Source organism: Pseudochaenichthys georgianus, chromosome 7 (genome assembly GCF_902827115.2).
Source record: "Pseudochaenichthys georgianus chromosome 7, fPseGeo1.2, whole genome shotgun sequence".
In the NCBI taxonomy this organism is placed as follows: Eukaryota; Metazoa; Chordata; class Actinopteri; order Perciformes; family Channichthyidae; genus Pseudochaenichthys; species Pseudochaenichthys georgianus.
Window position 1 is genome coordinate 37,927,474 of NC_047509.1, and position 144,179 is coordinate 38,071,652.

At 42.1% G+C, this 144,179-nt stretch overlaps 3 protein-coding genes and 1 long non-coding RNA gene across 10 annotated transcripts; 3 read left to right on the forward strand and 1 right to left on the reverse strand.

The window, feature by feature from the left end:
- Nucleotides 1-5,930: 5,930 nt before the first annotated feature.
- On the forward strand, nt 5,931-17,856 carry fkbp1ab (FKBP prolyl isomerase 1Ab). The gene is made up of 5 exons (XM_034088153.2): nt 5,931-6,079; nt 6,228-6,275; nt 14,054-14,163; nt 15,374-15,538; nt 16,483-17,856. The coding sequence occupies exons 1-4, from the start codon at nt 6,043-6,045 to the stop codon at nt 15,503-15,505; spliced, it is 327 nt and encodes a 108-aa protein (XP_033944044.1). The 5' UTR covers nt 5,931-6,042; the 3' UTR covers nt 15,506-15,538; nt 16,483-17,856.
- A 2,437-nt stretch (nt 17,857-20,293) lies between these two features.
- sdcbp2 (syndecan binding protein (syntenin) 2) lies at nt 20,294-43,067 on the forward strand. Its single transcript, XM_034086823.2, has 9 exons — nt 20,294-20,455; nt 26,447-26,498; nt 28,571-28,667; nt 34,647-34,747; nt 35,828-35,992; nt 37,903-38,078; nt 38,784-38,955; nt 39,477-39,568; nt 41,520-43,067. Exons 2-9 carry the CDS (start codon nt 26,448-26,450, stop codon nt 41,572-41,574), a joined length of 909 nt encoding a protein of 302 aa, XP_033942714.1. The 5' UTR covers nt 20,294-20,455; nt 26,447; the 3' UTR covers nt 41,575-43,067.
- A 4,370-nt stretch (nt 43,068-47,437) lies between these two features.
- snphb (syntaphilin b) lies at nt 47,438-94,335 on the reverse strand. Of its 6 annotated transcripts, XM_034086314.2 has the most exons (8): nt 94,185-94,335; nt 89,327-89,423; nt 70,610-70,725; nt 58,780-58,926; nt 54,864-55,028; nt 54,247-54,354; nt 52,919-53,068; nt 47,438-52,368 (listed from the first exon to the last, which is right to left on the reverse strand). In XM_034086314.2, exons 3-8 carry the CDS (start codon nt 70,657-70,659, stop codon nt 50,373-50,375), a joined length of 2,616 nt encoding a protein of 871 aa, XP_033942205.1. In that variant the 5' UTR covers nt 70,660-70,725; nt 89,327-89,423; nt 94,185-94,335; the 3' UTR covers nt 47,438-50,372. The 6 variants fall into 6 exon arrangements, with proteins under 6 accessions (XP_033942205.1, XP_033942207.1, XP_033942204.1 ...); XM_034086316.2 differs by lacking the exon at nt 89,327-89,423 and having other exon boundaries at nt 54,864-55,013; XM_034086313.2 differs by lacking the exon at nt 89,327-89,423.
- Nucleotides 70,659-75,355, forward strand: LOC117449001 (uncharacterized). Of its 2 annotated transcripts, none has more exons than XR_004552433.2 (4): nt 70,659-70,756; nt 74,285-74,426; nt 74,542-74,634; nt 74,914-75,355. It is a non-coding gene; the product is annotated as an uncharacterized lncRNA (long non-coding RNA). The 2 variants fall into 2 exon arrangements; XR_004552432.2 differs by having other exon boundaries at nt 70,659-70,752.
- Nucleotides 94,336-144,179: the final 49,844 nt, after the last annotated feature.

Below are 144,179 nucleotides of genomic sequence, written 5' to 3' on the forward strand. Positions count from 1 at the left end.
CTACTGAATGTAAAACACACACATACAGCTCCCTAATGCATATAATGTATATCAGGCTACAGCCCTTGTATATTTTATTATGTGAAGCACTATATGGTTTCATGAAAAATATCTACTGTTTACTTGTAGATATCTACTAAAGAATACAAATAAACACCCCCCCCCCACACACAAACACTTTTCTCTGTCTATAAGGCTTACAGTTACATTGTTCAATCATGTTTTAGCAACCATGTCTTTATTATGATCTCTTGTGTTCTCTGTGATACCACCAATTCTGGAGAAATGGATCTGCTGGGGAACGACCCCTACTTTGAAAAGTGCACGGCCAATCAGAAGGACAGAGCTGCCACCTGAGGTGCTGGATAAAGCAAGCCTGAACAGCGCTCAGGAACATCATCCACCCAAACCTCCGCTGACTGCAGTACAGACTACAGACGTATGAGTGTAGACGTGTAGAGCTCATCACTGCTGTCACTTCAGCCTTACATACTTTTACTTATAATTAAAAAATTACATCTGTGTGCCATATAGTACTTGTCATTTTGCATAATACTGGATATACTTATTACATTGCTGTTAACATTGTCTTTTTTTTTTGTAAATACTGTCTACACTTAATATACAACTTCTCTCATATCATTGAATCTTACATTAGGTTGTTTATATTTATCTGTTATCTTGCACTTCTTTGCGTCTTAGGTTTACATTTTAATTTTTGCTGTGACGGACTGCGGAGCTGAGCAAAACACACACTAACAGTTAGACCAAACACACTTAGCTATTCCATCTACCTCTGGAGCTAGCTACCTCCCCGACAGGCGCACGGACTTCGAGGGCCCGCTCATCACTGCGCGCACAAGTGCGACCGCAGTTTTAATTATTATTATTATTATTAATGGACATATCAACTAAAGACATTTTATTGGTTTAGGAAGTTCTGGATTAAAGATTTGAATTGACTTTATCAAAAGTTTTATAATGACGTTTACATTCTAGGAGAAATTATTTTCATCCTCAAACTCAAACTGTTTTCACAACCTGTCATTTACAGGAGTATTTGTGTATCGACCATATTCAATAAGAAGTTTATGGTTGTTACTTATAAAGCGTGTCAAATGGATTCTGTCTACAATTGCATGGCAAGGACATGACAGATAATTCTCAAAACCAAAACTTTACTAAGTATAGCCATGATAAAAAAAATCAAAACGCATATTTACAGAATGCACTCTTTATAGAACAATGTAGGCTAGGAGTCCTAACATAATAATGGTACAATGTAGTTGAATAAATTCCATAGTAGTTAATCAATCAAATAAAGAAATAAATCAGTCTTCCCACAAGTTTCTAGGAATCAGGTGCCACAGAAACTCACAACATTTGTTTTTATTTCAGAACGTTCAGATTGGCGGGATACTTGGTTTACTAAGTTATCCCCAGCTGTGTTGTTCAAAGTAATACGAGAGAAATTACCCAGATCCACAAGAAAAACTACACTGTATCCAGAGAGGCTGATGAAGATGGAGATCATAATCTATATTAAAGTTGTTCCAGTTAGCAGAAGCACTTTCTTCTATTGCTGTTGGTTTCCAGAGAGAGGAAGATTCGGCCGTTGCTAGGCACGTTTGCTATATATGGAGACGTCTCTGCTGCTAAATTGTCTCCACTCAGTGCCACTCTCCTGTCTCTCTAGTTTTACACTGCAGTGTTGGCCCAGAGTAAACTGTGTAAAGTGTGCATTTATGAAGGCTGAAGTTCGACATACTCTAAGAATGTGATGAAAAGTGTGACAAGGAATCAATGCAATGGTGAGTTTTGAAGTTCAACACACACACACACACACACACACACACACACACACACACACACACACACACACACAACACACACACACCACACACACACACACACACACATACAGCACACACACTACACAACACACACACCACACACACACCCACACACACACACACACACACATCACACACACACACACACACACACACACACACACACACTACACACACACACACACACACACACACAACACACACACACACACACACACACACACACACACACACACACACAACACTCTATATAACCAGAGGCTAATTACTAACCCAAATACGAGAAACACCCCATCCTTTAGTGCACCTTCAAAATAAAAGCTTTGATTGTGTCATTACAAGAAGGAAACAAAGAAGATATTACAATAATGCACAATATTATGAGAAGACGGCTGTCCTTTTTTTAAAATCCGGGCACTAGTAGGCAGCATTTCTCAACTTGATTCAAGTTCTGGGGCCTCATTTATAAATGGATATGCGCTCAAAAAATGGGCGTACGCCAGTTTCTACGCATAAGCACACCACACGGGAGAGACGAGAAAACTGCGACGCCGTTGGCAGAAGGAAGAATGGAGAGAAATATGTGGAAAGTAATACCATAAATAAATGTTACCTCTCATTTATTCATATGTGAAGAATTCATTTTCACACAGTGATTAAAGGGGGGGGGGGCATGGGCGCGGGAAGGGGAGTGCTGAGGGCGCTGCAGCACCCCCTAGCGGCAGGCAGGCGGTGCGGAGCTCCCCTGTCTGAATTATTATTTGACGGTTATAGCTGCTCCCGCTGTGCATAATCTGCGATCTGCGTAATATGTAGCCAATAAATTCCACCATTGTTGGTAAAATAATATTTTACATATTTGTAGTGTGTGTGCTCGCCAGTGGCGTCGGTCTATCCACTCGCCGCACTTTGTAGAGCGCTGTGTCAGTGCTTCATATCAAATCCATTCCACTTGCTTATTGAGAGAATGCCCAAATCAATGAAACACCGTACCATGTTTTCACTGCTACTGCTACTTTGGTGTCCTGTCCCCGCTACAAACACACTAGTGATGGGAATTCCGGCTCTTCTTGGTGAGCCGGATCATTTGGCTCCCAACGGCTCTTCAGTTACCACATATTATACCTTTTTATAGTTAAATCAAATGTAGCCCTGTTTTGACTAATGATTTATATGTGTACACGTATATCACTTAAATTATTCAATACATCCTTTGCACTGAAGTATTCAAAAGTAAAAATTACATGTTTAATATAAATGATTTGCTGTGGCCAAATGTTTTCATTGCATTTACAGACCCGTGTAACTCTCTGATACCACCCAATGAATGCACTGACTTGCTTGTAGAACCACACAACACAAAGCAGATAGCAACACCTATAAAAACTTAAGCATAGACAAAAAAAAAGGGGCTGCTGTATCGACATTTTTAAAATTATATTTAAAGAAAAGGCCCTGACAAAACAGCAGGGCTCTATTTCAGTATTAACTATAGAAAGAAAGACAGCAACAGCTGACATCAAATCTTTGCTGAGCCTAAGGATAATCATAAATAAATAACATAGTGAGAATAAATATATTGCAATGCTCAAAACAGCAGCATCCGACAGTCTCTAATCCTTGGATATTACATGTCACTGCATGCATGCACGCAGCTGTAGCGCGGAGATCATCATCATCATCATCATCATCATCATCATCATCATCATCATCATCATCATCATCATCATCATCATCATCATCATCATCATCATCATCATCATTCTGCCTTGTATTACTTAACAAAAAATGGCTCGTTCGAGCCGGCTCCCGTCGTTCACTTAAAAGAGCCGGCTCTTTGAGCCGGCTCGTTCGCGACCGACACATCACTAAAACACACTGCCTGAGAAAGCTTAGGCTATGTGTATTTATTTTTACATTAACCTTTTTCGGACCACTTATTTATTTATGTTGGTGACGATCCGACCTCCATGCTGCTACTCTGGTTCAAACTGCATCCACCAAACAGTATGATTTATCTCGACCTCCCCAAAATAACCAAAATCTGACATGGGCCGTTTCTCAATCTCGAGGATACTGGCTTCCAAGCCAATATTTCAAGGATGCTACGCCATCGAGTACCGCCGAAGGACTGTTCCAATCTCCAGCATACTTGGAATTCCACCGAGGCCGCCTCCTTGGTTTGGGGGAAATTTCGAGGCTGCACATGGCCATGGGTAGACTTCGCGTCCTTAAAATCCCCACAATGCTTTGTGCACGGACCAATTTCAAAAACCCTTGCGGAGAATGGCTGAACCGACGCAGCAGCACACATTTAAATGTAAGTATGTTGTGGCGTAGAACATGTGTTGGTAAATATGTTACTTTGTTACATTTGTTATCACCAAAAATGTGTTCCGTGAAAGTAAAGCAAGTTCATAATTAGATAGATATCGTGGGGTATTTATTTTCGGTACTGTTTATGTTGAAACCGTTAGAGAGAGTGGCACACTTGTTAGCCTGTTCCATTCTTCTTCGTTTTCCGAAGCCGTGGCTTGGAAGAATACTTGCTTCGTTTCTGAAGGAAGTGACTTGGAAGTACGCGACTACCAAGCTAGCATCCTCGATATTGAGAAACGGCCAGGGTGTGAGATGTCTTTTTTAGCTGTTCTGTCGTCATTTCCCGCAATCTTCTTCCTGCAGTCAGTCAGAATGAATGAATGGGCGTTTCTTTGACTATTTATAGGCAAATATGGGCGTTACGTGAAGGCCGCAAAAGCTGCGCCGCATTTCGAGTTGATTGTGATTTATAAAGGGAAACAGCGTAGGAAGTGCCATATGCACTTCCCTCGCCGGTACGCAATGTTTGTGAATCGGAAAATGTCGGAACATTTCAGTACCTATTTTTTTTTATTTGACTACGTAAGCAACCTTCCCACGTGAATCCTACGCACGCCGTTATAAATGAGGCCCCTGGACATGAAGCTGGAAACATTTTAGACAATGAAATTCTGAGATAGAAGCGGAAAAAATACTACCATCCAGTTGGCAAAACATGTGAAGAAGTGCACTGCAGATGCCAAAAGTGTTGCTTTTCATTTTTAGCTTAAGCGCTACTTTAATCTGACAGCTTGAGTTACTTTACAGAATCATAATATTAGCTAATACAAACATGTAAATTAAGTAATACATATACATTTACATATTAAAGTAATTAATATGAGTGCCATCTTTTCCAGCTTGGATAAACACATGAATGCATCAATACTCATATTCCAGTTATTTCATATATTATGAAAAAGGACATTACACATTCGGTGTTTTTACTTTTGGTACTTAAAGGATATTTTCATGCTATATATCCATATCCACTGGATATATCCAGTCTCTGATAGAGTTACGTTATTATGAGAGTGCTCTGTTTGATTCTGAAATTGTATATATTGATATAAATATATACTCGGCTCCCCTCCCCTCCTCGACTCCTCCGTTCGCATCTCCTGTGGGCAGGACTAAGTCTCGAGGATAGGAGTCACATACACATACTCTCTCCAGTACAGGTTAGCTCTGAGTGTTAGCGATGCTTGCTAATGTAAACACAGACCATATTACTTCCAAAACACATTGCGCATTGTTTCTGATACAGTGACGTTTCTGATAGGGCCGTGGGCAAAAAGCCAGCCCACATTTTAGTAATGTCGTCATGACCGCAGCAAATCTGTATCAGCTCTGTTGTACCCCAGTTTTTAGAGATTATGGGTAAGGAGGAAAAGAGAGAGGGTTGTATTTTCTGACACTTTGTGAGTACACACCGGGGACACGTATTTATGTAAAAAAGACATCAAGTGCATTTTGCATAATAGGTGACCTTTAAGTAAGATTTACTAATACAGGACTTTTGCTTTTAACAGAGTATTTTTACAATTTATTATTGCTACTTTTACTCAAGTATAAAACCTGAGTTCTTCTACCACCAGTGATAACATGTCTTAAGCCCCCATATGACCGCCAGTGGGCCGGTGTTAAAGACAGAAATCCTTTTATGCTGCTTTTATTTTTGAAGGTTGCGGGCGGAAGTGCTGTTGTCCGTTATTGACGCTGGTCTCCCTGCAGAGAGACAGAGACAGGCAGCTGAGAACATCCGCCGGAGAGCAGACAGACAGACCGCAGAGAGTAGCCGGTGCAGGGACAGCTCCAAACAGACAGGAACATGGGAGTCGAAATCGAGACTATAACCCCGGGCGACGGTAAGGAGGACACCAACCGGAAACGCGTTTTTGTTAATTTTACTAAGTGCATATTATGTGTTTTTGCATGTATCAAACAGAGCCGCAGAAATCGCCTTCATAGCGGAGTTTGTCCGTTATAATAAGCACTTATTTGGTCTCTCCACAGGAAGGACTTTCCCCAAAAAAGGACAGACGTGCGTGGTGCATTATGTTGGTGAGTTTTAGACCAGGAACTTATTTCTCTGCATGCATTGTGCACATGTCATGTTCTGTTCATGGAGGCCATGCAAGTGGGCTGCGGGCTGCGGGCAACTGTCTACTACACCCGTATGAAAAATAGCCACGCATGGTAGGCTATACTGTAAGTGCAAATCCCAATATAACGCACTTTTATGAAATGGCACAAAGCGCCATAAACTATGCACAACAGACCCCCCCCCCCCTTCCTGCCAGTGATTTCTCAGTAGGGCAAGGAGGCATGATTGTCAGTCACCGACAGGGCTGCATGGAAATGTAACCCCTTCGCCACATATGCACTGTGTGAATTAGTGCTGGAGATTGTGGGATGTGCATGTGATCTCGTGCACAGCAGGAGACAGTGTCTGTGTCCCGGGGACAGACAGCGCGCTGGACCCATCACTGCGTAAAATAATGCGCGCTCTAGTTTTTGGGCCGAGCGCTCAGTCTCATCAAGATCAGTGCGTAATTTGTCTTGGCTGGAGAATTAAGCAGAACAAAAAGGAGACGCAGACGGATTCCGCCGCAGGGTTCACTGAGAGAGAGAGAGAGAGATAGAGAGAGAGGGGGAGAGAGAGAGGGAGGGAGAGAGAGAGAGAGGGAGGGAGAGGGAGGGAGAGAGGGAGGAGAGACAGACAGAGAGAGAGAGACAGAGAGACAGACAGACAGACGTCTGATTTCCGCCGCTTTTCTGTCTTTGTTGGAGTTTCTGGGGGGGGTTGGTGGCGTTTAGTTGAGCGGATTATAACCGTCTGGGCGACTAGTCTGCAATAACAGCATGCAGTATTATTCCTTCATGTTTTCTCCAAAGACACTGTTTGAATGGCACTACATTTGAATTGTTCCTCATTATTCCTCTTATAGAACTATATGGCATCACCTATTTATTCCTGTAGGGCCCACAGTGTTGTACTGACAGCTGTGGGATCTAAGGCTGGTTCTTTTCATTATTGATTAATGTAATTATTTGGTGTACTTATTTGTAGCCAGAATGTCAGTATATAAAGCCTATTACAGTTACCCATAGCCAAAGCATCTTATAATGTCTTATTTTGTCCAAAACCATACATTATAAAAAAAGACAAAAATATTAAGATTACTATTGAAGGCTAGAAAATCTGTACATTTTCACATTTGAAAACCTTGAACCAGTAAGATATGAGGGTATGCTAGGAATGCATGGGTGAGGACAATTTAACTTGAAGGTGTGTTTCATACCAAATGCGTCACGGTTATTCCCGCACTGTGTGATATTAGGCTGCAATAGATTATGTTTTTTTAGTCATGGTTGATTGCTAACATCAACATTGCTAACACATGTTGTATATAAGGTAAGCCACTCTTTTTTTCTGAAAGGAGTAGTCCGATTGGCTATTAAGGGGGAATATTCGTCGTGACATGAAATACTAAAAAAAACACTCAAGATTTAATTTCAAAGATTGAAAGGCATTTGAAGGCATCACACATTAAGTCCCAGGCTCCTCCAACAATGCAACATAAATACTGTATAAGACTTAAAATAAAACAAATTTTGATTAAATTGGCCGTTTTCGCCAACACATGCTAAATGCTAATGCCCACAAGGATAATGCTTACATGCTGATGTTTAGCAGGTATAATGTTTACCATGTTCACCAGCTTAGTTAAGTTTGTGTTAGCATGCTAACTAGCGAAAATTAATGTATTTAGGATTCATCCTCTGGGGAATACGAATGTCTCTATATACTTAGACAGCAACCCTGCAACCGTTATACAGATATTTCGGTACCACTTTACAATAAGACTTCCCTTATAAAGGATTCATAAAGGGTTTATAATTAGGTTATGAATTAGGTTGTAAACACTTTATTAATCACTAAGAACCATTTATCTAACATAGTTTTCATACATCAACACAGGCTCACTATTTGGCAAGATGACTAAGCCTTACGGTACGTCCACACAGCAGCTTTAAACAAAGCTTCCAACGCTTCTCTGCCCATTGACTTTGAATGGGGATGACGTCACTTTGCCTCGCCTTTCGCCGAACTGCATTGTGGGGGAGCGAAGCAAAGATTTCCAGGATTTCCAGGATTCGAAAGTTGAGCAATGTTCTACTTTTGAAGCTGAGCTGGAAGCGTCAGCCAATCAAATCCCGTTTATGCAAATATGACAGTAGAAGCGCTAGCCAATCAAGCGTATAAGCAGGGAGAACCATTTCCTCATATTCCAAACGAGAAATTACGGTAGCAAATCACCCGGTTCTTTACGACCAGAACTATTAACGGGATACAAACCGGAGGAACCAGGCATGGAGGGAGGTGGCAGAGACAGTGGGGGACACTGGTAGGGTTTCGCCTGTTTGGGGAGTTTATATATATATATATTGCTTGCTTAAAATCCCTGGGGTTTTTTGCTTTGTATGTCGGGGGCGGGAGATTCATGTGATTGGTTGTTGGTCGCGTTGCTCGCAAAAAATCCCCAAGCTTTCAGACACGCCCAGCTCCAAGATTTTCAAGATTTTTGAAAAGCTGCTGTGTGGACGTACCGTTATATTGGCTATTTAGCGAGAATCAACTCAGTGAGCAACAGATACCAAGGATGCTGGCTGATGAAGAAGACAACGTATGCTAGGTAGCCAATATAAGGCTTAGCAGTACAGATAAATGTGGGCTCACTATTTGGCAAGCAACCGGTCACAGTTGCTCTGTTTATCTCATTATTCGTAAACTCTTTATAAGGGTAGTCTTATTGTAAAGTGGTACCGATATTTCTGTCTGGACCAAAGTGGCGGAGGTACAGATAGACAGTCATTCATCAGCAGCATATTCATCAGATGCAAAATGGGATTTAAGATGGATTGGTCCTCCCAGCGTGATAGACTATAAATTGGTCTGCACCTATTCTTAGTTTGGAAAAGTGGCTCTCAGTCTTCTTGCCTGGTAAGACAGACATAACTCTCTCTGTAATACAAGCCTCTTTGCTTCAAGATTATGTAACAAGACCAGGTTTGGGCCCCTCACAGTGAACACTTTTTTTTGTTTATTTTAAGCACGAGTCTGCATCTTCTTGGTGTTGTTTTGAATATATCCCACAAACTACAGGATTTCCTCTGGGCGGTTTCCATTCCTGGCAGGCTACAAAGCAGCCTTGAAATGCAACATGAAACAGGATATTCCATTTGACAAGCCTTTTCAAATGTAGACATCCAAGTGAGGATCAGATCTTGGATTTGCTTGTTTTTGTGAAGGCTCTGCCGGCAGGAAATGGTTGGTGTTGAAAATGTCAACAGTGTTGTGGGGGGGTGAAGTGCACTGTATTGGCGTTTACTTGGAAAGGTCCTTTCAGCTCTAACTGATGATTCCATTAGGCTGCTGTCCTGATGTCCACAAGAGGAGAGGACGCCCACTCCAGCCTGGATTACAGGCTGCATCACGCCAGCCACCCCCTGATGTGCCTAACAACACAAGCAATGTTGCACCTTCTCCCACACACACACTCACATCACACCACACCATCACACACACACCGCCTCGCTGCTGCTAATAACAGTTATAGCGCTGCAGGAAATAGTCTTGGAAGAGTGCTGTTCTGTGGTTTGATGCCTGTGTTTTTCTGACTGTCACACTGAAACCCACCCTGCAGACAGCTGCAGCGGCTATTTCTGAGATCCTTGGAATCCCTTCATTGGCTTTCTCAATATACACACAGCAAGGAAGATGCATGTGGGACATGCTTAGAGGATGGATTTGTTTCCAATGTTTTTTTTTTGTTGAATGAAATGTTTCTTCATTCTTAATGTTACTGCACAGTCTTTGGACATCTTTATCATGACAGCACCATAGACGGTTTAAATGAAGTTGACTTCGCTTGTGGATCTGAAAAATAAGTCTTTGTCAAACTGCGTTTTCTCCCTAATGGACAGCAGGGGGCGACGCCACTCCTTGGAAAAAGAAGTGTATAATAAAAATAAAAATAATTACCTCGTTTTCACTTAAATGTATACCCTTAGAGCGGGTTTACATTAAAAGATACAGTTCCTAAATTCAACCAATGAAAGGATGATAACTAGACTAGATTGCTTTCACAAACGGTTCAGGAATTGTAAAAGAATCATGTGGTGGAATACAGCAAGTGGATACTTTGGCTACTTTGTAATAAGAGTCACTACCATGGCGACCTGTAGATTAGTCATTGGCATAGCAATGTGTATCCCTCCCCATCTCTACTTTCTCGTTCACATATGGTCAGGTCTGGCTCCAAAAAAACCAAGAAAGCCAAAGTATGCCAAACTCAAGGTATTCCATTTCACGGCTCAAGCTACTTTTATAGTAATGAACAGGGTCCCACTCCAACATTGTATCCAGTTTTTTTTTAACATTCATGATCAAAACGGTTAAAAAACAAACAAAGTGTTACGATTGGGTGAAGCAGGTAGGACTGAAATGCAGAATTTAACGAAAAGCGAGCTTTATTAAATAATATAAAGCTGTGGCAAAAAAGGCAGTATCCAAAATATCCAAAACCAACGAGCAGCACAAGGAACACAGACCGTGGAATAACATGGAGGGGAAACAGACAGAAAGCAGACAGGCAGGAAACGGGGGTGAACACTTTACACAATAAGACAGGAAACCCAAAGACAAGAAAAACACCAACACAGACAAAACTACAAACGTGACATAACATGAGAATCGTGACAGAACCCCCCCCCCTCAAGGGATGGATCCCAGACGTCCCAAAAAAAAAAAAAAGAAAGTCCAGCAGGGTGGGTGGAGGGGGACCGGAGGGAGGACACATAACTAGGGCCAAGAGAGGGTGGGTGGAGGGGGTCTGGAGGACGGGTGGAGGGCGGATGGCCCGGGGAAAGGCAGAGACCAAGGAGGGGGTCTCGGGCGGAAGGCCCGGGGGCAAGGCAGAGACCAAGGACGGGGTCTCGGGCGGAAGGCCCGGGGGCAAGGCAGAGACCAAGGAGGGGGTCTCGGGTGGATGGCCTGGGAGCAAGGCAAAGTTCAAAAGGGGCGAAGGCCACAGCGGGCAAACTCAGGGGGCCGAGCATGAGGGCGAAAGCAGAGGCAGGAAGAGTCAGGGGGCCGAGGACGAAGACCCGGCTCTCAGGGGGCCGGGCTCGAGGGCGAAGACCGCGGCTCTCAGGGGGCCGGGCTCTCAGGGGGGCCGGGCTCGGGGGCGAAGACCAGACAGCTCCGGAGGCCGGGCAGGACCCGGTGTCGGCCGAACAGGAACCGGAGCCAGTGGGACAGGCTTCGGCAGGATCCCCCACGGAAGAGGACCAGGAGTTGGCAGGACCCCCGGCGAGACAGGTGATGGTGGGGCCTCCAACGGAACAGGAAAAGGGGTTGGCAGGACCCCCGGCAGAAGAGTTGTCGGCGGGACCCCCAGAGGAACAGGACATAGGAATTGGGCAGGACCCCCGGCAGGAGAGCAGTCGGCGGGACCTCCAACGGGACAGGACAAAGGGTTGGCAGGACCCCCGGCAGGAGAGTAGTCGGCGGGACCTCCAACGAGACAGGACAAAGAGTTGGCAGGACCCCCGGCAGGAGAGCAGACGGCGGGACCTCCAACGGGACAGAACAAAGGGTTGGCAGGACCCCCGGCAGGAGAGTAGTCGGCGGGGCCTCCAACGGCACAGGACATAGGATTGGCAGGACCCCCAGCAGGAGAGTAGACGGCGGACCTCCAACGAGACAGGACAAGAAGCTGGCAGGACCCCCGGCAAGAGAGTAGAACGGCGGGACCTCCAACGGGACAGACATACGATTGGTAGGACCCCCGGCAGAGGAGTAGTCGACGGGCCTCCAACGGGACAGGACATGGAGTTGGCAGGACCCCCAGCGGAACCTCCAACGGACCAGGACATTGGGTAGGGACTTGAGACGTGACTCGAGAGGGGAACTAGAGAGGGAACTCCAGAGGGGACTAGAGGAGAGACTAGAGAAGGAACTAGAGGAGGGACTAGAGGAGGAACTAGAGGAGGGAACTCGAGAGGGGACTAGAGAGGGGACTCGAGGAGGGACTAGAGAGGGGACTAGAGGAGGGACTAAAGGAGGGACTAGAGCAGGGACTAAGGAGGGACTAGAGGAGGGAACTCGAGAGGGAACTCGAGAGGGAACTTGAGAGGGGACAGGAGAGGGGACTCGAGAAGTGACTAGAGGAGGGACTAGAGATGGGACTAGGGAATTGACTAGAGGCGGGACTTGAGTAGGAACTAGAGATGGAACTCGAGAGGTGACTCGAGAAGGGACTTGAGAGGGACTCGAGAGGGGACTGGAGAGGGAACTGGAGATGGGACTAGAGAAGGGACTAGAGAAGGGACTAGAGAAGGGACTTGGGAAGGGACTAGAGAAGGGACTTGGGAAGGGACTTGGGAAGGGACTAGAGGAGGGACTAGAGGAGGGGCTCGGGAAGGGACCAGAGGAGGGACTAGAGAGGGGACTAAAGGGGGGACTGGAGAAGGGACTAGGGAAGTGACTAGAGGAGGGACTTGAGAAAGGACTTGAGAAAGGAATTGAATAGGGACTAGAGAAGGGACTAGAGAAGGGACTATGGCAGCTGGGACCAGGACTGGGGCCGGAACCATGGCTGCTGGGGCCAGAACTGGGGCTGTAACCATGGTTGCTGAGGCCGGAACCAGGGCCGGAACCATGGCCGCTGGGGCCAGAACTGGGGCCGGAACCATGGCTGCTGGGTCCGGCACTGGAGCCGGAGCCGCTGGAGTACGGGCTGGAATCCTGGCCTTGCATCTTCCAGAGACCTTTTGGAGGCTCCGTGGACCTCCAAACGCCAGACGGTTCCTGAGAAAAGCTCTGAGGTTGGAACTGGAGCCGCTGGAACCGGAACAGAGGCCTGGACCATGGCTGTGTGGGCCAGGTAATCGAGCAAGGAAACATAGCTCTGCGGGCCGGTACTGGTGCATGGATCCATGGCTGTGGAAACCGGAACTGAAGCCGGGATCATGGCTGTTGGAGCACGGGCTGGAATCCTGGCCCTGCGTCTCCTAGAGGCTTCTTGGAGACTCTGTGGACCTCCAACAGGACCGTAGTCGGATCCGAGGAAAGGGTTAGAAGCTTGTGACAATTCTTCAGGGCTACTTGAAAAGGTTTGTAGCCACTCCGGCAACAAGCTCCTGAGCCAGGGCTTGCGAGCAACCTCCCGGCGTGCCTCCTTCAAAGCAGCCTCTTTACCCCGTCTAGATGAGGCGTTCTTCCAGGTGTAAAAAATGTACTCCAGAGAATACCCAAGACATTCCGCCTGTGGGGCCAAAACATTGAAATCTGCTGAGTCCAAATTTGGTCGGTTCATTCTGTTACGATTGGGTGAAGCAGGTAGGACTCAAATGCAGAATTTTATGAAAAGCGAGCTTTATTAAATAATATAAAGCTGTGGCAAAAAAGGCAGTATCCAAAACCAACGAGTAGCACAAGGAACACAGACCGTGGAATAACATGGAGGGGAAACAGACAGAAAGCAGACAGGCAGGAAACGGGGGTGAACACTTTACACAATAAGACAGGAAACCCAAAGACAAGAAAAACACCAACACAGACAAAACTACAAACGTGACATAACATGAGAATCGTGACACAAAGGGTGACTAAGTTGTCTTGCTCATACAGTTTATGGTCTTCAGCAAGAATTCTAATGAATCCTTTAATGTTGTGCATGTTCAGAAGTAATGGCTAGATCTTTCACCCACATGAGGCTGTGCATTGGCGTCTTTCTTTCTGACCGTGTCCGTCTCCATGTCTTTTTCCGCAGGCTCCCTGACAGACGGACGTAAGTTTGACTCGTCTCGTGACAGGGACAAGCCTTTCAGGTTCAAGATCGGCAAGCAGGAAGTGATCCGAGGCTGGGAAGAAGGTGTAGTGGCAGGTAAGGCTGGAAAACTGAACGCACAATACTGCATTTTAAGACAGTCCGCGGTTAGCTTTGTAAATTGCCACAGATTCTGCATGTGGCACTTATTGACCCACACCGAGAAGGGTATGCTTCACATGCTACATTGAATACTGCAGGAATGAGTTAGCATTGATGCATTTCCTGTTTCATTGGCTTTGAAGTGAGTGGGTTTTGAAATGGGTGTTTGATAAGATGCCTCAAAAAGTCTGTGGTAAAACACAAGCTTTCGAGATTGTCACATTTTGTTCTATGAATAAACTAATTAAGCAAGTCAATAGATACTCCATTCCTGGATTTTGAAGCTTTTATGTGTCTTTAAAAGCATTTGCTAACAAATGGCTATATTTCTACAGAGGTTGTCAGGGACATTAAAAATGATCACGAACACAGGAACACTTGTATAATCAGGTAGTGATATTGACGTCATGGAGCCGGGTATATAGGCTGTGTTGATATCCTAACAATAGCCTTTTACTTCAGTGATTTCATTTTCACTTTAAAAATCACATTTTCTTAAGTAATCCAAAATCCAATTAAAATTGGGCTTTTGTTGAGGGAACCAGCGAGATGCTAACTTCTGCACAAAACAAAGCCATCCCTGCAGCATTCTTTTGGAACACACTTCAAAGGAAATAGTCAGCCAACTAAGCATCAGCAACGGTCATGATTTGGAGGCAGAAATGTATCTGATTTCCAAAACAAGTAAACACATTTTGCTTATGATAATGTTGAAAGTTCATCTTTTGTAATACGATATTTATTGACATAGTTCCATTATCAAGTTTTTCCCATCAAGGTTTCCACTAACAGGAAAACAGTGGGTCATCAGAACACACTGTGCTTTATCTCACTCACGCATGTAGATGAGGTGTAGCTGGTTACTGTTAAAGAGTTAGGATATCATTATTACAAATCTCAATAAGGCATTATTATATAAATAAAATAAGCTTTTAATGACTGCACTAGGAAATACCCAGCAATAAAGAATGGAGGAAGAGATTTAGATATAATTAGGCATCATTTCTGAGAGAGGTTTTCACAGTCCCCTGTGGTTTTATTATCCAACTTAGACTGCAGAGATTGTATTATGATCTAATTCATTTATCTTATGCTGCAGACGAGCTGTTCCTCACCCTGTTGTCTCTTTCTCTGTTTGTATCGTGTGTCTACTTGTTCCTCCAGATGAGCGTTGGTCAAAGGGCCAAGCTGACCTGCACACCTGACTTTGCTTATGGTAACAAAGGCCATCCGGGCATCATTCCTTCTAATGCTACCCTCATCTTTGATGTTGAGCTGCTGGGTTTGGAATGAAACAAATTCATGGGCCTGTTTCTTTTGTTATGTGTAAGTAATATGCACAAACATACTATCTGCGTGTAACTGTTTGTTTGACTAGTTTTAGCTACGACTCACATTCTTCCTGTGGCAGTAAAAGTCACTGACTAACATCATCTAACATGCTATGTGCTAGTCAAGTTAGCTTAGTTGCGTATTTTTTTTATTTCATAAAAAAAGTTTCAGTGTTAACGTTGCTGTTAGTGAATTTGCAGTGCAGTAGCACTGCGGTGTTATTCAAACTTCATGTTTAAAATGCTGTAATGAGCTGGCCTTTAGTACTGTAATATTTCTCTGGAAACATGTAATAGTTGTTCAATTTTAGATCCCATATATTTCAGGCAGCTAATACTATCCCTATCACTTGCTACACAAATAAAGTGTACGTGGAGACACTTGTTTAGAGTGGTAATCCTGAACAGTAAATATTTTATCGGCTATTTTTCAAGAAGGTACCGCTTTTAGATTAGTGTGGGGGCACATTTCATTTTTACACTGATTATTGCATGCTCCAAGAATATTTAACCATACAGCAATTTGATCCATTAGAAGGAAAAAATAGATGACATTTCAATTCTTATATTTTTAGGTATACCAAAATAATGTGTGCCATAGACGCTTTGTGCATATTGAATCCCTTTTCAGGTTAATTGTGTTAATATTATCGTGTTTGTATTTTGTGGTTGATTCATTTGGTATAATAAATGAGGGCCAAGATTGTCCCAAGGTCCGAACATTGTACAGCAGTTGAGAGGGGCTATGTACAGATCCACCTGACACGATTAACAGTTTTCAACTTTAAGCGTATGTTATATTGTGGTGTATAGTATAGCCTGCTTAACATGAGTGATGGTGTTAATTGAGCCGACACATCATCTCTTACCTGCCAGTATTTACATCAACCCTGGAATGTGTTCCTCGATCCTAACTCTCCCCTCTTGTTTTCTCCGCAGGTGACTTCCTACCTGGGTGAGCTGGAGAGAAGCTGCACTTGATTCTATAAGAGGCTTGAGTCTATAGTTCCACTACTTATCTCATCAAACTATGACAGTTTGTGTTATTTTGTCTCTGTGACTGAGTGCATTATATTTTTCCATCATATTCTTCCCCCTAAAAAAAACCATGGGCCATCCTTACCAACCTCCATGTTTTTAAATCTTGAATTCTTTTGAATTGCGCTTTACTTATTTTTTCTTTGTGTTTTGCATGGTTACGCTGAGAAGTACAAAATACCAATGAACCACTGGCAGCGACATTCATCCCTTATGCGTATTATAATGTTTGAGAGCTAGTGCTTGTTATATCAGAAACAAATAAAGTATAAGAAAAAAATGAAAAGCACACATTTGTATCGCCACCAAGTGGAACATCAGGACAAATGAATTGAGTTTCTGTTAGAGAAATAAGGCGTAGTGCTGATTTAGTGGCTATATGTAGTGACATGTCAAGTATTTGAAGTCGTTAATGGTGCAACACAGGAACTATTTGCTTCACAAAAGGCCTATTTATATAAAGTACCACTGTTTTTTCCTTTCATTTGAATTATTGTCCAATGTGTGAGTTCTTGAGGGGTAATTGACGCAAAGGAGAACCAATCACACTTGTAGATAGTTCTAATGTGTGCCTAAATGTTTTCACTGGACACATGGTTACTACCTTGCCCTGTCTGCATGTTTGAGGCCCAAAGGAACCCTTCGTATGTACACGTAGAAAGCTTTGCATCCAATTTGCGTTATTATTGCCTTCCTCATCTCGCCAGGTATTTTAAGCCCATTGAAAGCCATACACACGTCCAACAGTGCAAAGACAGAATTTGCGCAAATCAATTGGATTATTCTTTTTTTTCTTCTTAGAAATAATGGGAAATGCTTGAAATTTACAAAAAGGGGGTTTGAGGAACCAATGAAATTGTGACCTCCCCCCCCCATTATTTTGTGTAACAACTTCAATTATGTATTTTTCAGATGCCAACTTTCTATCTTGGAGAATCAACAAAGCTAATGTGTGACCTATGATGGATTTTGTTTGTTCTGCCAGTGTAGTTTAGGAACCACGCTGCGGATGTGAAGTCTGTGTTGTGGTAGAACAAGAAGCTGACACAAGGGCAATCGTAGTGGTTTTGTATCTCAGATAAATAGTTTTAAATGGAGTTTAATGAAGGAGTATGCTGGCCTGGCTGTCAGATATTGACCGTGGCTGTCGGTGTTAACTATTGGCCGAGCTGCAGCTGGTGCGGCTCCTCTGTACTGTGTAGTTATTCGCTGATACGATACTGTATGCAGACTTAACCAATGATGACATATTTAAAATAAAAGAAGTGCTCTCCACTTGCTTTGTGTTTTTGTTTTGGTGTAGAAATGCATTTAATCACCCTGGGATCACCGCTGTTATCAATGCTGTTGGGTTATTTCGCTAAATAAGCCCTTTTTATTTGATTACTTAATATTTGTTAAGGTAAAAATTATTCATATGAAATTAAAGAAATGAATGTGTAAGCTCGAGCAGAATAATGTTCTTATTGAGTACACATTTAGTTACTTTTCACTTTTCTTTTAAAACCTGTAAGGAATGGCTGCATTTAAAAAAAAAAAAAGTGAATTGTAGCAAGATATACATTAATGACAGATTCATGTAACTATTAAAAAGCAGATGTTTTCATGTGCCCTCAGCAGCCCCCCCTCCACAAAACAAGCCCCAATGTAACCCCTAAATGTTTACCTTTGTCATCTATCATCAAAGTCATATACACAATTCCTAGTGGTAGAGTCACGTTGAGTGTTTCACTGTCAAAACAGTTGCGTTATGTCTTCTGTGCTCTGAGGGAGCTTTCAGAATCAGAATCAGATTTGTTTTTGCAAAGTCTTAGAAAATAACATAACCATTGGATGCATTATAGGAAATGGAATATAGTTATTTGTTTGGTGCTTGACTAGATGTACTAAAAAAAAGGATATCTCAACCTTTGTGGCCCCCAAAAAATGTTTGTTAGTCCCTCAAGTTTTTGAAAGTGCAATGCTGAATCAATCAATGTTTATTTATATAGCCCAATATCACAAATGTTACATTTGTCTCAGTGGTCTTCACAGTGTGTACAGAATATCAGTATGACAATACGACACCCTCTGTCCTTAGACGCTCACATCGTACAAGGAAAAACTTCCAAAGAAAACCCACAGTTTAAAGGGAAAATGGGAGAAACCTCAGGGAGAGCAGCAGAGGAGGGATCCCTCTCCCAGGACGGACAGACGTGCAATAGATGCCGTGTGTAAATTGAAAAGATAATACATTTGCAACATAGGTAGTCCAAATGTTTGGAAATGCATGTGTGTATAATAGGAAGATGAATCCACGAGGATATCCATCCAGGACCGATGATCCAGGACCACAGCCACGACTCAAGATCCAGTGCTCGCGATCCAGGACACAGGACCGCAGAATCATCCATGACTCCGGATCCCGGCGTATATAGACACCAAAAAGAAAGACATTTGGGGAAGCTGGGTTAATCGGAACATGAGTACACAGGTACAGAGAGAAGGAAGAAGTAAGATGTCCCCCGACAAACTAAGCCTATATCAGCAAAACTAGGGGCTGAATCTAATCAGCCCTAACTAAGCTTTATCAAAAAGGAAGGTCTTAAGCGCACTCTTATAAACGGATAGGGTGTCTGCCGCCCGAACACAAACTGGAAGCTGATTCCACAAATGTGGAGCTTGATAAGAAAAGGCTCTGGCTCCCATTGTACTTTTAGAGACTCTAGGAACAACCAACAACCCTGCATTCTTGGAACGCAATGCCCTAGTAGGACAGTAGGGTATAATGAGTTGAATAATTTGAATGCCGTCTCCAAATGAATTCTCAACAACCACTTGGTTTAAAAAAATAGCTTGCATTCCATTGAAAGGAACAACAGGATCAAAGGGGTCAAAAATAAGCCACAGTGGAATGTGGCTTATTATATACTGTATTGTATATGATTTCCATAATGGGAAAATACAGATTTGCATTCTGTTCTGTAGATATCAGTGCCATTATACATTTGGTAGATCTAAGTCAGTGCTCTTCTAAAGCCTACATAAAAATGTAACTTTGAGATGAATAAAATAAAGATGATGATCTTGCTTTTTTTTTATAAATGTAAAGCTTTTTATCACATTTCATCTATAATGCAGGAGTATGCCATTTTAAGAGTTTCTGTGATGCTATAGAAACAACAGAACCATCATTGGTGCTAATGTCTACTAATCATGACTTGCATTTTATTTTCAGAAATCATATTTTTTGATCAACATAACATACTGTTATACCTGACATTCAGCAAATCACAAACACATGTTTAGATGATTAAAAAGCTCAATTATCCAATGAAGGATTTCATTAGGGGCCCTAGATTTAGTGAAGAGAGTCCCAGTTGTTTTAGTCGGTACTGTAGTTTTACTGTACATAAGGCAATGGATTGTGGCTATAGCTTAAGGACATTGTAAATACCTGCTGGGTTGAGCGGATAGTCGCTCCTATAATGCAGATGCTGAGCAGAGGACACAATGGAGACCTCTTCACACAGCCTTTCACCTGACCCTGTACAGAGTGCAGCAACAGATCACACACAGCAACACACAGACTAAACATGGCCCTGGGATTATACAGGTAATAATGATTGTCATGAGATACTGTATGTGTTATTGACACACTATGGACATGGTGAGTCAAAGTGCATGTGACCGAACGGGGCGTGGCTTACAACGTCAACATTGATTGACGTGTGTGAAGGACCAGGAAGCCAGCAGTGACATCATTCTCCAGAATTCCCCGTCAGGACAACGAGGAGTGCAAAGAAGAGAGAGCAGAAAACAGAAAAATAAAGGAGTTTTCCCGCTGTCTGATACCCCAAAGTGTTTAAGACGATTTTACAACCAAGCCATTAAGGTGAGACTGACTCTATTTGACCAAACCGTTGTGTCCTGTCCCGCTAGCGGTAACTGCTACATATAGGTTTCGTTTACCTAGCAAGCTAACTTAGCGGCTAGCTTGATTCCCTGCTGTTTATATCGGAACAAAGACGGTCTGCGTAGCCTCTCAGCTAAAAGACAATAGTTTAGTCTTCATTTATATCTATTTGTAATGAGTTATAACTTGAATATAAGGTATTCAGACTTTATATGTCTTCTATAAACAGCTAACTGCGGTTGGTTATTTGTTAATGAGTGTGCAGTGAGACACCATAACGTTAGCTAACATGTCATGCTCTTACTTAGACATATGATAGAGATACTTAAGACATTAATTACGCATCGGCCTTGTTTATTTTAAGAACACTAACATCACTTAAGCCCTGCGTATTATATCTGAGCCTATGTTGTTATAGCGTTATACCGTAAGTTAGGCCATGTTTTTAAAGGATAAGGGTATGTAACGTGCGGACATTACTGATACAGTTCGACCGGTGGATGGGTACATTGTAAAGGGTGTGGGTCGGCTCAGCAGTGCATCTCTGTTCCGTTTTATCGTTGTCCATCCTCCTCCCTCCCACTCCCTCTGTCCTTTCCCCAGCCATGTCAATAGACCGGAATAAGGTATCTAACCAATTCGTTCAGGCTCCCCTAAGTTAGCACGCTCTTTCCTTTCCAGTCTCCACCAAAGTGAGCTCAGTGTTGGAAGAAGCACTCAGATCCAGCCTTGAAACACTCTTTTACAAGTCAAAGTCTTGATTTCAAAAGGTCTCTTTAGTTAAAGTGTTAGCATCAAAACATACTTAAAGTACAACAAGTACTCATCTGCACAATTACCCAGAATAATGTAAAATAGTACAGATGTGATTATTAGCTAAATGTACTTCAAGTATCAAAAGTAAAAGTACTCGTATATACACCACAGATATTTTCAAAGTATTATATTATTATGGTTATTGTTTTATCCATGTTAGAGCATTTTAGTGTTTTAGTTTGTCAATGCGGACCACATTTAGATACTAGAAATACTGTGTAGATTAGAAGTACATTACTGCATTACAGATACTGCATTTGTATAAGTATAAAGTAAATAGTAACTGTGAGAGTTAAAATAAATGTAGTCGAGTAAAAAGTATGATATTTGCCTTTGAGTAGAAGTGGAGTAGAAGTATAAAGTAGCAATACACGCAAATACTCAAGTAAAGTACACATAGGTAAAAAAAAAGTGCAGTACTTGAGTAAACATACTGAGTTACTTTCCACCACTGCACGAAAGTGATGGGAAGCCTTCTTCTGAACTGCTCTCAGAAAAGCAATACAATGTACAATGAAATTCAATCATTTATCACCTACTTTTTGCACTTCCAATACACAATGGAAGCTTAGTTAAAAAGAGCAGCTTATTGCACGTATAACATACTCCACCAGCTTTGTACCCTTGTTTGTAGGAATTTCCTTTCTTCCTTCAAAGAAAGTCTTTATTTGAACTGCAGCGGCTGACTCAAGGATTAGGTTATGTCATTGCAAAAGCTGCCTGACCTCTTCTTTTTTCCAGGCTTATTCACTCAAACTCCAGCCAGCTAGTCCAATTGAGGGTGGAATATAAAGCGAGCAAACAAACACAACTGTAAAGTAAACACTAGACAATATTAAAATGCCCTTCTGTCCTCACACACAATGATGCACTTGTGTGTGAGGAGTGAGGAGGACAGAGTAGAGTAGTGGCTGGAGTAGCTGGGAGAGTGGTACAAATGATTTGCTTATTTTAGGGACTCATGGGGTTTCTTCACCGACTAGTGTCAAAATGATTGTTGACCACATATCCCTCCCTTGTGTACAGGGCATGACATCATGGACCCGTATTTCCCTCTTTAAGAACATTTATATAGACTTTTTGTTATAGGTTATTTTGGCACAATGCGTTTTTTTGTTAGTCTGTTCTATGGTTGGTCATGGTGTATTTTTTTTACATTATAATATAATAATCCTTACTTTGTTTTCCTGTTTCTTATGAGCAAGAGATGTGCTCACATGTCTTGTGACTGTGACACACATTTGTCACAGTGTGGTGAGAAAATGGGTAAGAAATCAGTAATGCTTCCGTGGCTGGGAAGTGAAATCAATCATTGTGCATTGAAAGGTCCTTCTTCAGTGGAATTCTTGTTTTTAATTCTAGAAAATCTGACCTGCCTATAATGCGGCTCATGCATTGGCCATGACTCGTTCAATACATTCTGTTTTTCAGTGTCATTTTTGAATTAGTTGTTTCTGTCATCAGTTCATAGATTCAGTCATTTCATCAGTTTGGGTCACCAGCTCAGTTTGACCTTCCACTGAAATAGGGGTGGGGTTATCAAGACAGGGAGAATATAGTTACTAAAAAGGGAAAAAACACCCAGTTAACATGTTTATTAAAGTAAAGGTGGGATCAGTACTCGGTACTAGAACAAAATCTGAGTTAAATAAAGTATTGGAATCTGTTTCAAGAGTGAAGAACAGAAAGCTACATTTCTAGACTGGCGCAAGATTTCCAGACTCTTGAATTTATTAATCCTTTTCGGATATCATAAGACCAAACTATTCAATCATAGATAAGCTCTATCCAGGAGAGGGATGAATGAATTTGACATTTGAAAGTAGAGTAAAAAATAGTCTTAGGTGACAGAAACGCTCACTCAATAGTCATCTGCGCTCTTAACCCTGCTGGTTTTGGTCATATTTAACATTGACACTGATTGGATATTCACATCAAATGTTTCTTAACACAATAGGCCTAGATTAAATGGATGAGTATGAGAATGAGTGTATCTCAAGGCAAATGCACTGTTGTGTGGAGTATCACAAACAGATGTCAGACTTGAACAAACTGGTGTTCATTACCAGACATTACATTACTGCGTGTCACATCCTGTACCGGTTGCACTTTGTGCTCTTTCTCAGTCAGCTGACTGACGGATAACTATCACTTCCTCTTCCTGTTTTAGGCTGCTGTTTTGTTTATGTGCCGCAGAAATGAGTGCTCCTGAGTCTAGTTTGGCACATTATCAAGAAACCATGAGAACCATGCATTAACCGTTGCTTTTTAAATCTCATGTGTTTTCCTCCAGCAGGGCTCGACATTATAAATGGCCCGCTGGCCCGGAAGCACTATTTAGACACCCCGGGCCAGCATAACGTACTTTCCACTTGCCCGCTCGGGCCACTAAAAATATTGTTTAAAAAAAAATGTTTCCTGTGGTATTGGTATCTTGACTAGCAATTTTGTTAAATTGTTTTGTTTATTAACGCTACAACATAGCGTTTTGTGAGTCGCTTGTCGTTGTTGGGAGAAAAGCAAACAGCTGTTTGCTGCGGAGCGCAGTGCGAGCAGGCTCTCGTGAGCGGGAGCGCGCTCCTTCACTACAGACTATCGCGCCACCTAACCATTCGCCAAAATGTTTTTAATACCAGCGGTAACCGGCCAAGCGCCGTGCAAAAAACTATCTTCAAATAAAAGAAAGTCACCGGAGGAGTTAAAGGAGAGTGACAGGGAGCATGAGAAGAAGAGGGAGAGAAAGTTTCAGCCAGCTTGAAGGATGGAGTTGGCTTCTAGTGGTGCAGTGACGCGTCCTAAAACCCTTTTATAATCTATTGATTAGATTTATGATTCGAAAATGATAAAAGTAGGGTCGACATGTGGAGATTATCCGGCTGAACAAAACGTGCATTTATCAAACAGGTTTGTTTTCCACAGACCTTATTTCCAGCTATTTTCCAAAACCCTGGTTGCGTTCCGATAATCCAAAGATCAGCTCCTAAGTTCTAACCCTATCGTCTATTCCTTGACCTCTGAGTGAAAGGTCACGGGGTTAAGAGATAGTGGACAGGAGAATTCAAAAGGACTTAGGAGAAGAGACTGCGGTACTTTCACTATCCGACGTGTTTATGATGCGCCAGCGGACGTCATGAATGTGCGTCTGCTGCTGTGGGGAAACCATGGAAACTACAGTTTTCTATACAGCGGACTACAACATGGATGTTTAATAAGAACGAGGGACTACTGTGAACTCATCTGGAGACTCTGCACCGTGCTCTGATGCTGCTGCTTTGCTTTATGAACGTGGACAACAGAGAAACATATTCTTCATGACCAAAGTTGGAATTGAAATAAAAAAGGAAAGTGAAACTTCTGCTCGTCCCCCTCTCCCTCCGGTCCACATTAATACCAATGATCCCAATACGTATGATTGTATGAACTAAAGATCTTAAAATCAATACAAATGTATTTATTATAAACGTTAGTCCTTAACATCTATCACTGTGTATATCACCATTCAAACATCTTTTAAAAGTTGAACAAACCCCACACAGCTCAGTAAAGACTGTGAAATGTTGACTTTATTTGATAATTTCAGTGAAAACTAACGTTCATATTTCTCTTTTTGATTATAATACTGATGAACGTTCAAAACAAAGCACTTTGGCAACTTACCACCTACGTTATAAAATGCTTAATAAGCACCGTAACGTTCATGATATCATTTCTCGGTCATAATCGGTTGTTTCCGTGAACGGTCGACTGTTGAGTGACGGCAAATGCTGCGGCTGCAATGCATTGTGGGGCAGCATTTTCGCTTCTCCTGTCAGTTAGGGAGGTCCAGTGGTTCCTAAGCTAAAGGAGGTTATAAAGGAAGTTTGAAACCTCCTTTCCTTTCGTTTGGAGAATTGGAACGGCACTTATCATGGCTGCCACTGACGTACTTCCGGGTAATTTCACTTGGTTAGGAAGGTTCCTAAGCTAAATGGACTATTGGAACGCAACCCGGGTGGAGAAATCCAATTGCTTTTTGTCGAGGGAACCAGCAGCTTACTTCCTGGTTTTAGGACGCGTCACTGGCTGCACCTCTCAATATGATGCCAATATAAACAAGGTCTTCTGTCGGCTCTGTACATCAATGCCGACCTATGCTGACAAGTAAGTGAAGAGTAGAAAATATAAAGGTATTGGCTTTAGGGAAATGTCCCAGCAGTTTAGGATAATGAAGGTTCTAATCTAATCTATAGCCATTACATGTCTAACTCCTAATGACAGGAAGGCAGAAAGCGCATTATAGGCCTACTAATAATAATACTCATAATAGCAGACATTTTTTAACAATGATCACAATATCATTATTTTAATCAACCAAATATGAACAACAAGAACTGATTGTTCAAATGTTGTAGTAGTAGTAATGTAGTTATTTCATAAATTACTATGGCAACAAATGTGTTAATTTTCTTCATTATTAGTCGATTTTTTTTGGACGAATGCTCCGGGCCAGTGGTTACAATGGTGGGGCCAGTGACAATACAATTCCACCGGCCCGGAGAGCCAGTGGCTTTTTACCCTTAATGTCTACCCCTGCTCCAGCCTTGTTTACTTATGTATTACGTTTTGTGGTGTCCACTTTGTGTACATAAACCCTCATGATTTTTTAGTGTTATACTATTGTTTGACATTCAACAAAAGGATTTATTATAAAAAGGGGGCATTTACACAATAATGAGCTTGACGGTAAATAAATAAAATAAACATGCATTTGAAGCATTCTGGGTTTTGTAGCCGTGGTTTGAGCTACCACATCCTGAGCATAATCTGTTTCTCCCTTAATCTGTCAGTCGTATGCTATCGCTGTGTCGAGTCAGGCAGGTAAGCAGATTTGTGTTCATAAAGAATGAACAGGATGTTGCTGAAAGCTGCATACACATTCAAAGATAGCTATAAATCCCAATGGAATTGTCAGCCCATCTCAGCATCCTTTCAACATCACAAAGAGTCAAATGATTAAATATAAATATAGCTTAATGGAGGGAAGAAGTAATGGATGTGGTCATGCCAGTCAATAGTCTGGTGAGGTTTATCTATCTGCTCTGTTCCCTCATATAGTAGCTGTCATCCTTCTCTCCCAGGGCTCTCCCCTAACAGCTGTTTGTGTTTTCTCCTCAGGATGTCCCTGTATCCATCCCTCGAGGACCTGAAGGTCGACAAGGTTATGAAGGTAAGTGTGATTGGTAGAGTCAATAAGACAGAGACATCTGTCTGGACATGATTAGCTCTGTTGTAGGCTAAGCTAAATGTTACTTTCAGCATGATTACCAAAGGAGCTTATGCCGCCTGATCTTCTAGCACAAAGAAAGTATGGAACCTACTGGTAAGCCTAGAAATGTAGCAAATATAGAACATTTGCACGGTGGTGAAAAAGACAGGTTACTCAGAATTGTTACATTTTTCAGTGACAACTAGTATTAAAGGGAGACAGTAGCTGGCTTGTTCAGCTTTCTAAAGGTTCATTTAGGGGTTGAACAAGCCAGAATATAAGAGATCAAATAAATATTCCATCTGCATTACAGTTGCATTTAATTTAATTTCTATCTACACTGTGTTACCAGTGTTACACAGTGTTTGTACATACATCAATGACATTGCTTTGCCCATCGCCCTCACCTTTGTTTTCCTTTTAAAAGCCAAAAAACAATGTTTGGTTGAATTTGCAATCAGCAATAAATACCTTTTGTTATACAATGTCCAGTATAAGAACTAATGGAGAAAATGTCCTCACAATGGCATCTCTAATTCTGTCCAATAGCATTATGAAAATGTTTTTGGAGCTTGACCTATTTTGAGATCCAGAGGGCAATATGTAACGGCCCGTCCACACACAGGCATGAAACAAATCTTGATGCTGGGCGTGTCTGAAGCTTGGCGATTTCACGCGCCCAAGGCGACCAACAACCAATCAGGAATCTCCAAGGAATCTCCCGCCCGCCCCCGGCATACAAAGCAAAAAAAAGCCCCCTTCTTCTCCACTATTGCCAAAATGGATGCCGGTTTTGTAGCAAGGGTAGCAAGAGTAGCGTTGGTATATGCAATGTCTCGCAGGAGGCCACATATTGTGCGTCGCTGTTGGGTAAAGCACCGGGACATTTCCTACAGCGATGATTAATTTATCCTCCATTTTATGACATATGGAAAAGACCTGTGTATGCAGATACCGCAGCGGTATCTGCATACACGCGGTTTGATTGGCTAGCGCTTGTACTGGCGGGATTTGCATAAACGGGATTTGATTGGCTGATGCCAGCTTCGGAAGCATCGGGAGCATCAAAAGTTGAACATTGCTCAACTTTTGATGCTCACGATGCTTGCAAAGCCATGCTCCGCTCCCCACAATGCAGTTCGGCGAAGATCAAAAATCTTCTACGTCACCCCATTCAAGTGAATGGGCGAAGCTTTGAAAGGTTTTTTTCATGCCTGTGTGTGGACGAGCCGTAAGTGTCCATAATGAATTGAAGTCAGAATAAAGTCTCTAAACCATGGAGAGCACTTCCCATGTCATTGAAGATATCCTTTGTTGCCCTGGTACATTGTTGTGGACGATTCTGCAATCACTTCATCTGATTAGTAAGAGTGGAATTGCCTACGCCTTTTGTACACTGGATTACATTGAGGTACACTTACAAAGCACTCGCAAATGATTTAAAAAGGCTATGTATTTCAAATGAAAAATAATGTTTTCATAACAACCCTACATAGGGCTGCACAATATTAGAAAAAACTGACATTGCGATTTTTCCCCCCTGCGATATATACATGTATTGCGATATGAAAACATACAGGAATTGAAGAAAATACAGTTTTTCCCCCGCAAACCATCCTTTCTTGAACTTTAATGCGATACAATTGGTATTTTTTACTATATTTAACCGGATGAAGGATTTTAGTCACGGACGTCTGGATCTTAAGTTCTCAGAGCAACAAGCTGAGCTAGCTCGGTTAGCAGCGCCGCACTGCCCTAGAGAAACACATGAAACTACTTTATTCAGTGTTTTACCTTTTAATCATCGGGTCCGTTTGCTTTGGAGATTTGATTGTGGTGTGCTGTGCATGCAGAGCCTGCATGTCACTCACTCAAGTACCCCTGACATGAGAGTTTTCCTTTTGTAGCGAGCAGCAAAATAATTGTAACATGACTCTGTTTTTCTTTTTTGTGTTGCTTGCTTTTCATCTAATAATCAGCATTTTAAGTCCAAGAACCCTTCCAGTTAAGTGGTGTGTCTTATTACTTTCTAGGCCCAGGCCCAGTTTGCCCAGACTGCCGCCCCCATGCCAGCCCTCCCAGAGGGAACCTACCAGCCCCCGCCAGCCACCGCTGAGATGCCAGGATCCAGTGAGTCTCACACATGCTTTTGAAAGACAATTTTCTCTATTATCTTTGTCAAATGATCAGGATAACAAGTTAAAACCTGTCTTTAAGGTGCAAGAGTTTTTTATTCTTTATCATTTTTTCTCTTTTCCCTTTTGACTTGGTGTGTCTTGTGTTTCTGAGCCTGTGCTATTCTTAGGAGCAGCTCTGTAGTATTAGGGAGGGATAAAGACGAGTTGAGTGAAGGACTGGGATAGGAGGAGGAGCTATGGGCCCCCCCGGCTGTGACTTGTGTTTTTGACTCTTTATAAATGTCTTTCTGAGCTTGTTGGAAAGCAGATGCACTTTGCTATAAGCCAGGCTGACATGGAAGAACAAAGAGAAAAGGAGGATTCACCCTGAAAAGATTAGAAGTGCGTAGCAGATAGGCAAGTGGACCTTAAAGAGAACTCAATGCTTCTACTTATTTCCACTCACTTCTCCTGTTCTCCCACTCATTCAGTTTCTCTGCTTGGATGCTAAGTCCTGTGGGCTTTCTGCCTTTAGTTTTTACCTCAGCTGAGCGAGCTATGAGTCACCATGGAGACTGGCTCTGGCAGTTGTGCTGGAACAGGGCATGATGGGAGAAAGGGAGTTGATTGGAAAATGAAGGAAGAGGGAGACATCCAGTAAGCTAGCGGAGAGAGGGAGGAGTTTGTTTGCAAGGGGGACTGTTTGACATCATCATTGGACCACAGCCACCCAGATAAGCTAATGCTTACAAAACATGTATTCTTCCTATTGACAAGGTTTTCTTTGATCAACTATATAAGAAGCATCGCAGATAAATAGGAACATTCATAAACAATCCACATCTGTGGCAGCAAAAATAGAAATTGGGATTTGAATAATTGTTTAGATCCCTTCTAAAGTTTCCAATTGCTATTATGTTTGCTGCCACTCTCATAAAGAAAACCGGCTCTTTTTCCGTTCCCCTCAGAGCATAATAATAAATAATTTAGTGACCTTTAACTTTCCGAAGCCGGGAAAATATACTGATATTATATTAAAATGAATTCCCAATGGTCCTCAGAGTAACCTGAGTCCACAGACTTTTAGTGACTTTGTATTGTTCATTATGTTTTCTTTGGTAATTTGGGTTGTTCGACCACCTGCCATTTCCCTTACAGGGAATGGTAACGGCAAATAACTAACTGTATTTATTATCTTTGGTAACTGGGGACATCTACCAACCATGGAGCTATCCTCTTCCTGTTTTTGTTGCGCTGTGGTTGACACACTTTCTTTTAACGGAGCCTTCCTTTTCCCACGACATGATACCAAGTGCCATACGAAGTTCCATAGTGAAAGGAAATGGTTATAGGGAACCAATATAAACACTGATTAAGTTGTTATTCTGCAGCAGGGGTGGGGAACCTTTTTCCTTTTTTCAACATCCTCCGAGGGCCGTACAAACGATTGACCTCTGCTTAAAAAAACTAAAATCACAGCCCATTCATTTGGCCTTTCTTTCATGCTGTGCAAAGGAAAAAACACTTAATCCAGATATCTCACCATGACTCACGCATGCATGCACGTGCACGGTTGTGGCATGACCACCAAAACAGAAAGATATGGACACAAGATGTGTGCAAATGTATTTAGTTTCCTATCCATGTGGACATGATTTAAGAGGGGGGTGGACCTCTCCTCCTCTAGGGGGGTCCGGGGGGGGGCATGCTCCACCGGGAAGATTTATTTTTAAATATTGAAGTTAAAAGCATCAATCTGATGCACTTTGAGAGCAACATTAAGAGATCTATGGATACATCTCTCAACACCAGATGAAACAGAACTGGAAACAGATTTACTTTTTCTTTATGGATATTTTACAAATCACTCACCTTTCAAACTGTATTCTTATTTATTAATAACAACTTTGTTTTACTGTCATATAGTATTTTATACCTGTTTACTTTATTCTCTTATTTTTTTATAACTATAATGATCATATAAAGATGTGCCTTTACCTCACTGGTTGTAGAAAAAGCTTCTTATATTCGTTAGCATAGCTAGCTAACCAGATGCTAATAACAACAAAGTTATTGACTGTCTGATCAGTATGACAGATGAACAGATCGCCACTGGGCTTTCAACTAAAGACACAGCCACGCAGAAACTGCGGCATGTGTACGGCTCCTTATGGGTACTGACATTTGTGAAGTGCCGGAGTGGCGTTCTGGTGCTCTCCGTCAGAACTGCACCCCTGTCAGACGAGACATATACCACGTGATGACACGTTAGGCTCGTGTTGTGTTCAAGTACCCTGAAAAACAGGCACTCGCTTGTTAAATTCTTTTGCGGTCTAGATTCCTTTAATTTTTCTCTTTTTTGCTTGTGTTTATAAATTACCTCGAGGGCCGTACCAAATGGTCTCGCGGTCCGTATACGGCCCGGATGCCGGAGGTTCTACAGCCTTAACATTATGCATCACCATTTACTACATCTTAAAGCAAAAACAATGATGTATTTGCCCTTTAAATCATCAATAAGACACTTTAGTTTGTGTAATTTCTAATTAACTGAATAATCTGAAAATAAGGGTCAGGGTCTGTTTTTTTAAGTACTATAGCTCAAGATAGACCTCTGAGAAGAAAGGGGTCAGCGATGGGTTCATTCAAGAACAGTGAACGAGTGTTACATAAGAAAATGAAAATGATGTGTTAGATGAGGAGCCGCTGTGTGTGGGAGAGGTACATGATAGGGGTGGGGATCATTCAGGAGAGCACAAAGACATATATGTAGAAAAAAGTGATCTGAAAATTGAAACACAGTCAGTGGAGGTGTACCGGATGAATCATGGTCTCTATCATTTGGCCAGCAACATGTGGGTGTTTCTCTTAATGTTCAGTGTACAGTGAGTGCATTCTGAGTGCTGGGGTGGAGTGTGTATCTGGTTGAAGTGACTTACTCACACCATGTTGACTTTAGGCCTGACCCCACCTGGTGTAATCATTGCACAGTCATTGGTGTGGAAACCAAAATAAATACTCAATATAAATATGAGTATTGACTTGAAATCACTGATACTGTGTGTACATTATGTTGGTTAATGAGTGTGGGAATTTAATTATTAATGTTATTTGCATTATGCATTGTCACCCTAATAATACATGTTAAATCTAATTGTACAGACCATATTGATATTTTTGCTTTTGTGGAAGAGGTTTGGTTAGATCACTGGTCCTTCATCAGGTTAAAGATATCCATATCAAATCCTGCGCACTCCAACAACGGAGTAACCAACCACTGTTCAAAACAGGTTTGAATTGCACATTACAACTTCTGTTATGTAATGTGTTATACAAGAGCAAGAGTCAACAACCTGCTTTAAACTCAATGCCAAAGTCAGCATGCTTACATTCACTTCTCAGCAATAAACACAAAGTACATTTGAGGATGGTGACATGGCATAGGTTTTGCCTTGTTACGAACAGAACTGAATAAAATGTTAACCTGATGATCGCTATAGATTAAATCCATATACCAGTTAATCCTAAAAGATCGTAAATGTTTGAACCAAATGTAATGTCAATCACAGTGGTTAAAATATTTCATTAAAAGACAAAAATGTCAACCTGCTGGTTACGCTTAATGACTTGATTCATCATCTGGGGACTATGAATATCTGTATTTGATTTCAAGGAAATCCATGTAATTCTTGTTCAGATATTTCTGTCTGGATCAAAATTGTGGACCAACTTTGATTTTGCTATCCCTAAAGCCACCCAGCTAAAAACATAATACCAGCACATTCTGACCAGCGTTTATTATAACTATAATAACTGGACGAACTGTATCAAATGCTCGGCGGAAAAAACAAAATACTGGTGAATGTTTGTAGTACTGAAGAAAGTCATTGAATTGTCTTCCAGTTATGGCAGTTATTACAGCTATACATGCTACAGTCAAATTAGAATAATATTTGCTAAATTGCAGGTCAAATGCTTAATGAAAAATGACCTTAACAATTTAACACATTCCCAAGTGTGCGATAGACGGGCAGTTAAAAGACAAATGTAGAAGTGCTTCCTTGTTACTGGTTGAACATGGTGGAAAAGTCACCATAGCCCCCCATATAGGGCTGTTCATTTCCCCCAGTGTAATCATATACTGCACGTAGAGGCTCTTTAATACTTTCCAAGCACGGAAAACACCATACGGGTAGTTTAATCAAAATAAAAACTGACTAACATGCACATTTTCATGTATGTCATTTTGCAGCCACTGCCTGATATATTTAAAGGTCCCATGTTATGCGGTTATCACCCGTCCCCTTGTGTGTTATGAAGGTTTTTCTGCATGTAAGCGGTCTGCAGAGTCACAAACCCTCAAAGTGCACCCTGTAGCGAGTACAACTCTAACACAGAAAATACCTCCCCAAAACGCCTCGTTGGTGAAACGTCATCGTCCATTTGATTCTTTCGGGTACGAGATTACGTAAGCACGTACCCGGAACGAAATGGACCAATCCGTGGAGCCGTTACGTTACGTCCGCGGAGCCGTTACGTTAAGCCTCCGCTGATTGGTCCAAATTGACCAATCCACGGACTTTCTCACACACACACACTCAGTGCAGGCAGCTCAGCTGATCTCTCCTCCCTGGCTGCAGGCTGATAACAGACAGTTGGGATTCTCTCTGCAGACCCATTCTCACAGCGTTTATCAACCTTTTTCTTCTCAATATCAAGCCACACTTATTGTTTTTACTTCGGCTGTGACTTTGTGTGTGCTCAGGGTGAGTTTGGCTGTGTTTCGCTAAACAAGGAAACAACACCTCCACGGAGATCAGCGCGATTCACAACGTCCCGACCAATCAGAGCACACTGTGCTCACAGGGAGGGGGGGGCTGGAGCTGTTGGAGCTACAACGAGCCGTTAAAGGCAGAGAGTGAAACTCAGTGAATACACGCAGTTTACAGAGATGCTGAGAAACCAATGTGGGTTTGGAAAATTGCACAATATAAATCTATTCTAGTCGACCTCAACAATGGAATTATGATCAGTGGAAACGGCCATGACATGTCTCCTTTAAGGATTATTTTCCTACCTCTGACTATACTACTCTCCTTCCATGTCCTTTCTTTACCTTTGCCAGGATAAGTGCAGTCATCATTGCTCTGCTGCAAGGGCAACAACAGGCTCTTGTTGCCAGACAAGTGATGCAGTCATGCAGGCAAGACGAGGGACAGACAGTGAAGTAGACGAGAGGACAGAGACAGTGAAACCACAAGACAAAGCTTAATCCTGACTTTGTTTGACATAATATTTTGTGTCAGAATCTAGAGAAGAAGCTTGGTTAATATCGTGAGATTCAAGTATTCCTAACCCAGCTTTTTTTGTTTACCTAATCATAAGATTATTTACTTAAACACTTAAGGCATTTACAATTCTCAAAACAATGTCATTGTTATATTTCAAGATTAAGACATACATAGATCATAGCCATAGACTGTATATATCATAGCCAACACTTAGACAATAAAGAGGCCTTTACGTCATAGCAAGGAAATACAAACGGATGCCAGGAAAGCTTTACTGCATTGCAACGCAGCTTCTATCAGCATTATTTTAATGAAGGGCTGAATGTAGCTGCGGCATTACCCTACTGTGATGGAAACAATGAGATCAGCTGATAGAAAGGTGTGCCCATTATATCAATGCTTGTACACGTGTGAATTAAAACCATTATAAAATGTAATACCAGATAGAAACGACTTCAGTGCTGCAATGTAGATTAAATGCTAACAGAATCCTTGTGTAGGAAGTAGATGTAGGGGTATAAGCAGGGCATATATAACATACTATATATACCATATGTATTCATTTATTCATTACGTAACATTTAATCATTTCTTTCTCTGTTCTTTCTACCCTCACACTCTACCTCTTCCATCTTTCTTCATCTCATGTTTTTTACCAACTTCTCCTCCTCCTCCTTCCATCGCTCACTCTGTTCTCGCAGGCTTGTACCCGAACCTGGAGGAGCTGGGAGACTACATGGGTCTGGCCCTCAACAGTGATGAAGTCCAGAGGAACCTGGCGTTGGTGCCTGTGGCTGACAACGTGAGTATTAGTGTATGTCCCGGGGATGATTGTCAAAGCATCCCAGACATCTGACGATGACAGAAACAAGCCCCAAGCATCCGCACTAAACAGACTCACACATCTCCCCCTGGAGCCAGAGAAATAATAAACATGCAGTTACACTTGGGACGCGCCCTTGATATCTTTATTCCTTCCAAAAAGTATTGTGTTTAAAAAAGTATTTTTGTAAGCAGACGCAAAGTTAGCATCGCAAGGGGCTCCCTCTGATACTTATACGTTTTGCTCAGTAGGATAATCTCCACATATTAACCCAACTTTAGGATTTTTACACTTTAGGATTTTTGAAGTGTAAATGTTATCACTCATTTCTGTGTTTTAGGACTCATTACTGCAACACTATGTTTGTGTCAAAAAATAAAAGCCATGTTATAAAAGATGATTCTGAGATTGAGCTCTTCACTCCCCTGTGTGTGTGTGTGTGTGTGTGTGTGTGTGTGTGTGTGTGTGTGTGTGTGTGTGTGTGTGTGTGTGTGTGTGTGTGTGTGTGTGTGTGTGTGTGTGTGTGTGTGTGTGTGTGTGTGTGTGTGTGTGTGTGTGTGTGTGTGTGTGTGTGTGTGTGTGTGTGTGTGTGTGTGTGTGTGTGTGTGTGTGTGTGTGTGTGTGTGTGTGTGTGTGTGTGTGTGTGTGTGTGTGTGTGTGTGTGTGTGTGTGTGTGTGTGTGTGTGTTCATATGATCTGTCTTTGAACCATCTGTGTTCTGCCATTGGCTAATATCTTCACCTATACTCGTTTCTTACTAATGGTTTTTAGGCTCTTCGTTGTTAGCGCAGAGCATATTTAGGATCCAGTTCTCAAAAGAGCTGCCTAAAGCATTCCTGATCTCACCCACTGTGGAGGAGGAGATGAAAGTGAATCCTCCCACATGCCTTTCATTTGATGCAGCATTCCTTTTTATCTCCAGCTGCATTTTAATGGAACATGCCTCCTGAATCCTTTTTTTTCTTCCTCTCACCTCTGTCTCACCCCCACTCAATTTCTCTCTTGCTCTCTCTTTTACTTTCTCACCTTCCCCACTGTCTGGCTACCCCCCCTCTGCAGCAAGTGGCAGTGCCCTCCAACTCAGGCTACAGTGGGATGGTGCGACCTGTGACGGGGGCGGACGTCGGCATCCGGAGGGCAGAGATCCGCCCCGGGCTGCGGGAGGTGATCCTCTGCAAGGACCAGGACAGTAAGGTGGGGCTCCGGCTCCGAGCCATTGACAACGTGAGTCAGCGTCACACGCGCCTGCCCTCTCATGAATTATATAGCCACCTACTGTCATTAACACCCTTTGACAACGTACTTCCTTCTTCTACTCTTCCACATAATGTCTGTGTCAAACTCTGCTTCACTCACAGTGCTTTACTCTTTCTAGAGCATCACGATCCGTCATGTTGATCACTAGGGGTTTTAGCAATGCTAATTCAGCCGCTAATGCTATTCACAAGGTTTTACGAAAAAAGTAATCTCCTATTAGTCACCTCTTTTTCTGGCTGTGTTGTTATTGACAGGGATATGTATTCATTTAATTAGACTTGAATGCAGGCAAACTTGTGAAAGCATCGTGTCAGAGTGGATTAGCCAGAGTATCAGGTTAATAGTCTTGTAAACAGATACTATACAAACATACAAAAGGTATCACTTCGTCATCTTATTCCAGTATCGGAGATGGTGGACAACACGCACAGTCATCTTTCTGTTATGCAAAACACGTCAAAGCTTATACGGGGTTTCGGTATTCCCAGTTTGTCATATTAAGAAGGGATTTCCCTGACTCACTTGTGGTTGCTTAACCTCCCTGCAGCCCAGCAGGGACACATCCTTTAACAAACATTATACAGAGTGCCAAGTCAAACGTTCTTTAGCTTACTTCGCTAGCATAAATCTTTCCTAGGGTCAACTCACAAAAAAGGGGTATCACTGTCTTTACATCAAAACATGCCGGAAGTGCTGTGTTACTGTTGAATTGTAGATTTATCTCTAGATGGCTTCAGCAAAGGAACAGTGCACAAAAGTTGTTGTGCTCTTTCTGTGACAGTTCTTGATGAATAGTGATAATTAAGTCAATGTTTTATATGTTTTGCAAAGAGACTGTTTCTTTGATGATGTAATATACCTGGGACCAGAGGTTGCGCTAGACTTTTTCGCTGCCCGTCATTTTGACGGACAGGATCGTAAAACTTCCGTCATAATCCAGAATTACCCGTCGGCCTTTACACAACTCTGACGGGGGGGGGGGGGGAGAAAGCATGCTCGTGAACTGTCAACGGGGGGGGGGGGCAGTTAACATGCGCCGTGTTATGCATGGCTGCTGCACCTCGCGGGAGCTTACACAGCGTAAAGCCAAAACTCACAGACATTTCAATGATCTGTACGGCACAGTTAGGTTTGGAAACAGTATGATTTCCTTTTTGGAGGGCATGCATAACACGGCATAACACCGGAGCCTCGCTGCGGGGAAACTGTGGCGCTGTTCCGAGTTTGTTCTAATCTGTCAAAATGACGGACTGCTTTCAGATTTGTCCGTCATTGTTAAAAAAAATCCGTCGTAGACAGAAAATATTCGGTTAACGCGACCTCTGCCTGGGACACCTGCATTGGCTATAAAACGGCAGTAATTTCAACACGGTTAAGTTGGCAACTGCAAAAGGGACATGGTGATGTATTGTGTATTATCAATGCCAATGAAGAATGAATGTGCTCTTGGCAAAACATAGTGCATTTTGATACTTGGCCAGCTTGCAAGTGGTAACAGGCTCTTGAAGTAGTTAATTATTCGGTTTGTGTTAACTCGCACTACTGCAGCCTTTAAAAAGCCTGGAATGAGTCGGCATTAAAGAGAACATTCCGTGTTTTGCTTGAATGACACGGCACACTTAACTTAACAGGGTATTGAAGCCTCAAAATGAAAATAGTTTTGTTGCGGGAACATTATGCAACTGATAATATGAAAGATGACAAATCCTGACAGTTCTGTGTAGTTTAGTTTTTTCCATATCTCTTCTCTCTTTAGGAATGTTTTATCTCCTCTGTGTCCTTGCCTTCTTCTTTTGTTTTCTCTCCACTATCGCCGTCCCTCTTCATTTCCCTGATCTCATTTGGCTGTTTTTTGGGTTTCCTGTCTCCTCTCTCAGGGAGTGTTTATCCAGCTGGTGCAGGCTAACTCCCCCGCGGCCCTGGCCGGCCTGCGTTTCGGGGACCAGGTCCTTCAGATCAACGGGCAGAACTGTGCCGGCTGGAGCCTGGACAAATCCCACAAGGCCCTGAAGGCGGCGGCCGAGACGCGCATCGAGCTGGTGGTCAGGGACAGGTGAAGAGACGCCATTATCACAGTGTCTTTTAAACCCTATATCACTCATTTGTAATGCCGACCCTGATCTTCACACATCACCAAGGCTCCCTCGACAATTTGATTTTATCATTTGATTTTGGAATATTGTGACAAGTACTGAGCCGAAAGGCATTCAGCATCTAACCAGAAGTGCAAATAAAACAGTAAAGTGAAGTGTTATTTATAGTATAATATAAGAATATACATATGACAGATATAAAAAAATATTAACAGTATGAGCAGTATGTATTGGAATAACACTAAACATTAGTGTAGAAATATAATACACTATAGAGCTGGTATAACTGTTGATAGTATACTACGGACACTAAAGACAGAAAGATGATGATGGTTATTGGCATTTATATAAATAATATGAACAAATATGAGTATGCTACAGAAAATATGGAGTGTTACATTTTATTCCTCAAAAGCTGTAGTTGCAGTTGGTTTCTCATTGGATGCTGAGAGGTTTGGCTCCCTCTGCTGGAGGACTTACACTTTGCTCTCTTTGAGTTCTGTTTTCACAAACGTTATCAAATCAAGTTTATTTGTATCTTGTATGTTCCCATCTGTTTATTTATACAATTATCCAGATATACTTTGTCATTTTCAATAAAAGAGTCTCAGGATAAGCCTCTTTATAAGCTGTACACAATGGATAATCCCTGTCTGTGTCTCCAGGCCCTTTCAGCGCACCATCACCATGCACAAAGACAGCTCCGGACACGTGGGCTTCATCTACAAGTCCGGCAAAATCACCTCTCTGGTTAAGGATGGATCTGCCGCCCGCAACGGCCTGCTGACTGATCACTACATCTGCGAAATCAACGGGCAAAACATCATTGGACTCAAGGTCAGATACTTGTTTCTGTATCTAAATCTTTTGACCAAATAGTCATTGCTGATATAAACTGTTTGCTGAGTGCACAAGACCAAATGTGTTGGACCCTTTATTGCATTGTGGAAAAACAACTTATTATTAGGAAAATTAGGATACATTCAGAACATGTGTGATGTTTTAAAATGCTTTCTGGCTAATTTGAGTTTTGCATTGGGATGGCTGCTTGCATACCTGCAGAATATAGCGTAACAAAAGGAGTGTGCAGCGGTTTTGAGTAAGTGAAGCATCCACCAGCTTCAATCTGTTTTCCAATGTGAAGTGAAGCTCAATGGTGTTTAGCTTTTTGTCAGTGATGCATCCATAGTTTGCTTTTATTCCTGTGTTTTCTCTGGTAGGCGTCTAGTTTCACCCGCCCTGTGATAAAGGCTTTTGATGTTTTTAAAGCCCAAATATTTAAGAAAACTATGATGTGTTGATTATCCATCAATCACATGAGGTCCTCACATGTCACTGTTCCTGTGTACACATTTCAGGATTCTCAGATCAAGGACATTCTCTGCACCTCTCCGACCGCCATGACCATCACCATCATGCCCAAGTTCATCTATGAACACATGATTAAGAGGTAAGGCATTTCAGTTCTGGTGTAGTGACCACGTCTGGTTTTTGCATCTCTTTGTCCTCAGCACGAACACAATTCCAAAAATATGGAAGTCAGCTTATGTCCTTCCTCTACTAAAAGGTGGGGAGGCCACTTTATAAAATAATTATAGGCCCATCTCTAAATTGTCAGTTCTGGCCAAGGTTCTTGAAAGCCTAGTGAGTAAGCAGGTAAAGGTGAAGACAAAGTAGACAAAAATCAGAGTTGTGCAGCTCTGTTTATTGATCTTTCCAAAGCGTTCGATACCGTCGATCATCAAATCCTGAAGCAGAGGCTGGCCAGTATTGACATATCCAGCCATGCAGTGGGGTGGTTTGTGAACTACTTCTCTGAAAGGTCCCAATGTGTTCATTTCAATGGGCTGTCTTCTGAGTGGTTAAACATTTCTAATGGTGTACCACAAGGTTCTGTTTTAGGTCCACTTTTATTCTCCATCTATATCAACAGTTTAGGTGAAAATATGGATGAAGCAACTTTACATTTTTATGCTGATGATACCGTGATGTATTGTGCAGGTCCCTCCATCAAGGAGGCTGTTTTAAATTACAGGCTGTTTTTAATATTATTCAGACTCAGCTCTCTGAACTTAAGCTTCTTTTAAATGTGGATAAAACTAAGGTAATGCTATTTTCAAAAGCCAAAAAGACACCGGAGACAACTTTGGATATGGTTACTAAGCAAGGAAAAGTCCTGGAAGTGGTTACCTGTTATAAATACCTTGGTATCTGGCTTGATGATTGTCTCTCTTTTAAACCTCAGGTCAATCTGCTTAGAAAGCTAAGGGTGAAGCTAGGTTTCTTTTTCAGAAACAAGTCCTGTTTCTCGCTTGGGGCCAGGAAAAGGCTAGTCTCTGTGACCTTTTTACCTGTGCTGGACTATGGTGATTTGATATATGAATACACCTGCCCATTACCTGATCAAGTTAGATATCGACTATCACAGTGCGCTGAGATTTGTTACAAACTCTAAAGCACTCATCACTGTACCCTGTATGCCAGGGCAGGTCTGCCTTCACTTACTGTTCGGAGGCTCAGTCACTGGTACTTGTTCATCTACAAAGCCATGCTGGGTAAACTACCACCTTACGTCTGCTCTCTGATCTCACAGGCAATAGCCACTTGCGACTCTCTAAGATCCCAGGATGTGTTTTTATTACATGTGCCAAGTGCTAGAACTGTTTTAGGTACTAACGCTTGTATGTGCGCAGGTCCTCTAGCTTGGAACACTCTGCAATTTCTTTTGAAACTGAGCATTTTGGTTCCCCTGCATCATTTTAAAGCTCAGCTGGATGAAATGCTATTTGATACTCCTGGTACTTGTCTTTGTGAATAGGTTTGTAAATTGTACCTCTGTCATTATGTTGTATGACGTCCTTTTTGTTTTCTGTTGTTTTTCTGTTTTTCATGTATAACCAACGTGCTGCAGGTCTCCCTGGAAAAAGAGATCGTTGATCTCAATGGGATTTCACCTCGTTAAATAAAGGCTACAAACACACAAGAATGTGTTTTCCCCAAATTTGCTTCATATATCGCTGAAATGCAGCATTGTGTAATTAGCGTTTTCTTGTTTGTTCCTTTGACGTCATTGTTACTCCTTCTATGTTCGACACTAATAAGTCAGTGTAGACAGAAAGTTGGCAAGGAAAGGCAACAATGTAACATTGTATTCCTTGGTGCAGACCAAGTTAATGTAACCACTAGAGTTAAAAGCACCTTAAATCAACCAAATGTGAGGATTTATTTTGAACTATGCTCTCCATTGACCAGTTTATGGATGTGATTTGTGGGGTTTCTTTTGATGTGCTATGAGCTGTCATACGCTGTACACAATGTAAACCCCCTCAGACAAATGTGTAATATTTGATAGTGTGCTATATAAATAAAATGTGACTGATTGATTTGGTTTTTGTCTCCAGGATGTCGAGCGGCCTTCTGCGCTCAGCCATGGATCACTCCGTCCCCGAGGTGTGAGGACGAGGAGGACCGTAAACTGTCAGGATGTCTTCAGTACAGAGATATACCTTTCTCTCTCTTCTCCTAACTCAACTCTTAAACTGTCTCTCTCTCTTTCTCTCTTTATACCATTTCCTGCATTACAATCAACACCATTTCTTATCTTTTAACATCTTGAAATGCCTTTTTTTTCCTATTCTTTAGTTACTCAGTAGTCTCTACCCTGCTCCACTTCCCACATCTCTGTTGACGCGTCTAGTACTTTTTATATGTTAACCTTGTATTCGAAGTATTACATGTTTTTTTTCTTCTATTTGAGTACAAAATGTTTTTGTTTTTTTCATGCACACTATCATGAGTCCAGAGCTTCCTCCTCAGTGTGGAAATGAATCATTGGCGGTGACGTTTCATCTTGTCAAAAATGCTGTAAAAGGCCAATATTCAGGCATCAGAGCCCTACTGTGGAGAAGGCACTGTGCTCCAGGCCCTGCACTTAGCCCCCGATGTGTGTCAATAATCAGAATTAACACCTCATGTAGAAAAAGTTTGCTGACCATTGTCTTTTTTACTTGGCCAGTTACAAATACCTTTTAGCAAAGGTGTTGTTTTTAGTTTATACCAAATATTGGTAAAAAAAAGATTTTGATTAGTGTTCTTTTTGTGGATTCACAACATTTCTATCATATAAATAAGTTCTATGCAGCAGTTTCCAGCCTCTCCAGAAGATGGCGAGGTATCATTGAACCACATTTCCTGTCTCTGCGGTCGAATGAGGCTCTGATGTGTTGAATATGTAGGTACTGGGAACACATTGTGCACATTCCAGGGGAAGTGTAGGAAAAAGGGGCAGCAGTAGACGTTTGTTGCCTCGTGCAGCTAGGACTTAGCCCTGTCCGCAACACCGTAAGAGCTACGAGACATGAGAAGGCGAGATCACAGTGCTTCAATGTGAGTGGCTAGGTCAGTTAAAAGGCGACTATAATGAAACTATAATTTTTTCGAGGGAATTGTTTGTGCTGGACGGACCCACTAAGTGCACTTTCCACTTCCTTTTTAAAGGTTGTCTTTCCTGTTTCCATTTCAACAGCTGTGCTTTTTTTTATTATTGTGTTTGTGGTGCCTCATGTAAATCGTGTATGTTAATCATAGGAAACTGCTGAAATTTGATGCTGAAAATCATCCGCTCAAATTGAATGCATTTAAATTGCCCAATCTGAGTTATAAGTCAGTGAACCTGCTCGTTCAGTGAACGCCCCCCCCCCCCCCCCCCCTGTAATATTCCCTCTCTGACTGATGAGCACCCAGTCGCCAATTTCTACTTGTTATATACAAATGTGCTCCTTTTAATGCTGTTCATGTACGGATGCATGTATTGGTTTAATTTTCTAGGTATGCAATTTGATAAACATCATGTCATTCTGTAAGACAATGCTAGAAAAAAAAATCTAAAAGTTTATATACGAATGTAACCAAGATAATATTGTAAAACAAATAAACAGTCTTTCTGTTCACATTAGCTTCAAAGTGTCTGTCTTCCCCTTTAGGTTGTTACTTTTATCTTAATTCCAAAATCTGTTCTGCTTTTTGGGTTTTCCCTTTCCTGTAGTGTGTTATAGGTTTTGGTGCATGTAAATGGTCTGCAAAGGCTACAATCCCTGTGTTCCCTCCAGAGGGAGTGGGCTCTGGTTTCAGACAGAGGGTGAATAGAGGTGCTGCAGCACACTAGTATGAGAAAAAATAAAGAGCTTTTTGAACATTAAAGCATGGAGACATGTCCCAGTAGAGGCACTGAATACAAATATCAACCCGAAAATAAGTGTAATATGTCCTCTTTAAGTAAAATAGCTATTTAAATACAGCTGGTTGTTGTGTTTAGATCAAGCGGCAAACTCTGGGGCAGAGCCGGGAGGCCAATAAGGAAGTGCCACAAACTGCAGTTCATCTATTGGCCGATAGGCGATGACTGCAGAAAGGAGGAATTTCCATAGACCCCCATGTTAAAATGCCCAACTTTACAGCAGAAATAAACATGTTTCTACCCCTGGATGCAATACAAATGTATTGTTTACGTTTTTGCATAAATTAGGGCGTGGTTACTTTGATGGACAGGGTGCCTCACTGTCAGCTAACAGCAACTTGTCCACTCTGCTAGTATTAGCTAGTTGTAGTTACTGTACTTGACCCTTTAGCCGTGTTCGTGGTGATTGTGCCTTTTAGGGAATGTTGTTACAAATACCAGACAATTAAAATGTCGTGCTGTGCGGTTGAACAGAACTTCCAAGCAGTCTAAAATTATAATATTATACACGTTAACCCTGTTAGCGGGTGTTTGTGTGCTTGTTATATAGCTTATTAGCCAGCTAAGGACGTAACCTTTTCTACATGTATATGTATATATATGTATATATATATATATGTGTATATATATATATATACATATATATATATGTATATATATGTGTATATATATATATATATATATATATACACATATACATATACAGTTTAGTTTATGATTCAGCCTCCTTGGGTAAGACTTTTATAGTCTATGGCTATGACGCCCATAATGCTAAATGGGAGCAAATGTTAAAAGAGGACCCAATTGTCCCAGTGGTGGCTGCCGGAGCTAACGGAGCCCCCGGCGGCTCCGTTAGCGTCCCGGCGGTATAACTGGAGATCAAGGAATGCAGCGAAACGCGGACTTGGTTCGCCTGCTGTCGTATTAGCTAAATAAATAAAATAAAAGGCTTATTAAGCTGAACATCGCCACAATTGTTCTGCTATGTATCGGTATTTATTTTATTTTATTAACGTGTGAATGACAAGCATTAAGAAGAACAACAAATAGCTATTTATCTTGCATATTATCTCGTTTGATTATGAATGTAACGTTTATATAGTGGAACTACACTGTTTTATCAAAACCAAAGTGCCACGCAGTAGCTTGGTATGCATGTATTTCATGTTAGCTTAGCTTCTTAGCTTGAGCTAGCTCTGGAGCTTCCAGCTCGGTGGCAGCAGGTCCCGCCTCGGCTCCGCCTCTTTGCCCTTATTTGGATCAGGCTGGAGTTAGACTCTGACGTCACTGTCGAGACGTATGGTTTAGCTGCATTAAAAGAATGGCTGGTGCTTGATTTGATGATAGTTCACCCAAATAACACCTTTTTCTTCTTCTCTTGTACAGTTTTGGACCTTATTATCCATGCTTTGAGATATAACCATACCCTTTGATAATATAGATTGATAATCCACTTTACTGTGGACACTTTTGGTTAGAACTCGTTTTCTTTGCTCCCTAGACTCTCCAGGTCAAGGTCTACATTGTTTCTGGAACACAGTAGAGGCACAAAACACACTTTTGAACCTGAAAATGAGCATAACAAATTATTTCAGGTAAAAAAAACAAGCAATAAAAACATTAAGAGAAATAAGGTTGAGACAGACAACAGATACGTTTCCTCCATGCTGTTTAATATAGGGGCTTTTGGTCTTCCTTTATACAGTGTGGTGGGAGTGTGAATGCTGATGTCTTTCACTGTACACACTACTATTGCCATTAAAATAGTTAATTTACATTACATTATCTCTAAATATTAAGGATGTCAGCTAAATTCCTATACAAGGCATTAAACTCCTTCCATGTTAGTATGTTAAATGACTTGGTATAACCTCTGTTTACATTAACTATCATTACATAGGCTATGGAACACATACTCAGACAAGGAATAAAGCCTAACATGACAATACACATTCAAATATTGACCAATATAAAGAAGCCAAACACACCCACCTTCCCCCAAAATGTTCAGCATCATTATGTGTTTTAGGATATACGTAGTATATAATCACTCAGTCTCCCCCTTCCACTCAAACTGTACACTGGCACCACCAACGCTACAGCAGGAAGTTCAGGTGCATTATGGGACAAAAATAGTGTGTCAAATTCAGGTGTATGGCCTCCTTGGCATTGCAATCATCTTTGAATGGGTTCTGATAAAGTGCGGTATGAGATTGATGGGAGGAAAGTCAGAATTTAATTTTAATAAATAAATAAATTACATCCTGTAATCAAACCTTTTCTGGAACTGAAGCATTTATAACAATGGTTGGAGTCCTACACAAGGCCTGCGGGCCATAGTGTTATTCTTTGAATAGGAAAATGTAGAGGCCAAAATGGCTCCAAGAATGTAATCAAGTTCAGGACAAGAGCCTGCAGACACAAATATGTTATACAGGCCTGTAAGAAACACAGTATACATTAAACATAAAAAAAGCTATTGAATACAGAAGCAACCCAAAAAGGTACGTTTTAAAATCTTATATGCACAAGGGAAAAACATATATTATTTTTTTCATTGCTTTCTTGTATGCAGAAATGATCCCTTTGGTGCAAAATGTATAATGTTATTCACATAACATTATGAATGTTGTGAACAAGACAATACCATGTGCACAATGTGTTGAATGATAATTGAGTATTTTGTGTAAGGAATACATTGGATTAATAACTTGTGTGAACCAGAGGGGTGTTCTATGAAGTTATTCTGAAGAAATCTGACAACTACGGAAGGTCATTAGTGCCAATAATGTATTAAAGATTTGTTCATGTGTTTATACGTAGAGTTTTATGAAAAGCCAATTGAGCAAATAAATGTGTTTCATGATATTGACATTGAAACAACAGTTTGGTCATGTTGACATGCTATATGTTTACACGTTAACACTAAAAATGATGGAAAGCCAGCAAAAATAAATTTACAGCAAAAGTTGCCTTTTTTCATGAATTTCCAAAAATGTTTTTGTGACATTCAAAATTGTGTTAACACAGCTTGGTCATGTTATCATGCTCTATTTTTAAATACCAACGCTACAATAGTTATGAAAGGCCATTCGAGAAAAAACACCTTAGATTTTGTGTTGATAACAGTCAAATGTGTCAACATGTTGAGTGTGATCCATACAATGGATGACTTAATACATTGGTCAGATTTTCGACCCCTTATGATAGCACATGTCTTGTTTGCACAACATATTAACTTACACAAAATCAAAATAGCACAAGATAAAAAAAAACAGGGCTTTCGGGGATAATACAATAATAACAAACTCTTCAGACATATATTACAATATAAGCAGCTAAAGTATAGACTGTTGTGCATAGAGGTAAATAAAGGGGATTGAGATGATTGCTGCTCCCAACAACAAGCCTGAACTCCTAAACCTGGATTTCAATAAATACACCCTTTCTTCTTTACATCATCCTGCGTCCAATCAAAATACGTCCAATCAAATTACATAAAACGCTGATGTAGTTCATTTACATGACTTCTATCATCATAGATTTGTTTCACAAAACATCCAAACACATTCTTATGGGAGTATATGGCTTTTTATAAAACATGAAATAGTTTTAGCCTCCTAATCCATTTGAGCCCAGCAGATCATAAAGTCAGGAGATGGGAACACAACTCATGACAATGACAGTGATCTCGAGGTTCTGGATGAGCAAATATGGAAAAGTGGAAGTGGAGAAGAGGCAGTCCTAAGGCATTACTTTAATCGTTTCATGGATCTCAATGCATTGCTAATGGCCGCTGCAAAAAACAAACACAGACAGGGCTTGTCATGATTGTCACTGACGTCTGACTATTACATCATTTGATCACGTAGCATGAACACTGCTCATTCTCTACCGGTGTGTGTTTTTACATCAGCATTTAGACTTAAATGTCCATTATTTGTACAGCTTGTAGATACATATTGTGGTCAAGAGCTGAAATCAAAAAGCATGAATGAAAGGCAACTGCTTTACAGTATTCACTGAAATAATGGCATGTATTGTATTTATATTTTTGATAAAGATCTACCTGAATTTTCTGCATTATTTTAGCTACACACCTCTTTTATTTTGCTCTAAACATGATCAGCACTATCTGAAAATGGCAGGCCAACAAAACAATCAGTGGACACAACACTTTGGATACACAATCTCAAATTCAAGTAATTGCTTACAATTCATAAAGTGAACAATAGTGCAAAATATGTCAACCAAAAAAACTCAAAAAGATTAATTCCGCTTATTTCCTCACCGAATAATTAAACAGTTCAGTTTCAGTCAGGCGATTCTTGCTGGTTGTATTAGGGCGAGTCTGACATTTAGACACGTTTTGATTATACAGTTACAGGCTGCTTATTTGCCCTTAGTACACATGAACCAAAGGATATGCACAAGATCAGCAAACATAAGAATTTTGGTACCACTTTACAATAAGACTACCCTTATAAAGGGTTTACGAATAGTTTCTAATTAATTAATTAATTAGGTTGTGAACACTTTATAAATCATTAATAAGCTTTTATAAGACATGAGATAAACAGAGCAACCGGTTGCTTGCCAAATAGTGAGCCCACATCTATCTGTACTGCTAAGCCTTATATTGGCTACCTAGCTTACTTCATCTTCTTCTTCATTATCTGTTGTTCACCGAGTTGATTCTTGCTAAGTAGTCAATATAAGGCTTAGTCATCTTGCCAAATAGTGAGCCTGTGTTGATGTATGAAAACTATGTTAGAACTGGTTTATAAATGGTTCTTAATGATTATTAAAGTGTTTACAACCTAATTCATAACCTAATTATAAACCCTTTATGAATCCTTTATAAGGGTAGTCTTATTGTAAAGTGGTACCGACATTTCTAATAAAATTCCTCACATTCAAACCAATTAAACACCCTGATCCTAAAAGTGATAACAACCTACATATCTTTTGATATTACATTTTGAGTTCACTAACATGTACTCTGTGTCCACAAATGCTTTGCAGTATAATCTATTAAACAATGTTGATTTTATTCGCAGTGACTGACTAACTCTTGTACAGCGGACCTGAAATACATACTACCAGAGTGACAGTCAAACTACACCACGAGAGCATCAGGTTAGCAGGAATATACAGCACAGACTAAGCACAACTCACTTTATTCAGATCTACATCAAAGTGTCAAACTGAGTCAGTGAGTATCTACAAACAAGTGTCCGACCAAAGCAACCCAAATGGAGTTTATCTTATTTCTCAGTTCAGCTGAGTTTGCTTTGAATGCACGCTTCAGTGTATGACTGAGGACAGGTGAAATCCACTTTAACGTCCATGTTGTTCCTAGTTACTCTCTCTTGTAGCCTGAATCCAAGAACAAAGCCATGAAGATAAATACAAGGAAAACAATGCAAAACAATTTAAAACTTCTGTTCGAGAATCTGGAAGGTGGATAGGACAGAGTAAGCTAGCTGTTCCCCCCTACTTCTGATCTTGTTGCTAAGCTAAGCTAACCGCCTGTGGGTTTTAGATTCATATTTAGAGTACGGATATGAGAGTGTCATTGATCTTCTCATCTAACTTGCGTCCAAAAGTGTCCAACTATTCTTTTAATGGTTGAGGTTAACAGTTTAGGAGTTGAAACTGAGTAGCTACGCAGTCAATCGTCCAGAGAGATGCTGTTCATGGAGAAGATAAACAGTAAAAACAATTATTTATTTAGTTCTGTTCCTACCTAGTTTTTGCTTCAAATCTTTCTTTGGCCAAAATCATAACCCCCAACTCATTTCTGAGGTAGTTATTTTCCTCATTTCCTGTTCAAGACAAGTCTGTATTCAAGAAGTCCTCTGTCTTAATGTTGTCCACAGAAACAGTTAAAGCAGCAGTAATCTGTAGTAACAACATAATCGATCTGCCCTCTAACTGAGTTGAAGGTTCTTAACAGCATTGTTCTACGTTGTCTTTCTTGATAGTGATAGCTCAATGTTTTTGATGTCAAAGTAAAACAAAAGGTGACACTTTATATTAAGGTACACAAATTAACCATCAACTATGCATAGATATAAATACCTAATTTTGAGTTATTTAGACACAATTAACACTTATACTTTCATGTCTTGTTCCATAAGAATAGATCATATTTGTTAAGTGTTATTATGGGAGAATTACTATTCTTGTGGTACTACTGCCTTATTAGGCCCATATTGAGCATATTAAGACCAAATCTCATGTACAACAACTTCCTTTGTAATAAATAAGCACTAATTAGAGGGTTATTGAGGAAAACCTCTCAACTAATGGCTTATTTTTTGTATAATATGGTCATGTAGAATAAGGCATTAATAAGTGTTTTATAATGACTAATAAAGAGCCAATATACTGCTAATATGCATGTTAATTAACAACTAGTTGATGGTTAATTTGTGTACCTTAATATAAAGTGTTACCAAAGAAAACTGTCTGCAGTCATACAGTAGGACATGTGTGATGACTGAATTAGAGTGGATCCTCCCTTCACTGGTCAGTGAGCGAAGTTTTGTACACGTACACGTTTTTATACATACATAAGATCATTAGAACATTTTAATTTCGAGACAGCCCGGTAGATTGACAGATCGATGAACCTTTTAGCATTACCCTGCATTTAAAAAGAAAACAATCAGCGTTAAACATTCGAGCATAGATCATTCATTCTAATCAGCTCATTCAGTTTTGCAGGAGTCAGTAGTGTTAGCAGACATCTTGGAAGCAACAGCAAGGACCAGTGGGTGGGAGACGATAAGGATTAGGACCAAACAGAACAGACCTAACCAGTTAGAGATGTAGGTCATAAATGCAGAATTCCTGTCCCGGATGTTCCCCTTAGCTGTTAACCTTGAAGAATGCAGGACAGGAAGTGGTTTCTACCACTTTCCTTACAGGTATCTTCCAACAAGCGAAGGACCCATACCCACACAGGAGAGGTTGTAGTTAAGGACCACGGAGGACGGACCAGACTCTCCTCTTATATCTGTGATCCACCCATGTCTCCCCCGCCTGCAGGGTAGTGCCTCAACCCACCCCCCCTGCGCAGTGAGTGCAGCGCCACCGTGCAACAGCCTCGCAGCAGCGACCCTATATGATAAATGGGCAGTCCACCACGGGCGGGGCCGCGACAGAACCACGCCACGGTTGGCACCACGGGGATAGCCACCGCCAGAAGATCAACCAGGAAGTGACGACTCCAGTAGGTTTTTACCATGGTCCCAGAGTCCGATGACTCGTCCTCCTGGGGTGTGGCTCCCCCTGTTGCGCCTTGTTCTTCAGCTTCATCTTCATCATTGTCCTCATCATGCAACGCCACCACAGTGACACCGGCGATCTCCTCTGACGTGGATCTCCTCGGCTGTGAGGTGTGAGGCTGTTCTACGTCTGGTGTTAATCCTGAGCAACTGGGACTCAGTTCGGCTTTCTCTACCTGGGGCGATCCTGCTGCTAGACCAACTTCTTGCTGCCTGTCTTCCATGCTGAGGTTTTCTCGTGTTGACCCAACCTGTCTGACTTCTTCACAGCTTCCTCCAAACTCACCCTGCATCCCTGCTGATGTTTCTGTTAAATCCTCTTCTGTTCCGTGAACTTCCAACTCATTCCCTCCCATTGAGCCCACTTGCGTCTGCTGCTCTTCTTCTGCCAATCTGACCGCCATTGTTTCCTCCCGTTGTTCCGTTGTCACAGCTTCCTTCTCTCTGTTCTCCTTGTCTTGCTTTTCCTCGTCCTCCACATCTTCTCCACAAAGAGGACTTTCCATGGAGCACGCTACAGTAGCAGACCTTGGTAAGGAAGGGACCGGTGGGGTTTTGGTGACCAGAATCGGCTCTGTGGCCGTACTCGTCATTTTTGCGGTGGTTATTGAAGTTGTGGTGGTGATGGAGTCCAGATCCTCATCGCCCTCATCAGACATCCAGGTGGAGGTGGGGCTGCAGGCCTGGGAGCGGAATGTACGCTGCTCCGCTATGGTATCCAGATCAGAGGGGTAACCTGCCGTTGCCGGGATGGGGCAGCTTTCGGTCTGAATGCCGGTCTCCCGCAAGGAGTGCAGGTAGAGGTGGTGTTGGGACAGGCAGGGATGGCTCCTACAGCCCGCTCCACCCAGACCACAACGAAGGGATGCCAGCCGCTCACCCGTGCACAGCTTCTCATAGGTGGAGGAGTGTGGCATGGCGTGGGGAACAGAGTGGGACATATTGCGAGGGAAGGAGCGAGGCAAGGTATGGGAGAAGGTGTGAGGCAATGAGTTTGGCAGAGAATGGGGAAGGGGGTTGTGTAGAGTATGGGGCAGGGAGTTGGGCACAGCATGGGGCAGAGATTGGGAGAAGGTCTGTGCGTAGGAGTTGAGTAAAGATGCTGTTTCTTCAGAGAGGAATGCGGCCTCCAGCAGAAGGTCGGCCCGGCTGGTGACGTTGCTTTCCCCACAACACACAAAACCACTGTCCTGGGTGCCATCACCTGACAAACAAGGATAGCCCGGGCCATTTCCATTCCTGTCCCCAAGGGCTTGATCACTCAGCTTAGTGTAGGTGGAGCTCCTTGTCAAAGAACGGGCTGGAGAACAGTCGCAGGAACAAGACCCCCTTCCTCCTACTGCCGGTTTGGGTATTCCAGGACTTTCCCCTGATACAGATGCTGGTGCAGAACCTCCAACACGGGTCCGACTGCCTGGTATGGCTTCCCCCTCCTTGGCTAATCCAGCCTGGGCTAGCTCCATGTTGAGCAAAAGGTTCTCAAGCTTGTGGTTCTGAGTGTTGATGTCCTGAAAGTACTTCTGGACCCCTATGTCGCCGCTCAGCCCCCCAGCATCACTGAGCCTGTCGCGAACAGTGTCCACGGCCTGTTTGAGCTGCTGGATCTCCTGACGCGCATCCTTCAAAGCCAGTTGAGTCTCAACGCGGTGACATTCCTCCTCAACCCAGTCCTCCTGCATCTTGTAAAGCTGGCCCCTCAGGTCGTCTATCTCTACGTCCCTAAGAAGGTGAAAGTGGAGAAAAGAAAGGGGCAAAGGGTTAGAACTTGGTATTTAATATTAAAAAAAGTCAGACTATAAAAACGCGGATACAAGCGGCCGAGATGGGTTTTCTCCGCCGGGTGGCTGGCGTCTCCCTTAGGGATAAGGTGAGCAGTTCAGTCATCCGGGAGGGACTCGGAGTTGAGCCGCTCCTCCTTCGCGTCGAAAGGAGCCAGTTGAGGTGGTTCGGGCACCTAGTTAGGATGCCACCTGGGCGCCTCCCTAGGGAGGTGTTCCAGGCACGTCCAGCTGGGAAGAGACCAAGGGGTAGACCTAGGACCAGGTGGAGGGATTATATCTCTTCGCTGGCCTGGGAGCGCCTTGGGACCCCCCAGTCAGAGCTGGTTGATGTCGCCAGGGAAAAGAAAGTATGGGGCTCTCTGCTGGAACTGCTACCCCCGCGACCCGACCACGGATAAGCGGGAGAAGATGGATGGATGGATGAATGGAGGACTATAAAAACTGACTCTCAGGGTTCTTTTTTAATAATCAGTTTCTCAGTATCTCACCTGTCTTGTAGAGTGTTGATGGTTTCCTTTAGCCTGGCCCGCAGGTGTCTGATACACACCTCTTTCTGCTGCAGCGGTGTGAGGTACTGCTCTGGTGCAGGGGGCCGGATGCCATGGTTGTCCGTACATGACGTGTACTTCTGGTGACGACTAGGACACAAGCATATGGAAGGTATTTTTCTAGGTTGACTTCAGTGACATGTTTATTCACAAGATGCAACCATCAAGACACTGCATGATGGTCTTGTAGGAAGGATTGGGTATTGCATAATATGTATATATCAACTATTTTAAAGTAGCTACCAAAATCCTACCAAAAAAATTATTTATTTTATTTTATTAACAAATTATATTTAATTGTTTATTTGAGAATTTCTGGATTATTGATAAATGAAACAAACAATTCCAAACATGAATTGGACGTGGGCCGTGGCCTACTTTTAAATTTGCATACATTTTTTTTATGGCTGTCACCTTAGCCTTACATATGCTTAATATTTTAATAATATATAATCCTAATTGCATTGTTATTTTCTATTCTTTCTTTTTCTCTTTTCTCACTCTAAATATCACCTCATATGGCTAATAAGTATTCCAATTCAAAGGTTTTATTGTCATATGCACATAAGCTACAGTGTCGAAATGGCAATGAAATGATTCTGACCTGAGCTCCTCCAACAATGCAACATATATAATAAAATACTAAAATACAAAATAAATAAAAATAAAGATATTAGCCCAACAGTGGCTTGTTCCTTGTTTACATCTGAATCAAACAAACGGCCACATTAGCATTCATATAAAACACCAGTATAATTACCTCACTCACATTGCATTATGCAAACCTTCATTTGGACAATCCGTTTTTTCTGTTTAAGGAGCAAGACTTTGTTATCGACTACCAACTGAATTGTAAATTCAAAATGTCTGAAAGAGAACCTGTTAGTTTGTATCTGATAACTCCTGTATTTCGTGTTTGTATTTGTAGATGTATTTGTGTAATGTATTTGTGTAATGTATATGGTACATGGACATGGCATTTTTGTCTTTTTGAATGAAAGAAGCAGATACTTTATAAAAAGCCTTTATTCAAAGCCTATACACACTAAACAAAGTGCATATCTGTGTGTGATCTGTGATATCCATGTGAATAAAATAGTCTAAACCAAACTTTGTTCACCAGCTACACTGTGTTCCAAACCAGGAAAGGATATATCTAGAAATGTCTTATTTCTTGCTATTTAGATGTTAAGGGGAAAAAGTAAAGCTCTAAAGCCTGATTATCTGGCTAACAACACCAACCATGCCGACCATGCGCATTGTCTTACCCTTTGGTGGGGCTGCACTCACTGCCTTTACAAGAGCCTGAGTTGCTGCTGCTGCTGAGGGGGGCGTTGCCATAGGGATCTCTATTGCTAGGCGCTGCCGGTGTCCGCCTGTTCAAAAGTAAAAGAAAACATGTTAAGCTGTTCCAAGTTCACCATGACACCACACCCTAAACAACTAGGTGACAGTGACCCCTGTGAGCTGTTGAGCAAAACTACAAATGAAAAGACACAAATAGTCCAATTGCATGCCAACACAACACGGAAATGCACAAATATGCAGACATAATACAAAGGCCAAAATCGCTGCTAACAGTTTAGAAACCAGGACACTCAGTCATTTTGGCACTAAAGAAAAAAGACACTCAAAGATATAACAGAAGAAGAACCATTCATCAAAATAAATGAAGTGATTTTACTTGATGTAAAAAAGGTATGAGAAGACAACATAAAAAAAGAAAAGAAGGAGGGAGTAACATGGCACACGAGACATGATGCGGTGTAAACGATTGTCTAATGGTTTCCATGTTGTAACATCATGAGCTGTGCAGCTTCTCAACATTCCCATGCTTCAGAAAGTGAACACTGACAGTGAAGAAAGAAGGGGACTCAGAACAGACCGAGAGCGGGGGGTCGAGGGAGAGTTTGTTGCACGGCTGTGTCGATCAGGAGACTTGTTAGTCGGTGAGTTGGACGATGCAAGGCTTTTTGTCTGGCGCATTGAGACCATATAGTCTGTCTCCATAGCAACGTAGTCTAGCTCTATGAACCTGCAGTAGTCAAACCTGGCCAGGCAGAGACAACAGGGTGTTAAATCACAGCAGGACAGCAGAGGACCAAAGCACACTGACACAATGTGCATGCTTCCAACATGTGCACACTATGGAGGTGAGGCAAAGCTGTCTGTCATATAGCATTCGGCTAATGCAGATGCTAAATGTCAACAAGCACTCAAACATTGACGGGCCCCAAGAGAGGGGCCACTCTAAAAGCATTGCAAAGGGAAAGACAGATAGTAGTGCTTTATTCATGGGGGCCACTCTCTTTGACTTTCCATATAAAATATGTATTTGATGCAATGATGACTTTAATGTAATAGAACACAAGCTAACACTCTGAATCCTCCATGAGCAGCAACAACAGCATTAGCACTTATTCAAGATCATTACGTATTCCTTGACTCATTTATAGGATACTTTACTACTAAACTTACTGTCACGGTCAAATAGCAAAATATACAACAACATTACTTTTTTTATGATAAATTCAACATACTTACGTTTTTTTTCATATTCTGAAATAATATACTACGTTGATTTTGTTCTGATAATTTTGATAAACTCTACTGGTGTATTCTGTTTAAAAAAAGATATACTTTATATACGTACTATGCTACATTGTTTTTTCTGATATTTTTCTTAAACTATAATATGAATTCTTGTTATTTCTGGTCATTTTTTGGATAATGTAGCGTGACATTGTTCAACATACCATGCCATTTTGTTTTTTCAACATGTTCGACATAGTATACTGTGTTTTCTCCTGATATCTTTTACATAATATACTTTGTTCTTTATTTGATGTTTTAAACTATACTAAACTATGTTGTTCTTCCTGATACTTTCAACATACTACACAACTTTTTACGAACATTTTTATGTTGATTTTCCTAAGTTTTTGACATACTATATTATATGATATTTTTTAGATATTATGCTATGTTTTTTTTAAATGATATTCGAGTATATACTATGTCCTTTTTTATAAAAAATGTTGACATACTATACTCTGATATTTTGTCGTATTTTGTTATATTTCCGGCATACTATATTATGTCATTTTTCGACTATGTTGTATTTAATAAATAAATAAAAATCGATAATACTATAATATCCCTTGTTTTTGAATATTTCCAACATACTATACCTTGTAGTAATTTCTGATATTTTTGACGTACTATACTATGTCGTTTGTTCTAAAGAAAATTCCGATAATACTATTATATGAGTTTTTGTCTGACATTTTTGAAATACCATACAATGTTGTTTTATTTTATAATTTCCACATTATATACTATGTCCTTTTTCTTATATTTTTCACATACTATACTTTATTTTTTAAATACCTTTTGAAGACCTTTTTTCTTATATTATCGATTACGTTTTTTTTTTCTTCTATTTTCGACATACTATATACTATTACTTATTTTTGACAATTAATACTATGACTATGAATAAAATACTTTTACATACTATACTATATCCTTTTTATCTGATATTTTGGACATGCAAAACTACGACATTCTTTTCAATAAACTACTCTTCGTTATTTTCCCAAATTTTTCGACCGACTATACACTATGTTATATTCTGTGATATTTACAACATATAATGCTATGACAATTTTTCTGACATACTAAGTTGTTCTTTCTGATATTTTCAACATACTATACAATTATATTATTTTTATTTATATTAGTATTCTTTTACTCTTGGTAGGAATGCAAATAAGCATTTTTCCTAAAATGGAAATCTCTTTCCATTTCAAACACTTTTGAAAACATCACTTTGTCGATCATGTCAAACCACATACTGTCTAAAATATAATGTTGAGAAACCGATGAATAACCACACATTTTTCACCATTAACTGTTGCTTCCATCCTGCTATAGAAAATAAAGTGATATCAGTGTTAGCAGGAGAAGGAAGGACAGGGATCTGTGATGTCAGGACATTTGTTAATGATAATTAATATTGTCACAATAAGTGATAATAATAATAACACATAATGAATGTTGTAAGAACAGGTTAATATAAGGTCATGACTGTTGCCCAATCACTGGCCTCAGGAAGGGTCAGGCGGGACCAATCAGAGCAGCCATGAGGGATTTTCACACAGGACCCGATAACTCCACGCCACCACACTGAAGTCCAAACCATGGACACAGTTTCACCAAACAAGAACCTCTGTGCTCAAGCTGCAACCTGCTGGAGCTCTGCCCTGACAGGATGTGTTTTTTGTAAATTGTGTAACTTTTTTTTTTACACTTTTTACAATAATCTTTTTTTAATGCATGCTTCTTAGGTAACATTAAGCTGTCTTTGGCTCTTTTCTTCTGTAACAAAGTAAATGTTCCCTCTGTGGGACTAATAAAGGTATTCTGATTCTGATTCTCAATAAAGAGTTCTCTAAATTCTACAACTTCAAGTGAGACATTGTAACTTTTGAAAGACAACATTAGGTACTCTTACCAATGGTAATATTTATAAGCAATGCGTTTTCCTGTTGCTAAATTCATTAGTTAATGTGTTTTGCTCTTAATGCCTCTTGTGGTCCAGTATGTACAGTCTGATTTTTTTTAGCTAGATATTGCTGTATAAAAGGACAGAACTATGTTTCTGTCATGAAGACATATTTGTCTGTTTGTAACACACTGTGGGACAAATGGGCATTCGGTCCAATGGAACATCTTTCAGACAATTGTTGTTTTGGAATAATGGGCAGTCCTCAAATTCACTTCAGGAAGGAGGTTGTGTATCACAACCTTCGATCAAATGGTCAATCCAGGCTACACTTGACAGAATGACACAATGTAGTGTAATTCTTAATTCTTTGTCAAAACATGGAAATCAATTTGTTTTGGGGGCTAATCAAAGCTTCTAGCAAGGGTTGTGCTGAGTAAGCGTGTCCTGTGTGATTCAATAAGGGAGGGGGCCAGATATTGACTGCTCGGTTCTTCTTTGAAGATCAATATATGACAAAAGCCAAGGCAGAACAGAAACAGGCAGAGGGAAGCGGCTGAAGCGATGAGGCGTTCCTGGACCACAGTGTTTCAGATCTATCCTGTTCATCTGCTGGGGGGCAACCTGTGTCTGGACTGTGACTGTGGAGGGGGGGTGACAGACTGGTGGAGGCTGGTGTGGGGGAGTGTTGCCCAGGAAAGGTGTTGGTTACTGTGGGTGGGTGGAGGAATATTCCATTACACTGTGGTTTGTTCCTAGAAACAAGGACTTCAAGATTAAGGCAATGTCGGTGCCAACTTCCTGTGGTCAGACTTTCTAGTGTTCATATCAAACATGGTGCTGTTGGCTGTGGTGAACCAGTGTGTGCTTTCACAGCACAATGATGGCGATATTTCCAACGTGCATGTAGCCTCTAAACACAACTTCATGCTACGAAAAATGACATAGAATATTGACCAAATTGTGTTAGAAATTCTCCAATAGCCAATGCATAGGCTAGTGCTAATGGGGAATGAGGAACAATAGACGAGTGACTGGCTTTCCAGTTTTCCTGGCCAGGATATAACAGACTTGGAGGTTAACACAATATGTGCTGGTATTAGTGTCAACTTCTAAGATGATTCTGAAAAGTGAGAGCTCCGACTGAGATCTCAGTATCACCATGTTTAAGTGAGACTGGTAGCGAGGTGTTGCCAGTGGGCTTGGTCTTGTTTTAGTGGCTACATAGCATGCCAGTGCTACAGCTACAGCTAGGGGGCATGCTCTCTGAGACTGTAACTGAGGTGAGTCTCACGCAGGAGGCACAGGGATAGCCACCGGTGCCGAGGCCCCCGCGGCAGCCCCCCCTGACCCTGCCGCCGCCGCAGGCACCGGGACGGGCGAGGGTGCCAGTAACTGCTGCAGGCGGCGTTTGGGCTGCAACGCCCTCAGAGGGTTGAATCTGAGGAAAAGAGACGAAGAAAGAGAGGAGGACACCACAGCCACAGATTTAAGAGTGTGTACGTTACCATAACAACCAAGGACCACCAGTTGCAGTTTAGGAGGGCATTTATCTGTATGTGACTGTGACCAATGCATAAATCAAAGGCTCGGACATTTGGATGAGACTCCTGATTAAAACACTTAGAACACAATCAGTATAAGTGCATTTTGGCCCTTTTAATTGGCTTGTGATTCTTCAGCTTACCAGCCAATATCAATGTATCAAAATATCAAATAAAATATCAAAATATATCAAAATATCAATATCCATTTGATTTAAGTAGGGGACTGAATCAATGCTGTAATCACATATTGTGTACATTAGGTATAAAACATACATTCTTTTATTGCCTCGTTTGCACTGCAAAGAGGGAACATTTAGTCTGATGCTTAATGGATGTGGAGAAAGTCATCACCGGTGCTTATAGCAACACATCCTCACTCCCAGGTCTGCCTATGTTGACGTTATGTCAAGTCCCCTGCCGGCTTTTTCCAACGCAAGGGGGGGGGCCTTAGAGTCCATTTGCAACGCAAGGGGGGGGCCCTTAGCGTCCATTTTCAGCTTTCCGGGATGTCCATATGCTTCTATGGACGCTCATGGAAGCACGGCATTCGTTTGTGTCGACTGCCCTAAAAGGCAATGAGAGCGTCCATTCTCATTGGATAACGGAGAATTGTACACCCGGAAGTAAGTATTCCCCTTACTGACGATTGATTTTACAGTGATATCTGCACTACTCATCGACTAAAAAACACCAGATTATCCTTGTTAATTACACAACATTGATTGGTTTAAATTGTGTGCAATGCTTTTGTATTTTTTCCCTTCGATTCGGAGAAACAAATATTTTTTCGGAGTAAAGGATGGCAGAAGACACTACACTACCCAGAATCCCCAGCTATCGTTTGGACTACACCATAAGCTCTGTTTGACGTCACGTGATCTTCAAATGTCTCCCTGCAGAAAAAAACATGGCCGAACTTCGTTTTTTTCTCGGTTTCTTTATCTTTAGTTTGCTAGTTATTATGAAGATTACTTCAGGAAATTGCGTCCAACGTTTTCATTGTTACCAAGGTGGTTGCTAGGGACGCTGCTATCGATATTATTTCTGTTATGTTGTGTAACTGTTTAATGGTGTTATCTTTATTGCTACCCCCTTCCCCGTCAATGTATAGTGTTGGTCCACAGCGCAAACATATTAGTTTAACAAAATCCGCATCTAAAGATACGTTATTTTCCCCTGTGCAATTCCAGTCTCACATCTCACAGCACATCGTCATTAACAAATACCGGAAACAGACCGAAAACATTTTTAAAAATAAAATAATACCTTATTCCGAGTGCTCTTGCTTTTCTCTTTGAAAGTCATCACATACCGGCATTGTAATACACGGTTCGGCTGCATTAAATATTACATATCTGCCGTAGTTCTGTATTTATAGAGCCCTGATGAGAAGACCTCTAGACAAACATGAGGAACTGAAAACGTGACGTGGATCATAAATATATCAGCCATTAAACAACATCTTACATTTATTTTCACACAATACGTCTCCTTGCAGTATCAACACTAATTCGGCTGACTTTTATATTTGATCCAATTGGTAGATAGGCTGTATTTACACCATAAAGGTGCACAGCTGATATAAAGGGACACCTGGTGGTTAAAGCATGTTATTGAATTTCATTATTTTTATTATTAGATATTAATACGATCCCTATAAAGTATATTCATTACTCGTTATTCTCTACTAATAGTTCATTAAAGACTGTATATAATGACTATTTTGCACATCCCGTTCAAGATTTTAAGATTTTCTAAGGTTTATTGACATATCATATAGGCCTACACAACTATGGTTTAGTTCTGCACTGAATGAAAAACTTGGGTCGCAGGTTCCTCAACAGTGCATTACAAGACATCTATCAATATGTGTGCATACCTCCAGCAATGTTAACTATGTTGAAGCACTTATTTTAACTGATATTATACATAATGTATTATACTCTTATAAGATGTATGTAGATATTTCATCTCCGGCCTTGTCAGGTATTGAACAATCAATAAATAAACAACACAGAATTGTTAAATATAAAACACAGAATTTGTGTGATTATACTAAATGATTTACAAATAAACACAACTGCATATTTAACTGTTACACATGCTGATGTAACGCAAATGTTCCAACTTGGGATCAATAAAGTATATCTTATCTTAAGCTGATCGATGGCTACTGCCATATTTGCAAAATTTGCCTCTGAACCTTGACAAGTAGATGTTTCAGGCTTATCAATTAATGTAATGTAATGTAATCAATGAACAAGAGGAGGGGTCACAAACATATGACCAGCTGTTAAATAAAGCTCTTCTGACCTTAGCTGGCATGTGTGTATATATTGATGCTGCCCATTATGGGCACAAGCAATTTTCACCCATTTATTAATTATATGTTTTAAATGTGAGTGTTTCCTATCCCCTAAACCTCCAGGGATGTACACAGTTTAATACTGGCAACTTCTTATTATGGGAAATACGAAAACGTCTTTTAAAACTACAACTCCCAGTAGAGACGTGCCATATAGAGAACATGTTGCGAAACAGAATAGCCAGCATGTGTAGTTCTGGGGACGGGGTGGGGGAGGGGGGGGGACGCGGTGGACCCGTTCAAATCCAGTTTTGAACAGTCTGCCGTGGTTCCATCCCATTTCAAGTGCTGTTCGAGGCTCGGTAACCCTCGGAGCACACTCTTCAATCACAGAGCTTGAGGACTATCACGGGGTTTGTCAAACAGAGCACATGGTGTAGTCCAAACGATAGCTGGGGATTCTGGGTAGTGTAGTGTCTTCTGCCATCCTTTACTCCGAAAAAAGATTTGTTTCTCCGAATCGAAGGGGAAAAATACAAAAGCATTGCACACAATTTAAACCAATCAATGTTGTGTAATTAACAAGGATAATCTGGTGTTTTTTAGTCGATGAGTAGTGCAGATATCACTGTAAAACCAATCGACAGTAAGAGGAATACTTACTTCCGGGTGTACAATTCTCCGTTATCCAATGAGAATGGACGCTCACATTACCTTTAAGGGCAGCCGACACAAACGAATGCCGTGCTTCCATGAGCGTCCATAGAAGCATATGGACATCCCGGAAAGCTGAAAATGGACGCTAAGGGCCCTCCCCTTGCGTTGAAAATGGACTCTAAGGCCCCCCCCCTTGCGTTAGAAAAAGCCGGCAGGGGACTTGACATAACGTCAACATAGGCCGACCTGGGAGTGAGGATGTGTTGCTTATAGACAAGGAAAGCTCAATAACACGGCCTTATCCGTCAACATGTGTCCAGTAAACAGGCTGCGGATGTCCAGTCGCTGGAGGAGAAAACACATCAATCCAATCAATAAACTGGGCTCAGGTTGCAGTAGCTGTTCACTGTCAGTGTGTAGGAGGCGGCTCACTAAATACATCTCATTGACAGTAATTCCTCCACTCTTCCATGGGGATCATTAGAGCTAAACAAGAAAAAGTATAGACAATAACTGCAGTTAAAGATGACATAACATAGAGGGAAAAAAACGGTTATAAATCATTTTTACACTAAATAAAAATATAAATGCAACACTTTTGTTTTTGCTCAACAATTGCAAAAACTGGGATGATTTCAGCTTCCAGGAATTGTGTACAGATCCTTGCAACATGCGGCCGTGCATGATCATGCTGCAACATGAGGTGATGGTGGGGGATGAATGGCACAACAATGGGCCCCAGGATCTCCTCACGGTATCTCTGTGCATTCAAAATGCCATCAATAAAATGCACCTGTATTCGTTGCCCATAACATACACCTGCCCATACCATAACCCCACCACCACCATCGGCCACTCAATTCACAACATTGACATCAGCAAACCGCTCACCCACACAACGCCACACACGCTGTCTGCCATCTGCCCTGAACAGTGAAAACCAGGATTCCTCCGTGAAGAGGACACCTCTCCAAAGTGGTTTCTAACCTATTGCTGCATCAGCTATCCGAGTGGTCTCAGACGATCTTGCAGGTGAAGATGCTGGATGTGGGGGACCTGGGCTGATGCACATGGTCTGCGGTTGTGAGGCCGGTTGGATGTACTGCCAAATTCACGGAAACACCCTTTGAGAGGGCTTATAGTAGAGAAATGAACATTCAATTCATGGCAACAGCTCTAAGACATTCCTGCTGTCAGCATGCCAATTGCACGCTCCCTCAACTTGAAACATCTGTGGCATTGTGCTCTGTGATGAAAGTGCACATTTTAGAGTGGCCTTTTACTGTGAGCAGCCTAAGGCACACCTGTGCAATAAACATGCTGTCTTAGCATCTTGATATGCCACGCCTGTGGATGGATGGATTATCTCGGCAATGAAGTAGTGCTCACTAACACAGATTTAGACACATTTGTGAATACAATATGATAGAAATAGGCCTATTGTGTTCATAGAAAAAGTCTTAGGTCTTTGATTTCAGCTCATGAAAAATGAGAGCAAAAACAAAAGTGTTGCATTTTTATTTTGGTTCAGTGTATACAAAGGACCTGGGCACCTCACACTGCAAAATGCGTTCATACTTAACCAGTTAAACCCCGAGCCTGTTTTTCAGGTTTCAGGCTCGAAAATGACATTCCCAGAACAAATGACTATAACTTCACTTCTAAAAGGTTTATATGAATAATTGTTGTTATCAAAGCAAGGTTACATCTGTGAGTTGGATGTAGAAGTGTCAGAATCAATATAGATTTTTCTGTGTCAGAGTAAATTCAGATGGAACATAGCAAAAAAATATAAATTCCTGTCTCCGCATAAAGAAAACCCATTACTTATAGTGAAGACCAACCTTGAATGATGGGTTAGTAGCCTAAAAGCTTTAGGAATCCAAAGTATAACATATAATAAGTACCCTGTTTCAACATTGAGGCAACAAAAGTGACATTTGACCTTTTTAGAGAGGTTTATGAAAATAAAGTCCAGCCGGAATAAGCTTTGGGCACATTTGGGCACATTTGGTTCCATCAGTGCCATTTTACCTTTTTCAGGTACCAGACTATAAAAATCATTGTATTACATTGAATCATCACTATAGGTATTCATTCCACCCAAAAAATAAATAAATATATATTTAAAAGTAACATTTCTTAAAAAAAAGTAACATTTTTTGTGTGTGTGTGAGTGTGTGTAAGTGTAGGTGTGTGTGTGTATGTGTGTATGATTAAGTGTAGCTGTGTGGGTATGTGTAGGTGTGTATGTGTAAGTGTAGCTGTGTGTGTATGTAACTGTACCAACGCACTATACAATAAAACTACACTGTAGGTCATTGTGTGTAGGTGTACTTGCACAATAAAAAAAAACGGAAACATAGGTAACATTTGACTCCAACTGGGGCAGATTTATTTCAAACATTTTACCAACACACTATAGGCATGTAAAAACAAACATTTTACCAACGTACTATACAATAAAACCATACTGTAGGTTTGTAAAAACAACAAATATTTTACCAACACACTATACAATAAAATCACACTAGGTATATAAAAACAATAAGTATTTTTTTTAAAAATAAACACTCGCAAAATGTTATACCTACCTGAACTTTATACCTACCTGAATGTTCCAGTATTTAGATCGTGCCACTCCCTGAAACAGTTCTTTTTGACAGTGAAGCACAGAGGAACCTGGCACTTCCTGCAGTACACAGGTGTCTTCATCCTTTTGAGTCTAGCATCTAGGCACCTCCTGCAGTTCTTCCTGACCTTGGTGGCATCTTCCCCATAATACTCGGGCATGCATGTGAGTGGTGGAGGAGGGGGTGGTGGAGGAGGAGGGGGTGGTGGAGGTGCAGGGCCTTCAGCAGGGCCTTCAGCAAACTCCAACAATTCTGCAGCAAGCTGCTCCCTGAAAGTCTTCTGGGTGTGTGACTTTGTCCTGCTGGGGTCACACCCCATCTAACAAATGTGGAAAAACAAAGAGATTAGATTAATTCACTGGCTTATACTTATAGGATAATATTGGACTATAAATGAATAATATTACACCAAATAAATAAGTAAACACATGATATTCATTCACTGGCCATTCATTTAGAAAATGTAACTCCAAAAAGACAAGTAACACCATTTAGCATTTTGCCTAATCATTCCTGTAGCTTCTTGGCTAAGCTAACACTGATGCAGTTCCACCAAACACATAAGTAATATATAAAAGGATAATATTGGACTATAAATGAATAATATTACACCAAATAAATAAGTAAACACAAATATATATTCATTCACTGGCCATTCATTTAGAAAATGTAACTCCAAAAAGACAAGTAACACTATGTTACGATGTGTGAAGCAGGTAGGACCCAAATGCAGATTTACGTGAAATTCCTTTATTTCAAGGCTATAAGGATAAGGATAAGGACAATGACAGAACAGAACACTCACCGTGGACAAGCCAATACACAAGACGAACCGACCAAGACAGACAGAAAAACCAGAACTTAAATACACACAAGACTAATCACACAAACAAGACACAGGTGAGGAGGGAGGAGAAAACACAGGGGCCACAGGTGAACACAATCGGGTAATCAGACACCAGGGAAACTAACGACAGGGAACCACAGACAGATCTAAACAAGACAAAACACAACGCAGACAGAAAACCAAAAACAGATATAGACAAGACAAAACACCATAAAGACAGATCGTGACAGAACCCCCCCCTCAAGGGACGGATTCCAGACGTCCTAAAAATAAAACCCCCACAAAAGTCCAAAACCTCAAGCAGGGTGACAGGGGGTCCGGAGGAGGGACACAAAACTAGGGCCACCAGGGTGGGTGGAGGGGGTCCGGAGGACGGGTCTGGGCTGACAACCCAGGGGCACAGCAGAGGACCAGGAAGGGATCTCGGGCGGACGGCCCGGGGGCACAGCAGAGGACCAGGAAGGGATCTCGGGCGGACGGCCCGGGGGCAAAGCAGAGGACCAGGAAGGGATCTCGGGCGGACGGCCCGGGGGCAAAGCAGAGTTCAAAAAGGGGAATTCGGGCGGACGGCCCGGGGGCAAGGCAGAGTTCAAAAAGGGGTTCTCGGGCGGACGGCCCGGGGGCAAGGCAGAGTTCGAGGAGGGGCGAAGACCACAGCTCTCAGGGGACCGGGCAGGAGCCGGTGTTGACCGGACAGTAACCAGAGCCGGTGGGACAGTTGTCGGCAAGATTCCCCACGGAAGAGGACAAGGAGTTGGCAGGACCCCCGGCGAGACATGTAATGTCGAGGCCTCCAACGAAACAGGACACAGGGTTGGCAGGACCCCCGGCAGGAAAGCAGTCGGCGGGGCCTCCAACGGCACAGGACACAGGACCGGCAGGACCCCCGGCAGGAGAGTAGTCGGCGGGGCCTCCAAAGGCACAGGACATAGGATTGGCAGGACCCCCGGCAGGAGAGTTGTCGGCGGGGCCTCCAACGGCACAGGACACAGGACTGGCAGGCCCCCTGGCAGGAGAGTAGACGGCGGGACCTCCAACGGCACCGGACATAGGGATGGCAGGACCCCCGGCAGAAGAGTAGTCAGCGGGGCCTCCAACGGCACAGGACACAGGGTTGGCAGTACCCCCGGCAGAAGAGTAGTCGGCGGAACCTCCAACGGCTCAGGACATAGGGATGGCAGGACCCCAGGCAGAAGAGTAGTCAGCGGGGCCTCCAACGGCACAGGACACAGGGTTGGCAGTACCCCCGGCAGAAGAGTAGTCGGCGGAACCTCCAACGGCTCAGGACATGGAGTTGGGACTCGAGAGAGGGCTCGAGAGGGAACTCGATAGGAAATTTGACAGTTGACTTGAGAGGTGACTTGAGAGGGATCTCGAGAGGTGACTTGAGCGGAGACTCGAGAGGAGACTTGAGAGGGAACTCGAGCAGTGACTTGAGAGGGAACTCGAGAGGAGACTCGAGAGGGAACTCGAGAGGAGACTCGAGAGGGGACTCGAGAGGCGACTTGAGAGGGAACTCGAGAGGGGACTTGAGAGGGGATTCGAGAAGAGACTCGAAAAGAGACTTGAGAGGGGACTCGAGAAGAGACTCGAGAGGGGACCTGAGAGGGAACTCGAGAGGGGACTTGAGAGGGAACTCGAGAGGAGACTCGGGTAGGAACTTGAGAGGAGACTTGAGAGGTGACTTGAGAGGGAACTCGAGAGGAGACTCGAGAGGTGACTTGAGAGGGAACTCGAGAGGAGACTCGAGAAGGGACCCGAGAGGGAACTCGAGAGGAGACTCGAGAGGGGACCTGAGAGGGAACTCGAGAGGAGACTCGAGAGGGGGCCGAGACTCGAGAGGGGACCTGAGAGGGAACTCGAGAGGAGACTTGAGAGGGAACTCGAGAGGGAACTTGAGAGGGGACTCGAGAGAGGACCTGTAAGGGGACTTGAGAAGAGACTCGAGATGGGACTTGAGAAGTGTCTTGAGAAGAGACCTGAGAGGGAACTCGAGAGGAGACTTGAGAGGGAACTTGAGAGGAGACTCGAGAAGAGACTCGAAAGGGGACCTGAGAGGAAACTTGAGAGGGGACTTGGGTAGGAACTTGAGAGGGGACTCGAGAGGGGACTAGAGAGGGGACTTGAGGGGTGACTTGAGAGGTAGCTTGAGAGGGAACTGGAGAGGAGACTTGAGAGTGGACTCGAGAGGGAACTCGAGAGGGAACTGGAGGGGTGACTTGAAAGGAGACTCGAGAGGGGACTCGAGAGGAGACTCGAGAGGGAACTGGAGAGGAAACTTGAGAGATGACTCGAGAGGGGACTTGAGAGGTAACTCGAGAGGAGACTCGAGAGGGAACTGGAGGGGTGACTTGAGAGAGTTGGTTCGCCAACAGAACACGGGGGGCTGGAGTCGGCCGGTATGCTGACTGGACTCGGGGAGCTGGCGTCGGCTGGAGAGCCAGCAGGAGACGAGGTGCTGGAGTCGGCCGGTATGCTGACAGGACTCGGGGAGCTGGCGTCGGCTGGAGAGCCAGCAGGAGACGAGGTGCTGGAGTCGGCCGGTATGCTGACAGGACTCGGGGAGCTGGCGTCGGCTGGAGAGCCAGCAGGAGACGAGGTGCTGGAGTCGGCCGGTACGCCGACAGGACACGGGGAGCTGGCGTCGGCCGGAGACGAGGGGCTGGAGTCGAAACCATGGCTGTTGGGGCCAGGACTGAGGCTGGAACCATGGCTGCAGGGGCCAGAACTGGGGCTGAAATCATGGCTGCTGGGGCCGGCACTGGAGCCGGAACCATGGCTGTTGGGGCTCGGGCTGCTAGCCTGGCCTTGCGACGACTCCTCTTAGCAGCCGCCTGAATACTCCGTGGACCTCCATAAGCCAGACGAGTTCCGGAATACGACTCCTGGACAGGAGCAGGAACTGGGGCAGAAGCACGGGTTGACTTCAGGCGGAACCCACCAAGGCGTATGGTGCCAGATTGGGAATTGGGAGACATGGAGCTAGCATGCCTAGGGCTAGCAGGCCGGGAATCACATGCTTGAAGGAAGTCCAAAATCCAGTCAGGTAAGAACTCAACAAACCATGGTTTCTCTGCTGCCAACCGGAGCGCCTCCACCAGAGCGGCCCTCCTCTGCCGAACACTGGACGCTCCCTTCCACCAATCGAAGCAGCAAGCCAGATAGAAGGTTAAATGCTGCAATTCAACCTCCCATGGATCATCTGCTGGGTCCATTTGTGGTCGGTTCGTAATGTTACGATGTGTGAAGCAGGTAGGACCCAAATGCAGATTTACGTGAAATTCCTTTATTTCAAGGCTATAAGGATAAGGATAAGGACAATGACAGAACAGAACACTCACCGTGGACAAGCCAATACACAAGACGAACCGACCAAGACGGACAGAAAAACCAGAACTTAAATACACACAAGACTAATCACACAAACAAGACACAGGTGAGGAGGGAGGAGAAAACACAGGGGCCACAGGTGAACACAATCGGGTAATCAGACACCAGGGAAACTAACGACAGGGAACCACAGACAGATCTAAACAAGACAAAACACAACGCAGACAGAAAACCAAAAACAGATATAGACAAGACAAAACACCATAAAGACAGATCGTGACACACTATTTATCATTTTGCCTAATCATTCCTGTAGCTTCTTGGCTAAGCTAGCACTGTGACACAGTTCCACCAAACACATAAGTAATATATAAAAACAGAGAGATTACATACCTTTCCCGTGGTGGAAGTTCAACATCCGAGTCACTACTGTCCGGATCCAGGTCTGGCTGGAGGAGATCTTCATCATCCGACGAAGAGTCATCAGGTATGATCATAGCTATCGTCAGCTAGCATCTCTTGCACCTGCTCTGTGGTGAAGCTCTCCCTTCTGGCTTCGTAATGCGTAATGGAGCCGGAGCGGGCGTAGTTTATACTACGCAGGATCATATCTTTGGAACCCATTGGTCGATTTGGGTGATTGACACCTTTTCTAAACCGTTAGAGCCAATAGAATCGAGTGACAGTTAGTAAGTCCCGCTAAACACTTACGTCAAGTAGAGAGAGGTTTGCGTAAACAGCACGTGAGACAGCGTTAGCTCGGTACTGCAACACTTTATACCTACTCTGCTGCCATGAATCTAATGATAGATTATCAGGAACAATTCTAAAGTGACTAAAAGACATTGGATTAACCTTAAACAGCGTTTTTATTCCCTTGAACAAGAGCTTTGATCACAAAACAGCAACGGTAAGACATAATTATTGTTATGGTTTTGAAAACTGTTGTTTTTTTTCTTCTCTGTTCTGGCTGCTAGCTCAGTGAGTTTGTGTCCTACAGTGATGATACTTATAACAAAAATAATCTGTGGAGTATCAGCTTTCGGATGATATGTAGTTTGTGCAGAAAATATTAAGTTTTAAAGATCGTTTTTGCTAGTTAGCACCGGAAATAGCATCTGCCCGTTTTAGCTAAGGGCTAATGCTAACGCTTCTTGTGAGACTTGTGTTTTGTTTCTGTATACATATTTCGTACTGACAGTTAGCTGAGATTCTTCTCGTTAATCTGATATAACCCATTAATAGGTTTTTAAATATTAAGATGCTCTGAGACACAGTGTTGTGAAAAAAAACCCAGGGTCCCCGTCGGCGGGGTCCTTTGGGCTTAACAGGTTAAAGAAGCCGTATCATGCTTTTTGGGGTTTTCCCTTTCCTGTAGTGTTATATAGGTTATGTGCATGTAAATTGTTCTCAAAGGCTAAAATCCCCAAATTCCATCAATTGAACTCCTTTGTTTATTTCCATAACACAGTGACATCACTATGTAACACTTGTGCTTCTTTTGGCAAGGCCTCCACCACATTGAACGTAATAGGCCAAGGGGCGGGACATCTCTAAGCGGTTGACCAATCACAACAGAGCCGGCCAGCTAACCAATCAGAGCAGACTGGGCTCTGGTTTCAGACAGAGGGTGAAAAGAGGTGCTGCAGCACAGTATGAGAAAAATAAGGAGCTTTTTGAACATTAAAGCATGGAGACATGTCACAGTAGAGGCATTGAATACTAATATGAACCTGAAAATTAGCAGAATAGGGCCCCTTTAATTCCCAAACACTGACATCATCAAACAGGAAATGGCTACCTACCGGCGAGAGCCCGACCCAGACCTCCGATTGGCTGGAGCAGGGGCAGACATGGAGCCGGAACGCCTTTTGCTTAACCTTTAGCTTCTTCTGTCCTCACTCCGTCTCTGTTCTGCAGCCTGTGGGAAACACACACCACATGACCAGTGAGTGAGTGACACACACACACACACACACACACACACACACACACACACACACACACACACACACACACACACACACACACACACACACACACACACACACACACACACACACACACACACACACACACACACACACACACACACACACACACACACACACACACACACACACACACACACACACACACACACACACACACACACACACGATGAGTTTTGCTGACTGCCTCTGCGTCAGGCTGCTGGTGCTGCTGACTCAAACTAACACTTAGCTGGCAAAGACAGCTCAGCAGCCAATCACCTGCCAGCACTGTGTAAGCCCTGACCAATCATCACTCATCATCTCTGGCTGAGGACCAGTGAGAGTGACATCAGTGACATTCTCATCTGTGTGTGAGGCAGAGGGGAATACTCAGACTCCTTACTCAAGTAGAAGTAGATATACTATGGCCTTAAAATACTCCATTACAAGTAAAAGTCCTGAATTCTAAATGTTACTTAAGTCAAAGTAAAAAAGTATTATAGTCAGAAGGTAGTTAAGGTACAAAATATACCCATGCTGCACAATGGTCCATTTCAGAAAAAGTACAGAAGTATTTTCAGCTATATGTACTGAAGCATTAACTGTTAGGAACCGTGTCTCACTGATATGAGGACTCAATTGCACAACCCGGAGACGAAAAGGTTTGAAGAAAAATAAACTTTAATGGATCAAAAACAAAGAAACACTCTTTACAGAGGGAGTGACAAAATGGTCACAAAACAAAACGCTCTCATGGAGGATATCACAAAAGGTACTTGGTCTCTCTATGGCTGCTTGGATCTGACTTCTTGGCATGACGAACAAGACGAACTGACAACAGACAAGGGGAGACAGGACAATATATACAAGAGGTAAGTGGGAACAGGTGGAAACAATCAGGGGCGGGGCAGACGCTGACGATGGCGGGAAACAAGAACCAAGGATGTAAAGGCACCTGGAATGAGACAAGGAGTACAAAATAAAACAGGAAGTGAAACAAACAAAACAAACATGAACGTGACAAATACATAACAAACTAACATAATTGACGGGACACAACAGTACCCCCCCTTCTAGGGCCGACTCCCGACGGCCCAGGCTGCCGATCATAGAAGTCATTTATGAGTGTTTTATCCACCACGAAAGTCGAGGAGACCCAGCAACGTTCCTCAGGCCCGTATCCCTCCCAATCGACCAATAATTGGCGTCCTCCGCCCCGTTTGCGGACCGACAGAATTTTCCCGACCGTGTGGATCATTTGGCTCGGCTCACCAAGAAGAGCCGGCTCTTTCGGCTCCCAAAGGGCTCTTCAGTTTACCACATATTATACCTTTTAATTAAATCAAATGTAGCCCTGTTTTGACTAATGATTTATATGTGTACACATATATCACTTAAATTATTCAATACATCCTTTGTACTGAAGTATTCAAAAGTAAAAATTACATGTTTAATATAAATTATTTGCTGTGGCCAATTGTTTTCATTGCATTTACAGACCCGTGTAACTCTCTGATACCACCCAATGAATGCATTGACTTGCTTGTAGAACCACGCTACACAAAACAGATAGCAACACCTATAAAAAATATTTTAAAAAAGGGGCTACTGTATCAACCTATATAAAGTATATAAATATAGTTTTTCTCCCTGCAGGAGAGGGGAGCGTGCTTTGAGATCAGCTGCTAGGCTGCAGCGGGGAGAAGAGGGGGACAAAAAGAGATCTCCGTCCTCCGTGTTTTATTCTTATAGAAGTAAGAAGAGAAGTAATGGGGCAGAAACCCTCCTTTTTACGCAGCGGTCCAGACATAGACATCAAACGGCGACATATATTCAGTTGCCAGTTACTTTTGGCATTAGGGCAGGGATATCTAGATACTTTCCAAGGTTTGACATAATGAATTGTGCTACTTTTAAAGCAAGCAACGATGTTTTCAAATCTGTAATCAAAAAGCTCCTCAAAAACACTATAGAAGCAGTTCCTGGCTGCCGTTGTTACGTTAGTTCAAACAGTAACAACAGACTACTTTTCTTAGCGGATGCATGTCAATTTAAATCAATACATAAAACTATTTTTTAAATCAATAAAAGCTTTTTCTAAATCCATAAAAGCATTTCAATTATTATTGGGAGTCATGTCGTTACTTTGTTGAGAATGTGGCCATTTGTAATAAGCGGGATAATGTCCACATTGCACATTGCATAATGTGCCATCATGCCGATCTAGATCCCTCCGCAAAAACAAAACAAAAAACGGCTCGTTCGCGGGCGAGAGCCGGCTCCCGTCGTTCACTTAAAAGAGGCGGCTCTTTGAGCCGGCTCGTTCGCGACCGACACATCACTAGTGACCATGGTGGTGACAGAGGTAATCGTCGTAACCAGCAGACTTCATCCGCCTCTATCCAGTCTTTGACACTTGGAAAACGAGCACATGTGATACTGGTAAGGATAAACTAATGTATATATATTAATATAATTTCACATACCGAAACGTTAACGCTTGTCTGAGTATATCTTCCGTTGACTCTGGCTGTGGGTCTTACCGGCTGTTGATAGCCCTTATAAGCTAACGCTAGCATGCTTTATTCAGACATTAGCTTTAGCCTTTAGCCCGCTGGGAGTTATGGGTGGCTAACGTTACCATTAAATAGTACCCCTACAAGTGGACTGTACAGTGAAGACTCCTCCTCTGGATCTGTGAATACAGATGACACAGTACTACTTAGCTGCTCTTCCTCGGAATCATTAAGAACACAGCAGTGGCCTAAAGTGTTTCCAATCCCGGTCTTCTCCTATGACACAGAATGTCAATTACAGAGAGGAAATCCGGAGTACACAAAGAACCAATCTAGACTGACACCAAGCTCAAATCATCTGCAGAGCTTGCTGTGAACTCGTTGAAGACCAAGTCTCAAGAAGAGTCCTACCCTGCGAAGAATTTAAAGCGAGCCAGGCGAGCTGAGGCCAACCATTTTGCATCCTTGCCGATTGGTGAGACTCGAGAAAGCATGGAGCAAGAGACAATTTCCCTTTTGGCAGAACAACAGAAAAGAAACAACCGGCAATCAATAAAAGAAAAGATGGCAAAGGCGTTTGGATACCGAAGACAAGAAATAGTGCATCAGAGGCCAAGCATTGAAGGCCTCTTGGAGCGGTGGCCTGCACTTTTTCACATGGAAGAGGTAATTATTTTGATGAAACCCTTGATTGTAAGCCTGTAGTGGAGAAGAAATGAGGGCCCAACTAACTAACAACTATAGACAGCCAAGGCAAATATGTTGACGTTTATTTTTTAATATATATCGCAATATAAGCTTTACATCTATTACTCTTAGTGTCTTTATTTGGTGGTGGTTTTCAATAAATATGTGGATTAATTAATTTAAATGTTACATTCATACAAGCTGACTTGGAGTACTTTTAATCAAACCGTTGGCTCTTTATAAAAAATATGTGCATTATAAATTCTCAGTATTTTTTGTTTTCTATGCTGCTTATATTTTCTAGATAAATGCTGAGTTCTTACGCATAACAACATTTCCATTGGAGACAAAGTTTTTGGCGCAGTTGGACAAACACTCCACCAAACTGCTGCAGGGGAGGAGTTATGAAACAGAAGACCACCGGGATCTTGCAGGTTTTGGATGAGGTATCTATGAAGGAGTTTCTTATCTGTGGGATCAGTGGCTGAATTGTCCTTTTTTTGCATTTGATTTATATATATATATATATATATATATATATATATCTCTGTTCTTACTCAGACTGTGGACATCGCCATCAGAAGAGAATGCATCCTCAAATCTCTAATGATCGACCTGGGTGAACCTGTTGACCATCTCATCAAAGAATTGCAGGTAAGACCTCCCACTCACTCACAAGAAGTTTGTTCATAAAAGAAAACATATTTGTACTGCATGCAAATAACTGCTTGGTTAGAAAGATAGTCATTTGTGATGACCTCTTGAGCTTTCCTCTTGGGCCGACTGAACTGAGAACTTTCCTTTTCATCTATCCACTCTAATCTTGTATTTTTAAAAGGTAGCTGCAAACTTGGGGAAACATTTGCGCCTCAGGCCTGTTGAACTACACTCTGTGGTCCTCATCCATTCCCCTTTTTTTTGCATGATATGCAGGACGCTGAGGCAGGCAACAATGGAAACCTTTGTCACTGGGAAAGAGGATCAGTTTCATCGACCCAAAGACGTCAAGGCTCTCATCGAAGGAACAGAGGTCCTCAGCGCCTTGCCCTCGGTTGCGACAGCTTTTGCCATGCTCTTCGGGCTCATATACGCACTGAAATGGGGCGAAGCCTGCGAGCTAGTTCAGGCAGTCAACTCGAACACTTATGCTGCATTCATACATAACGCCCCCTTGCCACTCTACAACCAACCAAACAGAGTCTCCTTAATATGCCGCTCTATTTAACCTGCCAGATCTCTCTCCATGCATTGCTTGCTGCTGCTATTGCTGCAGCTACCTCTACGTTGCTGCTGCTTGCCTGCCCCACCACCACCCCAGCTTCCACCTGTAGGCTCGGGGGTTAGTTATTTGATCATCACTCATCGTGCTATGTATATCTGGAGTGATGATGCCCGAGCCTAGTCGCCAAACTCAACTATATGCTGCTTCTAATAAACAGGTTAAAGAAACACGTGAGTTGTCTGACTGAACTTAAGATATCAGAAATAACTGCAATCCACTTTTGAAGTTGTGCAAAAAGTCCTGATGGAGCTTGAGGGGAAAAAGATGAGCCCGAAAGTGAATAGACTGAGAACCCAGCTGTTCATCCCAGAGTAGACACTTTGTTGCACTCACTCACAGTTACCATTGTTACATGGTAAGGTTTATAAAACCAAGGTTTTATAATAATTATGCATTGTAAAACATTTGCGAAAAAGTGTTGTGTTCAGAAGTTGCACTTACAGTATGACCGATTTTCACTGTAGAAGTTATGCATGTCTAATCATTTTCAGAGATGACATGTCTCACAGGCGCAAGTTGTCAGTGTTGCTTTAAAAAAAGTGTGCAGTGGATAATAAGGACACGTCTTTTTTCTAAGAGTTTGATGTTTGGAAGCGGCCCACATATTACTGCATTTTAACTGTGGTACTTATTAACATGTCTAAGATCAGGTAATGGCTGCCTCAGAGGCCAAAGCTGGTTGTGTGAACAACTTGTTTTTCATTCAAATAAATGTGCTCTGGTGTTAAAATATACAGATTGAGTCAATGTAAAATATTTCGTGTGATTGATTACTCTAATATTTTTTTGTTGGTACAACGTTTTACTTTTATTAGTGTACCTTTGAGTTGCATTGCACTCCTTAAACGTGTTTGAGACACTTTAGGTAACAATGTGGCTTTCATTCGATTAACTCCGAAAATACAGAGGTTTTTATTGAATAAATCACCCAAAAATCACATGAATTGAGTTACAGGTGTCCCCTCAGCTGTGCAGAGTTATTTAATAATACGGTAGGAAATTGTGGAGTAAAGTTAATATCTATCTTGTTCTTGTACACACACACACACACACACACACACACACACACACACACACACACACACACACACACACACACACACACACACACACACACACACACACACACACACACACACACACACACACACACACACACACACACACACACACACACACACACACACACACACACACACACACACACACACACACACACACACACACACACACACACACACACACACACACACACACACACACACACACTTTTCCTCTACTGATGAGAGGAAGACAGAGGGGACTAAAGTATTTCTTATTTTTCTACATTGACCTGAATGTATTCTTTATTCTGTGTATTTGTGGACTGAAATAAAAGTTTTTATAAAGTTTGTGATACATTTATTTGCAGTCACTTCATTATACATTAAATACATTTAATTCAAGCTAAGATACATTAGCTAGTTAGTGCTCTTACCTGTGTGCCTCCTTCAAACAGCATTATAATCAGACTGTATCTTCAAACGATAAGTACCAGTTATAGCTACTTGATTTTAGATAAACAATTGAAAAGACAAAATCAACCAGCTAATGTATTGAAAGACCAATCTTTATTTTAAGGTGCCTTTTCTTTAAACCTTCAGATGTGAGATATTAGTTATGCAGTAATAGTATTGACAATACAAAAATACTGAATAGTTGAGTTAACTTTATATTTCTTATTGTCTAAAAAGCATTTATTACACTCATTTTTCCCACTCATATTCACAGTGTGTACCAATTGAGACTGTATTTCCCATCAGGTGTCATCTCTCTAACCGGAGTACTGTTTTGGATGAAGCGGCTCCGGCACAAACATTACAACATACATCAGATTCCCCAATAGTAGGTGTCGCAGTACGTACAGCAAGTTGCATTACATAGATTGTTTTGAACCCACCTTCAAAATAGCATTGTGATTATATTACTGGATGGAAACTGAAAGCACGGGAACATTAATAAACTACATAACAGAAAGTAGGATGAAAGTATGAATAACAATAATGAAATTGTGACTGTAGATATGTTTATACTTTATATTATTTACTGTAAATGTTTAATATAGATTTAATTATCGTGATTATTCTTTCTATCTAAATCTATCTAAATCTCACAATGGGGTAGGTTACAGGAACTTTTTATCAACAGATTGCTTTAGTCTGGCTTAACTCTTCACTGATTGGTTGCACACACTTTACTGGCTATGCAAAACAGAAGGTGGGGCTCATTATCATATTAAAAAACGTTTTTTACGAGTCAAGAACACGAAAAAAACTGGCGAATAGTGGCACTTTAGGCTTTCCATACTATTGGTACAACGCTACATTTCTCGCCCCTTCGCAGTCATGCAGTAGGCTCCGGAGAGCGGCGAGAAACATTTCCTCAGGCATCGAAAAGCGGAACCGAAATTCACATTTCTAAATGATGCCGTTGGAATCGAAATGTTCGGAACCGGTTCTCGGTACCCAACCCTACTCATACCAGCTATGCTCACAAGCCTTCATGATACCTTCATAGACAGAGGTTTACAGACTGTTAGACAGCCGGGGGTCTGCTGCATTGACTCACTGCTGTTAATCTAGGAGAGCCAGTCAGAGCAGCGTGTAGAAATAAGTATGTGTTCTGAGAGCTGCCGATCCAAAGCAGAGATATTTTCTTTACATGCTGAGGGCAAGTCCATGAAAGAAGAGTAGATTTTGCAGATGCTAAACCTGCAAAAATATAGATAAAAGCTCAAATTCCCGATGCACCTGCAAAAGGTGGAATGCAGTGCTCACTTCCCGGCCTGGTGTCAAGGTGCTCATGTCCTATTTGTATTTAAATGGCACTTTATGACTGTCATTCAATTGTTATGCAAATGAGCCTCATTGCAAAGACAGACAAATTCACAAACATCAGCACTAATAGCCAACATGCAGTTACAAAGAAATTATTAGCATCCACAGAGAAATAGTGGTAAGTGAAGCCTATTTATAAGGATGAAGTAGCAGTTAGGTCATGGCAAATAAATAAATAAAGCTTCCCAAGATCTCTTCTGAAAATATAGATGTGAAAAAAAATGTGTATCTATAAGTGGCTCTCTGACTCTCCCAGCTTTATGGCCATGTTAGTGTTGGTGGTATTGCCATGCTGAGTCATGGTGTTGTGGTGAGTGTACATCAGCGACCTGTCATTGGGTCCCTTGCTGACCAGTCGCATTCATTGTTTGGAGTTTACGTCACAGTAATGCACTTTGAGATTTTACACACAATGCTTATCAGCAGGGGCCTCATTTATAAACGTGGTGAATGCTCAAAAGATGGCGGACGCTAATTTCTAAACAATCTTTGTGATTTATAAAAAACAAACTTGACCGAAAAATGTGCGGTCCTCCACGCACACTTTGACCCATGCGTACACACAAAACGGGAGATATGAGAAACTGCGACACCGTTGGCAGAAGGAAGAATGGAGAGAAACATGTATAAAAAATACCATAAATAAAATGGTTACCTCTCATGTATCATATATGAAGAATTAATTTGCACAAATTCATTAATTTGAATACATTGAATTGAATTACCACCTCGAATAGGTTGTGTTAATGTTATGAAATGTATTCTCATAAATTATGCGGTAAGCAGAAGGACAGAATTACGTCCAAACTGTGGCCGTTTTGCATTTAGTTGTATAGATATGAGCATGGTTTTATATACTATCATGTTTAATCATGTTTTATGCCGTTTGCTAAGACTTGATAAGTCGCTCGTAAAACACAGGAGGTATGGAAACTAAGAACACCATATATTTGGTAAATTGTACAGCTGATACAATGACAACACATTTGTTTTATTTCATTTAAAGGTGGGGTAGGTCATTTTGAAGAAACCAGCTCGAGTGCGCTAGAATTTGAAAATACACAGCCGGAACAAATCTGCCACTTCCTTACAGAGCCCCTCCTCCAACACACACGAACGCGCACATGACCAATGAGGGCACGAGATAAGTTTGTGCACAGATGGAAGGCTGACAGGCAGGTAGGCCATCCAGTTATTTTAGCTGGGCCGGCTAAAATGATTGGTCGTGCTTTTTACAGTGCTACGGCTTCCACAGATGCATTTTTAAAATGTATTTATTGTCATACCCCACCTTTAACTGGTGGATATAGAGTTGCTGAGGGGGGGTTGAGACGCACCGGCTGACATTGCGCACAGCTGATCGACAGCTGGAACACAAACAAAAAAATTCAAAAAATCAGATCCAGTCGTCATGACTCCATTCCGGAGGGATTCCCCGATAATTTCTTACAGTTTCTCATCATGGGGGGGGGGGGGGGGGGTCTCTCCTGTCCCCGGCACATTTCACTGACACACTGCCTGAGGAAGGTTATGTGCAAAAGCTGCGCCGTATTTCCAGTTGATTGTGATTTATAGAGTGGCGAAGTCACGCCCATCTACTTCCGGTCCATGGGACCTTATTTTGGAAAAAATTATGTATAGAGAGGCGAAGTCCCTCCCCTTCTGGTGGGACTCATGGGACCTTATTTCGGAAAAAGTTTGTATTGAAGTCAATGGAGAGAGAAAGATTATCTTTCGATCCCGTTTGAATTGTGCCACGAATTACACATATGATGTATGTCAATCTTAAATAATAATTTCCATGTAAAAAAAGTCACAGTTTGTCGTAAAACTGTTGAAATATAAGACTATGAAAAATACACAACTAGAAAGACTACAAATCCCAGAGTCGCGTAAGTGATGTCATAACTGTTTTCCTCCACTAAGAGATAGCTAAGATCAGCGCCATATAGATAGAATCTATCTATATGGCACAATTCAAACAATTCAAACGGGATCGAAAGATAACCTTTCTCTCTCCATTGACTTCAATAGAAACTTTTTCCGAAATAAGGTCCCATGAGTCCCACCAGAAGGGGAGGGACTCCTCTCTATACATCATTTTTTCCAAAATAAGGTCCCATGGACCGGAAGTAGATAGAATCTATCTATATGGCGCTGGCTAAGATAAGATAACTTTAACAAGATGCCTGTGTGCTTAGTACCAGGTTGTTATCATACCAGCATTGGGTTTTGCTCGTTCTTTCGCTTCCCGTCTGATGAAAGGACCAGGAGTGGCTGGATCAAGTTAGCTACCTAGCTAGTAGCTAGCACGTTAGTTAGCATTACAGCCTTGTCATTTTTATTAGCCTTAACATTAAGTAACCCAAAATGTTAAACAGTAAGAGTAGTAGTCATATTTCGTGAACCCTTTGAAGAGTACTGTCACACCGGTGTGATCATTCTATAATACACCATTTAAGCCCGGGGGATAAATGCTAACGCTACATTAGCATCGGCGATCTTTTTCTACTTCATGCTATCTGCACAAATGGTTGACATTAAACATTAAAAAGACCAGGCAGTTCAGAGAGAATCAAAGGCAGGCAGGCAGCTTTGCATGACATTCTTCTGGACGTGGTGATGGGTAGTCAATAGGGTTGCCAACTTCCAGAAATGGAGAAACGGGACACATGCATGTGTCCCCCGCACGCGCGCGAAGATTTTCGGGTTTCTGGCGGATTTAGTTACTTTATTTTGACATCACATGAATGCAGCAAAAATTCCCTATATGGCAATGTTTGACAAAGTTAAACATAATTTGTGTTTCTGACCTGTGATTAATTTCTGCTCAAAATCTTCACTGGTTCTTCTTTGGTCCAATTTACACCCTTCCATCGAGTTTCATGAAAATTAGAAAGCTAGTAAAAAAACCTTGCCAAAAGCAAAGATGAAAAATGTAGAGCATACGCCAGGGTATACTGATAACTAGGGATGGGTATCATTAGGATTTTATCGATACCGATACTGCTTATTGATACCGGTATTTTTCGATACTCTTATCGATACTTTTCAATAATTTGGTGCTCAAGATTACAAGATGTGAAGATTAAACACATTTTATCATAATTTATTTGTATTTATTATTTAATGTAACTTTTTCAATGTCATACCAAGCAGGTATGAGTGTGTTTCACAGTGTGTCTCTGGAAGGGGGCGGTAATTAGGGGCAGTTCTTAAATCCATGTAAACATGACCATTATTCAGTTAAAACGAGACGCTGCGTGCGCACCTCCTAAACTGGAAGCTCCTGTCGGCTAACCATTATAATCCGTTTATTGCATTTATTATTTATAATTGTAATGATGGATTATCAGTAATCACAGTGGCGAGCCGTCAGGGCCCTCTGTGAGGGCCTAAGATATTCTAAGAAATAATATTTGAAAACATTAAAAAAAAAGAAAAAGTGTTTAAATATCTTTTTTATATGTTTTTGTTGTTACATTTTTCATTAGTTTTACCAAAATAACTTGATTTAATTGTATTTAAAATAATCTTTCCAAAGAAATAAATCCTTCGAATCTGCCTGTTCAGTTTCTGTTGGAATGTGAAGGGTTAAATGCCGTCTCTGCGAGTTATGTGAAGACGGGAGAGCTTGTTGGTCCCTCTCTACATTCACAGAGGGCCAGCTATAGAAACTCAATGAGAGAGTAATGTCAAATGACAGTACAATTGACCAATCATATATTCCCTCTAAATGGGTGGGCTCTATTTTCGCGGACTTTATGACAAGTTCCGCCTGCTGTGAGGTCTATGCAAGTGGTGCAGTGACGTGTCCTAAAACCCGGAAGTAAGCTGCGCTCGGGTTCCCTCGACAGAAAGCAATGGGATTTCTCCATAGGATTTTGGAAAATAGCTTGAAATAAGGTCTGTGGAAAACGAACCTGTTAGATAAATGCACGTTGTGTTCAGCCGGATAATATCCACATGTCTACCCTACTTTTATTATTTTCGAATCATAAATCTAAATGATAGATTTATGATCGATAGATTTATGATTAGCATAAGTTCGTTCATGATGGCTCATGTCAGTGATAGTGATGACATCGTTGTGAAATTATTAACCGAGTCATTTTCAAGATTGAGTTCCAATGATAAACTGGAGTGGCAAAGGATCAGCTGCATGACCCGCCGAGGATTACAAAAAAAACAAAACTATAGCATTGTCAAAAGCAGAGGAGAGGAAAAGTAATGTTAGCTGAGTTAGTGTTAGCCGCAGTTTTTCCAAAATTAGCTTTGTCATCCTGTCAGGTTATGGATACAATGGATTTTTTTTAAACATTAAAAAAAATATGTACAGAAACCAAAGAGGTTACAGTGCTTGCATTATGTCAAATACGCCAATCTATTGTGTTGTATAGATATATTAGCTACTGAAATTAGCATGCTAATTGACTAGCCCTGGCATCAGCCGAGGCGCCAGGATTTCAATTGTGGGTGGGCCAATGTAATTTCGGCTGGGCCTGTTCTAATAGATGTTTCTCGTTAACAAAAATGTAATAAAAATAAAAGCCTGCATATCATTGTAGGTAACTGTGTAATGCATATTTCCTATAGTAAAGACACTTTTTCAAAACCCTTCTCTTTTAAACATTTTCACTTATGAGAAGCTTAAATATTATTTAAATGTTTAAGCGGCACGCCGCAATGAGTGCACATAAATGTTATACTGCATGTTATTTAGTTTTGGTTCACAATACATTGATACGTTTAGAAACAAAGAGCATACAATGGCAGAATACGGAATAATGAGCGAGCACCTGATGTATGTCTGTGTGGTTAGACCGCAGCGTGCTGTCCTAACGGATCTAGCGAAGTGAGCGGCCGTGCGTAAAAGGCACTGGTTCTCTGACGCGGCACTTTTCAGAGGCTGCAGATTTATCATTAGGCTACTTCCTTCTGATACTGCAGAGCTTTCATGAGCTGAAGGTACGTTTCATACTAAAGCAGCTGGGCAGCAGATAGCCTACTGTTGCTTCACACTCATAAGCTTTGCTGATTTGGGCTGGAGAATGCCTGCCGCGTCACGCAGCGTCCACACTACAGCTTAAAAAAAAGCTTGGAGCTGGGCGTGTCTGAAGCTTGGGGATTTTATTCAAGCAACGCGACCAACAACCAATCACATGAATCTCCCACCCCCGACATACAAAGCAAATGTTACATGCAACAGCGCTACCGCAGTTTTCTCGTTTCTGCCATCAATAAATGAACGAAGCACACGGACCAAGCAATCCCAAATGAAGCTAATTCACAGTAAACACACACACGGCTTAAAATATCTTATAATTATATTGTTGTTGTTTTTTTTACAGTAAGTTAAAGTATTTCTTCTGCAGTTTGAGACCTGTGAGTTATTGCATCACTAATCCAGTGATATAATACATATTATTGTCAAATGAGCCATTCTGCATAATGAGTACTTTTTACTTTAAGTTTATTTTGATACTAATACTTTTGAAATGTTACTTAAGTAAGGTTGTGAATGCATGACTTTTACTTGTAACAGAGTAAATACTTTGTTATAAATATACACTGTGGTATTGCTACTTTTACTTCAGTAAAATATCCACATACTGTTTCCACCAATTGTTTAATTTTTTTTCTTCAAATATTCAATCAAGTCTAATTAAGTGGAAATGTTATATGCACGAAGTTCATCTGTCTTATTTACATATCTGTCTATCAACAGGAAGAATAGCAGTACAAACTTTTTTTTGTTGTTGGCCCTCCGGCCCACACACAGCACCGGCCCACCGGGGAAACTCCCGGTATTCCCGATGGCCAGTCCGCCCCTGCCTCATACTATACCTTGGCGAAAAACATCAGGACCTTTTTGAAGGTAAAGCATGATTATTATTTTTTTATGACACTGTTGTAACATTTTAATGTTAAACAGGAGGTCTTTAGAGGGAGATAGCAGCTCAACAGTTTATGTCGTATAGAAGTGGTTTACATCATCTGAAAGCTGGGTCAAATTGTTCTAGTCACAAATCTATTATAAACATAGTTTATTAATTTCAATTAATTAAATTGTAATGTTTTCAGTGTATTACGGCTCAGAACATTGGTCCAAGTATTTGAGAGATGCTATCCTGCTCTATTATGTCCCATAACTTATAACTTGTTGCAGCAATTTTTGTGCTGATAGAATTTAATACACAGATTTGCTGCTAAATTTAAGCATATTAACCATTCGAGAATTGCCAAATATGGTAAAAAATTCCTTCAAAGTATCACATTAGGACATCAAGACATAGAATAATTATGCTGTGATTGGAATAAAAAAAAATCTGAATTATTTTTAAATTTCTGCAAGAATTGCATTTTTCCGCAATTGGATGGTGAGCACTTCTGTTCTGGAAACTGCTCAGAACCCCCTTTTTGTAAATAAACCTAGGAACGCCATACATCCTCTGAAAGCCCTCCATCTCTAGTTTATGGCTGTGACTATCCTAGAAGCCACAACAGCTCATTTTATACTGTGAAGTCAATCTTCAAAAAAAGTTTCACTCCAATGGAATGGCTCCTCCATCATCACACATGAATAGAATTGGGCTCATTGGATCCACATATCCAATTCATGCAATTCCAAGACCCCAGCATGCAAAAATATTAAAATACAACGTTTTAAGAAAGGCAAAAAAAACACATTTATACTGCATGCACAGAACTGCATGTTTTTCGTCCCAAACTGCCTTTGATCAGCATGAAGTGTCCATGTGTGTAAAGAGGAGACTCGTGGGTATCCAGAGAACACATTTTCATTCAGATATCTTGAGCCCAAAATGTTGCCTATCTTTGCAGCGTTTTTTCAGCCTCTTTGCTGACCAGCATGACATGGTTGGACAAGGCACCAACTGATTCCTCAGATCCTAATTTCAAATGATATCATCTTTACTCTAGCTTCAGAACTGAGCCCTCTAGAGCCTCTGAAAGACATTGGCCGGCCCGGATGAGGGCCCGAGGGTCTCAGAGTTAATGATGGTCTTTAGCACATGTGTTCATTCTGCCCTGACAATGAAGTCACTTTGAATGATTCAAGCATCTATGTTTCTCACTTCATTTTTCTTGTAAATTGTATGCAGGAGGACAGCCGCAGTGATGCAACTGAACACGTCTTGAAGATCCTGGTTGTCCATGGTGCCAATGAAGAGGATCCAGTTGATGCAGCCCTCCTGCTTGAAGGCAGAGAGATTATGCCAGGATGCGGCACTAGTGCCAAAGCATGCACGCTCCATATGGGGCTGATTTATGCGTTAAACTTGGCATACCCCCCAACACTGCGCTACACTTTTGAGGTGTTCCAGAAACTTTTTCTCGGACTGGATGGGATTAAGCTGACCCCAAAAGTGCAAGCTTTGAATGTGAACCTGCTGTCTTAAAGACATGGAAAAGCCGTCTATTCATATCAAGTATGTTCTTGCATGAGGCCCTTTGTATGTCGCTGCAAGTTGACATTTATTTGACAATTGACTTTATTTCTGTCTGATTTGAAACTTTGAGCTCGCAGACTTGGAGGAAGTTACACATGTAAAGTAATTGTCAAGCTTCTTCACATGCAGACTTCTCAACAGCGTTTTCTCACCTGCCTCTGAGCTTTCATGGTTCTGGCTCTTGGGCTTTGTGAAAGCTGCTGCTTAGAGATTGTTTGCATGCAGTTATGATAATGTTAATGTTGTCGGTTAATAGTGATTTAATTGTTGACAAAAGTGTAATTGTATTGTATTTTAGTCGTGTGATTTGTGCTCAATGTATATTAAATGCATAGATTATTACATTTATTAGGTAACATTTTTCAAAAGTAAATGAGTAACAATTACATAATTAAAGTGAGTAATATAATTTCAAACAAATGAGTAATTCAACATTTTAAACTGAAAAAATATGATAAAATCTACTTATTTACTTCATAACAGTAACTATTACAGATATATAATATTTACTTAATAATTTGATAACAATGATGTTCCTGTCCATGAAGAAAATAATTAGACTTTACTTAATTAGTTCAAATAAATATAACGTGTAACTTCAACATTATTAAGTAACATTTACTTAATATTTTCACCAATGTTACTTCTAGTGATAAGTACATTTGACTTGATACTGGAAAGTAAGTTCTACTTGATATTACAGCAGTAAAATATACTTAGAAAAAGTAAGTGCAAATACGTGCTAAGATTTAATCAAGTAAATCCTACAAGTTGTTTCTTCCAGTGTATACACTTGACTAATTTGGTCTCTTTTGGAAATATCTTGGGTGTCCATGATCACAAAAAAATATATATATAATTTTGTTTACGCCACTGATTAGAGCACAGCAATACAACCACAGCACAGCTTCACCGGACCATCAATCACCACCACATTCAACACAACGGGTGAATACGTAAAAGGGGGATGTGATGTAACATATTTTAATAAAAGTTGAACTTCAATCAGGGCTTTGGTCTTCATTTTGTTGTTTTATTTGGCCATTAAAGGGTTTCTTTTGCAGATGTCTTACTTATAAACAAACTGGATTAGAACATGATTTAGCCCTCATTTGGCTGTAAAGCACATTAGCTAATCACTCAGAAGTTACACTTTCTGCGCTTAATCAGGTCAAACGCTAAATTATCTTACACTATGGCTTTGTTATTAGTGAGCCAAGCAGCAGCGATTAAACGGTGCAGGAGCTCTGCAGCCTGAGTGATCATGCTAATAGTCCGTGTGAACTATGGTTCTCAGAGGCAACACAAGCAGAGAGCATTGAGGAAACAGGAAATCAATCGATCACGTTAGTGCCTTGTGGGAGGAGACTGAACACTACACAGTACACACATCTCTTTCATTCGGTCTACATTCAGGATGGAGATGCAATGATAGCATTTTCAATCAGTAGATTATTTAAACTTCTTTTGAATGCTAAGAAAGTATTTTATCCTTAAGAAAGTGTTGGACCATATACAGATTCAGCAGAAATGGGGCAGGATTAGCTTTTAGAATTGTGTTTTTGTCAATAGGACTAACACAAGACAATAATTACATGTCTTTCAGCTTTTCTTTGCAAACTCTTGAGAAAAAGATCTGTCTCTTTGGCTTAAAGGTTCCACCAGTTAATCTTTAACATTTACTGTTAATGTGGATGATAAAAAAAGGTAAACTGAACCAAATCAGTAAAGTTGTGGAGTGAAAAATCTGTAATTGTATTACATTGAATGAAAATACAATTATTGAGTATTGCGATTGGAGAGTTTGGAGTTTAAATGTAAGGAAAGCTTTAGGCTGCAACAACATCAATAATGTGCCACTAACTGGTTGCATGACTTCTTGCATGTGAAAGGATTTACTCAAAGAGATGAACCACATAGAATCCTCCCCCTGCTCTGCAGTTCCTCTCAGCTCTCCAAACCTTAGAGCAGCAGCAGGCTTCCTGTATATTCCTCAGCATAAAAAAGACACATAACAGTAGAGAGACTAGCTGGGGAGGACATGTTGAATCCTTTGATACACAACATGGGTCAAAAGTGACCCGAGTGAGTTTTAATTGTAAATATCTTTGCAACGAATTACTTTAACAAATCAAAATTCCAGGTATTCCTCAATTAACTTGTTTATGATCATCACAACTTCTTACTTTAATTTTTCCTTTCTTAATTTTTGTATCACTATCCTTTTAATGGACAACATGGGTAAAAAATGACCCGTATTGACCTATGGTATTGACCTATATTGTTATTTTATGCACTGGTGAGTGTTTCTTAGTTATATTTTTGGAAATCAATTTATTTAATCACTTAATATTCCAAGTATTCATTTAATATCTTGTTTTTGATCACCACACATCATTATTTTCATTCTCCCTTTCTTAATTTAGGAACTAGAACAGTTTTACATGTATGTAAACAGGTTTACATACATGTGTCAACAATGACCCATGTATGCAAGTGTGATACAAATGAAAAAAATACATACTATAATAATTATTATTTTACCAGTGATTTGGACCAAACATGTATTCACTATGGAATTTGATAGAAAGCTTTTATTTGTAAACAATTGTCGTTTACCATGGACTACTTTTCACATGCCAAACTTGTCACAACTCAACAGGCTGCTTTTGCACGACTGATTAATGTAAGTCTTATTTTACACTTCTTTTACTTAAGAAAGATATTTGATATCTTGTGAAAGATAACTGTACATAATATTTGAACATTACCTTGTCATCCATTACTAGTGAGGAAGAGAGTTAATGTCTTTGTCCAATTAAACAGAAGGAACTGGCCAAATGCTGCTCGTGTACAATTATTATATATCGCAACATCACAATGGAAAACGTCTTCACCAGTATCCCTCTGGCTGAAAAGCTCCTTGAGAAGAACCTGACCATTGTGGGGACCCTTTGCCAGAACAAGACGGACATACCGCCTGTCAGGAGGCCATCCAAATTGAGGGAGAAGCATAGAATGAGAATCTGGGTTCAGTGGCAACATGACCATGGTGAGCTATGTGCAAAAGAAGGGGAAGGCTGTTGTCCTCCTGAGCACCATGCATGATGACAGAGCAGTGGATGACAACGGGGGGGTTACGTATTGTAACCCTAGGCCTATAAGCACAGGCGGAGCCCTCTACTGGACTCTATGGGTACTACTATCATCAATGATACGCGAGCGTTCACACACTAAAGTTGTATAAACGTAGCCGGCCAATCAGGGTGAGCCTACCTGAATGCGCGTGCATATAAGGCAGCTAAACCTCCTGACTGTCATTCAGCGAGCGGCATAAGAAAGACAGGGCCCCTAGGTAGAGGGCTCCGCCTGTGCTTATAGTCCTAGGGTTACAATACATAACCCCCGTTCTATCTCACACAGGCTCCACCCTCTAATGTACTCTATGGGTATAGTGGGTGGAGCACCAATGGATAAATTCCCTACAACATCGACCCACCACACTGCCCCTGACCGGCCTTTGGTTAACAGCCACCGCACCCCAACTTCCCATCATCCAGTTGTGACTGTGGAGAAGTCGGGGCCGCAGCTTACTTGGCTGGGTAGAGCCTAATTGGTCTGAATAAGCCCATAGCTCCACCCTGCAGGTGCCAGCGCACTACGTTTCCCAGGTCCCTAAGGAACATGGGGAGAACGTAAGTGTCCCCCACACTCACCTCGTGTAGAGTGTGCATGGACCGTAGTGGGGAAGGCAGGCGGGGAGAGTCTTCCAGCCCTGTATGGGGCTTACTGCGCACCATATTTCCCGGGTCCCTAAGGAGCATGGGAAAACATAAGTGCATTATGTCCAAAGGGGGTCAGATACAGCCTACTGAGGTCAAGGCAAGCAGCAAAGCTGTTAACAATGATAGCACCTTCAGGGAGGAGACCTCCAGAAGCTCAAATTGTTCTGTGACCAGAGCCTCGAGCAGCAACGGCAGATCCCATTGTGGGGTGGAGACATGCACCACTGGGCGCTGTCTCCTGACCCCCTGCAAAAAACGCGCCATAAGCGGTTGACTAAAGGCTGACCTGCCGCCAAATCCCTCATGGCAGGACGAGATAACTGCTGCATACACTTTAATTGTGGAATGAGCAAGCCCCCTGTCCACCAGTATCTGTAAGTAGGACAGAATAGATCCAAACGTACAGGATAGAGGCTCTAGACTCCTTTCTTCACACCATGGCTGGAATCCCAACCACTTCGTCCTGTAACAGGCTGTGGTGGATCCTACTCTTACTGCCTGGATAGTCTGAATAACCTTGTCAGACAGTCCAACCCGTCCACCATGATTGTCCAGTTAATCGTGATTAATCGCAAATTAATCACACATTTTTGATCTGTTCTAAATGTACCTTAGAGGAATATTTTTCAAGTTTTTAATACTCTTATCAACATATGAGTGGACAAATATGCTTTATGCTAATGTTTATTATCATTTGAACTATGACAAATATTCTCATGAATATTAAACACAACAACCTCTGAACATTACAAATATTCGCCTCAATTCAACCTGAAACCTCTCTCATACAATAATACAATACAAATGGTGTGTGTGTGTGTGTGTGTGTGTGTGTGTGTGTGTGTGTGTGTGTGTGTGTGTGTGTGTGAGTGAGTGATGGATCGTTGGAGCTATGTGCAACTCAAGGCATATGCTCGAACGGGAGCTGCCTGGACGCTGCAATCATGTTGCACTATCCGTGCTGAGTGTGCTGACTTTTCGTACAATGTCCCACTGTCTGGCTTCCTGCATAAAGTCAAGTGCTCGGCGCAGATGTGTGGATAGAGCGCTCCTCTGTTTTCATTTAAACAGCTCCTTATATCCATTAGCGCAGCTAGCTAGCACCAGACACCAGATGCTAACAACAACAATGCACGTAAGGTCTCTCTCTCGCTCGCTCGGGCCACACATACACACACCCTCCCGGTCCTCCGGATGGCCAGTTGGTGCCTGCGGGTGAGCGTGGAAGTGTGGTCTGCCACAAGCGGGCGGCAGGAGCGGGGCTGTCAGTAGATGGTATTTTAAACTCGATGCGCTCTGAAACTACGGGGCGGCCGAGGAAAAAGAATACAAATGCGTTAATCGCGTTAAAATAATTAGTGGCGTTTTTTTTTGCGTTAACGCGTTATTAACGCGTTAATTTGATAGCCCTAATATAGCCCTAATATAGCCCTAATATATATGTATATATATATTAATATCGGCACAAACTGTGGGTTTTCATGGCCGAGCAGCTGCATCAAGCCTTACATCACCAAGCACAATGCCAAGCGTTGGATGGAGTGGTGTAAAGCACCACTGGACTCTGTAGCAGTGGAAACGTCTCGGTTTGGTGAATGCCAGGAGAACTGACCTCAGCCCCATTGAACACTTTTGGGATGAACTAGAACGGAGATTGCGAGCCCGACCCTCTCGTCCAACATCAGTGTCGGACCTCACAAATGCTCTTCTGGATGAATGGGCAAAAGTTCCCACAAACACACTCCAAAATCTTGTAGAAAGCCTTCCCAGAAGAGTGGAAGCTGTTATAGCTGCAAAGGGGGACCGACTCCATATGAATGCATACTAATTTGGAAAGGGATATCCTGTAGGTGTAATGTGTATAAGTGGCCCAATGCTTTTGTCTATATAGTGAATAAAGAGACGCACGGAGAGCACACCCCACCTCCAAAAGCACATTACAGGGGCAATGGAAAGATGTGGGCTACAAATACTAAATGCACACACCACCCAGCCACATGTACTGTTTGGTCCAAATCAGTCCTAAAATAATTATTTATAGCATAATTATTATTATAGTATGATTTTTTAAATCTTTATCACACTTGCGTACATGGGTCATTTTTGATCAAAAACAAGATATTAAATGAATACTTGGAATATTAAATGATTAAATAAATTGATTTCCAAAAATATAGCTAAGAAACAGTCAGCCATGCATGAAATAACATTGTATGTCAATACGGGTCATTTTTGACCCATGTTGTCCCTTAGAAGGGTTTTCATAGCTTGTGTATCAAAGGGTTAACTTTTCTCTCTCCCCACATGCATATATTCTCTGTACCTGTACGTTACATTATGAACTAATGCACAATCCTTCACAAAGCTCCACTGCCCTTTCACTTAAATGTATTTGTATTTGTATGGACTTCTAATAATTGCATGGACATCTGATCAACACAGCAGGTAACAAACCAGTTATTTCAGCAAAACATCTGAGAGTGTTGGATTGACATTCATCAGGTGGCCAGACATACGGATCTGAATGATCCCCAAATCTGCTGCATGGCAACTTCATACTTCCCATGTCAACAAGAAGGTACTGTAACCATATGCACATTTAGTTAAAACAAGCCTCAAGGAACCACATCTGTAAATCAGGATAAAATACTTCTGCACTTTAAACTAGGAAAGCATTTAAAAACCCCAAGGACCAACTGGTTGTATAACATGTTTAACTTATCCCTAAAGTCAGGGTTCATGTGAGGAACAACAAACAAAGGATCACTTTTCCAGACTTTTCTCTGATCTTTGTTCACTGTTTGACCACAGCCTCAACCTCTTCAAGGACATATACAACCAAGGGAAGCAGGTTCTACTTTTCTTTAAAGGGAAAAGTAGGTAATAAATATGAGAACCACTTGCCTCCATGGAGGATAAGTCAACTATCCAATTAGGCTTACTGCTATTTTTATAGATCTGATGCACCCAGCCACACGTTCCTCTCCCTCACAGCTACGCAGCTATTAGCGTCTGAGATTGAAGGTGAAACTGTTTGACTAATTTAATGGCTAGGATGCCTATCCTTGAGGGTTGCAGGGATATGGAGCTGACCAGATGACAACGGGCGAGAGGGGGTGGGGGGGCACCTCGACAAGTCGCCAGTCAATCACAGAGCTGACACATAGAACCAGACAGCCATTCACACTCCCACCTACAAAGACTGTGGTGAAAATTAAACTGCATGTCTCAGGAGGATACTGGAGCACCTGCAGGAAACACCAGCAGGCATTGGGGAGAACTTGCATACGATGGAACATTTTTGTTTTGTTTATCCCTGCGGGGAAAGCAGCTAAATAGTTAATTGTTGTGATTAGGTAATGCAACCAATAGCTCATAAAGGAGGCGTATGGATGGACTGCACTCAGGAGGGAAACAACAAGCAGGAGTCTTTTGACATTTAGCACAAATAAAAACCTGAAATTAAGTGTTGCCTATCTTCCTGTGAGAGCCTCACCCTCTTCAGGATCAATAATTCAGTGTGGTTTTTATCACATGGCACAATTTAAGATTTCCCCACCATGGGCGCATTGAGCAAACACCATGCTGTGAAAACGAATGCCAAGTCACCATGGCGACGGTCACTCGACCACTTGTGTTGAATGTGAGCAGGAGGAGAGCTGCCATTGGCTGAGGGTGGAGGCGCCTGCTGCTGACAAGATGGCCATGCTGCAAAGGACACAAGTGTTCTGTACCAAAGGACAGCACAACACGGAGCTTTGTCCCCACAGTAAAGACAGAGTGTCCGCTCTGCTCACTCTCACATTTGACACACTGCACAGACTGTATGTGGGCTCATTAATAAGTAAAGGTTCATATGCATGGTTCAAGGGGCACATTACCAGGGGCAAAAGAGGCTAAAACTAGTTCAAAGTTACACAACATTATTAGATAGGGACTCACAACAACTGTAAAAATACTTAAAAAGAGGAATCATTTTACATGTCAGTGTTGCCTCATAGTCAATCAATTTCCGTGCACTTTTCTGTATCCATATGCCTTACATCTGCAATTTGAGCATTTTAGGGCACAGGAGAAAAAGATAAGGCCATTAGTCAGTATTAAATGTCAAAATAGGGCATGTGTCTATCCAGAAATAAATGGATATAGTGTACAACAGGCTTACTCAATATGAAAGTAAATCCAATCAGCACTGAGCTAACCCCACACAGCCTCCTGGGAATTGGATAAAGCTTGATGTTATTGCAGTATTCAGTCTGCAACATTTGAAAGCCTCACACAAAAGAGCTGCGCCTCTGTTTTCTGTCAGGTGGCAACTGTCTTCCTGAAAAACAGAACTGCTTCAAGGTCAAACTGCAGCACCATGGAAACCTGTCACGACTCCCTGGCTGCAAACATGGATGTCACTCTCTTTGGGTTGAGGACACAGTGATTGGTCTCTCCATACAGAGCCACAGGAAGGAGTCAGGGGCGTTACTGTTCACCATATGATTACATGTGTACCCTGGTATGACGTTGACATCGATGCACAACATGGATGTGACGCAAACATCTGCCAGAGCGCACTGCGCAGCGTTACTCAGCTGCACCAAAAATAAACACACACACAGCAAAAAACAGGTGCAACCTTGCCGTATACGCTCCAAACAAACAACAAACTGCACACGTTCCTGCACACTTACTCCATTTGTGTATATTCTAGTGCGTCAAGGATATTCCAAATCGTTGACGCACCATACTCTTCGCGTCCAGCGACACTGAAGGTTTCAATGACCAGCCCAGGCCTTACCTGTGCCCCTTTTCCCGTGGTGACGTTAGTCCTTCTGCGCTTCCATCGCCTCGCTTCTCATGGTCTCCCTGCGGTTGTTCCTCCGCTGGTGGAGCGATGATGCTGGCTCACACACCCGGGGAGGGGAGGAGAGGAGAGGAGAGGAGAGGAGAGGAGAGGAGAAGAGAGGGGGGGGGGGGGGGCCGGGCCAGGGGGATGCAGGAGGTGCGCTGTATGGCTGCCGCGTGAGGGTGAGGATGGGCACAAGAGCGTTTCATATGGATAGACATCTGCGTCACGTTACGTCAGATTTTTTAAAGGGGCACTACGCCTTCTTATCTTTAAATGTAATGTATTGTATTGTATATTGTAATAATATGGTGAACATGTGTTGTCATCAATGATAAAGTGTCCATTGAAAAATATAGTATATTTTAGATGACAGTGAGAACAGCCAGTGGAATGTCTATCTTTCAATTTGACTTGTTATTCTGGCTGCTACGTCACTCAGTAACAGTGCATCAATCACTGCAATACAAACATTACATACAATTTAAACAGCTGTATGTGTTCACTGAGCTCTTATGCTGCTACTTATTTAAAAACATGCAGAGGCGGCGCTAGGGGGTGGCTACTTGGGCTCAAGCCCCGGATGTTTTCTGAAAAGCCCCGGATGTTTCACTTAAAAAAAAAATGATTTTTTTGTTTTTGTTTTTTAAAATGTCTCGGGAGTAATGTGCAGTACCGGAGTCCACCAGAGAGGCAGCCGCTGCGGGACATTAGCCTGCGTACTGCGTAGCCTTCCCTGCCCTGAAGAAGAAGTGATCCTTCCTAGTGCCTGACGAGTTTTAAGCTAATAGCCTATAAAGTTATGGATATTAGAAAGTTATTTTCATCGAAGCAGGCGCCACAAGCTGCAGCAGCAGCAGTATCAGCAGCTGACAACAATGTCATCACCAGCAGTGAAGAAATGGATGATGTTTCAGGTTTGTGAATCTAATGGTGATATCTGCACTCTGGCTGACTGAGTAAGAAGTGAAAAAGAGTGATGTACTGTAACGTTAATCTTATAGCTAGTAAACATGGAGTAACCAAGGCAAGGCAAGTTTATTTATATAGCACCTTTCAACACAAGGCAATTCAAGGTGCTTTACAAAAATGAAAGACATTCAGACAAAGGCATTTAAAAACAGTAAAAGATAATAAAAGAAACATTAAAAGAAAAATACATGAATAAAAAGTTACAGTGCAGTTTAAGATATGAATAGTTCACACAGAAGTTCCACTTTACTGATGAACATAACAGCTCAGTTTAAATTAAAAGCAGCGATAAAAAGATAAACCACACTAAGTCAATACCCTTATATGTTAGTATGTATACAGAACATGACTAAAAAGTATCCTAAGATGTAACGTTAACCCTTCATACCTCAGTCTACTTTTAAGATACTAAAATAACGTATTCCAATTTTTATTTTGTTTTCGCGCGTGGAATTATATCGGCTCTCGTTTCAGTACACATAACAACGGAACCATAGCAACGGAACTGACAGGCAACGGAACTGACAGGCAACACTCTGAATCCGATTGGCTGTGACTGCATCCACTCAGAGTGCCCGATTCAGAAACGTGACTCTTACACTCTTTACGTCACAAACAAAGATGGTGGATGAGAATAGATCTATAAAACGATAAGCAATGCGCAGTGGATCGGAAGAGGACGGTGTGTCGGCGTTGTTCGATAGCGGTGCGGTATGCTAATGGAACCACACGCCAAACATGCTAAATCACATCAGAAGGCATCACCCAGATTTGCAAATCACCGGAGCCCGGCAAAAGACAACAGCAGTTCAACAGCTGATCCCCGCTGTTTTGAATAAACCAATAGACATGAGAGCAGAGAGACCAAAATAAATAACGGAAGCTTTTGGCATATTTTTTCAACGACTTTGCGCTCTGGAAACACTTTCTTATTGTTTATGATGTCATATTTTCAAGACATTCTTTTTAGTTTTACAGCTTGATGAAACCTTTTTGTTTGACATCAGCCATTATAGATAATATGGCCATCTGAGTGTGTGTGGTGCTGTTTGTGGTTTGTTTTTAACTGTTTAATACAGTTAATTATTCAAAATGTCAGAGTTCCTTATTTTTAAACTGAAACTTGCACTACTGTTCAAAAGTAAATAACAACAAACCTGGAATTATGCATTTGGGACTTTTATTTGCTTTTTCTTGTTGTACCGAACCGTACCGAACCGTGACCCCCAAACCGAGGTACGAACCGCACCGTGACTTCTGTGAACCGTTACACCCCTAGTCCCCGGTGTTCCAGGGAACTCACCAAGTGTCAGAAAACACAACCCTCTCTCTTTTCCTCCATACCCAAATCTCTAAAAACGGGGCTGGAACGGATCTGATAAAGACTGATCTTGAATTATTTTCTACGTCACAGAAGTGGTGCTCCACTTATTGGTCAATTCTCCACCTATCAGGGGAATGTGGGGTTGGGCCACGGCCGGCCATTGCGCTGGAGACGCTGTAGTACATATGCCAGGCCTGTAAGTGGCGCTGTAGTCTACCACAAAAGTAGCGAAGAAGACTTCCCGCCCATGGTTGCCCTTTATACTCTGCTCTGGCTCTTTTTCTCCCTCCCCGAGGGAAGCGTTTGCTCCTGCTGCTGTTATTCATTGCAATAATAATAATAATAATAATAATAACTGGGATTTCTATAGCGCCTTTCAAGGGACCCAAGGTCGCTTTACAGGAATAGGGCAAGCACAAACAAAACAAAACAAAACAAAGGTCAGACAGACAAAACAACAGATAGATTTAAGGGCCGAAAGCCTTGATGAACAGATGGGACTTGAGGGCCCTTTTGAAGGCGTCCAGTGTGGGGATGTTGCGAATCTCCGCAGGGAGAGCGTTCCAGAGGGTGGGGGCTGCCACACTGAAGGCTCTGTCCCCGAAGGTTCTCAGTTTGGTGCGGGGGGTGGTGAGCAGGCCAGAGTCTGAAGACCGCAGGTTCCGGGGTGGGGCATGCGGTGAATCCCTCCCTCGCTGTAATTCTCTCCGGTAGTCCACCAGCAGATGACAAACACCCTCCTCTCCGGCTCTTCCAAGGAACGAGGGGACCGTGCGGCAGAGTTTCAGTTAGATTTTTATTTCGCCGGTCAACATGTCCGTTAAAGTTGAAATCTTCCGGACAAAATTAGAAAAGTGCCGGTCAAAGGTCTTCTTTGTTATTTATTGAGCTTTAAAACAAATAAATAACGACTCTATATAATAATATAAGAATAAGACACGGAGGACGGAGATCTCTTTTTCTCCCCCTCTTCTCCCCGCTGCAGCCTAGCAGCTGATCTCAAAGCACCCTCCCCTCTCCTGCAGGGGGGCGTGGTCAGGTGCAGCTCACAGAATCAGCCCCCTGCAAAAACAGCGCTAGAAAGAGCAAATAGAGCGAAAGGAGGCATGGCTAAAATGCAGGATCTGTTTGGTATTTTGAAAGAAAAACTATTTATATACTTTATATAGGTATGGCCCTACAATATATTGTTCAAATATAGCATGATATGTCCCCTTTAAGATATTATTAAGGTAGGGTTAATGTTGCTCTCAAAGTGCACCAGATTGATACTTTTAACTTCAATATTTAAAAAAAATATACGCGAGTAATAATTAATAATTCCTTACATTTATTATGGCGCTTTTCCAGATGCTCAAAGCGCTTTACAATACACATTACACATATCATACATGCAATGGTCACCACTGTGGACAATACCCACAGGAGCAAGTTCAGGTGAAGTGTCTTGCCCAAGGACACAACGGCTTTACAGACGCAGCAGCTGCGGGTTTCACCCATAGACTATAAATGGACGTAGGGTCCGTGAAGTCACCATGGATGTATAATAAGAACTGGATACAGCGTGGGAGGCGGGGCCTCATTCATTCCTATGAGCGCATGATGATAAAATGGCCCAACTTTTGAGAGAGTGAAACGTCACAGATTACCCGGCATGCCTGAGAAGTACCCGTATGTGCGCTCATAGCGCATGCGCAACTTTAACCAACATGCTCGTTCACATCAAGCACGTCAATTTGCATACACGTAACAGCACCGTGCGCTCATGACAGCATGGTAATGGCTTGTTATTATGCAGTTAGCAGCTAGCGGCTAGCTAGTAATTATGCTAATGTACACATAAATCGTTATGTACTTCTATTATGCTGTAACAGGATCTAGTGATATCCAACAGAGCTTCATTTAGCATGAAATAATTATTGCACTGTATATATATATATATATATATTAGGGCTGTCAGTCGATTAAAATATTTAATCGCGATTAATCGCATGATTGTCCATAGTTAATCGCGATTAATCGCAAATTAATCGCACATTTTTTATCTGTTCTAAATGTACCTTAGAGGAATATTTTTCAAGTTTTTAATACTCTTATCAACATATGAGTGGACAAATATGCTTTATGCTAATGTTTATTATCATTTGAACAATGACAAATATTCTCATGAATATTAAACACAACAACCTCTGAACATTACAAATATTCGCCTCAATTCAACCTGGAACCTCTCTCATACAATACAAATGGGGTGTGTGTGTGTGTGTGTGTGTGTGTGTGTGTGTGTGTGTGTGTGTGTGTGTGTGTGTGAGATCGTTGGAGCTATGTGCAACTCAAGGCATATGCTCGAACGGGAGCTGCCTGGACGCTGCAATCATGTTGCTGCAATCATGAGTGTGCTGACTTCTCGTACAATGTCCCGCTGTCTGGCTTCCTGCATCAAGTCAAGTGCTCGGCGCAGTTGTGTGGATGAAGCGCTCCTCTGTTTTCATTTAAACAGCTCCTTATATCCGTTAGCGCAGCTAGCTAGCACCAGATGCTAACAACAACAATAGCCGCGTTCACACTGCGGTACGGTAATGCACGTAAGGTCTCTCTCTCGCTCGCTCGGGCCACACACACACACACACACACACACACACACACACACACACACACACACACACACACACACACACACACACACCCACACACACACACACACACACACACACACACACACACACACACACACACACACACACACACACACACACACACACACACACACACACACACACACACACACACACACACAGTGAATGCTTTAGGCAGCTCTTTTGAAAACTGGATCCTAAATATGCTCTGCGCTAACAACGAAGAGCCTAAAAACCATTAGAAAGAAATGAGTATAGGTGAAGATATTAGCCAATGGCAGAACACAGATGGTTCAAAGACAGATCATATGAAGACACACACACACACACACACACACACACACACACACACACACACACACACACACACACACACACACACACACACACACACACACACACACACACACACACACACACACCACACACACACACACACACACACACACACACACACACACACACGGTCCTCCCGATGGCCAGTCGGTGCCTGCCGGTGAGCGTGGAAGTGTGGTCTGCAGCAAGCGGGCGGCAGGAGCGGGGCTGTCAGCGTCAGCTTGTAGATGGTATTTTAAACTCGATGCGCTCTGAAACTACGGGGCGGCCGAGGAAAAAAATACACATGCGTTAATCGCTTTAAAATAATTAGTGGCGTTAATTTTTTTTGCGTTAACGCGTTATTAACGCGTTAACTTGACAGCCCTAATATATATATATATATATATATATATATATATATATAAGAAGCTACAGGAACGTTAATCTACGTCGGTAATATTAACTTTATTTAATACCAGTGTTGGGCAAGTTACTTCCAAAATGTAATATATTACATATTACTTATTACTCTCTTTTGAAAGTAATAAGTTACATTACAAAATTACTGTCTCTGAAATGTAATGAGTTACACTACTTTAGTTACTTTTTTAGTTACTTTCACCAAAATAACCACAAAAGAATGGCTATTGGGTATTTTAAATGCTAACATGTAGTTTAGTGCAGCTCATTATACATCCAGTGAAGGGTGATGTGGTATAGCATAACAACTGTGTAGGCCCTTAAAGAGCCTGTGACACGGTTTTCCCCCATCATCCAAACCCATCAATTTGAGTACATATTGTCCCCTTGAAAACCGTTACTGAACTGATGTTGGATATTTGTACTTTGATAACCATTAATCTGCCTTCAATGTTGACAATTTTCTGGATCTTCTCGCGGATTCTTCAAGTCCCGCCAAATGATGGGTGACGTCATTGCGGGCACAGCGCTCCAGCTGCACCGTTCAGGATCCCAGCATCTGCATGTAAACCTTTATATATATACAGTCAGATGTAAACGCACGACGGCGCACACAGCAGCAAGCTCAGACAGCGATGACAGGTTAATGTTGAACGTGTCTGAGAGCTCATATGAGGCTGAAGGATCGGTTTATGTTGTATCTGTTAGAAGTTTAGGAATGAGGTGCGTCAATATGGGCGATCATGGTCATGTAGCCAGTGGTGGAATGGGACTAAAAATCATCCCGGGACTCTCGACCGGCCCACTTCGGTACCGCTAGTAAATTGTCAACGGGGGGAGTGGGGGATGTCAGGGGCGGCGGGTGCTGTAGATAGTAGCCTAAATGTAAATATGTAAATATTTGTGTCACTGCATCCTGGTAAAATACAAATATAATGTATAATATCTGTGTCTTTGACATTAGCGCTGCTAGCCACCTGTGCCCTGTACTACGAAGCCAGTTCAACAGACCCTGGATATGTTTGAGTAACAAACAAACTAACAACAACAAACTAACAAACGAGATCTCGCTAAGCGGTCCTACGACGCTGGTTATCAACTCGGTAAATCAAGCCAGGGTTTCTCTCTCCAGCTGAGAGCGCGTTCACGTCTAAGACACGAGTGGATCTGACTCTAATTACATTTGTCTCGAGTGTTTCGTCAACATAATGTGTTAAATAATACTTCTGCATCCAGTCTGTGACACTGTGAGTGTTGCACGGCCAGATGAGGCTGGAGAAGCTGACTCAGATAAGGAAATATATGATATATTATGATATTATATGATCGATGATCTGATTGATGATGTAATATGAATGATAAGTGCGACACGTCGGCGTCTTCTCTGCATACGGCAGTTTAAACTGTATTTCCTTGATCCTGTAATATGACTTGAGAGATGTAAACTCCGCACACTGAGTTGATCTCTTTTCTATAGACGCCGGAGGCGGGCAGCGTCAGGTAAAATAAGTTATTTAGCCTTCTCAAACCTGAGCCTCACGCGCCGCCTATGGGGGATGTGCTGGTGACTTATCCGACCGGCCCACTTCGGTACCAGCCCATCGGGATTCGTCCCGATGGCCAGTCCGCCACTGCACCCAGCCCACGTAAACTGTCAACGGGGGGAGCCTCGCTGCGGGGAAACGGTGGACCTAGTGTCCCGATCGGAGTGGGAATAATAATAATAATCCGTGCATTTTATCCATTAATTTCCCCAACATTGTGGTAAAAAAACCACACGTTTAATCCATGTTGTTGGTGTACTGTTGGGAGGCGTGTGGCGCAGTGGATAGAGCCTTGGTGTTGGGTTCAGGGGGTCACAGGTTCAAACCCCACTGCAGTCAGCATGTCGTTGTGTCCCTGGGTAAGACACTTCACCCCAAATTGCTCCTGTGGGTATTGTCCACAGTATTCAGTATGTAAGTCGCTTTGGATAAAAGCGTCTAACAAGTGACATGTAATGTAATGTACTACAACTACAAAAAGCATCGGTTTGTTTTCTCATCAGGAAATCCAGACCGGCTCAAACAAACGATCATTTAATGTATCATATGTTCGCCGAATTGACATGAAAGCACTAATAAATGTAGTTTCATCCACTTGAGTTTACAACCACAAAAATAATCGATTTGTTTTTATATCACATCCGACGGGAGGAAATTCAGCAGCTCTCACTCCCGATTTTTAATCCTAATGTAATCATCATCTTCACCACGATCATTTATGTTTATGTCGCCTAATTGACATGAAAGCACTGACAAATATGAATATACTGTAGTCAACTTCATTAAAACGTTATTAACGTGCTTAATCTCAGTAATTCACCATTTCTACGCATGACAACACACTTTGTCCGTGTTTGGCTCTCGAAGTGTTCCCGCATTGACGTCACTTCCGGCTTCCCCCAAAACTTCAAAATGAGTCGAAGGAATTTCCCCGCGATGTTCGAAATTATTGATATTTAACGGAACGGTATCGCACCTTCTTTTTTAAACTGACGGTTCGAGATTACTAGTAGCCCAATATTTCATTGCACAAAAGTTGTTGGGATGCTGTCACAGGCTCTTTAAGGCTACTAACAACTTGTATTACACGGCATAGTTGAATACTCGATTCTGATTGTAAATTCTTAACATGTGACACGTTGTTAATACAGTACAGACCGCTGTCAAGGAATATAATGAAGGTTGCTAAGGAGGATCAAGAAAGAGAAAGGAAAAGAGGTTAAAAGACGGAGCGCTGGACGTCAGATAAATCCCCAGAAGAAGGCAGACAGGAAGTAAACACTAACAGGGCACGGAGTGGGCTCTGTAGTGTGTTCAGTATATGGCCATGTACAGGCCCGGTTCCAGAACAAAACTACTCAGGGTGCCTCTGAGATTACAGGGGGCGCAGCAGTAGCAGGTTTACATGAGCAATAGTGGCCGGCAACAGCAATGAAAACTAGCATTGATGGTCCCAATGAACAGATTATGGCCTTTGTTATGTTTTGAAACCAAGCAAGTGAGAACATTTCAAGTGTGTTAAAAGTGCAATCCTGAAATATCTCATACAGTCCAAAGTGGACTGTGGCAAAGAAAAGCACCAAAGCTTCAAAACTGTGCTGATAAAACAAATGAGAACATATTGTAAATCAAGGCAAATATTACTTAAACCAGCTCATGGTTTGAAATGGCAAACATTGAAAAGCAAAAGTATTATTAAAACCATGTACTAAATCATCACCTTGGTCCCATCATATACTCTGGGAAGAGAACATTTACTGTGCTTGAAAACTGGATCACATCATCATGTGAGGTTGACTTTGTGACCTGGAGAATATTTCAGCTGCAACATCAGCTCGTTGATAAGCTTGGGATATGAGATCTGTTTGTAGCCATTCGTGGTCAAGGCATCTGTGCTATTGTATGCATTATTTTTGACCGAACATTTCTACAGGCATGGCAGAATATGGCACTATTTTCACATGAATATTCCATTGTCTATTTGTATACCACGAGCTGCAAAATGACCACCTAACCCCACTGTACAGGCGGGTACTTGTTTAGATATACCTGGGCAGGCTCTGTTTTGCCGTGGTATCCTGGCACCTGCGGGCCGCAGAGGGGCGGCGTAGTTTCGGGCAACGAAGCGTGCTGCTCCGAGGGCGGCGAGTCAGGCGGGAGTAAGCTAGTGTCCACAGCGGAGGGTAACGTGATGTCCCCATCTGACCCGTTGCTACGGTCTGCAGTAGATGCAGTGTTGCTGGCGTTTAGTGATGGTTGCTTTAACCATTTTCGTATAAATGATTATCCACAGATGTGTGTCACTGCTGTGGAAGCACTTTGGAAATGATGCACGCGCAGCGGAGCAGGTCACGCGCACCTGACACAATTTGTTGTTAGTATTTTTCGCTCCGTTCTCTTTTTTGAATAGAGGGTGCACAACATTCAACTGCCCGAAGATCCCATGGGAGCCTGCCTGCAGACCTCCACTCTCAGGACAGTTCCGGTGCAGACCTCCACTCTCAGGACACCTCCACTGTCAGTACAGGAAGTGACGATTCTGACGCGTTTTTTTCCTGCCCACCGAAGGACTCGTTTGATGGAAGTTTTCAAATCACAATGGAGACTCATCACGGAGGTGATGAGTCCGCCCACCGTGCACTTTGGGTCGGCCTTGGTCAAGCCCTTTTGACCCCCCCAGCCTGGTTCTCGTAAAAGTCTTTCGCTCAAATGACACCATGGAGGAATGTAACGGGAGTTGACAGGGGACTCTTCCCTCCTCATGAGTGCCTATTATTGGACACCTTTTTTCACTTTTCCCCGGTTTTATTATTTTTTTGGCTATTTAACCCGGTTTCTACCGGGGACATTGCCCGGTCTCGGGTGGTGTCCCCCCACGGCCTGTGTCCAGCCCCCCCCACACTCATCCATATATTAACGGATTTTGTTGCATTTTTCTCCTCTCCTCTCACTGATCTAATGATCCGATATGAAGCGTGACCAAGACGCACCGTCCAGGGGTCCACGGATCCCGCAGCGGGGTGGAGGTTCCCAGCTGGAACCTCCACACCTCCGCCGCGGTGCACCCGGCAAACACGGTTGTTTCTCGAACCTTCCACTGTTGTCTAGCGGGTGTAACTAAAATGCAAGATGTCGTATTTATATAAATAAATATATATATCTATATAGATATATATATAATATATAGATAATAAGTGTCAGTGCTATTTTATGTTGTATTAGCGTGCATTTCCTGTTCGGAAAGTGGCGCTGCGGCTGTACTGATAGTAAGTAACTACAATACAAGGTGTCCGTATATATCTATATATATATAGATATATACATATGTATATAATAAGTGTCACGATCCGATTTTATTTTGTATTTGCGTGAATTTCCTGTTTGGAAAGTGGCACTGTACTGATAGTGGTGATTTTATTTTGGAATTCTTAGCGTGCACTTCCTGTACTGACAGTGGAGGTGTCCTGAGAGTGGAGGTCTGCACCGGAACTGTCCTGAGAGTGGAGGTGCAGGCAGGCAGACCCCTCTCGAAGATCCCGACGCGAAGCCTGAAGGGTAAACACCAGGTTTACTAATCTACTAACCGCACAATTTGTCTGGTGTCGGAATGTCTCGCTATGTTAGTTAGTACATTGTTAAAAAACAAAACACCATTTCATTTCGGTTTGACATGTGTTGTAACTGCGTTACTGAGCATTGTAACGGGTAATATATTACCCACATTTCATTAGTAATGCGTTACATTACTTCGTTACAGCAAAAAGTAATATATTACTGTAACTCCGTTACTTTTGTAACGCGTTACACCCAACACTGTTTAATACAACATTTACGGTACAAGATTTACATCATACAGCCCATGTAGTATAATATTTTACAAATGATGAATTACAGCAAACATGTGCAATATATCCATTATTACAGCTCCGTGGGCTGGCAGTAAGGCGATATGGGTCCGTTGTTATTGTGCATCCATGGGTAAAGAGAAACTCATGTAGTGCTGAACACGTAACTTGAACGTGCCGAGCAGCGCGGTCCCGTGGGTTAGATGCACGTTCATAATGCCGAGGGAAATAACTCTCAGAATAACGTTATCAGCACATTTTTACAACTTGAAGAACGAATGTTTTTAATAAGGGCTATACAAGTGTTCATACTGGGTTGTTTAATTAGTTTAAAAAAAATTATCCAACGAGTTACAGACCACTCTTTCCCCATGTAAGTCAATGGGAAAAAGTGTTTCCGGGCCTGGCAACCAAACGGATGTGCAGTACCGCCGTTTGGCCAGCACGAATATTTCCATCTGAGTCCGGCGCACTTCCTGGGGGCTTGGAAGTCACCCATAGGATTCTGCAGAGCTGCCGAGAAGCCCTTAGTAGGCGGAGTCGGCCACTAACGGCTCGACGGTGACGTCAGAGTTCAACTCCCGCCTGTCCCAGCCCAAGCCCCCAGGAAGTGCGCCGGAGTCTGATGAGAATATTCGTGCTGGTCAAACGGCGGTACTACACTTCCTTTAGGTTGCTGGGCCCGGAAACACTTTTTCCCATTGACTTACATGGGGAAAGACTGGTCTGTAACTCGTTGGATAATTTTTTTTAAACTAAATAAACTACCCAGTATGAACGTTTGTATAGCCCTTATTAAAAACATTCGTTCCTCAAGTTGTACAAATGTGCTAATAACGTTATTCTGAGAGTTATTTCCCTCGGCATTATGAACGCGCATCTAACCCACGGGACCGCGCCGCCCGGCACGTTCACGTTACGTGTTCAGTACTACATGAGTTTCTCTTTACCCATGGATGCACAATAACAACGGACCCATATCGCCTTACTGCCAGCCCACGGAGCTGTAATAATGGATATATTGCACATGTTTGCTGTAATTCATCATTTGTAAAATATTATACTACATGGGCTGTATGATGTAAATCTTGTACCGTAAATGTTGTATTAAATAAAGTTAATATTACCGACGTCGATTAACGTTCCTGTAGCTTCTTATTGCACTTGCAATTGTTTTAGTTACTTGTGGGCTACTTAACATGAATAATCACAGTTACTATCCTTTTACTCCATCACATTTCAAAAATAAATAGGCTATTGTTATTTTAACTCCATTACAGTAATCCATCATCAGCTTTACTTTTTAGATAACGTTTTAACTCACAATTGATCATAACAGGCTTCAACATATACGTTTTTCAACACACTCTCACTCCCTAAGCGTCCAATAGCGACGTTTGGTCAGTGTCCGTGGCGTCCAATTGTGACGCTCCTAGGCTCCTTCAGCGTCATAAAGGGACGCAAATAGCTTTCAACTGATTGCAATGTATTCCCATCTGCGTCGGGATTTGACGCTCATGGAAGCACGGCATTCGTTTGTGTCGGCTGCCCTTAAAAGGTAATGTGAGCGTCCATTCCCATTGGATAACGGAGAATTGTACACCCGGATGTAAGTATGCCTCTTACTGTCGATTGATTTTACAGTGATATCTGCACTACTCATCGACTAAAAAACACCAGATTATCCTTGTTAATTACACAACATTGATTGGCTTAAATTGTGTGCAATGCTTTTGTATTTTTCCCCTTCGATTTGGAGAACTACCCAGAATCCCCAGCTATCGTTTGGACTCCACCATGTGCTCTGTTTGACAAACCCTGTGATAGTCCTCAAGCTCTGTGATTGGAGAGTGTGCTCCGAGGGTTAAGCCGATTCTCGAACAGCACTTGAAATGGGATGGAACCACGGCAGACTGTCCACAACTGGATTTGAACGGGTCCACCGCGTCCCCCCCTCCCCCACCCCATCCCCAGAACTACACATGCTGGCTATTCTGTTTCGCAACATGTTCTCTATGGCACGTCTCTACTGGGAGTTGTAGTTTTAAAAGACGTTTTCGTATTTCCCATAATAAGAAGTTGCCAGTATTAAACTGTGTACATCCCTGGATGTTTAGGGGACAGGAAACACTCACATTTAAAACATATAATTAATAAATGGGTGAAAATTGCGTGTGCCCATTATGGGCAGTATTAATATATATACCCACATGCCAGCTAAGGTCAGAAGAGCTTTATTTAACAGCTGGTCTTATGTTTGTGACCCCTGTGATAACATTACATTACATTAATTAATTGATAAGCCTGAAACATGCACTTGTCAAGGTTCAGAGGCACATTTTGCAAATATGGCAGTAGCCATCTATCAGCTTAAGATAATATATACTTTATTGATTCAAAGTTGGAACATTTGCGTTACATCAGCATGTGTAACAGTTAAATATGCAGTTGTGTTTATTTGAAAATCATTTAGTATAATCACACAAATTCTGTGTTTTATATTCAACAATTCTGTGTTCTTTATTTATTGATTGTTCAATACCTGACAAGGCCGGAGATGAAATATCTACATACATCTTATAAGAGTATAATACATTATGTATAATATCAGTTAAAATAAGTGCTTCAACATAGTTAACATTGCTGGAGGTATGCACAAATATTGATAGATGTCTTGTAATGCACTATTGAGGAACCTGCAACCCAAGTTTTTCATTCAGTGCAGAACTACACCACAGTTGTGTAGGCCTATATGATATGTCAATAAACCTTAGAAAATCTTGAAATCTTGAAAGGGATGTGCAAAATAGTCATTATGTACAGTCTTTAATTAACTATTAGTAGAGAATAACGAGTAATGAATATACTTTATAGGGATCGTATTAATATCTAATAATAAAAATAATTAAATTCAATAACATGCTTTAACCACCAGGTGTCCCTTTATATCAGCTGTGCACCTTTATGGTGTAAATACAGCCTATCTACCAATTGGATCAAATATAAAGTGAGCCGAATTAGTGTTGATACTGCAAGGAGACGTATTGTGTGAAAAGAAATGTAAGATGTTGTTTAATGGCTGATATATTTATGATCCACGTCACGTTTTCAGTTCCTCATGTTTGTCTAGAGGTCTTCTCATCAGGGCTCTATAAATACAGAATAAAACGAAGTTCGGCCATGTTTTCTTTTTCTGCAGGGAGAAATTTGAAGATCATGTGACATAGACGCCAGTCATCGGAATGAATGGTGAAAAAAAACGGGGTTTGTCAAACAGAGCACATGGTGTAGTCCAAACGATAGCTGGGGATTCTGGGTAGTGTAGTGTCTTCTGCCATCATTTACTCAGAAAAAATATTTGTTTCTCCGAATCGAAGGGGAAAAATACAAAAGCATTGCACACAATTTAAACCAATCAATGTTGTGTAATTAACAAGGATAATCTGGTGTTTTTTAGTTGATGAGTAGTGCAGATATCACTGTAAAATCAATCGACAGTAAGAGGAATACTTAATTCCGGGTGTACAATTCTCCGTTATCCAATGGGAATGGACGCTCACATTGCCTTTAAGGGCAGCCGACATAAACGAATGCCGTGCTTCCATGAGCGTCAAATCCCGATGCAGATGGGAATACATTGCAATCAGTTGAAAGCTATTTGCGTCCCTTTATGACGCTGAAGGAGCCTAGGAGCGTCACAATTGGACGCCACGGACACTGACCAAACGTCGCTATTGGACGCTTAGGGAGTGAGAGTGTGTTGACATTTTTATATATTACCAAGTGGTTTCATGTACAACCCACACAAGTATCATGCTAAATGAAGCTCTGTTGCTTGGATATCACTAGATCCTGATGTCAGCGTAATATAAAAGTACATAACAGTTGATGTGTAATTTAGCATAATTTACTAGCTAGCCGCTAGCTGCTAACTGCCGCCTCGTTAATATAAATCTAGTACCATGCTGTCATGAACCCGCGGTGCTGTTACGTGTACGAAAATTCACATGCTTAATGTGAACGAGCCTTTTGGGCGGCGTGGTTAAAGTTGCTCATGCTCTATGAGTGCACATACGGGTACTTCTCAGGCATGCCGGGTAATCTGTGACGTTTCGCTCTCTCAAAAGTTGGGCCATTTTGTCATCATGCGCCATTGAGCAACTCTCATAGGAATGAATGAGGCCCCGCCTCCCACGCTGTATCCAGTTCTTATTATTCATCCGGTTACAGCCTGCTCCAAATAAGGGCAAAGAGGCGGAGCCGAGGCGGGACCTGCTGCCACCGAGGTGGAAGTTCCAGAGCTAGCTGAAGCTACCAAGCTAAGCTAACATGCTCCCCATCTGCACACTGCCGTTGCATGTTACGTTTCTAAGGTAAGCGGACATGAAACTATTCAGCAAAACTATAAATAATAATCTAAGTTATTGAGATTTTAGCATAATACTTCAGAATCTTAAAACCTTTGTATGCAATTGTGCTAAATTCAACACTGGAATCAAGCAAATATTAATATGTTTGCATGATATTAGTTATTTGTATTTTGATATCACTTAACTATACGTTTAATACATTTAAGTCAAGCTAAGGTACATGTGATGGTAGCTAGTTAGTGCTCTTACCTGTGAGGCCTCCTCCAAACAGCATAATAACCAGACTGTATCATTAAAACTAAGTACCAGTTCTAGATCCTTGACTTTAGACAAACAATTCAAAAGACAACATGTATTTAAAGACCAATCTTTATTTGAATGTGCCTCTTAACCTGATATATTAGTTATATAGTAATAGTATTGACAATCTAAAAAAACTGAGCAACTCAACAGTCAACTTTATGTTTCTTATTGTCTAAAGCATTTATTATTTTCATTTCCCCCCTCTCATATTCAGTGTGGACGGATTGAGACAGCATGGTGTCCAGAGAGCTGCAGAGACTTCAGGGAGAAACCTCCGTGTGATGGACGTCCTGTCTGTTGGTTTGGAGAGGACTGAGGGTCTTTCCTCAGCGAGAAGGACCAGGCCTGATGGAGGAGCCCATGCTGGGCAAAGCTGATACCAACTGCACAGGCCTAGTCTGTCACTTTATTTGACTAAATGTGTTTACTTATACATTTAATAGGTTTACACATTCTGTCCATATGTGCTTTATATTTAAAACATTTGATTAACTTTTGGTTCACATTTCAATAAATTGTATTTGTATTTGTATCCTTTTGTCCATTATTCTTACTGAAAATGTTAGATTACACATTCACATCTGACTGAAGATTGGCCCCATTTATTTGTGACATTGCAAACTGCAGTACAAGGCTCAAGTGATGTGAAGCTCATAAAGCGAGGCAAATTGAAATAATCAGCTGATGGAGTGTAGATGTGGAAATAGGTGCATTCGATCAGCTGACTGTTTTTACAATAAAAGTAGTTTCTTAGTGTACTGGTACCCTCAGAGAAGGAGAAAATGTCGTGTCTTTCAGGCATGTCCTTTCCTAACGAAAATTACAGGAAACATAAAACATATTATTGCAGAACAAGTGTGTTATTTATGAAAGTGGTGTGTTTGTGTGTTTAGGGGCTGTAGATATCATTATTTTGTAATTGTAATGTTTTTATTTTATTTCAACAGTGAGCTACAAAGACAATCAGATTACGAATGAACAGTATGAAGTTCATCAACATTGAAATATATGTTATTATCAAAATAATATTGAACTGTTATAAAACGTAGTGCAACTGTAGAAGCTTGCTCTGTTGTCTCACTGAAAGAATCACTTTTACCACGTTTTTACAGACAATATTGAGAGATAAATAGTAGCAGTTCTCACTATGTGTTAAATAGCTTTGCCTTCAATACATTAAATTAGAAAGCTGACAAAATCATAGTGCTTGTTAACATCTAAATGTAACTTTTTGCATGGAAAAAACCCTCAACTGAACTGATGTGTAGGTGATCTAGTATTTAGTATTGTTTAATGGAATGTATATAAGTGTATTCAAGTCAATACTTCATTTATTTAAACTAATATCTTTCTTGATTCTTTGTACAGTATGAAAAAAAGAGTATTTATACCTGTGCTGAAGTTCACTGCTGTGAGGAGTCCAGTTCTGTCTCTCACTCTCTGGTCCAGCCTGTCTGCATCACCTGGACACCTTAAACAAACAGATATATATGTAAAGTACCATGTGTACAAACAATATAACTGATTCTCTTCTGTTGAACATGTTGGATTGTGTATTGTCCGAGTCAGGGTCCTTTTTATTTTACTGTAACTTTGGAAGTTGTGTTACCAATGCTTACTGTTTATTTGATACCCATTTGGTAATGCAATTAATAAAAACAACAAGGTTTGGGTTCGTTCTTCAGATGACTGTGACGTTAACGTGTAAGCTCAATAATGCTCCAGCTCAACCAACCATATTGTAATATCTAAGTAATCATCTTGAAATATGACATTAATAATTGTAATATACACATCTTATTGTGAGGTTGATTTCATATACACTACTTCAACGTTAGCTTGTCTACATACTTGAGCATAGCCAATTTAAATTAACCTTAGCGATGCATAAAGTTCCTACCTACATAGGATAAAATATCTCTCTACGTTACAAGGATGACCTTATTTTATCAACCTCAAACAGAAGCCGTTTGTTCAACAGTATTATCCCACTTAACGTCTATTTCGTTTTAACCTTTATATATACAGTCTATTATTTTAACTTGGAGGCTACGATTAGCATCGTTAATGCTAATAATGATGTAGCTACCACTCGCTATACGCTAACCCAAGCCTTAATATTCATTACGTAGCTAATTAAAATCATTAACACATAAATAAAGCACTCAAATTTCACTTACCACAAAACCGCATTCATGCACCGTCTGTTTTAACCGCAGAGCGAGTCACAATAGTCCGATATATAAGCATGAATAACAAACAACCACGGCCGGCTTGAAGTTGTGTTTCCTGGATGAGCTGAGCAGGCAGAGTCCCTGTAGCTTCACGGAGCAGCTAGCAGAGAGACAAGAAGCTTGCAACAGCAGGCACTTGACAGAGCAGTCACTCAATGTGACCACGCCCTAATTTATGCAAACACATTAAGACCTAATATAAATAAAAGGGTCGTGTTAGAAAACAATTCACTCACAGATCCATAATCATGAAGGTGGAATCTAACTATATCGATAATACAAATGTATGGAGCCAGGGGTAGAAACATGTTTTTTTCTGCTGTAAAATTGGGCATTTTAACATGGGGGTCTATGGAAATTGCTCCTTTCTGCAGCCATCACCTATCGGCCAATATATGAACTGCAGTGTGTGGCACTTCCGTATTGACGTCCCGGCTATTCCCCAGAGTTTTCCCCTTGGTTTCACCCCTTGATCTGATGATCATTACACAGCGCACGGCGCCACACAGTCCATCTTCACGCCTCAAAGTCATCGAGGCGCTTTTACAAGTACACATTGATATCATACATGTACTGTGGACATTACCCACAGGAGCACATCCGGATGAAGTGTCTTGCCCAAGGACACAACGTGAAAACACTTCCGTGTAGTCTGCTCGCGTGTATCCTCCCTTTCGTCTCCTCCCGCACCCCTCCTCCCTCACCCCTCCTCGACTCCTCCGTGTGCATTTCAGCTATTGGTTACATCCTTCAAAATGGCGTGTCTTGATCGATTTCCGGGTCAAGTCCCGGAGAAGGGGAAGAGAGGAGTCGAGGTGGGGTATTGGGATGAGGCTAATGTAATTTTTAGCCACAATTGGTCTCATACAGCACACTTATTTTAATAACTGGTGTGTACATTATTTATTTAACATTCATATTTTAAAGGGGACCTATCATGCAAAATGCACCTTTGTACGTCTTTTATACATGAATATGTGTCCCCGGTGTTCCAGGGAACTCACCAAGTGTCAGAAAACACAACCCTTTCTATTTTCCTCCTTCGCCAAATCTCCAAAAAACGGGCTGCAACGGATCTGAAAAAAACGGATCCAGATTCCAATACTTTTCTACATCACAAAGAAGTGCTCCGCTTATTGGTCAACTCTCCACCTATCAGGGGAATGAGCCACGGCCACGTGCATTGCCAAACCTCTCATTCGCATATAGGCTATCGGCAGGCTAAATAATCAACACCCCAGTCACATCTGTGTTTTTGCCTGCTCTTGCCAGGATGTCTAAGCCAGTTAAACGTTGTGCTGTTGTTGGCTGCAAGACTCGGGACAGGGGACTGCATGCAATGCCATCAGTGGAAAAAGAAATGAATCTGTGGCTAGACTTCATTTACAAGGGACATGTGCCAGAAGACCACGGAAGATTTCTGTTTGTGTGTTCCAAACATTTTACCACGGACATGTTTATTAACTTCTCTCAAGTCCAACACGGATATGCCTCCAAACTAATGCTAAACCCGGGATCAATACCAACCATCCGGGACCAGGCCAGTGAGGACACATCCAATTTTGAAGCTGTAGGTTTTTATTTAGCGGTGTTTTTCCTGATAAAGCTATCTCTAGCTTGTAGCATGTAGCATGTAGCTTCGCCGTATCAATGTCGCCTCAAACCCAAATAGTAATCGGTTAGGTGTTTATATATTTTTGTAGCATTTTATTTTGTACGCTCCGCAGTCTTTGCTTTGTCATTTGAATTATCAGGCATTTGCTAACATGTTCAGACATACTGCCGTAATGGCGATCTGTGTGAAGGCTGTAAAGCCACGCCCTAGGCGATAACACAAGTATTTATTCTCCTATTTATTAGTATTTTGTATCCTCTACAATCATATTGAGTAAGTTATAATAACAAACGTAATCTTCTGTAGGTAAGTGCCGTTTTTTCCAGCGTTATATGTAAAAGCTTTTGTGATTGTAGTCTGTAAGAACGATCAGATATCATCGATCTGTAAGCTAAGCTACGCTACGCTACGCTAATGAGACATGCCGTGTTTTGCAGCGTTATATGTAAAAGCTTTTGTGTGTTTACTTGTTTGCGCACATGAATATAAATGGGGGTGTGTTAGGATACAACACTGTGTATGTATGCGAGGGGACACACACACCACGAGTAAAACTGAGCTAAAGCCCCGTCGGTCTGTTGTTGTTGACAAGGCCTTACCTCTAGCAACAGGCTAATTAGTGGCTAGCACTCATTACAGTCAGTCTACTGAGCTCAGCCCCTCTCCAACACATCACCTGCATTGAGTCAGAAACACAGCATGCACGTTACGGTTCAAAACTAACTCAGATTGGAAAAGGCTAAGCAAAGAGCTTTGCTAAATAGAGAGCTTTGCTAAATAGAGAGTTTTGCTAAATAGAGAGTTTTGCTAAATAGAGAGTTTTAGCCCCATCTTTTGGGATTTCAGACTATATTTATCCAAATAGTATTTCTCATCCTGAATACTAAGTTGAGATGATTTTGTTCTAACTATGTGTTTTTCTTTACAGGCCAGCACCTCACATACTTACTAATTAGTGACAATTTGTACATCCTTTGCTATTATTTACATTTTTTTTTATCATGGCGGAAATGTTAGACTGTACCTGGCAGCCGTGCACTACAGTGAAAACGCTGAGCGTGCACAAGCCACTACATCCACTGGAAACCCTCTGTATAAACTGCAGTTCCCAAAGGCCAGGAAGGGACAATGCAGAGCAAAACCAGTAAAGACTGACCCCACATTCCGTAAGTGTTTAAAATATTTATTATACAACTATTTACAAATATAAAATAAAAAAATTAGAAAGAAGTTTCAGTTTTTTACATGCATATACTAATCTAAACCACATTTTTTGTTGTGCTTTTTTTTACCATTGCACAGCCCTACGTGGCCAACTTGATGGACCTCATCTTCGACCAAGTCTTTGTGGACCCTGCACCATTATGAGCGACCTGACAGGGAGGAGGTCATCGCCGGGTATGCTACACGGTTCAATTTGGCTGCTGTCTGAACCCATCATCGACATTTCACGGATCAGGAAACTCCCTGCGTATCCTGAGGACAACGCAGGCCGGAATCACCACTCTGATCCTGCGTCCAAGGAAGCCCCAGCACCAGCTCACAAAGCTTCTGTAAAAATATTTAGTGTCATTTATACAAAATACAAGTAGGATACATTTAGTTTTTTTGTATGGGTTTTTTTAACCGTTGATTTTGACAATAAAGTTCCAAGTTGATATCAAAATGTGTCGTGATTATTCATGTTTGGATGGGTAAAGAATATTCTGATTTCAAAAGCATAAGGTTGTGTGTGTGTGGACCTTTTTGTCGTACACATGGGTGTGTTATGCCATTGCTGTGTAGTATATAATAGTACAATGACAGAATGAAAGATTGCATAAAGCCATATACACCAGTATTTATTTCCATGAACAATATTAGCATTCGTTTTACAATTTCAGTCAAAACAAACAAACAAACAAACAAACAAACAAACAAACCACTCACTGCTCTATTTGTCTCAACTGTAGTCCACCATGTTCAGCTCTGTAAATATGCAACGCATTCTGCAGGGAGAACACATTCAGGTACACAGGCTCCAATCCAGGATGGTCCACCATACAGGTTACAGAGTCCTCAAGTTACTGCATCCGTCTTGACACATTGTGATAAACATATTGAATGACATGTGAAAAATGTATTGAAACAGACAACTTAGTAAAGCTGTCAAAAATGTTACCTGTGGTATCTCCATGCAGCACACATTCTCCGTTCAGAAGCCATCGTGGCGCAATTTGCACAAAGAAGTCAATAACTGAGCTTTTAAAAACACATGAAACTACACACATTGCTGACAACTGAGGTGTTGTTGGAGTTATACTTTTTATCATCCTAAGTTATTCAACTTTCCAACGGTTGTTGCAGGATGTTGGAAGAAAAGGACTGTAAACTATTAAACGCAATGAGGCCATTGTATATATGCTGAAAATATGAATGTCTCCCTTTATAAATATATATATATATATATCGCTGTTTTTGCGTTACAAACTGTACACATTGCATTCTTGCTAATTAGCCAAAATATGAACGGAATAAGGAGCAAGCATCGTAACAGAGTAAAATAAATAGGGACAACAGCTTGTCAGCTAACCATTCAGAAACGTCCTGCTGCAACCGAGATTTTTGCACCTCCACCAAAACCTCCGCTGCTTCAGGGTCAGTTTCTGGATCAAATTGATAGTATGCTTGAACACATGCATTGCTCTGAGATGACATGTTTATTCCACACTCGTAATCACAGCAAGCACGGTAACGTGACTCTCGCCGGCTCATGCCTGCTCTTCTGCAGGGGGGCGTGGTCAGCTGCTGCTCAGAATTTTCAAAGACGGGCTTGGAATAGAGCGAAAATGAGCGAAACGAGGCATGTCTAAAAAATGATCTGTTTGGTATTTTGAAAAATAAAATGTATAAATATACCTTATATAGGTATGGTCATACACTATATCATTTAAATATAGCATGATAGGTCTCCTTTAAATAGAAAATAGTGTCATTTTTAAAGAACCTCCATGTAATGTGACCCAGGCTGCTTGAATTCTCTTATTTTTCATTTCCTCGCTCCTCGGTCGTCTGTATCACCAGAAGTTGATTTGTCTGTGTCATCAGACTATGGCCGTGTCTCAATTCAGGGGTTGCATCCTTCGAAGGGTACATTCGTAGACCACATACGTCACTTCCGCCGAAAGAAGGCTATCCCAATAAAAAAAAAAGACGAGACTCCTCCAAATGCAGCCGACTAATGCGGCCTACTTTTCCCCAATTTGAAGGATACATCTGATGTACACTCCGCTGCCTACCATATCCCAGGGTGCAATGCGCGCAGTGAAGAGAGCATTTTTTTCAAATGAAATGGCTTCCGGTCTCCCCAGCAGAGTGGATTTAAAAGCAGCAGCAAGCGGAGGAATCACTAATAAATGTGAGTATTGGGTTTTAACCAAGCAGCAAACTCTGGGGAATAGCCAGGACGCCAATACGGAAGTGCCACACACTGCAGTTCATATATTAGCCAATAGGGGATGACTGCAGAAAGGAGCAATTTCCATAGACCCCCATGTTAAAATGCCCAACTTTGCAGCAGAAAAAACATGTTTCTACCCCTGGGTGCAATAAATATTATGATGCAATAAATATTATGATGCATAGAGTTAGATTCCACCTTCATGATTATCTGTGAGTGAATTGTTTTCTAACGCGACCCTTTTATTTATATTAGGTCTTAAAGTTTTTGCATATATTAGGGCGTGGTCACATTGAGTGAAAGCTCTGTCAAGTGACTGCTGCTGCTAGCTTCTCGTCTCTCTGCTAGCTGCTCCGTGAAGCTACTGGGACTCTGCCTGCTCAGTTCATCCACGTAACACAACTTGAAGCCGGCCGTGGTTGTTTGTTCTTTATGCTTATATATCGGACTATTGTGACTCGCTCTGGGGGGCGGTTGAGGAGCTTGACGATCGCCAACTATCAGCAGGAGGGCGGGGGAGCCTCGCTGCGGGGAAGCAGTGTGTGGACCTGTCAGCGCAACTTACATGATGCCGAATTTAACAAACACATAATTGGTTTAAATGGCATAATAATAAGGACGTCTGTTCTGTGATTCTCCAGAGCACACATGTTATGATATTAGGGTCATGCAGAGTGAGATGAGATCGCTGTCCCTTTAAGAGAGAGAGAGAGAGAGAGAGAGAGAGAGAGGTGTGGCTTGCGCATGTGTGTTTGTGGATGGTATAGACTAGAGCAGTGACCATCAACTGGCGGCCCGCGGGCCACATCCGCCCCGCCAGACATTCTCATCCGGCCCGCACGACGGGGGTGACTGTGGCGTTGGCGGAGTGGTTACTGCGTTCGCCCCCCACCCATTTCTTTGTTTACAACGTCTCGTGAGTAAGGTGCAGTACCGGAGTCCAACAGAGAGGCAGCAGCTGCGGGACAGTAGACTGCATACTGCGAAACCTTCCCTCCCCTGAAGAAGAAGTGATCCTTCGTTGTGAAGAGTCTGGTTCGTGCGCTCCGCACCACAGCAGTAGCCCCGCTGCGACAGAGTCCAACAGAGAGGCTGGAGCTGCGGGACAGCAGCCTAGAAGCAGGGTTGGGTTGTAACGGAATACATAACGGCGTTACGTAATCAGAATACAAAAATCAAGTAGGCTAACTGTATTCAGCTGGCGTTACATTTGAAAAACGAGTAATCTGATTACAGTTACTTTCGTAAACCTGAAGTGAATACATTTTGGAATACTTATTGGAATTATTGGTGGAAAAGTTTCCTCACAAAATGTAATATTCATTACCGGCAGAACTGTGTGCACACTGCACAGCGCTGCAGCATGTCTGTGAGCGAGAGAGAGATGCAGCGTGTCTGTGAGGCCCCGCCCCCGCACGCAGTGAGAGAGAGAGAGATCTCTTTTAAAATATATTGAAAGTTAGAAACGGAGATGGTTAGATAAAATGTGAAAGATAACGTTTATGTATCAATTCTTTATTGTCGAAATGATGACATTTCATAACGGGATGAAATCAAAGTGAATAGCCTGCTGCTGCTGAATGCATCATGGGGCAGTGACTGGAAAAAGTTAAAAAAGTTATTACATCGTTTCAGATAATAAATAATAATGATAATTCATTCTATTTAGGGGAGCCTTTCAAAGCACCCAAGGACACCTTACAATTCATAACATATTCCAAGGAAAGGTTTTAAGACAGTACAAAGAATGCAGTCCGGGTGATGTTTTTTATGTGGGGTGCAGATGAGAGAGCTGTCCAGAATGACACCAAGATGTTGTGTTTGAGTTCTTGATAAGCCATTAAAACAGTAAAATAAGTGTCTACTGTTTCCCAAAACATACCCATCTGTTATGGAAAAAGAAAGTATTCCAAAAGTAATCTGAATACTATTTATACAATTCTGGGCTATATAAAAATCGCTGGCCCGCGATAGTGTCTATTGGTTACATTTCGGCCCTTGGACAAATGTAGTTGGTGATCCCTGGACTAGAGCGACAGTGAGGGAACGTGTGTTTGTTTCTGGAAGTGAAACGAGGAAGCAGAAAAACAGAGGTCTGTGATGTATTTTGTGAAACAGAAGAACAGCTAAATAAATGCAACGGCCTCCCAAGAAGAGCTCGCCTCTCTCCAGTCATTTAAGCTAAAGTGGGTTATTGAACCTGAAGCTTGTTGCTTCTGCCCTCCTCGACTACGGTCTGGGAGCCGACAGGAAAGTTCAACACACAGAAGGCCAGTCCGCCCCTTTGTAGCATATTATTTCGATGAGAGATGAGCAGATCGCCACTGGGCTTTCAACTAAAGACACAGCCACGCAAAAACTGCGGCATTTGTACAGCTCCTTATGGGTACTGCAATTAGTTAAGTGCTTTCCTCCGTGGTCAAACGATCAGCACTGCACCACGGAGGAAAGCGGCAGAAAGTCGCCTGGAGTTAAAGAGAGCGGGGCTGCGTTGCGTGCATGGCTTCCTTCTGCAGGTAACGGGGAAACGCGCTCTGGCAGCAGGTCTCGTTCAGGATCCGAAAGTACAATTTAAATATTTTGCACACTTATTCCACTTATTCCTAGTGTGCCACTGGTTACGGTGCCGCGTGCTAGCATTGGCACGCGGCACTTTATATATATAGTCCAGGGGTTGCCGACCCCTGGACTATATATATAAAGGTTAAAACGAAATAGACAAGTGTTAAACGTTAAGTGGGATAATACTGTAGAACAAACGGCTTCTGTTTGAGGTTGATAAAATAAGGTCATCCTTGTAACGTAGAGAGATATTTTATTATGTAGGTAGGAACTGTATGCATCGCTAAGGTTAATTTAAATTGGCTATGCTCAAGTATGTAGACAAGCTAACGTCGAAGTAGTGTATGTGAAATCAACCTCACAATAAGATGTGTGTATATTACAATTATTAATGTCATATTTCAAGATGGTTGGTTGAGCTGGAGTTCATTATTGAGCTTACACGTTAACGTCACAGTCATATCTGAAGAACGAACCCAAACCTTGTTGTTTTTATTAATTGCATTACCAAATGGGTATCAAATAAGCAGTAAGCATTGGTAACACAACTTCCAAAGTTACAGTAAAATAAAAAGGACCCTGACTCGGACAATACACAATCCAACATGTTCAACAGATGATAATCAGTTATATTGTTTGTACACATGGTACTTTACATATATATACACTGAACAAAAATATAAATGTAACACTTTTGTTTTTGCTCCCATTTTTCATGAGATGAACTCAAAGATCTAAAAGATTTTCTATATACACAAAATAACCATTTCTCTCAAATATTGTTCACAAATCTGAATAAATCTGTGATAGTGAGCACTTCTCCTTTGCCGAGATAATCCATCCCACCTCACAGGTGTGGCATATCAAGATGCTGATTAGACAGCATGATTATTGCACAGGTGTGCCTTAGAATGGCCACAATAAAAGGCCACTGTAAAACGTGCAGTTTTGCTTTATTGGGGGGGTCTGGGGGGGTCCGAAAACCAGTCAGTATCTGGTGTGAGGGGTAGGGTAATGTTGTGAATCGAGTGGACTGTGTTTGTCGTCCATAACATACGCCTGCCCATACCATAACCCCACCACCGCCATGGGCCACTCGATTCACAACATTACCCTAATCGACCGTCTGGGGGCCGATGGGACTGGGTTCTTGACCTGGCCCTCCGTCTCTCCTTCCTCCCCTCCCTCCATGCCACCCTCCCCACAGAGAGTAGATACCCCGTTAATACAGACACCTACCTCCCCCTCCCATCTAATTTCCATCTCTTCACGTCCCTCTCCACCCTCCATACAGATACACAGCAATGTCGCTCTCCCCTGTAGTAACACTATCTCCTCTTTTTCACCTCCAGTTCTACACAACAACCAGCAGAGGGAGCCAGAGCTGTTTGCTGTGGAGCCCCTGGAAAGCAACATCTGAGACATCCACCTCCCACTCCACAGGGGTCTCTGCAGCGGCACCTGGCTCCCCCACACGCCCAGAACCTCACACACATCCCAGAACCTTTAAGAAACTGCAGGTGTGGTCGTTGGAGTTGCTGAAGAGGACCCTTATTGTCGGGGACTCCAATCTCTCCCGCATCCCCCCCTTTACAGACCCCCACCTTCAGATAGATAGCTTTCCGGGTGCTAAATTCCATCACATAACTTCGATTCTCAGTAAACTTCCCCCATGTCACAACACCTCACAAGTTATAATATCAGTAGGACTCAATAATGGACTCTCAGACACCGCACTCTCATCTTCCCTGAAACAACTGCACGCCATGTGGAAACAGAGCACTCTCTGCTTTCCAAACGCCACCATCTACATCCCCATCATAAACTTTTCCAACAGTCTGACCATCCCCCAGCAGACTGCACTCACCACACTCAACAACACCATAGCTTCCAAATACAACTTCATACCGGAAAAATAAACCCACTACTCTTCCATGTCACTTCACGTGACAACATCCACTGGACCCTGCAGACGGCCGAGATGTTACTCAGGTACTGGAAGCAACATTTAAACTACTGAACGGGGATCATAATTGCATCACAACTCCCCACCGCTCAAATATAACCAACCTCTCTGCCGTTTTCTCCCCCACGGCCGCACAGCTGGAGCTACTGGAAAAAGGTTTATCATTCATTCCAACACCCAAACTCCCCACCCGACCGGAGATCAGGGCGGACCTTCCACAGGCGGATTAAGATCATGGACCACTTCCTGGGGAGCCAGGGGCGGGAGCCTGTTCTGTTCACCGGACCGTCCACCTGGGAACCACACACGGCAACATCAACATCTGAAATAACACAACTAATTAATAAAAATCTACTAGCACTCACACATTGGCGCCCCCTTTCACACAGCACACACAACATTAGTCAGGAACAATTACAAATTATTAAAACATTAGGTAACAGCCAACACATAGTCATGAAACCTGCAGATAAGGGGGGCCAAATAGTCATACAAGATAGGGACAATTATATATTGGAAGCACATAGGCAGTTAAATGACAACACATACTACAGATCACTGACGCACCCACTTCAATTGGAAACACAAACACTAGTTAGGGACATCACAGCAACACTTTACACTAACAAAATCATAAACAAAAAACAAAAACAATATCTGGATGGTCCGGAGGAGCCCAGGCCCCGCCTCTTCTACCTGCTCCCCAAGATCCACGAGCCTGTGGAGACGTGGACGGTCCCCTCTGTGGTTCCGGTCGGCCGCCCCATCATCAGCGACTGCGGTTCAGAATCCTACAACATAACAGAATACATCGATCATTTTATTAATCCCCTATCAAAACTCCACCCCAGTTATCTCAGAGACACCTATGATTCTGTCAACAAAATAAAAAACCTCACAGTCCCCAGCCACACTCTCATTTTCTCCATAGACATAGTCTCACTGTACACCAACATTGAAACCCCACTTGGCCTCACCGCAATTCAGCACTCCTTCAATAAAAACCCAGACCCATCCAGACCCGACAGCCAAATCATTCAGTTGCTCCACCTCACACTCACCCGCAATGACTTCATGTTCGACAATAACCACTACCTCCAGCTGTGTGGTTGTGCGATGGGCCGGAAATATGCGCCAGCCTACGCATACATTTACCTGGCCCATTGGGAGGAAACGGTCTTCACTAAACTCCCCCTCAAACCCCTTCTGTACTTCCGGTACTTGGATGACATCTTTGGCCTCTGGCACCACACAGAACAGGACTTCCTCACCTTCTCAGACATCCTCAACACACATCACCCTGAGATAAAACTCAAACATCAGTTAAATACACACACTGTGGAGTTCCTCGACACTGGGGTGTTTTTCCGCAGCTCCAGCGACCACAGCAAGACACTCACCACCAGGGTTTTCTTTAAGGACACAGATCGCCACGCACTCCTCCATAAAACCAGCTATCACCCTGGGCACACGTACAGAGGCCTGATTAAGTCCCAGCTGATCCGCTTCCACAGGATATGCACCTTCGCGGGAGGATGTGGAGGAGGCTACCAGAATCCTCTTTAGTGCGCTGAGACCTAGGGGCTATTCGAGACGCTTCCTTAGAAGCATTAAGGCGGAGGTCAGCCGCACCTTCATGGAGAAATACAAAGACATCTCCGCCCGGCCGTCCGGCCCTGCCCTGGTCCCCTCATCACAACCTCAGGGAGCCTGACCAGCCTTATAGGCAAACTAAAGGCCAATTTTGAGGGGGCCAGGGGGGACTGTGACGCGCTGCGGCCGTGCTGCGGCCGTGCCGCGGCCGTGCCGGCTGATCTCTGCCTACCGACGCAACAAAAATCTCCAGGACCTCCTGGTCCACACAAAACTAAATAAAAGCATTACAACTAGGGAGGCGCCTCGGGTCTCTGAGGTTGGTTTCGTTCGCCTCCCCCACGTTTTCAATCCCTTCTCTCGAGAGGGGAGCAATGTACGGCAGGCCTTGACACCTAACACAAAAAACGTTATTTATACAATTAGGTGCAAGGCCTGCCAGAGACTCTATGTGGGGGAAACGCGCAATGAGATCAGCCTCAGAATTAAACAACAGCAATATAGAATTAGAGACGGGGACGGCACGAGCGTTTTAAACCATTTTAAACTCCATGGCCTCCAGAATGTACAGTCTATGGGCCTGGAGAGCAGCAGCGGCTGGAGCACGGCCAGAGGCGAGCGGCGGAGCGGAGGTGGATCCATCGCCTGGGCACCATTGACCCGGGCGGACTAAATAAAAAATATAATTGATGGGTCCGCCTCCGACCACTTAAACATGTTTTATCAACTTTAATTACCTGTGTGATCTCCTCTCCCCCCAGGGTCTCTCCCCTGCTGTTGAGAGCTTCATAGTATGTTGAATACTTAAAACGAAAGTTAGTTATAATCAAATATAATCAATTATATTCTTGTATAACCCACAATGAAAATGCTTCATATTTTAGGTTTTACTATATTTACAGCATAAACAAAACAAAGTGGTTTGTTAAGTTGAGTGTAAGGCCTAAAAATGATTTATGCCCTAATCTCTGATAAGAGAGTAGGCAGGTTCTTTCCTCTCCTCTCACAGCAGGGAGGGGGGCTCCGGACTTAAGCAGAAACACATTTGAGGCCTCAAAAGGGTGGTTATGTCATAGTCATAGAATATGTCTAGTCATGTTTTGTTTTACACAAACTTGGGAAGGTGTGTCTTATGCCAGAGCCAATAGAATATGTTGGTTGGGTATAGAGGAGGTGTTTGTGGGTTTTCTATCTGGTTTTTTGAGCATAAAAAGACTGGCTTTTTTGGATTTCGTCGGGGGGGAGGGGGGGAAACCCCTGGTATACTCTCTCCCGGTAGGCTCTGTCTTTCAGAGCTGGGTTAGACGGCTCTCGGTAAGTGGTTATGCTGGTGGTTAATAGAGCTATCCGGAATATATGATTTTATACCGAAAGTTGCTATAACCAACGGAATCCATACATGGGTTTTATGCTGGTGGTTAATAGAGCTATCCGGAATATATGATTTTATACCGAAAGTTGCTATAGCCAACGGAATCCATACATGGGTTTTATGCTGGTGGTTAATAGAGCTATCCGGAATATATGATCCATACACGGACTTTTGAATAAATATGAATTAAGGTTTTAGATAAAAAATATATAACCCCATTTTGATATGTTTTGTATGATTATAATGTGTTAAAAGGTAAAGACTCTGTACTGGTTTGGACCTATTTTTTCTTCAAATAAACTGATCTCACCTTTTGGATTGGGACAATAAAAGGGAAAATCTGTGCTCTCCTCTCCTGCTTCAAAGGTAAGACTGCACCCTGCCACACACATGTTTAGGTAGGAACACACCCCATTTACTGATACCAAAATCCTTCGGGATCGCTTAAACAGATTAAAAAGAGTTGTCTGAATAGAAACAGCAGTTAATTGAACCTGGTTCTTCGGGGAGTTAATAGAGGTGAGATCTTGCTGACGTTTGGTGGATCTGAGCCAAGCAGCAAACTTACATAGACTCAGTAACTTCGGTCGGGTCAATTAGTGAGGTCAGAGTAGTTTACCGGAATAAATTAATCGGGGCCTCACCTAGAACTCTAAACATGGCGCCCAACGTGGGGCTCTGTGAAAAATAATATTTTACAGAGTCAAAATACAAGAACCAAAACGACCTAGTGAAAAAAGTCGATGAGTACAAATCAGCGAAATACAGGCTGAGAATCTTGTTAAAATACCTACCCGAATCCTAGAATATATATTTTAACCTAAAGTGTAGTAATTTAAGTTGATACTATTGCACCGGACGGAGGGTTATATTATATCGGAAATTGCTGTCTGTTAAAGAAGCAAAAGTAGGTTTTTCTTCCCCTAGCCAAATTGAGAAGCCCCTGTGGTCCCTTTAAATCACAGGTTGGTGGCTAGTGAAGTCAGCCGTAGGAGCACTGCTCAGTATCTGTCCAATTACTTTGAAACTTATAGGTAGGACTTGTCAAAGAGCTGCGGTTTGAACTTTTGCGTTAAAACATAACGTGGGGAAGAGTTAATGGGAGATTTAATAAAGATAACATAGGTTAAAGGTACCTATGCTGTTGAAATAGCTCGAAGCTCGATACATAACACTCTTAAACTGAGGTGTCCGCATGCACTAGCTGAATCCAGAAGAGAACCTAGAACCAAGTGACGGTATAGTCGGACTGTACATCCGGCGTGAGTAAAAGCCTAGAAACTTGCATGTGTATAAAAGAGTGAACGTAAATCCTTGAATAAAATAAAAAATAAAATAAAAAGAATGGCTGATGAGGTTAAAACGCAATTTAATGACTCAGAGCCAACCACACAGGGAGGGATACACAGAAGCAACATCCGGAGCTTCTTCTCGCCCTGGTCAGCTTAGCCCAGACCCACGGGCGTACCGCGACCTAAATACTTTCCTGTCAGACTACCGTTTGGACAGAGAGCCACAAGCAGGTGGTATAATGTCTGAGACCCTACCTCCACCCTACAGGGATAAAAGCTAGAAAATGTCATTTATGAGTATCTACTAATCCTAGAAGAAAACACATTGTTAGACATGATATTCAGGGGAAAGGAATGTTGGAAATAATAAATGTCAATTATTGAAAATCTTAAACTAGTCAACAAACCATGTTAGTGAACCCTGCTAATAGGAAGCTAAAACATGCAGGAGGAATAGCAGCAGCTCTGGCAAAGAGAATAGGTCCTAGCATGAAAGCACAGAGTGATAATATGATAAGGACTATTAAACTGTCAGAAGAAAAGGTGGTGATCAGATGACCCACAAATACTGGTTGTTTTGCAATGTACTTTGAAGAGAAAACCTAAGTGGGAACTATCAGCAGATATCAAACCCCAACAATATCTTCAAAACTAATATGAGGAAGTTTTTTTTGCGAGCTCAAATACTTTACCAAAATCAACTAAACTATTCTGCTCAATGAAGGAGCTTGCACTTTTGGAAAAATAAAATCTCCCCCTTTCTCTGCTCCCGAGGTGCTGCAGAAAAACCCAGCACACAGGGTCAGAAAATCTGAGCAGACCACGGAGCGACCCATTAAAACTTTTATGGCCTCAGCACAGAGAGGAAGATCTGGAGACTGTAAGCAGGCTATCCACCCCCACCCAGCACAAGGGGAATAGTGTTCCTCTCACCAAAGAACAAATCACCTCTTAACCAAGTCAGATCTAAAATAGACATAGCTCCAGTTGTTAAGAAAAGAGGGAGATTCAAAAAATTATCTTAACTAAAAATATCAATATAAAAAAACTGAGAGAATAAGAATGGAAAATGGCAGAGGATGATGTCAGATCCAGATGTGGAGTTTAGGACCACAGGTAGTAAGCCACACAGGGAAACATTGAAACCCTTAAAGAAAACCGCTGCTCCAAAGGTAACACTGTTTACAGAGGGAGTTTGCGAAAAGGTGACCAAGCAGCCACTTGGGCCTTTATAATGAAAACTAATTCAGGTGAAGTACTTTGCAAGCAAAAGGGTGCAATACCAGGTACAGCACAAACTGCTGAGGCAAAGGCCATTTGTTGAGGGACTTCTTTTTGCTAAACAACGTAAAATAACACACATCCGTATTGTTACTGATTATTGTTACAAAGCGGGTAAAGAAGAGCTTAATAACTGGGAACAAAGGCAGTTGACCAATGTGAAAGGTGAAGCACTTACACATGCCCTTCAAGTGAGGGTCTTATTACAGAGTTAAAGGCAGGCATGTACCTGGAGTGGAATCATGTCCGTAGCCATACAGATAAGATAAAATTAGACTATCAGGGAAATAGAGAAGTTTTACCTTGCTTAAAGCCGGGGAAGAATTAACCACCTGACTTCCATATTCCCTAGAATATGGAAAAAGGGTAGAAGCATTCACGTACCCCCTGAAGAAGCTCCTCAGGTTGTGCGTGAACTACACAGCAGTTTAGGCCATGTGGGCTTAGTTCGAATGAGAAAATATTGCCTCAACAATAAAATACTCATACCAAAACTGCGAATGCACTTACAACACACACGATCAACATGTCTATCCTCTGACCAGAGCAACTGGAACACAGTGTCTGCTGAAATGGCGGAACATATAAGTATGTTTTTCCTAAAAACTGAGAGAATAAGAATGGATAATGTAACTCACTTTAAAAATAAGAAAGTGTTGTCACCCTTGCAGGATAGAGGGATTCACACCTATCTGGTCGTTACCATATCAGGCGTTAGAGCAGCCACAGAGTGGAGTATACAAACTGTAAAACAAATTGGGACATTCCAATCAATTTGACAAGGCTGAATATATTCCTATATGTATGGAAAAGCTACCTAGGGCAAAGGTCAGGTCATATCTAACTATCACACCTTTTCTGTTTAAGTTCAGAAATCGTGTATGGGTGACCAGAAAGGGGCGAAGTCCAGAGAAGGGTTAGCTTAAAACTAAATCAGAAGGTTTGGATACAGTGAAGTCAGTCTCTGGGAACGTAGTTTCACTCCAGAAGAGAGGACTCACCCGAGCCAACTGAGTTTAGAATCCAGATAGGAATATGACTGCGGCCTACCCAATCCACTGTTGATGCTATCAGTCTCACATCACATGACATGTTTTGCACACACCCGTGGCAGTTAATGTGCTTTCTTCCACAGGAGAGGATGGCTTTTTGTGGGATCTTCCCGCAAGAATTTAGAATTTGTCTTGGTAAATTCGGTGCCAAGGGATATTTTATAGAGCAAAAGAGGGAATTTAAGTCTGAGTAACAAGTAATAGCTCAAATGCAAAGGATTTAACAGTAGAACTGTTAGAATCTTTAGTGAATTATGCAAAGAAAGATGGCAAGAGGAAACTCTGTCTATTAGCATATGGATCATTGGAGCTTGAATGGAGAATACCTCAGTATCAAAGAGGAAATGGGAAATAATCTTTGTATTATTTTTCTCATTGTTTTTTAATTTTACACTATTAGTTTTCTTTTCAGTTATTTTAATTGTTATATGCCTACACCCTACAACAGTATTCATTTAAATAAAAAAATTTTTTTGAGCACATCTTCCTCCTTCTTTTTTGCTGGTTTTCACACAGCATGGAGGTGCAGGGCTGTCAGGTCGTTAAACTGATAAGAGTAAGTTATGGCCCAGTGCTTGAGAAAACCCTTGGGGAAGTTTTTAAACTGAAAACAACTTTTTATGAATCAGAGAAATGATTTAAACTTGATCTTAGCTATATTGTTGAGATTAATACCTCAGCAATCTACCAAGAGGATTTGAACCTCCCTAGCGGGGAAACTATGCCTCAAGTGAAGCCAAGTCCTGGACCCAGGAAACCTGTGCAGCATGGAGCCAGCGGCTGAGTCACCTGTACCCTGCCAGTGGAGGATGATGTTTCTTCCAGCTCTGAGGGACAGGCTGCATCTCTACCCGCTGAGCCACTCCGATCGCAGTGGATTTCCCAAAAAGGGACGACTACCTGATAACTGCATGGTCAGACATCGGACGCCAGGTAGCAGCAGCCCTACCTACCCCTGACACTGGTCCACTTCACTACGTGGGTCCACGTCAGCCACTGCAAGGTCGTAGTCACAGGCCAGGAGAGACGGTAGAAACAGACGACAACAAGTGACGTGCCAAGTCACCACCAGCACCACACTCACACTGCACACACAGGATGTCATGAGCGAGTGCCAGCTAAGCTGTTTCATATGCTTCTGGTTCCTCGTTTGTGCTATCATTGTGTGGGGCCTCATTGACCTTGTCACAAAGTCATGAGCGATTATTGACGAGGTCTAAAAAATCCATAACAACTGTCGGCCGAGTTATCTGGCTTTCGTTTGGAGGTGTCATCCAGGGAGGAACCTCAACCCCTCCATGGTCAGGGTCAAGGATTTACATCAGATAGCAACATGGTTTTAGGAGTCTACACTGGAACAACAGATACTGTAGGCCCCCCGCTCCTGCAAGTGTCAGGCCGAGTGGGGGTGCGTACAAATATATGATCATCATGACTCTTTTTACTCGGGTGCCTGACCTGTGATGACCAGAACATTCCAGTGAGGTACTATGTTTTGGGCATTATCCACACCAGGTTCATCAAAAGGTCGTCCTGATTACACATACTGAAGAACTTTTCATGATATTGATGCATGAAGTTTTACGGATGTAATATGTATGTGTTTTTACGATTTTATCTGTTGCTGTTTGATATCTTTGCGTTTTAAAAAAGAGGGTGTTGAGAACTTCATAGTATGAAGTAAATACTTAAAACGACAGTTAATTATAAATCATATATGATCAATCATATTCTTGTATAACCCATAATGAGAATGCTTCTTGATGGTTTTTGAATATGTATGTATGCTTACAATTTTAGTTGTTGCTGTTTTATAACTTTGCGTTTTCAAAAGAGGGTGTTGAGAGCTTCATAGTATGTTGAATACTTAAAACGAAAGTTAGTTATAATCAAATATAATCAATTATATTCTTGTATAACCCACAATGAAAATGCTTCATATTTTAGGTTTTACTATATTTACAGCATAAACAAAACAAAGTGGTTTGTTAAGTTGAGTGTAAGGCCTAAAAATGATTTATGCCCTAATCTCTGATAAGAGAGTAGGCAGGTTCTTTCCTCTCCTCTCACAGCAGGGAGGGGGGCTCCGGACTTAAGCAGAAACACATTTGAGGCCTCAAAAGGGTGGTTATGTCATAGTCATAGAATATGTCTAGTCATGTTTTGTTTTACACAAACTTGGGAAGGTGTGTCTTATGCCAGAGCCAATAGAATATGTTGGTTGGGTAGAGAGGAGGTGTTTGTGGGTTTTCTATCTGGTTTTTTGAGCATAAAAAGACTGGCTTTTTTGGATTTCGTCGGGGGGGAGGGGGGGAAACCCCTGGTATACTCTCTCCCGGTAGGCTCTGTCTTTCAGAGCTGGGTTAGACGGCTCTCGGTAAGTGGTTATGCTGGTGGTTAATAGAGCTATCCGGAATATATGATTTTATACCGAAAGTTGCTATAACCAACGGAATCCATACATGGGTTTTATGCTGGTGGTTAATAGAGCTATCCGGAATATATGATTTTATACCGAAAGTTGCTATAGCCAACGGAATCCATACATGGGTTTTATGCTGGTGGTTAATAGAGCTATCCGGAATATATGATCCATACACGGACTTTTGAATAAATATGAATTAAGGTTTTAGATAAAAAATATATAACCCCATTTTGATATGTTTTGTATGATTATAATGTGTTAAAAGGTAAAGACTCTGTACTGGTTTGGACCTATTTTTTCTTCAAATAAACTGATCTCACCTTTTGGATTGGGACAATAAAAGGGAAAATCTGTGCTCTCCTCTCCTGCTTCAAAGGTAAGACTGCACCCTGCCACACACATGTTTAGGTAGGAACACACCCCATTTACTGATACCAAAATCCTTCGGGATCGCTTAAACAGATTAAAAAGAGTTGTCTGAATAGAAACAGCAGTTAATTGAACCTGGTTCTTCGGGGAGTTAATAGAGGTGAGATCTTGCTGACGTTTGGTGGATCTGAGCCAAGCAGTAAACTTACATAGACTCAGTAACTTCGGTCGGGTCAATTAGTGAGGTCAGAGTAGTTTACCGGAATAAATTAATCGGGGCCTCACCTAGAACTCTGAACACTGCAGATGGGTGATTTTAATTTCCTTCTCTGCGGGTGTGTCAGCCTGTTTTAATCCGCCCTCCACGTATTTTAGCACTTATATTTATTTATTAATTATTTATAGATCCTCCTCATCTGGACTTTTTGTATTGGTGTGCTACATTTTTATCGCATGTTTTCAGCACTATCTTATTTATCTTAATGGTGTTCATATTTATGTTTTTATTACTTCTTACATGTTTTATAATTTTAAATGTATTTATGTGTATGTTTTTATCTGAAAATGATCAAAGCCACATGAGGAGGGACGCTTTTATTTGTTTATTTATATTTATTTTAAATGATTTTATTACCTGGAGGCCAGAAAACCACCCGCAGAGAGGAACTCTTCACCTACCTGCCACCCTTTAAATAAACAGAGCCAAAAAAACAGCTACCCTTTGGAATCTTTTAAACTTACCCGACCTCGATTTGAGTGGTTTCTGTTTTTCAGTGACATCCAGTTCATTGTACAATTTTACTAACCCGGTGTGCCTTCCTTTATTTTATTATTATTAGTTAATTTTAACACTCCCTTTACTTTTTAAATTAATATTACTGGGGAGAATGTTTTAATTATTTGTATTTTTATCATTGCACTTGTGTTTTAACTGCACTTACACTACTATGCATGGCTTATGCGAATAGAACTGGAATCACTTTTAAATTGGCCATTTTAGATCCCCCTATCATTTAGGGTGTTTTATGGATTCCATTGGGACAAGGTCCGCACACGCACACACACGTAGATACATCGATACACGCATGCACGCGCACACGCAGATACATCGATACACGCATTCACACGCGCACACGCACACGCACGCACGCACGCACGACACACACACACACACACACACACACACACACACACACACACACACACACACACACACACACACACACACACACACACACACACACACACACACACACACACACACACACACACACACACACACACACACACACACACACACACACACACACACACACACACACACACACACACACACACACACACACACACACACACACACACACACACAAACACACACACACACACACACACACACACACACACACACACACACACACACACACACACACACACACACACACACACACACACACCACCCTCCAGTTCCTGGGACGGGGAGATCTGCTTTTTAACATACTCTGCAGGCGTTCCGTGGTCCGGCTCCGCTCTGCACTTTTTAACCATTCGTCTGAAACGGTCTTGTCCTCACGGAGCTTTTATGATGCTTTTAAAAGGGTTTTTATAAGGTTTATGTTTACGGAGGTTTTTAATGTTTTTTTAAACACCTATCTACCGGAGCGCTGCGCTCTTCCCCAACCTAACCCTAACCCTTGAGAAGAGACCTCCATGTTTACCACCGCCGTCTCAAGCTCCTCGACCACTTCCAATTTAGCACCACCTACACTCATATTCCCTTCACCATGCCATCTACCTGGGAACCCACTTTAGAGTCGGTCTCCCTACCCCTGCAAAAATGTATCCATTTGAATAGTCGAACTCTAGACTGCCTCCGTTCCCACAACCACAACAACCAATCAAACATCACACCTGGACAACAATTGGCCCTCCAGTCCTTGGCTGCTAAATATGAAGTGGTCATTAAACCTGCAGACAAGGGCGGCCAGATTGTCATTCAGAACAGGCAAGGCAAGGCAAGTTTATTTATATAGCACTTTTCAACGCAAGGCAATTCAAAGTGCTTTACAAAAAATGAAAGACATTAAGCATTAAAAAAGAAAAGCTAATAAAATAAACATTAAAAGGAAAAATACATGGATAAAAGTTACAGTGCAGTTTAAGATATGAATAGTTCAATTAAAAGCAGCGACAAAAAGAAAAGTCTTCAGCCTGGATTTAAAAGTAGTCAGAGTTGCAGCGGACCTGCAGGTTTCTGGGAGTTTGTTCCAGATATTTGGAGCATAATAACTGAACGCTGCTTTACCATGTTTAGTTCTGACTCTGGGGACAGAAAGCTGACCAGTCCCTGAAGACCTGAGAGATCTGGATGGTTCATAGTTTAGCAGGAGGTCAGTAATGTATTTTGAGCCTAAACCATTCAGTGCTTTATAAACCAGCAGCAATATTTTGAAATCTATTCTTTGACACACAGGAAGCCAGTGTAAAGACTTCAGAACAGGAGTGATGTGATCCACTTTCTTAGTGTTAGTGAGGACTCGAGCAGCGGCGTTCTGAATCAGCTGCAGCTTTCTAATAGATTTTTTAGTGAGACCTGAAGACAACATTGCAGTAGTCGAGTCTACTGAAGATAAAGGCATGGACAAGTTTTTCCAAATCCTGCTGTGACATTAGTCTTTTAATCCTAGATATATTCTTTAGGTGATAGTAGGCTGATTTAGTAACTGTTTTAATGTGACTGTTGAAACTCAGGTCAGAGTCCATGACTACACCTAGATTTCTGGCTTTATCTGTTGGTTTGAACATTGCAGACTGAAGCTCAGCACTAACTTTTAAACGTTCTGCCTTGGCTCCAAAAACCATTACCTCAGTTTTATCTTTGTTTAATTGGAGAAAGTTCTGACACATCCAGTCATTGATTTGTTCAATGCACTTACTCAGTGTTTGAATTGGAGCATAGTCTCCTGGTGAAATTGTTACGTAAATGTGTGTGTCATCTGCAGCTATGGTAACTTATTTTGTTGTTCTTCATTATCTGAGCCAGTGGTAGCATGTAGATGTTAAAGAGAAGAGGCCCCAAGATGGAGCCTTGAGGAACCCCACATGTCCTATTTGTCAACTCAGATGTGTATTTACTAGAGCTGTCAAGTTAACGCGTTAATAACGCGTTAACGCAAAAAAAATAATTAACGCCACTAATTATTTTAACGCGATTAACGCATGTGTATTTTTTTTCCTCGGCCGCCCCGTAGTTTCAGAGCGCATCGAGTTTAAAATACCATCTACAAGCTGATGCTGTTGACAGCCCCGCTCCTGCCGCCGCTTGTGGCAGACCACACTTCCACGCTCACCGGCAGGCACGGACTGGCCATCGGGAGGACCGGGAGGGTGTGTGTGTGTGTGTGTGTGTGTGTGTGTGTGTGTGTGTGTGTGTGTGTGTGTGTGGCCCGAGCGAGCGAGAGAGAGACCTTACGTGCATTACCGTACCGCAGTGTGAACGCGGCTATTGTTGTTGTTAGCATCTGGTGCTAGCTAGCTGCGCTAACGGATAAGGAGCTGTTTAAATGAAAACAGAGGAGCGCCCTATCCACACAACTGCGCCGAGCACTTGACTTTATGCAGGAAGCAGACAGCGGGACATTGTACGAGAAGTCAGCACACTCATGATTGCAGCGTCCAGGCAGCTCCCGTTCGAGCATATGCCTTGAGTTGCACATAGCTCCAACGATCACTCACACACACACACACACACACACACACACACACACACACACACACACACACACACACACACACACACACACACACACACACACACACACACACACACACACACACACACACACACACACACACACACACACACACACACACACACACACACACACACACACACACACACACACACACACACACACACACACACACACACACACACACACACACACACACACACACACACACACACACACACACACACACACACACACACCATTTGTATTGTATGAGAGAGGTTCCAGGTTGTTCTGTTTAATATTCATGAGAATATTTGTCATTGTTCAAATGATAATAAACATTAGCATAAAGCATATTTGTCCACTCATATGTTGATAAGAGTATTAACAACTTGAAAAATATTCCTCTAAGGTACATTTAGAACAGATCAAAAATGTGCGATTAATTTGCGATTAATCGCGATTAACTATGGACAATCATGCGATTAATCGCGATTAAATATTTTAATCGACTGACAGCCCTAGTATTTACCTATAGAAACAAAGTTGTTTCTATCCTTTATAGTGTTGCGTGCAACACTATAAAGGATAGAAACAACTTTGTATGTGTACCGATACTTGAAAGGTACCGCGATACCCTGCCGTTAAAAACGGTACGATTCCTCCGTTTCATTAGTATCGGTACTTTAAGAATGACGGGGGAAAGTACTCCCGTGAAAAAACGCCGTTTAATAAGAGCCGTGTGTGTTCAGCGCTCTGCTTCCACTCCCTGCACTGCAGCCGTGCCTGCTGTCCCGCTCCTCTCAAGCACGTTCTAAGTCCCTCCCCTCTCTCTTGCACGCGGCCACGCGCTAGCTGCCAGAGCATGTGAGAAAACGAGAAGCATGGCTGCAAGTGGGAGTGCAACTGCCGCTGCGCCTCGGCTTGTTGACAAAAAAGACGCCAGAAGTCTGTGAACGGGTCGTTCAGGTGTTCAGAGCAGAGCTCCCTGTCGGAGCAGCAGAGCGTGATGTGCACTGAAAAGTTTTTCTGTCGCAATATTATCGTTGAGCAAACTTAACTAGCAAACTAGCATCACTATCTGCTAACGTTAGCTTTAGCCTTCGTTTTCTATTAGTTTTTTTCATAGGCTATAAACGGAGGTGGTATAAGTAGCCTATAGGGCTGTGGCGATACACTAATCTCACGATACGATACGATACACGATATTCAGCCAACGATACGATATATATCACGATATTCAGCCAACGATACGATTCGATATAATTCGATACACTTATATTATTTTCTGAAAGATTTTAAAGGGACAGTGTGATTTTGGTGACATCTTGTGAGTGTTCCATTGACTTGGATTGAATTAATTCAACTGAAAACTGAAAGCATCAATTATACAATATATGGCTCTGACAGAGAGTCTCCAGCTTGCAAATGCTGGACAAAATGAATCAAAAGATGTGGTGAGAAAATTTGTTTCATTTATTGAAACAGTGCAAACTGTAGCTGTAAAGTGCAGTATCACAATGGACAATGGAGAATGAAAAGGTGCAGCAGGTGGCGGAACACGGGGGATTTGAATGGGACTTGTTAGAAATTAAAATCAATGTTTTGATGGCATAAAGTACCATAAACATACCGTCAGTTTAAATGCTGTTTTATACTGAAAAACCAGAAGTTGTTGTGCACAACCAGTTGTTGAGCTTTTATTCTGAAAATCCTTCATCTCCGGTTAGCATTTAGCATGTGGCTAATATACCATTTCCTATAGAGGTGAATTTAGTAGCGATATGACACGGAGTGTTGCACACCGAAACCTACTGATTTCAACACCACAACTATAGACGTCGAGATATTATTATTGCTGAATATTAAATGAAGGTACAGTTTATTTGAATACGTTTGTTTACAGACGTGGGTAGCATGAGACAACATTCGGAACTACCGGAAATGAAACCAGCCGTGAGTAGTGCTGCGTACCGGTACGCCGAACCGGTACTGGACTTGTAAAAAGTTTCGGTTCAAGTCCGGTTAAAACCGGAACGTCGGGAACCGGTACTTGTACTCGCAAAAAAACTAGCACTTACGTATATTCTGGTGTCTGTGGTTATTTAAACATTCCCTGATACACGTTATTCAACGTCAATAAATGAGTGCTCAGTGTACAACATCACATGTCCTTTCACCTTCGATTCACGGTTTGAAAACGTAGCATTTCGCCACATGCTAATGCTAACCGTAAGTGAATAATTTTCAGAATAAAAGTATTAAGTTAATAGTGTGAACTTCCGGTTTTTTCAGAATAAAACTAATTAAAATTAGTGTATTTAATTCAACATTACGCCATATCAACATTGATTTTAATTTCTAACAGTATGTATGTACATCACTATGTATGTAGTATGTACTGTATAATGTACACATGTAGAGTTGTAGAAAATACATGGTGCACAGACAGTACAGTACACTCTGACTGTACAGTCAGTCACTACAGTGTAGCCTATACTGTATAGTAGGTGTGTAACAGTGTAATATGTATAGTCTACTCTACACTCTACCTTTCAGCAACGTTTTAGGGATTTAGGCTCAGTCAGCTCAGGGACTGTTTGGTTACTTTAGTTTGGTAAATGAAATAAATGTTTGAACTTTGTAGTAGTTCACTGTAGTTGCTGTCATAAGTCATTTGTAGACTAAGTGGCACATTTGTACTTTGTATTGAAATGTGGACACAAGTTGGAAGGGAGCACAATAAACCTGACGAGTTTGAATTTGAGTTGATTATGAGTTAATTTTCAATTGATAATTAGCTCACAATAAGTTCACTTTAGTTACTCACACAACTTGACACAAGCCATGGGTTCAGGTCCGGACTTATAAGTCCGGACCTGAACCTGAACCTCTGGACTTGAGTCCGGACCTGAACCTGAATGTGAGTCCAGGTACGCAGCACTAGCCGTGAGGTATTTTTGGAGTATTGATTACAGCGTTTAAAATGTATTAAATGAAAAGTCATGAAAGAGATAAGGAGGAGAAAAGGCGTGTTTAGTTATATATTTAATGTACAATGTCTGAATCCTCTGTAATGCGTAACAACGAACATTGGAGACGTGGAGGGCCGATCCCCAGCAGCGCCAACCGGCCCACAGGGAGGATTCAGCAGAGGATATTTAACAGCTGGAAAGGTGGAGCTCGCTCTCTTCCCTTCGCTCACGAGAGCCAGAACACAGCTGTTTTTCTGACTGAACCATCTTCTACTTGTAACATTACCGCGCTTTTTATTAATTAAAGTATACATTTGAACCTTCTCAGAGACTCAATTAGTCTCCTTTTTAAAGCTTCTCTCCTGGACGCGAGTATAACGAACACAGTTATCAGACTTAATGTATCGATAGCCGCGGCTGAAATATCGATACTTTCTCGGAAAACTAAATATCGATATATATCGCAAGATCGATTAAATTGCACAGCCCTAGTAGCCTATATATCTTGTACTTGAGTAAAAGTAGAAGTACCCAGGTCTTGTACTTGAGTTAAAGTAGAATTACCAGAATGTAGGAACAATCCTGCAATCAAAATGTTCCTCAAATAAAAGTACAAAAGTATTATCATCAAAATATAGTTAAAGTAGCGACAGTAAAAGTAGAAGTGCTCAGGTCTTGTACTAGAAGCACCAGAGTGTAGGAATACTCTGTTACAGTAAAAGTACTGCATTCAAAATGTTCCTCAAGTAAAAGTATTAAAGTAGCGACAGTAAAAGTAGTCATTGTGCAGATTGGTCCATTTCAGAATAATATATATGATATGTTTTATAATGATTGATCATGAAAGTGTTCTCAAAGCTGGTAAATGTGCAGCTAGTTTGAATGACTTTGTAGACTGCAGGGTAGCTGGTGGATTTACTCCAGGTGGAACTAAAGTCTGATTTAACACTTGATTATATTTCACATCATTCATCCAGATCTGTGAAGTAACTAAAGGGATTAAATACATGTAGTGGAGGAAAAGTACACCATTATTTCTGAACTGTAGTGGATTAGATGTACAAAGTAGCAAAAGAAACATTGAAATACTTAAATAAAGTACAAGTATCTCAAAATTGTACCCAAGTAGTACTTGAGTTTATGAATTTAGTTACACCAGTGGCTATAAAGATAGAAAGACTAAGGCATGAAAATACATTTTCAAAATGCTCAACAGTGCTGCCAAAATGTTAAACTCACTGCTACACAATTAAAATAAATGCTTTTATATATATTTATATTAGATGTGACTCTTTGGCGTTTCTGTTCTTAGTAACACTGCTGCTTTAGTTGTTCTGACTGCTAAAATCATCTGTTATTCCTAATTTTAAAGCCGATATTCCATGTTTCCCTTTTTTTAAGAAAAGTATCGAAAAAGAATCGGAATCGCAATTCTTGACTTGGTATCGGTATCGAAACCAAAATGTTGGTATCGTGACAACACTAATCCTTTAAGTAGGATTCAAACCAATTTAGAACTGTTTCCGAAAGTCCCACCCAGTTTTCCAGTCGGTCTAGTAATATGCTGTGGTCAACAGTGTCAAACGCAGCACTGAGATCTAATAATACTAACACTGAAGTTCTGCCACTGTTTGTGTTTAAGTGGATGTCATTAGAGACCTTTACAAGAGCAGTCTCAGTGCTGTGGTTTGGACGAAAGCCTGACTGGAACACATCGAAACAGTTATTTAAATGTAAGAAATTACTCAGCTGTTGAAAAACAACTTTTTCAATGATTTTACCTAGAAATGGGAGGTTTGATATGGGTCTGTAATTGTTCATTACTGAAGCATCTAGATTAGTCTTTTTTAAGAGCGGTTTAATGACTGCAGTTTTCAGGGCCTGTGGAAAAATACCTGAGTAAAGAGATTTGTTTACTATATGAAGTAGTTCTGAGGCCATGCAAGGCAAAACATCTTTGAAAAAACCTGTTGGAATAATATCAAGGCAGCAGGAGGAGGATTTCAGAAGTTGTATAATGTCCTCTAGGTTTTTATCATTAATCTGATGGAATTGTGTCATGATGTCTGAATTGATGTTAAGTGGACACAGAGACAACACATTTGCTGTTCCTGATGCAGAGGCACTGACTGCTTGTCTGATTTTCTGAATTTTGTCAGTGAAAAAGGCAAAATCATTGCACGCCCTGGTGGTTAGAAATTCAGAGGCTACTGACACTGGGGGGTTAGTTAGTCTGTCAACGGTAGCAAACAAGGCACGTGCGTTGTTTTTGTTTTTGGTAATGATGTCAGAGAAGAACGATTGTCGTGCGTTTTTCAATTCCAAATTATAAAGGCCAAGTCTCTCTTTATAAATGTCAAAGTGAACCTGGAGATTTGTTTTTCGCCACCTGTGTTCAGCTTTTCGACATTCTCTTTTTTCTGTTTTAACGGTCATGGCCTTTCTCCATGGAGATATTTTCTTCCCAGTCACTTCCTTTACCTTAGTTGGAGCAATGGCATCTATAACATTTTTAATTTTTTAATTAAAATGATCTACTAGCTCATTTACTGAGGTGTTAGCAGGGGCAAGTGTGGAAGAAAAATGTACTCCAACACCTTCTGTCACAATTCACATGTTATGTCACGCTTGTAGTTTTGTCTGTGTTGGTGTTTTTCTTGTCTTTGGGTTTCCTGTCTTATTGTGTTAAAGGGGAAAGGAAACACCAATTACAGTTATAATATTCCGGTAGTTTATTCATTTTACAATGGATATTGATCGTAATATTTATTGTATATGATATTACTCGCCAAAAGAAAATTAATTATTCGGCGGCCGGGTGGGGAATTCCGGGACCAGGCCGCCGCCATTAGGGGAGTCCCAAATGGTGACGTCACTGGCTGTGTTTTCGCTCCACCGAAAGTCAACACAACGTAGCAGATATGGCAGCGATGGAGGAATTTTGCAATGAGATCGACGTTTTGAATGATGAATTTGACTATTCGTCGGGAGATGACATTGATGTGGAAGCATCTACAGTTACCAGGCATCCCATGGCCTATGCTTATGAACCGATTCGGTCGAATAGATTGGCATACGATCCGGAATAAAAAAATTAAAAAAACACAATGCTAACAGTGAGCCTCTGAATTAGCCCCGAGCGAAAATGCTAACCTATTACTGCACCGATAGCTCCCTTATTACTTATCCTAGCCGCACATCCAACACATCGTTTATGATCGCAAGGAGACACAGAATCTAACGGTGCCCACCTCAACACTGGAAGATACAAACTCGCGAGGTTATCCACAAAAACGTACATCAAAACAAGTGGCGCTAGGTACTAACATACGCCAGGCTAACGGCTTACCTTCCTCATTGTCTGGTCTAAACTGGTCTTCAATGGCATTACAACGATAAAAACGATGATGTAGTTAATCCATAGGTTAATATCCAATGGGGCTGTGTCCCCTTTGAAATGTTCTGATAATCTATAAGCAATACAACTGCAATTCCGTTATCTGCTGTCCGCTCTGTGCTCCGTGCGCTCTGGGTCCTGCAATACCATCCATCAATAGCAATACTAGCCTTTTTAGGGCTGTTTTCGACAGATGAGCGTGTGTATGCCAGTTTAATTAGTTGAGCTATAGAACACCCCCAATTCTCTATTGTGCGTCATAATAATAGCTACCATTTAGTTTGGACGCGATTGCGTTAATTAATAAGGTCACACTGTGTCAGTAAATACATGTGTGAGCTAGTAATCTGGTAGTGCTGCAATATTTACCTCTCTCTCGGCAGCTGAAGCAACTCGTTTGGTGGCTCGAACTTCACGTTTGTTGACACTGTCATTGTCTTGCGCGGCCGACGTGCTGGGACGGTCGGTGTTCCCGACTGCATACGTTGAGAAATCGAATATTGTGGGAACAGATCCTGGCTTCAAATCCAATGTTTTGTATTGAACCAGGCATCCAGACTGGACTTTGAGCAGCTTCTCATCCTTTAGTGGCAGCCTATGGAAATGTACTTCTTCCTTCTTTGTATAAAATCCATTTGTGCAGCCTGGGGCAATACAATAAACTCCTGACGACGACCGTTTTCTTGTAATAAAAACTACTGGTGCATTGCACGCCATGTTGTTTGTTATTGAGCTTTGGCCCAGGAAGCCGTACCCAATCAGTGACGTCACTGGAAAAGTCCCGGAGCAATGGAAGCGCCCACGGTCATTAGGCACGTATTTCAAAAAGTAAATTCGCGTATCTCGATCGTTTACATTGGAAATAGACTAGATAAATACATTTCCTAATGGTAATATTGTCGCATGGAAAGCAGTTTGAAAAGTGTTTCCATTTCCCTTTAAGTGTTCACCCCCGTTTCCTGCCTGTCTGCTTTCTGTCTGTTTTCCTCCCTGATTACCCGATTGTGTTCACCTGTTGTCCTTGTGTTTCTCCTCCCCTGCCCGGCTGTTTCTCGTTGTCATGATTACCCCTTCTTGTATTTAGTCTTGTCTCTGTCTGTGTTCAGTGTTGGGTCATTGTTTGTTGGTGACGGAGTTCACCGGAGAGTGTTCTGTTCTGTATTTGTCATTTATCCTTTATCCTTGGAATAAAGGGTTTCTCAAAAGTTATCTGCATTTGGGTCCTGCTTCCTTCACTCATCCATGACAGAATGACCCAACCAGAAATGGACCCAGCAGATGACCCTTTTGAGGTGGAGCTGCAACAGTTTTCTTTTCCTTTGGAATGTTGCCACGATTGGTGGAAGGAAGCGTCCAGTGTTCGGCTGAAGGAGGCCGCCCTGGTAGAGGCGCACCGGTTGGCGATGGAGAAGCCCGACTTGGTGGAATTCTTACCTGACTGGATGTTGGACTTCCTCTGGAGGTGTGAGTTCCAGCCTGCTGACTACAGACGTCTCGGAGTGTTCCGTCTGGAGTCAACCTCTGCTTCTTCCCCAGTTCCTGCTCCTATTCATGAGTCTTATGCTGGAACACGTCAGGCTTATGGAGGCCCACGGAGCATTCAGGCGGCTGCTAAGAGGAGTCGTCGCAAGGCCAGACAAGGAGCCCGGGCCCCAGCAGCCATGGTCCCAGTACAGGCGCCAGCAGCCATGGTTCCAGCCTCAGTCCTGGCCCCAGCAGCCACGGTTCCGGCCCCAGCAGCCACGGTTTCGGCCCCAGCAGCCATGGTTCCTGCCCCAGTGCAGGCTCCCGCAGCCAAGTTTCCGGCTCCGAGTCCGCCCCACACAGTCATGATCCGGGCTCCAGAGCTGGATCATACAGCCATGTTTCCGGCTCCAGGGCCGGCCCCAGCGGCTATGGTCCCGGCTCCGGGAGTGCCCTATACGGCCGTGTTTCCGGCGTCGAAGCTGGAGCTTATAGACAGGATTCCGGCTTCAGCAGCCATGTTTCTGGCTGCTATTCCGGTCCCTGCAGCCAGGGTTTCGGCCCCAGTTCTGGTCCCAGCAGCCATGGTCCCGACCCCAGCTGCCTTGGTTCCAGACCCGGATCTGGTCCCGGCTGCCACGGTCCCATCTCGGGTTCCCTCCTCTGGTTCCTCCTCGAGTCCCCTCTCTAGTTTCCCTCTCGAGTTCCCTTCTCTAGTTACTCTTCTAGTCCCTCCTCTCCTCTAGTCCCCTCTTTAGTCTCTGTTCGAGTCCCCTCTCTGTTTCCATCTCAAGTTCCCTCTCCAGTTCCCCCTCGAGTCCCCTCTCGAGTTCCCTCCTTTAGTCCCTCCTTTAGGCCCTCCTCTAGTCCCTCCTCGAGTCCCCTCTCTAGTTCCCCTCTCGAGTTCCCTTCTCTAGTTACTCCTCTAGTTCCCTCTTTAGTCTCTGTTCGAGTCCCCTCTCTGTTTCCATCTCAAGTTCCCTCTCCAGTTCCCCCTCGAGTCCCCTCTCGAGTTCCCTCCTTTAGGCCCTCCTCTAGTCCCTCCTCGAGTCCCCTCTCTATTTCCCCTCTCGAGTTCCCTTCTTTAGTTACTCCTCTAGTCCCTCCTCTAGTTTCTCCTCTAGTCCCCTCTGTAGTCCCTTCTCGAGTCCCCTCTCTGTTTCCATCTCCAGTTCCCTCTCGAGTTCCCTCCTTTAGTCCCTCCTCGAGTCCCCTCTCTAGTTTCCCTCTCGAGTTCCATTACATTACATTGCATTGCATTTAGCTGACGCTTTTATCCAAAGCGACTTACAATAAGTACATTCGACCAGGAAGACACAACCTTGAGGAAAACGGAATCATATAAGAACATCAGGTTTCAAAGAGCCAATCGTTTCAAGTGCTGCTCAACTGGCTAAGCCAGTCCTTTTATTAGTATATAAGTGCTCTGTTAGCAGTTCTTTGTTAGT

What these genes read in the sequence shown, in the direction of transcription:
- fkbp1ab (XM_034088153.2), top strand. Translation starts at nt 6,043, where the DNA reads ATGGGAGTCGAAATCGAGACTATAACCCCGGGCGACG. An exon ending in GACTATAACCCCGGGCGACG is followed by an intron (nt 6,080 to 6,227) that starts GTAAGGAGGACA and finishes GTCTCTCCACAG; the next exon opens with GAAGGACTTTCCCCAAAAAA. An exon ending in GTGCGTGGTGCATTATGTTG is followed by an intron (nt 6,276 to 14,053) that starts GTGAGTTTTAGA and finishes CTTTTTCCGCAG; the next exon opens with GCTCCCTGACAGACGGACGT.
- sdcbp2 (XM_034086823.2), top strand. Translation starts at nt 26,448, where the DNA reads ATGTCCCTGTATCCATCCCTCGAGGACCTGAAGGTCGACAAGGTTATG. An exon ending in AGGTCGACAAGGTTATGAAG is followed by an intron (nt 26,499 to 28,570) that starts GTAAGTGTGATT and finishes ATTACTTTCTAG; the next exon opens with GCCCAGGCCCAGTTTGCCCA. An exon ending in GGCTCCGAGCCATTGACAAC is followed by an intron (nt 35,993 to 37,902) that starts GTGAGTCAGCGT and finishes CTCCTCTCTCAG; the next exon opens with GGAGTGTTTATCCAGCTGGT.
- snphb (XM_034086313.2), bottom strand. Translation starts at nt 70,659, where the DNA reads ATGTCTGCCCCTGCTCCAGCCAATCGGAGGTCTGGGTCGGGCTCTCGC. An exon ending in GCTATCCCTGTGCCTCCTGC is followed by an intron (nt 55,029 to 58,779) that starts GTGAGACTCACC and finishes CTGCCTGGCCAG; the next exon opens with GTTTGACTACTGCAGGTTCA. An exon ending in CCCTCGACCCCCCGCTCTCG is followed by an intron (nt 54,355 to 54,863) that starts GTCTGTTCTGAG and finishes ACTTTTGAACAG; the next exon opens with GCGGACACCGGCAGCGCCTA.